The sequence below is a fragment of the Thamnophis elegans genome, chromosome 4, assembly GCF_009769535.1.
Source record: "Thamnophis elegans isolate rThaEle1 chromosome 4, rThaEle1.pri, whole genome shotgun sequence".
NCBI classification, from domain to species: Eukaryota; Metazoa; Chordata; class Lepidosauria; order Squamata; family Colubridae; genus Thamnophis; species Thamnophis elegans.
The window spans coordinates 136,257,916-136,393,251 of record NC_045544.1 but is presented as its reverse complement, the minus strand read 5'-3'; the positions used below and the strand labels follow the sequence as shown (position 1 = coordinate 136,393,251).

The following is a 135,336-nucleotide window of genomic DNA, read 5'->3' as shown; positions in this document are numbered from 1 at the left end:
TGGAGTTCAACATTATGCAAACACAAGTAGTAGAACAAAGTGAAACTAGAGTCTTGGATTTTAAGAGAGCTAATTTCAATAAACTTAGAGAGAGGTTGGGAAGAATTTCATGGATAAGAATCCTCAAGGGGAAAACAACTCAAGACACTTGGGAAATTTTGAAAAATGGGATTACAAAAGCCCAGTCTAGCACAATACCAATGAAGAAGAAAAATAACAGCTCCCAAAAGAAACCAGCATGGCTGCATAAAGAACTCTCTGACAAATTGAAAGACAAAAAAGTTAAGTATAAAAAGTGAAAAGAGGGGGACATAACTAAGGCAGAATATCAGCAAATAGCCCGAGCCTGTAAAGATGATGTAAGGGAAGCTAAGGCTCACAATGAAGAAAGGCTTGCCACAAAAGTAAAAAAATAACAAAAAAAGCTTCTTCCAATATGTTAAAAACAAGAAAAAGGTTAAGGAAACAATTGGTCCATTGCTGGGAGAAAGTGGCAAGAAGGTGACAAGCAACAGGGAGAAAGCAGAACTATTTAACTCATTTTTTGCATCTGTCTTTACACAAAGGGATAAAACAGTCCAACCTATCAAAAACAGCAGCATAAAAATCAGATTAGGAACACAAGTTGAAATAGGGAAGAAAATGGTAAGTGAGCACCTGTCTACCCTAGACGAGTTCAAATCACCAGGATCGGACGGATTACACACCAGGGTTCTGAAGAAACTGGCAGATGAGATCTCAGAACCACTGAACTATTTCTTTCAGAGATCCTGGTGCACCGGGGAACTGCCAGAGGACTGGAAAAGAGCTGATGTGGTTCCCATCTTCAAAAAAGAATAGACCCAGGATATTTTAGACCTATTAGCCTGACCTCAATACCAGGAAAGATTCTGGAAAAGATAATCAAGCAACAAATTAGCGAACACCTAGAAGTAAACAAAATAATAGCCAAAAGCCAACATGGGTTTGTCAAAAACAGATCATGCCAGACTAATCTTATTGCATTCTTTGACAAAGTGACAAAATTAGTGGACCAGAGGAATGCCGTCGATATACAATACAATAGCAGAATTGGAAGGGACCTTGGAGGTCTTCTAGTCCAACCCCCTGGCTAGGCAGGAAACCCTATACCATTCCAGACAAATAGCTATCCAACAGCTTCTTAAAGACTTCCAGTGTTGGGGCATTCATAACAGTTTACTTGGACTTCAGTAAGGCTTTTGATAAGGTAGACCATAACCTACTACTAGATAAAGTAGAAGAATGTGGGTTGGACAGCATCACCACCAGATGGATTTGTAACTGGCTGACCAACCGCACTCAACATGTAGACCTCAATGGAACTGCATCTACATGGAGGTAAGTATGCAGTGGGGGACCCCAAGGCTCTGTTTTAGGCCCAGTACTCTTCAACATCTTCATCAATGATTTGGATGAGGGGATAGATGGGGAACTCATCAAATTTGCAGATGGCACAAAGTTGGCAGGAATAGCCAACACTCCAGAAGACAGGCTCAAGATACAGAAGGATCTTGACAAACTTCAACATTGGGCACTATCTAATAAAATGAAATTCAATGGTGCAAAGAGTAAGGTTCTACATTTAGGCAAGAAAAGCGAAATACACAGGTACAGTATGTGGTACCTTCCTCAATATTAGTAACTGTGAGAGGGATCTTGGAGTCCTAGTGGATAAACCATTTAAATATGAGCCAGCCGTGTGCAGCAGCTGCCAAAAAAGCCAACACAGTTCTAGGCTACATAAACACAGGGATAGAATCAAGATCACGTGAAGGGTTAATACCACTTTATAATGCCTTGGTAAAGTCACACTTGGAATACGGCATTCAGTTTTGGTCACCACGATGTAGAAAAGATGCGGAGACTCTAGAAAGAGTGCAGAGAAGAGCAAGAAAGATGATTAGGGGTCTGGAGACTAAAACATATGAAGAACGGTTGCAGGAACTGGGTATGTCTAGTTTAATGAAAAGAAGGACTAGGGGAGACATGATAGAAGTCTTCCAATATTTCAGGGGTTGCCACAAAGAAGAGGGAGTCAAACTATTCTCCAAGGCACCTGAGGGTAGAACAAGAAGCAATGGGTGGAAACTAATCAAGGAGAGAAGCAACTTAGAACTGAGGAGAAATTTCCTGACAGTGAGAACAATAAATCAGTGGAACAGAAGTTGCCTCCAGAAGTTGTGAATGCCCCAACACTGGAAGTCTTTAAGAAGATGTTGGATAGCCATTTGTCTGGAACGGTATAGGGTTTTCTGCCTAGGCAGGGGGTTGGACTGGAAGACCTCCAAGGTCCCTTCCAACTCTACTATTGTATTGTATTGCATTGTATTGTATTGGATTGGATTGGATTGGATTGGATTGGATAGAAATAAATAAAGACGTGAATCTCTGTATTGATTGACATTTTTGTCTTTGGAATACAAAAATAATAATGGTAGGATAGAAATAAATAAAAACATGAACCAATGTATAGGTTGACATGTTTGGAATAAAATAATAATAATGTTGGGATAGAAATAAATAAAGACATGAACCTCTGTAGAGCCGAGGTGGCGCAGTGGTTAGAGTGCAGTACTGCAGGCCACTTCAGCTGACTGCTATCTGCAGTCTGGCGGTTCAAATCTCACCAGCTCAGGGTTGACTCAGCCTTCCATCCTTCCGAGGTGGGTAAAATGAGGACCCGGATTGTTGGGGGCAATATGCTGACTCTGTAAACCGCTTAGAGAGGGCTAAAAGCCCTATGAAGCGGTATATAAGTCTAACTGCTATTGCTATTGCTATTGCTATTGACATGTTTGTCTTTGGAATACAAAAATAATAAGGGTGGGATAGAAACAAATATGTAAACGAACCTCCGTATCGGTTGTTAAGGACTAAGATGTTTCCTTCCCTGCATCCTATTTTGAAGGGAATTTAAGAAGAAATGTCAACGGATGAGGGCCACTTCGGTCATCTTCCCAAGCCTTTGATGCTGTTTTCCAGGCCTTCCAAGTGGGGCTATTTGAGGAGAAGACGGAGAGGAGATAGTCCGAATCCTTGTGCCAACTCTGCGTAGTTTTGATGTATTTCCTTTCTTACCCAGCTGCTCCTTCCATTTTTTTCCCAAGAAAACCCCCTCGAAAAAGTTCAAAGCGACGCATTTCTCTTTCTGTATTTTTCCCCCTGGTTCAAAGACTCACTTTCTTTGTTTACATAGCAGACGCGGTTTTGGGTTTTCTCCCCCTCTCTCTCAAAAAAAAAAAAGAAATTTAGATTAAAAGCAGAGGAATAAATAGCTTTCTGGTCTGATTCTTTTAAACTCACACTCACGGACATCATTTTTTTTGATGGTGCTGGGGGCGTGGTGTGAAAATGGAAACTCGACAACCGTTTCATCTACGTCGCCAGAGGGGAGTTTTATTTTCAGCGGGGGAGAATCCGTTTGACTCTATGGCTTTCTGAAATTATACGCAAAAGAGGAGAAATTCCAAATAATGAGATTAGCCGCCTCCCGCAGGATGCTGGGGGGCATTAATACATTGCAGGTGGTCCTCGGCTTACAACAGTTCATTTAGTGACCGTTTGAAGGTACGACGGCACTGGAAAAAAATGTTCCCTTTTGCGACCGTCTGAGAAACAAAGTCAATGGGGAAGCCAGATTCACTCAACAACTAACTTAGGTTGCTAACTTATCCACTGCAGTGATTCACTTAACAATGGTGGCGAGAAAGGTCGTAAAATGGGGGCAAAACTAACTCCACACATGTCTCACTTAACACCAGAAATGTTGGGCACAATTGTGATCATAAGTTGAGGACTATCTGGAATATATAATTTAGATTCAAGTGTCCACCATGTGGTATCCATAGCTATCGAGGAATCCTTCCTTCCTCCTTCTCTCCTTTCCTCCCTCCCTCCCTTTCCTTCCTTTCTTTTCTCTATCCAACTTCCTTCTTTCCCTCTTTCTTCCCTTCTCCTTCCTTCCTTCTATCCAATTCTTTCTTTCTCTCTATCCTCCTTCCTTCCCATGTTCCATATATTGTATAATATTCTGAAATATTTAAAAAAAATATTTGTTGCTTGTGTTCTTCTTCTTTCTTCCCTCCTTTCTTCATTTTCTCTATCCAACTTCCTTCTTTCCCTCTTTCTTCCCTTTTCCTTCCTTGCTTCTATCCAATTCTTCCTTTCTCTCTATCCTCCTTTCTTCCCATGTTCCATATATTGTATAATATTCTGAAATATTTTAAAAAAATATTTGTTGCTTGTGTTCTTCTTTCTTCCCTCCTTCCTTCATTTTCTCTATCCAACTTCCTTCTTTCCCTCTTTCTTCCCTTCTCCTTCCTTGCTTCTATCCAATTCTTTCTTTCTCTCTATCCTCCTTCCTTCCTATGTTCCATATATTGTATAATATTCTGAAATATTTAAAAAAATATTTGTTGCTTGTGTTCTTCTTCTTTCTTCCCTCCTTCCTTCATTTTCTCTATCCAACTTCCTTCTTTCCCTCTTTCTTCCCTTCTCCTTCCTTACTTCTATCCAATTCTTTCTTTCTCTCTATCCTCCTTCCTTCCTATGTTCCATATATTGTATAATATTCTGAAATATTTAAAAAAATATTTGTTGCTTGTGTTCTTCTTCTTTCTTCCCTCCTTCCTTCATTTTCTCTATCCAACTTCCTTCTTTCCCTCTTTCTTCCCTTCTCCTTCCTTACTTCTATCCAATTCTTTCTTTCTCTCTATCCTCCTTCCTTCCCATGTTCCATATATTGTATAATATTCTGAAATATTTAAAAAATATATTTGTTGCTTGTGTTCTTCTTCTTTCTTCCCTCCTTCCTTCATTTTCTCTATCCAACTTCCTTCTTTCCCTCTTTCTTCCCTTCTCCTTCCTTGCTTCTATCCAATTCTTTCTTTCTCTCTAACTTCCTTCCTTCTTTTCCATGTTCCATATATTGTATAATATTCTGAATATTTAAAAAAAAACATTTTGCTTGTGTTCTTCTTCCCTCTATCTAATTTTTTTTTAATTTTTTTTTAAAAGAGAATCAAATCATTTAAAGTGACTGCAGACCGAAAATCAAATACATAGCTAAGGTTGGTGGGCCTCAAGGACTGTGAATTCCCACTAATGACAATACCTACCCATACAATCTTGTTTCTCCTTAGAAAATTAACAGTGCTCTACGAGTTTGCAATTCATATCCTTAAAAATCCATGAACACTTCCCCAGTGTGGGCTTGTGATTCTATAGTTAGCAATTTGTTCCAAAATCATTAAAGGATATTCCCTACCCCCAAGTAATATTTTAATCTGATTTTTACAAATGGACTGTTATCCAAATATTTTCCATTGTGTAAACAAGAAGACTCAAGGGGAGGGGGTGTTTTCTGTTGCTTGGCTTGAAGAAATTAAACCCAATTTGAGGAACATCATTTTTAATCAGAATTCCAGGAAGATGATATTTGAAGCCTCAAAGGTTTGGACAGCTTGAGATGCATTTAAGAAGTTAGTAAAATTTAGGAATAGAAGAAAAGGAGAAAAGAAAAAGGAAGATTAGACCAAGAAGAAAAAAGAAGAAAAGAAATAATTACAATCTCAAATAATACCAAATAACCTTAATTAGATCCTTATGTTTAACCAACATGAAGGATTTCAATATACAACGGTAACACAACACTCCTAAATCCTTATATTCCTAAAATATAAACTCTTCAATAAAGTGGAATTTAATTCAGAAACATACATAATTTAGGAAAGCATGGCTGACGCTTACAGACTGTCTGAGACTATAAAGTTGGCAAAAATATCTCTAAATAAACAAATATACCCTTTCAAGTCCTTAAGAGTACATAAGGTTGTCTAACAAATACATTGATTATAAATTCCACTGAGCCAGCTTATCTAGTGGATAAATCTGTACCAAATTGGTTCTAAATATTACATTTTACGAAGAGAGAGAAAAATAAATCAGGGTACATGTGAAAAAAAATAGATCTGCCTCGAAATTCTTCCCAGCTCAATTTTTGCATGGGAAGAAGCCGTTGAAAAAAAGGCAAGGCTCTAAATAATAAAATTTCCTCCGTATTAAAAAAAATAAAGGCATAGGCTAATTGAGAAAGTTGAGGTGTTAGACTTTATAAAGACTTCTGGATGTAAATTCATCCAGTGGAACAAAACTAGATTTGCTTATTATGTTCTTTCTTTCACATTGCTTAAAAAATCCACAGCCTCAAATCACATTGAACCAGTGGTTAATTCAGGTCGGTTTATATTGTAAAGAACAATTGCATTTTTTTTCCTGCCCAAAAATACCCCAAGCCTGAAATTAACAAATTTTGCTACTTGGGGATGGAACGGTAGAAAGTTCCCAATTCTCAAACTTTTCCTCCTTATCCCCCCCCCCTTTTTCTCTCTCTCTCTTTGCTTTGTTATTTTTTTACAATATCTCTTAGAATATACTTTCAAGTTATTTGGGGATGGGAGATTTTGTTTTGTTGGGGGAAAAAAGAAATTCATAGGCATTTGTGTCTGGTGTCAGCTTTCGATGACCCCTTCAGGAAAAAAAAGAAACTCAAAAAAATCATGATAAATTATTTTCAGATGTTGGAGAATAAATCACAAGGAATTTCATTAATCGCTTCGCTTTAATTTTGCCCTGGTTTTAGCCATCAGGACCAAGATTTGAATCTGCCAAGAAAAAAATGGCTTTAATTAACTTATGGAGGACAGGCGAGATTTAGAAGCGAAAAACCCTGAAGTGTGTGTAGATTTGGGGAAATACTTTTCGACGGGAACACAAAGGAAACAAAGAACAGTTTCTTTTTCTGAAAACATCCTAAATGCCTCACTTCACCGGTATCGGGGTCAAACACACTCCCCTCCTCAAAGAAAGGGAGAAGAAAATCAGTGCTCAGTCTAAAAAGAACCCCCTTCCCCTTAATTTTATGTTTTCGGTTCACACGAGAGAGCTCCACCAAGTTAAAGTGAGGCTACTCCTGAGTAAACTCCTTGAAAAAGTTCACCCGGGATTCACCCTGTTGCTCCTGGACACAGGACATACACATGGTCCTAAAATCTGGTGCTATCTCTCCCCAGGGAGAAAAAAATACATATTTTCTAGCTGGATACCCGTGCTTCGCAACGAAACACGGGCTATGCAGGAGAAATTCAGTTCACAATCCGTTGGCTCAGTGGTGGTCGGTGATTGAAACACATACGGGAATATTGCTCCTGCCCCCTTGAGTCCGGAAGCAGTTTCATAGGTGGAAGGCCTAGACATTTTGGTGAGGTACTGACGTTTAGTAGTGTAAGGAGCCCCAACCCACTCCTGAGTGAAGGAGTGGAACATCTGCCAGTTTGAACTGAGGTAACGGAATGTGGTAGAATGTCTAACTCCTTAGCATCAGAACGTGTTAATTTAAGGCAACTGGCAGTTGGAACAGAGTTCTTTTCAGGTGGGGAGGGGAAGTAGAATGCCTTAGAATCACAGTGTGTTAATTACTGTATAAGAAATACTAATGATATGATTATCATTTTGAAAAATCCTTTCTTAGCGAGCACCTAGAAGCCAAGAGGAACGTACGTGCCAAATTTCAAGTTTGTGGGCTTTACGGTTCTGGAGATTTCGTGATGAGTGAGTGGGATTTTTCCTTGTATATATAGATAGATAGATTTGCTCAACCTTCTGTATATTTTGTCTTACGAAGCATTGCAAGGACAGATCCTGAGGTTGAAGCTCAAAGGCACAGCCACCAAAGGAGAAGAGAGGACTAAACTTTGGAGAAGACCCTTGAGGTTGAGAAAGATGGAAGACAAGAGAAGAAGGGGATGGCAGAGGGTGAGATAGTTAGACGGTGTCATCGATGAAACAAACGTGAATTTAGGCAAACTCCAGGAGACTATGGAGGACGACGGGGGCCTGATGTCGGTGGTGCTATTCAGCCATTTCTATCCGGTTCGGGCGAACAGATAGCGGCGGCGGGAAGCTCTGCCCATCCGGACAGATGTCATCACATCCCATTTTTGACGCTCTGCACGTCAGAAGGTCACAAAAGGGGATCCCGTGACCCCGGGAAACAGTGATCGTCATAAATGCGAGCCAGTTGCAGAAAGTACAAATTTTGTTCACATGACAGTGGGGATGTTGCAATGGTCGTAAGTGTGAATAACAGTCATAAGAGCCGAGGTGGCGCAGTGGTTAAATGCAGCACTGCAAGCTATTTCAGCTGACTGCAGTTCTGCAGTTCGGCGGTTCTAATCTCACCGGCTCAGGGTTGACTCAGCCTTCCATCCTTCCGAGGTGGGTAAAATGAGGACCCGGATTGTTGTTGGGGGCGATATGCTGACTCTGTAAACCGCTTAGAGAGGGCTGAAAGCCCTATGAAGCGGTATATAAGTCTAACTGCTATTGCTATAAGTCACTTTTTTCAGTGCTGTTGTAACTTCAAACAGTTGTAGGAAGTTAAAACCCACCCCTCTCCTAGAAAATGGAATATTTTAGGAAATATTAAAAGGGCAGAATATTTCCCCCTAAAAGAGAGAGGCAGAAACTCAGCCCCCGCCCCCCACAACCTTTGTCAATAGGTCATTAAGGCTTGAGTCAATCTATTCTACATAACACAGATTGCCCTCCTTCAGGCAATGCCATAATAGGAACCTCAAAGCCCTTTCATTGCATCATCACCCAGCAAAGGCTCAACCAAGCTTGGGACTCAGGACAGCCTACAGAGTTGCTCCTGCATGGCCCCATGGGAGTCTGACAACCAATCAAAATACAAGTTCAAATTCGAAAACCCAGAGACGGCATACTGTCAGCATCTCTTCCCTTTTTTTCCTCTTTGCCCAAGCACTTCAAGGCATGTGAATCGTGATCCTGCCCACCATTAAAACCATCTTGAAATGCCCGAGGGAGTCTATTCTACATAACAAAGATCTCCCCCTTCAGCTCCAGGGTGATGGGATTAAGGCATGATAGTATTAGCCCTTTACCCCTCTCACCACAGGGCATCTGGGAAGAAGCAATGCTCAACCAAGCTTGGGGCTCAAAAAGGCATACAACCTACAATGTTAGCTAACACCCCTCCGCCCCTGGGAGTCTGACAACCAATCAGAACACATTTCTTGCACAGGAACAGGAAACGGGGAGGTGGGGCCCAAACAGAGAGTATAAAGGCAGGAACTTTCAGCCCTTCTTTCTCTCTTCTTCTTCACCCAACATCTGAGAGTATGTGACCTCAAGCCATGTGGTCCTGTCCACCATTAAAACCATCTCTCCAAGCAGCCTCCATGTTTCCAGTGTCTTTCTCCCCACTTGGAATTGAACCCAGAAGGACATTTCTTCCAACACAGTCACTAAACAAACGATTGTTAAGTTGAGGACTACCTGTAGCTGGAAAAATCCCAGGGATGGTTACAAAAACAGCCTCAATTATTTCTGGGAAGTGGGAAGAATTAAGATACTGGCGTGGTCATATCTGAACTGGGGTATTTGTTTCAACGCAAAATGCTGCATTCACACATGTTATGTGCGACTATGTTATACCTGGATTCACCATCTCGAGTGATTGGCTTTATTTAACCTGGAAAATTCAAGTCAAAGTGCGGCATTGGTTTGGCTGGAAGTAAGAGGCTGCTTCACCCAATCAGATAGATGAGTTTAAGTCAGTGGGATGATGCAAATCCCCAGGACAGAAATAACAATGAGGATGCACTAAACAATGGGGCTGCAGTGACTCAGTGGCTAAGTTCAACGGTTCGAATCCCTAGCGCCACGTAACGGAGTGAGCTCCCGCTACTTGTCCCAGCTTCTGCCAACCTAGCAGTTCGAAAGCACGTAAAAAATGCAAGTAGAAAAATAGGGACCAACTTTGGTAGGAAGGTAACAGCATTCCGTGCGCCTTCGGCATTGAGTCATGCCGGCCACATGAACATGGAGACGTCTTCAGACAGCGCTGGCTCTTCGGCTTTGAAACGGAGATGAGCACCGCCCTCTAGAGTCGGGAACGACTAGCACATATGTGTGAGGGGAACCTTTACTTTTACCTAAACATGGGCAGACAACCAGCTCTAACCAACACGACAGGTATGTAGCCAGATAGAAGACAAAAGCAGATAATTTGGCTGTCGTTTTGCCATATTTTCCTGGGAAGTTAATTCCACTGTATGTATGCAGTGTTTCTCAGCCTTGGTAACTTTAAGATGGGTGGACTTCAACTCCCAGAATCCCCCAGCCAACTGGCTGGGGGATTCTGGGAGTTGAAGTCCACCCATCTTAAAGTTACCAAGACTGTGGAAACAACTTTTTTGCGCACTGAACCAGCGGTAATGCCGACAATAACCTACCCTGAACTGGGTATGTCTAGTTGAATGAAAAGAAGGACTAGGGGGGACATGATAGCAGTCTTCCAATATCTCAGAGGTTATGCTGGATCAGACAGACAAACAGACAGACACACTCATACACACACACTCATAGACAGACAGACAGACAGACAGACAGACAGACAGATAGATGATAGATAAATATGGGTATAGATAGATAAGAGAGAGAGAGAAACGATAAATAGCAATAGCAATAGCAGTTAGACTTATATACCGCTTCATAGGGCTTTCAGCCCTCTCTAAGCGGTTTACAGAGTCAGCATATTACCCCCAACAACAATCCGGGTCCTCATTTTACCCACCTCGGAAGGATGGAAGGCTGAGTCAACCCTGAGCCGGTGAGATTTGAACAGCCGAACTGCAGAACTGCAGTCAGCTGAAGTAGCCTGCAATGCTGCATTTAACCACTGCGCCACCTTGGATAGATAGATAGATAGATAGATAGATAGATAGATAGATAGATAGATAGATAGATGATAGATAGATAGATATGGGTATAGATAGATAAGTGAGAGAGAGAAACGATAGATAGATAGATAGATAGATATAGATATAGATAAAGAGAGAGAGATAAAAGATAGATAGGTAGATAGATATAGATAGATAAATAGATAGATAGATAGATAGATAGATAGATAGATAGATATAGTTAGATGGATAGATAAAGATAGATAGATAGCTATATACATAGATAGATATAAGATAGATAGATAGATAGATATAGATATAGATATAGATATAGATATAGATATAGATATAGATATAGATATAGATATAGATATAGATATAGATATAGATATAGATATAGATATAGATATAGATATAGATATAGAAAGATAGATTAGATATATATATAGATACATAGATAAAGATAGATAGATAGATAGATAGATAGATAGATAGATAGATAGATAGATAGATAGATATAGATACATAGCTATAGATATAGATTGATAAAGAAAGAGAGAGAGATAAAGATAGATAGATAGATATAGATAGATGATAGATAGATATAGATAGATGATAGATAGATAGATAGATAGATAGATAGATAGATAGATAGATAGATAAGAGAGAGAGAAATAAAAGAGAGGGGGAGGGAGGGAGAGATAGGTAGATTTTTTAAAGGGGGGAGGGGGACAACTGGGCCTGAACTCGGTTTATCCACCCACCCAATTTCCCCCCTTTCCACTCGGCTTCTGTTCCCAATTTCTGCAACCACGTGACGGTGGGAGTGAGTCGGAGGGCTGCAATTCACTTTCCAGAGGGAGGGGGACATTTAAAAAAGGGAGGGGGGAATAAAAGGCCCGCCCTACTCAGAAAGAGGACCAGGGTTTTTTTATGGGGGGGGGGGTGTTGGAGCCATGGTCTGATTGGCGGCTGGGGAAGAACCCGGCCGGAGAAAGAAACGCTGGCGGCTCTTCCCTTCCCTGCCTTGCTCCGAATGCCGCCCCTTCGGAGAGGCCGGGAAGGTCGAGCGGGGCTGCTGACTCGGGACCAGGGAAGGTAAGGAGGAAAGAGGCCGCGGCAGGCGGCCGAAGCGGGGCTTTGGAGGACGGGCGCGGGTGGAGGAGGGATAATTCGCGTTTCACGCGCATTTACACCTCTGCGCCGGTAGAAGAGAGAGAGAGAGGGACAAAATACGTACGTGGGAGGGAATATGCACGTGTGTGTGTGTGCGCGTGCGCGTGTAAATAAAACAGAGATGAATATTATTTACTTGGGGGCTGCTATTGAAATAGAAATATATATAAACCTCTTGATGGTTTAAGCAGCCCAAGTCCATCCAGCCTTTCCTTCCTTCCTTCCTTCCTCCCTCCCTCCTCCCTTCCTTCCTCCGTCCGTCCGTCCGTCCCTTCCTCTGTTCTCTTGTTTTCCTTCCTTCCTTCTTTTTTCTTTGCCCTTTCCCTTTCTCTTCTCTAGTATTGTTCCCTTCTCATTCCTTCCTTCCTTCCTTCTTTCTTTCCTTCCTTCCTTCTTTCTTTCTCCTTTCCCTTCTCTTCTTTAGTATTTCTCCTCCTTCCCTCCTTCCTCATTTTTATTTCCTCTCTATCTCCCTTCTTTCCTCCCTTTCTTTTCCTCTCTTTCCTTCTTTCTGTCTTCTTTCTTTCTTTCTTTCTTTCTTTCTCACTCACTCCTGCTCCTTCCTTCCTTCTTCCTTCCTTTCCTCTTTTTCCTTTCTCTTCTCTAGGATTTTCCCTTCTTCCTCCCTCCCTCCCTCTTTCCTCATTTTTTACTTCCTCCCTACCTCCCTTCTTTCCTCCCTTTCTTCTCCTCTCTTTCCTTCTTCCTGTCTTAATTTTTTTCTCCTTCCTTCCTTCCTTTCCTCTTTTTCCTTTCTCTTCTCTAGGATTTTCCCTTCTTCCTCCCTCCCTCCCTCCCTCTTTCCTCATTTCTTACTTCCTTCCTTCTTTCCTCCCTTTCTTCTCCTCTCTTTCCTTCTTCCTGTCTTAATTTTTTTCTCCTTCCTTCCTTCCCTCTTTTTCCTTTCTCTTCTCTAGGATTTTCCCTTCTTCCTCCCTCCCTCCCTCTTTCCTCATTTTTTACTTCCTCCCTACCTCCCTTCTTTCCTCCCTTTCTTCTCCTCTCTTTCCTTCTTCCTGTCTTAATTTTTTTCTCCTTCCTTCCTTCCTTTCCTCTTTTTCCTTTCTCTTCTCTAGTATTTTTCCCTTCTTCCTCCCTCTCTCCCTCTTTCCTCATTTTTTACTTCCTCCCTAACTTCCTTCTTTCCTCCTTTTCTTCTCCTCTCTTTCCTTCTTCCTGTCTTAATTTTTTTCTCCTTCCTTCCTTCCTTTCCTCTTTTTCCTTTCTCTTCTCTAGGATTTTCTCTTCTTCCTCCCTCCCTCCCTCTTTCCTCATTTCTTACTTCCTCCCTACCTCTCTTCTTTCCTCCCTTTCTTCTCTCTTTCCTTCTTCCTGTCTTAATTTTTTTCTCCTTCCTTCCTTCCTTCCTTCCTTCCTTCCTTCCTTCCTTCCTTCCTTCCTTCCTTCCTTCTCCCGAAAGACTCTCTGCCGGTTCCCAAGACCAACGTCGCCTAGCCAGACAACCTCCGCCAGGCGTTTGCGTAGTCTTGGGGTATCTGTGCGCACCGGGGTGCTCTCGGCCCCTGGATGGGCTCTGTCCTGCCCGCTGGCCTGGCATCTGCACGTTCTTTGGTACACGCGTCGACCAGTTTGGATTCTTCAGCTGGTCTTGCAGTGCAAACCTGGGATCACGTCGACGCTTTGAAAAGGAATCTCGGTGGATTCAGGCAAGGAAGCAGCCAGGATTTTAAAAGTAGTTGTTTTTCTCCCCTCCACCTAAGAGGCAACACACTTTTTGTTCAAACAGACTCCCCCCCCCCCCCCCGTGTTACTGGTCTCCCTTCCTCTCCCTTCTTTTGACTCTCTGCTGGGTTTAAAACGGGCGTTTAGAAGTTTGCAGTCGATATTTCCCACTATTATTGTTCTTGTTCTTCTTATTGACATTGTTATTATTTAACTTTTATTCATTAAACATGAAACTCGGTCAACTGAACATTTAAAAATGTATCACAAATATCATTGACTGGCGCCGATACAGGTTGCTGCCAACATCCTAGGGGTTGCTGTTGCTATTATTATGTTAATGTTGTTATGATTATTATTATTAAACTTTCAATACTTATAGAGATTCCCCCCCACTTTAATTTTCTTTTCATTAATCCCTTTTCTTACTCTTCTCTCTCTCTCATTTCAATATTGTAGATAAGGATGGATGGATGGATGGATGGATAGATATGGATGGATAGACAGATAGATAAAGATAGATAGATAGATAGATAGATAGATAGATAGATAGATATGGATGGATGGATAGATAGATAGATAGATAGATAGATAGAGATATGGATAGATAGATAGATAGATAGATAGATAGATAGATAGATAGATAGATAGATATGGATGGATGGATAGATAGATAGATAGATAGATAGATAGATATGGATGGATGGATGGATAGATAGATAGATAGATAGATAGATAGATATATGGATAGATAGATAGATAGATAGATAGATAGATAGATAGATAGATAGATATATGGATAGATAGATAGATAGATAGATAGATAGATAGATAGATAGATAGATATGGATAGATGGATGGATAGATAGACATGGAAGGATAGCTAGATAGCTAGATAGACAGACAGACAGACAGATATGGATGGATGGATAAATAGCTAGGTAGACATGGAAGGATAGATAGATGGATAGATGGATGGATAGATAAATAAACATGGAAGGATAGAAAGAAAGAAAGATAGATAGATGATAGATAGATAGATAGATAGATAGATAGATAGATAGATAGATAGATAGATAGATACGTAGATACGTAGATAGATACGTAGATGGATAGATTTTAATAGAGATGGATAGATGGATGGATGGATGGATGGATGGATAGATAGATATGGATGGATAAATAGCTAGATATGGAAGGATAGAGAGAGGTGGGGATGGATGGATGGATGGATGGATGGATGGATAGATAGATAGATCAGACACAGACAGACAGTTAGATAGATAGAGAGATGGAGAGAGAGTGACAGACAGACAGAGACGAGACAGACAGACAGACAGACAGACAGACAGACAGACAATAAACATTTTGCGAAAGTTCTGTTTTGTTGCTTAAATAAAAAACCGATTTGTTTAGTTGGAATGTTCCACCTTTGAAGTTTGAACCCCATCTGAGACACAACCACACAATTTTCTCGGCGTCCCCCCCCCCAGGAAGCCGGCCTCGAAGGGCGCCCCATCTCTCCGCTCCTAAAACCTGTCTGAACGGCTATGTGAACGGCCTCTGCCTTTTGGGACACAGCGAGCCTCCTCTGGTTGCGTTCACACGACTCGCGCGTTGCCACTTGAAACATTAAATCCTCCCTCAAGTAGCATTCGTACAAAACGTCCCCTGCAGGCAGCTCCTTTGGTACGGAACCGCTCGGGTTACGCGCGTGTTTGGGTGGACAGATGCAGGGATCCGTTCACACGACACATCAGTCCCGCGTCAGGCTCCGAAAGGATACCCCGCCGACGACCGAGTCTCCAAAGCCGCCTTCCTTCTTTCTCAAAAGTAAATATTTATGCCTTTGGGTTAGCTTATTCCCCCCCCCCTTCGTTGGTTAGAGGATCGCCTGCCTCTTACGTTTCAAGCTTCTAGTCCTCACTGTAGTCCAGAATGTAGCCACAAGAAGTTTCTAAGCGCCCTCGCCCTCTCTTTTTGGAGCTTTTTTCACGAGAGGCGCCCCAGAGAATCTGCGGATTTCGAAAACCCCGTTTGCCTTCGGCGGCTCTTTACTCCTATTAACTGTTCCCTTCCTTCCTTCCTTCCTTCCTTCCTTCCTTCCTTCCTTCCTTCCTTCCTTCCTTCCTTCCTTTTCTTCATTTTTTCTACCTTCCTTTATTCTTTCTTTCCTCCCTCTCTGTTTCCTTCCTTCCCTCCTTTTTCATTTTTTCCTTCCTTCCTTTATTCTTTCTTTCCCTCCTCCCTCATTGTTCTCTTGTTTTCCTTCCTTTGTTCCTTCCTTCCTTCATATGTTCGTTCGTTCCTTCCTTCATATGTTCCTTCCTTCCTTCCTTCCATTTCTTCTTTCATTCTTTCCTACCTTTCTTTATTCTTTCTTTACACACTCCCTCCCTGTTCTCTTGTTTTCCTTCCTTCCTTCTTTCCTCCGTTCGTTCCTTCCTTGCTTCCCTCTTTCATACCTTCGTTCCTTTCTTCATTTTTTCCTTCATTCCTTCATCCTTTCCTACCTTCCTGTATTCCTCCCTCCCTCCCTGTTCTCTTGTTTTCCTTCCTCCCTTCCCTCCCTTCCTGCCTACTTCCTTCCTTTATTTCTTCCTTCCTTCTTTCATTCCGTCATCCTTTCCTATCTTTCTTTATTCTTTCTTTTCTCCTTCCTTCCCTGTTCTCTTGTTTTCCTTCCTTCCTTCCTTCCTTCCTTCCTTCCTTCCTTCCTTCCTTCCTTCTTTCTCACTTCCCCCTAGTCCGTATTGGGATTGTTGAGGCCGGTGATAGTGGTTTTAAGAACATTTCTTTTTTTCGTGCGGAGTGAGAAAGAGAGTCGGTCGGCTTGGAGGCTGAAGGGGCTCCGGTTGTATCCTTCCAGAAGATTTACTCCCGAGTAACCCTCTCCAGCTCCCCCTTTCGCCTCCTGAAGGAAGGAAGGAAGGAAGGAAGGAAGGAAGGAAGGAAGGAAGGAAGGAGGAAAACAAGTGAACAGAGTAGGAGGGAGGAAGAAAGCAAGAAAGGGAGGAAAGGAGGAGCGGAGGGAGGGAAGAAGGAAGGAAAACAAGAGAACGGAGGGTCCAACTTTCAGCGCCTGTCCGGATTTGCCTTTTCAGGGTCGCCCCCGCCCCCCACTTACCAGCCCCCTTCTGCAGAGACCCAGAGGCCGGAGCGAGCGAAGGGGCCGAGGGGCGGCCGCTTCCTCTGGTAACGCAGCTCCCGGCGGGAGGATAGAGCGAGAGTCTCCTACATCAACGGCCCATCTAGGTAGGACGTCGAGTTGGGAAAAGTTTTTTTTTCTTTGCGGGGAGGGAGAGGGAGAAGTCGAATTTACTCCGGAGTCGAGTCGGGTTGAGGCCGCATCGCTGTTTTCCGGTTAAATGAATCGGAGGCTGTTTTCTTCCCCCGTCTCGACTGTCCATTTTACAATCATATTTGAACCGAAACAGAACGAGGGCGTTGTGTTGTTGTTGTTGTTCTTGTTGTTGTTGTTGTTGTTGTCGTCGTCTAAATCTCAGGAGCTGTGAGTGGGGAGATCGAGCCCCCTAGCAAATTTTGGAGCCTGTCTTCCTTCCTTCCTTCCTTCCTTCCTTCCTTCCTTCCTTCCTTCCCTCCCTCTCTCCCTCCTCTTGTTTTCCTCCCTCCCGCTTCCTCTGTCCCTCCGTTCTCTTGTTTTCCTTCCTTCTCTCCTCCCTCCCTTCCTCCTTTCCTACCTTTCCTACCTTTCTTGCTTCCTCCCTCCCTCCCACTCTGTTCCCTTATTTTCCTTCTTTTCTTCCTTCCTTCCTTTCTTTCTTCTCTGCTTCATTGTCCTTCGTTCCTTCCTTTGTTCCTTCATCCTTTCCTACCTTCTTTGCTTTCTTTCTCCCTCCCTCTCACTTCGCTTGTTTTCCTTCCTTCCTTCCATCATTCATTCATTTTTCCCTCCCTCCCCTTTCCTCTATCCCCCTGTCCCTTCCTCCATTCTCTTGTTTTCCTTCCTTCGTTCCTCCCTCCTTCCCTCCCTCCCTCTTTTCCTACTTTTCTTGCTTTCTTCCTCCCTCCCACTCTGTTTGCTTGTTTTCCTTCCTTTCTTCCCTCTCTCCTTCCTCCCTTCCTTTCTTTCTTCCCTCCCTACTTCATTGTCCTTCATTCTTTCTTTGGTTTCTTCGTTCTTTGCTTCTTTGCTTTCTTTCTCTCGTCTTCTCCCTTTGCTTGTTTTCCTTCTTTCCTTCCTTCTTCCTCCCTCCCTCCCTCCCTTTATTCTTCTCTTTTCTTTCTTTCTTTCTTTCTTTCTTTCTTTCTCCCTCTCTCCCTCCCTCCCTCCCTAATCTGTTTTCTTCCTTTTCTTCCCTCCCTCCCTCCCTCCCCCTCTCTCTCCTCTGTCTCTCTCAGAGATGCAGCTTTGATATCTTAATACGGACTTCTGATATGCCAAGGGGGGGAAGCATAATTCTAAATAAGGCTTTAATTTAATGTTTAGAGACGATGCATTCCCAGGAAAACAGCGTCCCCTAAATAAGCAGCTACTGAACTGAAGTTATTTTAGTGGAGGTGAGGCTGGACTTTAAAAATGATTTATGTTTCACTAAGGTGAGGAGATCGACCTACATCATAAAGAAAGGTGCCCAAGCTTATTCTGGCACCAAATCTGATCTAGGCTTCAGAACTTCCAGGCTAAAGAAAGGGTACTGAGGACTAGAACCTTAGCTACTGCAAATCTCCTTGCGTGCTCTGTTTGGGCTTTTTCTGGGGGTGAAAATAGGCACCTCCCTGATCTTCTGCTTATGTCTGGAAATCCCTTTTTGGGAAAATCCCATAGATTCCACCCCCCCCCTTTCCAAATTTATTTACTATACATTTATTATAGACCGAAATGTTGGAGCATTTTTATCTCTTTTTTTTAAGGTGAGAACGTGTGCAAGAGTTGGCATTAAAGGCTGCCTTTGACTGATGACTGAGGAGGGGGGCTTAGACAAACCGCAAGGGTCGTTTCAGGAGAAAACGTTGTACTTGTGGATGTGTGCTTGTTGCCTGTCTCTGTGTACAGATCCTCAGACCCTCTCTCAGTCTGGGGGGTTGGGAGGTTCTGCACAGGGATCTTCATAGAATAGAACAGAACAGAACAGAGAATAGAATATAGTAGAACAGGACAGAACAGAACAGAGAATAGAATGGAATGGAATGGAATAGAATAGAATAGAATAGAATAGAATAGAGCAGAGCAGGGCAGGGCAGAGAATAGAATATAGTAGAACAGGACAGAACAGAACAGAGAATAGAATGGAATGGAATAGAATAGAATAGAATAGAATAGAGCAGAGCAGGGCAGGGCAGAGAATATAATATAGTAGAACAGAACAGAACAGAGAATAGAATAATATAGAATAGAATGGAATGGAATGGAATGGAATGGAATAGAATAGAATAGAGCAGAGCAGAGCAGAGCAGAACAGAACAGAACAGAACAGAACAGAGAATATAATATAGTAGAACAGAACAGAACAGAGAATAGTATAATATAGAATGGAATGGAATGGAATGGAATGGAATAGAATAGAGCATAGCATAGCAGAGCAGAACAGAACAGAACAGAACAGAACAGAACAGAGAATATAATAATATAGAATAGAATGGAATGGAATAGAATAGAATAGAGCAGAGCAGAGCAGAACAGAGAATATAATATAGTAGAATAGAACAGAACAGAGAATAGAATAATATAGAATAGTATAGAATAGAACAAAACAGAACAGAGAATATAACATAGTAGAATGTAATGTAGTGTAGTGTAGTGTAATGTAATGTAATATATAATATAATATATTATATTATAATATAATATAATATAACAGAGAATAGTATAGTATAGTATAGAATAGAACAGAACAGAATATAACATAGTAGAATATAATATAATACAGTAGAATAGAACAGAACAGAACAGAATAGAGAATAGAATACTTCATTGAGAATAGAATAGAATAGAGTCTTTATTGAGAACAGAATAGAACAGAACAGACAAATGGAATAGGGAATAGAATAGAATACTTTATTGAGAATAGAATAGAATAGAAAATATGGAATGGGGTGGGATGGTATGGGATAGGATAGGATAGAATTCTTCCTTGGCCAAGTGTGATTGGACCCACACAGAATGTATCTTCAGTGCATAAGCTCTCACTGTACATAAAAAATACATTCATCAAGAATCCTATAAGATAGAACACTTAGTGAAAGTCGTAGGATACTAAATGAGCAATCAAAATCATACTAGGAAACGAAATAAAACAATATAAATCATAAAGATGCAAGCAACAAAAGTATAGCCATTAAGTAGAAAAGGAGATAGGTAATAGGAAGGAGGAGAATAATAATAATAGCAATACAGACTTAGTAAGTAGTTTGATAGTATTGAGGGAATTAGTTGTTTAGCAGAGTGATGGCATTCGGGAAAAAACTGCCCTTGGGTCTAGTTGTTCTGGTGTGCAGTGCCCTATAGTGTCGTTTTTGAGGGTAGGAGTTGAAATAATTTATGTCCAGGATGTGAGGGGTCTTTAAATATATTCACAGCCTTCTTTTTGACTGTTCCTAGCGCTGAACTCCTCTGGACAGAGAGCTCTAATTCCTGGGATCTGTTGGAAACTCTCCCAGCTTCTGAGACCACCTAAGATTCTTACTACCACTGGGATCATGTTGGCTTTGATTCCACATCCTCTCCGGCTCCTCCTTCAGGTCCTGGTTTTCTTCCTTCCTCCCTCCCTTCCTTCCTTTATTCTTCTCTTCTCTTTCTTTCTTTCTTTCTTTCTTTCCTTCCTTCCTCCCTCCCTAATCTGTTTTCTTCCTTTTCTTCCCTCCCTGCCTCCCTCATCTCTCTCTCTCTCTCTCTCTCTCTCTCTCTCTCTCTCTTTTCCTCCAGTTTTCCATCCTCCTCCTTCCTCCTGTTGCTCTCACTTGGCACTGCTACATCTATCATCACCATTGTCTTATGGTCCTTCTCTATAACCCCTAGGCCAGCACTGGTCCATGGCCCACCAAGAACAGGGCCAGAAGTCCCATCTGCACATGCATAAGATGCCTGCAGTAAAACCATCTCTCTCCCCATCCCTCCTTCCCTCACTCTCTCTATCTCCCACCCTCCTTCTCTCCCTGTCTCTCTCTTCCTATCTCTCTCTCTCTCCATCTCTCTCTCTCCCTCTCTCTCTCTCTCCTGTCTGTCTGTCTGCCTGCCTGTCTCTCTCTCTCTCTCTCTCTCTCACACACACACACACAGACACACACACACAAACACACCAGTCCGATAAAAAAAACGCTCTCCACTGAAGTGTGTTCCCTAACTCCCAAAAAGTTGGGGGCTGCTATACGATCATGATGTTTGATTGGCTAGTACCTGCCCGTTGCCACTAGAGTCTAGAGCTAGAATTCCCACAGGCAGGCTGGGGAATTCTGAGAGTTGAAGTCCAGGTATTTTTCAAGCTGACAGTGTTGAGAAAGGCAGAGCTAGAGGCTTGAAGGCTGCCCTTAAACCATTTGGTGCAAGAAATCTGTAATTCTTGAAGGAGATTCCCAGATTCCAGACCTTCATTGAGGTCTCTTCTGCATTGAGGGTTAGTTACTGGCTTTTCTGGGGTTCATTGGGGGTTCGTAGCTGATTTGTAGTTTAGAAAACATAGAATAACAGAGTGGGAAGGGACCTTGGAGGTCTTCTAGTCCAACCCCCCCCCCCGATCGAGCAGGAGATCCTGTACCATTTCAGACAATTTTTGAAAACCTCTAGAGGTGGACATTACTCATTTTCCAGTGGGCTCAAAATTGGGGATTGCATGCTGTGTTTCCAACATACACACACACACACACACACACACGCTGGGTGAAGAACTCACAACAGTTAACTTTGTGTACTGTAATTAAAAGCACAAAATGAACATTGCTCATGTGCTTTGAGGCTGGAACTAACATCACTGCCTTACATGTCCGGAATATTTTATGGTTTGAGCATTGAATTATTGTCCATACGATGAACATTTGCAGGAACTGGGCATGGCTAGTCTAGGGAAGAGAAAAAACAGAGGAGGCAGGATAACAGTCTTCCAATATTTGAGGGGCTGCCCCAGAGAGGAGAGGGTCAAGCTATTTTCCAAGGCACCTGAAGGCCAGAGAAGGAATAATGGATGGAAACTGATCAAGGAGAGATTCAACCTGGAAATAAGGAGAAATTTCCTGACAGGGAGAACCATCAACCAGTGGAACAGAAGTTGCCTTCGGAAGTTGTGGGAGCTTCATCACTGGAGGCTTTCAAGTAGAGATTGGGGCTGCCACCTGTCAGAAATGGTGAATAGCAATAGCAATAGCAATAGCAGTAGACTTATATACCGCTTCATAGGGCTTTCAGCCCTCTCTAAGCGGTTTACAGAGAGTCAGCATATTGCCCCCAACAATCTGGGTCCTCATTTTACCCACCTCGGAAGGATGGAAGGCTGAGTCAACCCTGAGCTGGTGAGATTTGAACCGCTGAACTGCTGATCTAGCAGTAGCCTGCAGTGCTGCATTTAACCACTGCGCCACCTCGGCTCTTCAAGGGTCTCCTGCTTGGGCAGCGGGTTGGACTAGATGACCTACAAGGTCCCTTCCAACTCTTATTTTATTTTTTGAAATTACTTGCCTTCAGAAGTTGGAGGTGCTCCATCACTGGAGGTTTTTAAGAAGAGATTGGAGAGCCATTTATCCAGACGTTATATAGCAGAGGGTTGGACTAGAAGACCTCCAATGTCCTTTCCAACTATGTTATTCTGTATTCTGTCTCCTGCTTGGGGGGTGGACTAGATGACCTACAAGGTCCCTTCCAACACTGTTATTTAGTTTGTTTGTTTGAGTTTGATTTAAAAGTTGGTTTCTCTGTTCAAACAATTGAGTAGTTTGAGAAGGAAGCTATGAATTGGGCATGGGTTGGTGAGGTCTGATGCTGGGCTGGAATTGAGTTTTAGGAAAAGAAACGACTAAACAATCCCCTCCTGTTTACTCAGAGGTAAAGCTTCATTAACCATAGGTCCCTGCCAGGGGTGGGTTTCAAAAATTGTTTGAACCTACTCTGTGGGTGTGGCCTCCTTTGTGGGAGTGGCTTGCCGCCCATGTGACCGGATGGGAGTGGCTTGCCACCCATGTGACCGGATATGAAGATGCCAACGAACACTTGTCAGAACCACCTTAAATTACTTCACACACAGCACTGGCATGCATAAGAATAGGATGCAAACTTGTTTTTTAAAAGGCATCTTTGGTTTGCGTTAAAACAACTTCAACACACGCAATGTTCTGATTGCACCACAAACGCCGTAGTCATCCTTACCTTTCACAGAGGCACTGAGTTTTATAAATAGGAGCATGATAGTGTAGAATAATCATATCCAAGGACCAGGGGTGGGTTTCAAAAAAGTTTGGAAGCTCTTCTGTAAGTGTGGCCTGCTTTCCGGGTCCACTGGTGGAACCTCTTTTAACCGGTTCAGTAGATTTGACAAACCGGTTCTACCGAATAGGTGCGAACTGGTTGGAACCCACCTCTGGTCCCTGCCAGCAAAAGTGAGTGTATACAATACCAGAGGCGTTGCCAAAGATAGAATAGAATGAATGAGCTGGAAGGGACTTGGAGGTCTTCTAGTCCAGCCCACTGCTCAAACAGGAGAACCTATACTATTTCAGATAAGTGACTGTCTAGACTCTTCTTAAAAACCTCCAGTGATGGAGCGTCCATGATTTCTGGTGGCAAGCTGTTCCACTGATCAATTGTTCTCCCTGTTAGGAAGTTTCTCCTTCATTCCATGTTGCTTCTCTCCAAGGAGTTTCCAACCATTGTTTCTTGTCCTGCCTTCTGGTGCTTTGGGGAATAATTTGACCCCCCTCCTCTTTGTGGCAGCCCCTCAAGTACTGGAATACTGCTATCATGTCACCCCTAATTTTTCTTTTGACTTGTTGTTGTTAGTTGCGAAGTCGTGTCCGACCCATCACAACCCCACGGACAACGTTCCTCCAGGCCTTCCTGTCCGCTACCATCCTCTGGAGTCCATTTAAGCTCATGCCAACTTCTTCGGTGACTCCATCCAGCCTCCTCATTCTCTGCCGTCCCCTTCTTCTTCTTTTGCCCTCCATCTTTCCCAGGCTCTCCTCCAGAGAGTCCTTCCTTCTCAACTGGTGGCCAAAGCATTTGAGTTTCCTCTTCAGGATCTGGCTTTCTAAGGAGCAGTCAGGATTGATCTCCTCTAGGACTGACCGGTTGGATCACCTTGAAGTCCAATTCTTTGCAGTCCAGTTCTTTTGACTAGCCAAACCCAAATCCTGTAGCCGTTCTTGGTACATTTTAGCCTCCAGGCCTTTGATCCTCTTAGTTACTCTTCTCTGAACTTTTTCCAAAGTCTCAACGTCAAACCTCCCTAGTCCATAGCAGTGTACCCTTAAATGTCAGTAGATGGAGTGGGGAAGGAACTCCAAAGGAGGCAACTTACCACTGCTGGGGGATGCAACTCTCAATCAAATTTGTGATTGGTCTGATCCAAAGAGTTATTTTAGTTTTATGATTTCCCCTCTTCAAATGTCTCCATTGGATGCGTTATATTTATGTATAACTGTATAACACAAATAAATATTGGCTTGCCTTTGTGGTCTCATTAACCAACCAGAATGAGTCTCGCAGCCAAAAAATTCAACTAATAAATGTTATTAAAAGGCATAAATTTTTGTGAGCTGCAGGTTGCTTAATCAAAAGCAGATGGGTAGGACTGTATTTGCACCAAATTGGAAATCCTATGGATGAGAATGTGATTAGGAAAATAATAGAATGTGCAGAAATGAATAGGGCAACACTTGAAATTATTAAAGAGAAGGAACAATCTGATTATTAGAACATATGGGAACTATCAGTGGGTAGATAATAAATGTGAAAAGTGGAAAAAAGCTGAGGAGTGAAATAGAGAAAATGTTTTAACAAAGTTAAACAAGTTAAGAAGATTGTTATGGTATTAGGTATGGTATATATTAGTATTAGTGTAAAGTTAAGAATAGATAAAATAATAAATATGGCTGTACATTGTAATTCTGACTGTATAAAATATTTGCACAAAATATTTGTACCCAGACGATACACTGTTTAATGGAATATGCTGTTCGAATCAAAATAAAATGAAAAATCTACTCAAAAAAGCAGATGGCTTTTGATGAAATATGTTACTCTTAAACAGGGAGTCCAACCTTGGCAACTTTTAAGATTTGTGGAATTCAGCTCCAGAATTCCCCAACCAGCATGGAGAATTATGAATAGAATAGAATAACAGATGGAAGGGATCTTAGAGGTCTTCTAGTCCGACCCCCCCTGCCTAGGCAGGAAACCCTACACTACTTCAGACAAATAGCTATCCAGCATCTTCTTAAAAACTTCCAATGTTGGAGCATTCACAACTTCTGGAGGAAAGTTGTACCACTGATTAATTGTTCCAACTGTCAGGAAAGTTCTCCTTAGTTTTAAGTTGCTTCTCTCCTTGATTAGTTTCCACCCATTGCTTCTTGTTCTACCCTCAGGTGCTTTGGAAATTAGCTTGACTGCCTCTACTTTGGGGCAGCCCCTGAGATATTGGAAGACTGCTATCATGTCACCCCTTGTCCTTCTTTTCATTAAACTAGACATACCCAGTTCCTGCAACCGTTCTTCATCTTTTTAGTCTCCAGTCCCCTAATCCTCTTTCTTGCTCTTCTCTGCACTCTTTCTAGAGTCTCCACATCTTTTTAAAATCATGGCAACCAAAACTGGATGCCGTATTCCAAGTGTGGCCTCACCAACGCCTTATAAAGTGGCATTAACCCTTCATGGGATCTTGATTCTATCCCTCTGTTTATGTAGCCTAGAACTGTGTTGGCTTTTTTGGCAGCTGCTGCACACGGCTGGCTCCTATTTAAATAGTTGTCCACTAAGACTCCAAGATCCCTCTCACAGTTACTACTATCGAGGAAGGTACCACCTATACTGTACCTGGGGGAAGGATACTGCAAAATCTCTATTCCCACCCCACTCCTGGGGGAAGGATACTGCAAAATCCCCATTCCCTCCTCACTCCTGGGGGAAGGATATTGCAAAATCTCTATTCCCACCCCACTCCTGGGGGAAGGATACTGCAAAATCCCCATTCCCTCCTCACTCCTGGGGGAAGGATATTGCAAAATCTCTATTCCCACCCCACTCCTGGGGAAGGATACTGCAAAATCCCCATTCCCTCCTCACTCCTGGGGGAAGGATACTGCAAAATCTCTATTCCCACCCCACTCCTGGGGGAAGGATACTGCAAAATCCCCATTCCCTCCTCACTCCTGGGGGAAGGATATTGCAAAATCTCTATTCCCACCCCACTCCTGGGGGAAGGATACTGCAAAATCCCCATTCCCTCCTCACTCCTGGGGGAAGGATATTGCAAAATCTCTATTCCCACCCCACTCCTGGGGGAAGGATACTGCAAAATCCCCATTCCCTCCTCACTCCTGGGGGAAGGATACTGCAAAATCTCTATTCCCACCCCACTCCTGGGGGAAGGATACTGCAAAATCCCCATTCCCTCCTCACTCCTGGGGGAAGGATATTGCAAAATCTCTATTCCCACCCCACTCCTGGGGGAAGGATACTGCAAAATCCCCATTCCCTCCTCACTCTGGGTCCAGCCAGAGGTGGCATTTGCCGGTTCTCCCAACCACTCAAAATTTCCGCTACCGGTTCTCCAGAACCTGTCAGAACCTTCTGAATTTCACCCCTGGTTTATCCTCAAATCTCCTTCTGGATGATCCCTGGGGAAACCCTGGAGAGAGCTTTGCACATCCTCAATGCTCCCTTTTTTTTGCGCCCTTGCGCGCTTTTCCAAACGGGGCAGGATCTGCTCAGGATGGAAGCCGGCGGGCTCTCTGCCCTGTTTCCTTTTCCAACCCGCCCGGTTGGGCCGCCGCCTGGAGCGTGGCGAGGAATCCTCCGGCCTGATCTCTCCAGATGTGGCGTTAATTTAAACCAGGAGGGGCTTCGCTGGTTCTCCCTCCTTCCCTCTTGCGTTTCTGGAAGGTTTGCAAGGGTGGGAGAATTTGGCTGCTGGGGTGGAGTGGGGTGGGGTGCGGGAACAACCAGGGAGAAAGCTGGATGGGGGGGGGGAGGGTTTCCCTGCGCAGGGAGCTGGGGAGAATTGGGGAGGGGGGGAAAGGCATCCAGTTTGGGAGAGGGTCTCTATTGGGTCGGGTTTGGAGGCGTGGAGGCGTGGAGGGGGGGGGGGGGGCAAGAAGCAGCCCCGGCTGGTCTGGAAAATCCTCAGCTCCAGACTGACAGCAGTGACGTCAGCAGAAAGGGGGGGGCGAGAGAGAGGGGGCAGCCCTCTCCTCCGTCCCTCGCAGGCGTTTTATGGAACAGTTGAAGAGAGGCGATCCGAAGGGAGCAAGGCGATCCTTTTTGGGGCTGCGAGAAGCTGCATTTCTCTCCGGCTCCCCCCCTCCACCTGCCTCTCCCCCGCCCCAGATCCCCCAGATTCTTTGGCGGAGGCTTCCCCCCCCCCTTCCCCCCATTCCACCGGGCCCTCCAAGGGAAGAGACTCTCTTTTGCGCCTTGGCTCTTTTAAAAGTGCTATTATTATTAATTATTATTATTATTAATAATAATAAGAATAATTACTACTACTACTACTACTACTACTACTACTACTACTACTACTACTACTACTACTATTTTGCCCGGGGGGGGGGAAATAAGATTTTTTTTCTGGATGTCGCTGCGCGGAATTTGGTGAAGGTTTGACGAGGATGCGGAGTTCTTGATGCCCCCGCCTGCAGCTGCACGGCCTCAACATCTGGTCCTGCCACCTTCCAGCCTTCGCTTACTGTGAGTCGGAACGATGTCTCTGCCCCCCCCCCCACCCCACCCCCATCACCTCCCTTGGCAAGGATCTTCAGCGAGGCCGACGGGGGTGGGGGGGGGTTAGAGAAGGAAGGGACAGGTCTTTAACTATGTTTACCGCCTGTTGCCCCCCCCCCCCCAGCCACCCAACACAGCACTGGGAAGGTGGGGAAGGATCCAATGCCTCTCCCCCCCCCCAACTCCCTCCCTAAAGAAGGAGAGGTATCTTTCAGGGTTTGTCCAGAAAAACAACAACAACAACAACCACGAGGTTGCCTGCATTCCCACGACTCCTTGACTCCTGCTTCCAGAAGTCTCCCAGGGGCAAACCCGACCCCTTGACCCGGGCTCGCTAACTCACGACGAATCCAGACGTACTTCTTGCAGGCGTGTAGTCTTTCCCGGAAGGCAGTGGCTGGGGATGTGTTTTTTTTTTAATCAACCCGAGTCAGCTGGTTGTGGGAATGCAGTCGCCGGCGTGGCATAGGCCCGGTTGCGTGTGTGTGTGTGTTCGTTCGTTTCCTTGAACTGCAATTTGGCAGTTCGAATCTCACCAGGCTCAAGGTTGACTCAGATCGTTCCCGAGGCGGGTAAATTGAGGACCCAGATGCTGGGGGCAAGAGGCTGACTCTGTAAGCCGCTTAGAGGGGGCTGTGAAGCACTGTGAAGCGGTATATAAGTCTAAGCGCTATTGTTATTGCAGACAAACTCTGCCCACTGCCAGGAGTTCGATCCTAACTAGCTGAAAGTTTACTCAGCCTTCCATCTTTCCGAGGGTTGGTGGTGGTAAAATGAGGACCCAGATTGTTTGGGAGCAAGAGGCTGACTGCGTAAAACCGCCGCTTAGGGAGGGCTGTAAAGCACTGTGAAGCGGTATATAAGTCTAAGGGCTATTGCTATATTAAAAAACGGCACTCGGCCTTCGTCTGCGGCCTATCCTGCTATCAAAATCAACCTTGCTCCTTGGATCCTAAGTTAAAGCGGGGAAAGAGAAGCGTTGGCGGCCGCGGCCGTCGAGTAAAAAAGCAGGTTGGCCCACGGAAGCGCAGATACAAAAGGTTTGCTCCCCCCTCCCTCCGCGTGCGCTCTTGGAACCGACGGACGATTCTGGGGACCAGAAAGTCGTCGCGAAGATCTTGGGGATGTAAACGTCTTTTGGGGCGCAGTAAGAACCGCGCAGAGCCCCTCTTTTGCAAAAAGGATTTCCCAAACGGTCTCATTTGCGCGCCTCTCTTCCTCCTACGAACCTTCTCTCCCCCCCCAAAAAAAAGTGGGGGGAGAGACGCAAAATGTGCCCCCAAAGGGAAACGGACAAATTCGTTTTGGAAAAGGCCTCCCTCACCCACCTCCGAACCTCGATCCGGCTGTTCTTTCTTTCTTTCTTTCTTTCTTTCTTTCTTTCTTTCTTTCTTCCTTCTCTTTCTTTCTTTCCTTTTTACTTCTTTCCTTCCTTCCTTCTTTTCTTCTTTCCTTCCTTCCTTCTCTTTCTTTCTTTCTTTTTTTCTTCCTTCTCTTTCTTTCCTTCCTTCCTTCCTTCTTTCTTTCTATTCTTCCTCCCTCCCTCTTTCTTTCTTTCTTTCCCTTTTCCACAAGTTTTTATCTTTCTCCTCTTCTTTCCTTCCTTCCTTCCTTCCTACCTTCCTTCTCTTTTTCTTTCTTTCTTTCTTTCTTTCTTTCTTTCTTTCTTTCTTTCTTTCTTTCTTTCTTTCTTTCTTTCTTTCTTTCTTTCTTTCTTTCTTTCTTTCTTTCTTTCTTTCCCTTTTCCACAAGCTTTTATCTTTCCCCTCTTCTACGGCCCGGGCCCACGGAATCCCGGCCTGCCTCGCAGAGGGAAACGGTCCTCTTGATCTTATTCTCTCGTTTTGGAGTTCAGGCCGCTGGAGGCCTGCGGTTAAGGACCGGTTGGTTCGCCGCCGGGGAAGAGTTTTGAGGCCGCGGGATGAGGGATCGCGCGTGGAAATGGTGAGGGGGGGGGGCGCGGCGCAGGAAAAGCCGTGCCGTCTCGCTTGAAATCCAGATTTTGGAAGGGTGGTTTTTAGACAGAAGAACCGGCGTTCCACAACTCCAACTCCGAAATCAACCACCGTGATTGATGGATGGATCTAATCTTGTTTTTTTTTTTCGTATTGAAAAGAGGAAAAAAAGTTTGTTTTTCATCCTAGGTTTCCAAAGGCCCTTTCGATTATCTAGTAAGTGGTAGGAAGGTGTGTGCGTGTCACACACGCCTCCATGAGTGCGGCGTGTACAATTTGTGCATCCTGAAAATCGCTTTCTCCTTCTCTCCAACGCCCTGAAGGAAGGCGAAGCTGGGTTTCGCGCCAGTTTCGCTCTCCCACGCACCCCACGGGTGGCGAATTTCGGGCGAACGGAGCCCCCCGGGTTCAATGACTTAGCGGCTTAGCGGTTAACGTTGCTTCATTTGCAAAGTTTCGGACCTGCGCGTGTCTCCCACCCCCTATTAAACTTCGGAGCGGGCCATCGGACTCTTTGGGGGGGGGGAATGCCAAACAGGCCGGCCCCCGAGAATTCTGCCAGGGCTGGGAAGGTATTTTAAGAAAGTTTAACTCTCCAGTGGGAGAAAAGAAAGCAGTCCAGCAAAAATATGGCGGCGCGGGGGGGTGTATGTATGTGTTACCAATTGCCCCTTCCTCGCCGGACGAAAAGGGGGCGAATCTCACTCCGACGTCCCGCTCTGACTTTTAATTCGTGGTTGAGAAGAGAGCGAGGCCTAAGAATCTTGTTCAGCCTCGTTAAAAATCCCTTTTATACTCTACCAGCTGGCAATATTTTTGGATCTTAAAGCCCCCTCGCCCGGCTCGGTGAAAGTACTTAGAAAGTACATTCAGTGAAAAGTTGTAAATCGAGGACTTCCTGCATTGCCCAAAACAGCAAAGCAGTTTTGGAATTGTGGCTTTCAAATCTCTGCACGTTACTTTCTGCCTGTCCTCACCCCCCCCCCCCCCCTTCCCTTCTCGCTTCGGCTAACAGTTTTTTTTCGACAGTGAATTTCCAATGACAATTTACTCCTTTTACTAATAACTAATAGCCCAAAGCTGGGCACATTTATTTATTTTAAGGGTCCTGTGTAATTATAATAATTCGCTCCCTAGGAAGGCCATTGTATCAAGGTCTCTGAGATTCATACAAGTTGCTCGTTGTCCGAATGAAGCTTTAAGAGGCTATTGCGTTACCAAAGATCTGGGGAACATCTGAATCAAGATCAGAATCGAGCTGGAAGGGACTTTGAAGGTCTTCTAGTCCAGCCCCCTTCTCTAGCAGGAAACCTTATGCCGTTTCAGGCAAGTGCCTGTCCAGTCTCTTCCTAAAAACCTCCAGCGATGCAGCATCCACAACTTCTGGAGGCAAGTTGTTCCACTGATTAATCGTCCTCACTGTTCGGAAGTTTCTCTCCTTCATTCCAGGTGGTTGATTCTCTCCTCGATTAGTTTCCTCCGTTGTTTCTTGCCTTGCCTTCTGGGGCTTTGGGAAATCAATTGGCCCCCCCCTCCTCTTTGTGTCAGCCCCTCAAATACTGGAAATACTGCTTTCATGTCCCTCCTAGTCCTTCTTTTCTCTAGACTAGCCAAATCCTCCAGTCTTCTTCGTATGTTTTAATCTCCAGGTCTTTAATCGTCTTTGTTGCTCTTCTCCGCATTCCCCCTCCCCCCCCCAAAAAAAAAACTCGACTTTTTTTTTGTAATGCGGCGACCAAAGGCGGATGCAGTTTTGGGGCGGGCCGAGTCGAGGTCTTTTGGGGTGACTGCAACCCCCTGGACCACAAAGAGACCGAGTCGGCTCAGCTAAACGCCGCGAACAACCGAGAATCTACGCACAGAATCTGGGGGGCCGGGACAGCCTCTTAATCACGCGTTTCTCCCCGCTTCCCGGGGTTGCTGGCAAATCCTGAGCGACCCCGAGAGCTTCTGGATCGAGGAATCCCTTACAGGCTTTCCGTAGAGTCGGTCCATTTCAACCATCGAGCCAAATTTGGAACGGGTCTTCTCCTAAGCTTCAGACCGGACAGTCGTGGGGGGAGGAAGAGGTTATTTCAAAGAAAGGTGAGTAAGGGGCGTGTGATATCACCCCCCACCCCACCCCGGCGCCATTGTAGAGATCCGTTTGTTTCGCTTGGAAGGAGGGGGAAAATTCGATCCCCCATCCTAATCCCGAACTGGATTAGGTTCAGCTGCAGGGATCCTGTGTAGGACCTTCATGGTTAATCGTATTCAGGATATTAGCTGCTATTCTATGCTATTTCTTTCCGTCCGCTAGTAATATTCTTCCGAAGACTCAGCAATTATTATTTCATTTCCTCGTGCAATATCTGCCTTTGTAGGAGGGTTTTTCCAAACTTATGTTTTACAGGCTGGGAAACTGAGGCTGGAAGCCTAAAAATTTAGGCCTTGTTTAATCTTAGCTTCACTTCAGATTTCATATCATTTTTTTTTAAAGAGGCGGATTCAAAAGCGTTTCAAGGCCTCTTCACGTCCTTCCTGTCCGACAACTTATTTTAAAATTTAAAATTGAAGACGTGGTTCTGGCAGCAGCGGGCCTGGGGAGCCCAGAGCGGGATAGAGCCCATTAAATGGCTTTTATGAATGTGTGTTGTCGTGGGATGTGTGTGTGTGTGTGTGTTATTATATTATTTTTATTTGATTTTAATTACTTTTACTTTTATTTCTTTAATTTGGGCTTCCGTGTCCTGTAAACCGCCTCGAATCTCCATGTGGGAGTAGGCGGCAATATACATTTTCTAAATTTATTTTATTTTATATGATATATTTATAAATTCATTTTTTTTTTCTAAAATAAATTGGACTCCCCCAGTCATCCTTTAAGACTGGCCTGTTCCACGACTAATTATTTAAATGTAGAAGCGTTGGGTTTCCTTCGCCATCAAAAAAAAATAAAAAGATCAAAAATGATTACCAAAAATAATAATAATGTAATAATGATTTCGTGGGGGAATTCTCAAAGGAGCTATGAAAAGTTCTGTCCAGTGATGTTTTCTGCTCTAATCCTTCTAAGAAATTAAAGAGAGATTCAAACTTTTCCGATGAGGTTTAATATTTCTAAAACGTATCGAAGCGGCTCCCTTAAGACGTTTAAAACTCCCAAACGTGTTTCCTCGGAAGTAAAGGCCTTTTCTTACGGAGTAGGTTAAAATTAAGCCCCCGACGGCTTATCCGCCAGCGAAAGTTTTACAAAGTGATTTGTAAAAAGCGATTTGCGTCCCTCCTTATCTCCTTTCACTACGTTGAAATGGAAGGAAGCGGTTGATTTTTAAGGATCCCCCCCCAGCGACTTTCACTCTCGAAAAAGAACGGTATAGAATAGAATTCTTTTTTTATTGGCCAAGTGTGATTGGACACACAAGGAATTTGTCTTTCGTGCATAAGCTCTCAGTGTACGTAAGGAGAATAAAATATATTAATCAAGAATAATAGAATAGTATAGTATAGTATAGAATAGAATAGAATAGAATATTGGCCAAGTGTGATTGGACACACAAGGAATTTGTCTTTGGTGCATAAGATCTCAGTGTATATGAGGAGAATAAAATATATTAATCAAGAATAAAAGAATAGATTAGAATAGAATTCAATTCTTTATTGGCCAAGTGTGACACACAAGGAATTTGTCTTTGGTACATAAGTTATCAGTGTACGTAAAGAGAATAAAATACATTCATTAAGAATAAAAAGATACAACACTTAGTGATAGTCAAGGTTACTAATAAGCTATCAAATCGTACTAGGAAACAAATGTAAACAATAGAAATTGAAAAATACAAGCAACTTGGTTATAGTCATAAGTGGGGAGAGATAGATACGAGGAAGGAAGAGAAGAAGAATAGTAATACATTCTTAGTAAATTATTTGACAGTGTTTTGGGGATTAGTTGTTTAGCAGAGTGATGGCATGCGGGGGCGGGGGGGGGACTGTCCTTGTGTCTAGTTGTCTTGGTGTGCAGTGCCCTATAGCCTCGTTTTGAGGGCAGGAGTTGAAACAATTTATGTCCAGGATGCGAGGGGTCTGTAGATATTTTCACAGCCCTCTTTTTGACTCGTGCAGTGTCCGGGTCCTCAATGGAAGGCAGGTTGGTAGCCATTGTTTTTTCTGCAGTTCTAATTATCCTCTGAAGTCCGCGTCTGTCTTGTTGGGTTGCGGGACAGACAGTTACAGAGGTGCAGATGACAGAATCAATAATTCCTCTGTAGAACTGAAAAAGCCACCCATTCAATATAATTACCTAAGTGGGATCAATCGATTCTACAAATACACTTTTAAGGCTAAAGAAACCCGGATTTCTTTTTCTTGCCAATCAATAGATGTTCCTGGATGTCTTTATTTTAAGAACAGTATTTTTCCAAAATTAAAAGTATACAGGGCTGCCAACTTTTCTTTCTTTCTTTCCTTCCTTCCTTCCTTCTTTCTTTCTTTCTTTCTTCTTTCTTTCCTTCCTTCTTTCTTTCTCACATGGTTCTTTCATTTGGATAAGTCCCCTTTCTTCTTCTTCTTTTAACAAAAATGTCCTGAAAAAGATAAGGAAGCAGGAAAGTGCTGCGATTTTGCTGCCTTTCTCAGAAATAACTTTTAAAAACTGGATGTGAACATTTTATATATATATATATATATATATATATATATATATATATATATATATATATATATATATATATATATATATATATATATATATATATATATGTTATATTTATGCTGATAATAAATAAAGGGAGACTAGTATAGATCTATTCAAGCTATTTAGCTCTCATCAGCTAGCCATACCCAAGTTTTTGGGAATCGAACCTGTGCTCTATTGCCTCCCAGGCAGGGAGTTAACCATTTGAGCTACAGAGAACGACTCCTTTATCAGCCAGCCAGGGTGGGAGGTATATACTTAAAGTCACAACCCCTGGTATGCCCAAGTATGGGAGGAAGGTCACACTTCCACTCTCTATATATATGTTTTCTGAGGTTTTCGCGGGTGTTAGTATGTAGGTCTCTAGTTGTTCGGGTTTTCTCCCGCGTAGAATTGGAGATGTCTTGGCGACGTTTCGACGAAGTCACATTCGTCATCTTCAGGCTGCTGCTGACTACTTCAGGTTTGGTGTTTCCAGGAGTAGTACTGGAATATATATATATGGAATATATATATGTTTCTAATATATATGTACACACACACACACACGTGTGTCTGTGTGTGTGTGTGTGTGTGTGTGTGTGTGTGTGTGTTAGAAACTGGGGATTCTAATGGCTTGTCCCAAATGTAGGGTTGATCTTATTTCTAGTCCACGGGAAAAAAATTATTTCGGGGCCAGCTTGGACTGTCCAAAATTGAGGGAGTGAAGGGGAGACCCTGGAAATGGAACTAGTGCAGTACTACTTGAGAGTAAACAGCTGCTCCCTCAGAGGAGGGTTCGAATCAGTTCGTTTTTTTCCCTTTTCTGGGAAGTAAATTTTCTGGGAAGTAAGCTTCTACGTACACTGCAAGCTTATGCACCTGAGACAGATTCCTTGTGTGTCCAATCAAACTTGGCCAATAAAGTATTGTATTGTGTTGTGTTGTGTTGTATTGTATTGTATTGTATTGTATTGTATTGTATTGTATTGTATTGTATTGTATTGTATTGTATTCCATCCCATCCCATCCCATCCCTTCCCTTCCCATTTCTATCTCATTTCCATCTCTATTCTATTCTATTCTATTCTATTCTATTCTATTCTATTCTATTCCACTCCACTCCACTCCACTCCTTTCCATCTCTTCTCTTTCCCCTTCCATTCTCTTCCCCTCCCCTCTCCATGTTCTGTTCTGTTCTGTTCTGTTCTGTTCAGTTCAAAACCTGCTTGGGGTGGAGGCAAGTTAGTTTCAGCATGACTTGAGGATGGCTGGATCGTGTCCTTAAAAATATCAATAATTTGATATTTTTAGGCCTAGCATCAGGTTCCCTGCAAGTAAATTACGGACTGGTCTGAGAAGTGCCAGTTTCTGATGAGTCTCTGATTATTTACAATCTGCAAAATAGAGAAAATCTTGGCAGCAAGTTAGTTATCCCTCCTATTCCCTTTTTGTTCTTTGCACTTCTCACTTACTTGGGTTGCAAATCAAGTTTCTAGGCCTCTTCGGTCTCACAGCTACCACTGCTGCTGGCAAAGTCGAACAACCTTCTCAGTGTTTATGGAGAGTCTCGAATCATCCTGGTCATGATTATCCCAAAGGTGATTTTTTCCAATGGCAATTGGACTTTCTTGCCCCCCCCCCCCCCGAAAACATTTTGCTTCAGAATTGAAGAAGCTGGGAAGCTGAGAAGCGAAAGAAGAAACTCCAGTTGCCTTTTGGGGGGAAAAAAAACACCTTTTGGGACAACCTTCTTAGTATTTCATGAAAATCCATTCTTCCCTCCCTTTTCTAGAACCAAGTAACATTCAAAATTAAAATTGGTCCTGCTATAATTGATTCCCAAACAGAAGCCATTCGGGAGGCTCAAGCTATCCCCCTTCCAAATTATGGCGATGCGTGTTTTAAAATTGTACAAACTTAAGTAAACCAAAGGGACGCAGCGGCTCGGTGGGTAAAATGCTGAGCTTGTCGATCAGAAGGTCAGCAGTAAGCTGGTTTGAATCCCTGGTGCCATAACGGAGTGAGCTCCCGTGACTTCTCCCAGCTTCTGCCAACCTAGCAGTTTGGAAGCACGTAAAAAATGCAAGTAGAAAAATAGGGACCACCTTTGGTGGGAAGATAATAGCGTTTTCATGCGCCTTTGGTGTTTAGTCAAGCCGGCCACAGGACCAGGGAGAAGTCTTAGGACAGCGCTGGCTCTTCGGCTTTGAAATGGAGATGAGCACCGCCCCCTAGAGTTGGGAACGACTAGCACATATGTTCGAAGGGAACCTTTACCTTTTAAGTAAATCAAAGAAATAAAAGGAATGTAAATGGGGTGAGAGATTTGGCAGAAATTGCCAAATTTGAATAATAATAATAATAATGTTTATTTATTTATTTGCATGCCACCTTTATTGTTTTTACAAATAACTAAAGGTGGTGAACACATCCAATCCACCTCCCTCTTCCTATTTTCTCCACAAGTACAACAACTTTGTGAGGTGGGTTGGGCTCAGAGAGTAACGGGCCTAAAGTCAGCCAATTGTTTAATGATTTGAGTGACTTTGCCTTAGTAACCCTCCCTGCCTAAGGCCAGACTAGAACTCGCCATCACCTGGTGATTGGCCCAAAGTAAGCCAGCATGCTTTCATGGCAAATGTAGGACTTGAACTCAAGGTCCTCTGCTTTCTGGCCTGGTGCCTTATAACTAGGCTAGACTGGCTGAAACTAATATACATATATTATATATATTATATATAATTTCTTTTATTCCTTAAATATGAAACTCAGTCATCTGAACATTTAAAGATGTTTATTATTATTGTCATATATTATTACATTATTAACAATATATTATTTTTATTATATATTGTCAATATTATTACTAATATATTATTAACTAATGTATTATTGGCTGGTTGCTCAGACTGGTTTTGATTTTTTTTTAATCCACCTATCGAGTCTTTCCCAAGGAGGTGGGACAGGCAGATGTGAATATTTGATGGTCTTGCAATGTTATTATTATTATTGTAGCCAAACTAATATGACAATAATGATATTCAACCTGGGGAAAAAAGCAGATGGACAAATTTACAAACTGCAAAAATAGAATAGAATCCTTTGTTGGCCAAGTGTGATTGGACACACAAGGAATTTGTCTTTGGTGCAGATGCTCTCAGTGTATATAAGGAGAATAAAATATATCAATCAAGAATAATAGAATAGAATAGAATAGAATAGAATAGAATAGAATAGAATAGAATAGAATCCTTTATTGGCCAAGTGTGATTGGACACACAAGGAATTTGTCTTTGGTGCAGATGCTCTCAGTGTATATAAGGAGAATAAAATATATTAATCAAGAATAATAGAATAGAATAGAATAGAATAGAATAGAATCCTTTATTGGCCAAGTGTGATTGGACACACAAGGAATTTGTCTTTGGTGCAGATGCTCTCAGTGTATATAAGGAGAATAAAATATATCAATCAAGAATAATAGAATAGAATAGAATAGAATAGAATAGAATAGAATAGAATCCTTTGTTGGCCAAGTGTGATTGGACACACAAGGAATTTGTCTTTGGTGCAGATGCTCTCAGTGTATATAAGGAGAATAAAATATATCAATCAAGAATAATAGAATAGAATAGAATAGAATAGAATAGAATAGAATAGAATAGAATAGAATCCTTTATTGGCCAAGTGTGATTGGACACACAAGGAATTTGTCTTTGGTGCAGATGCTCTCAGTTTACATAAAAAGAAAAAAAAAGTACATTCATCAAGAATCATAAGATACAACCCTTAGTTGGTTACTAATAAGCAATGAAATCATACTAGGAAACAAATAAAACAATATAAATTGTAAAGATAGAAGCAACATGGTTACAGTCATGTGGGAGGAGATAGGTAACAGGAAGGATGAGAAGAATATTAATGCTGTCTTGGTAAATAGTTTGACAGTGTTGTGGGAATTAATTGTTTAGCAGAGTGATGGCATGGGGGAAAAACCGTCCTTGTGTCTAGTTGTTCTGGTGTGCAGTGCTCTATAGCCTCGTTTTGAGGGTAGGAGTTGAAACAATTTATGTCCAGGATGCGAGGGGTCTGTAGATATTTTCACAGCCCTCTTTTTGACTCCTGCAGTATACAGGTCCTCAATGGAAGGCAGGTTGGTAGCCATTGTTTTTTCTGTGGTTCTAATTATTAATTATTTATTAAAAGTTGCACTGCAGCGCAAATTTTGCAACCCCTTTCAATTTATTGCATTTATTTAGAAAATGCCTACAGCCTCCCATCTTAAATACATCGGCCAGCAGCCAACCGCAGGGAGGTCATATCCTAAAACACCCTACTCCCCGAAGAAATTCCGGCCAAGTCCTCCCCCCCCCCTCCCTAGGACAAGATAGCCGGGGCACCCCCGTCTCCTAGGCCAGACAGGGCAGGAGAAGCGCAGATCGATCCCACAGAGCCAAACGGGAGATCCCTAACGCGCCTCTTGCCTTCTGGATCTCGCTGCGCGGCAAAGGCGGTTGTGTGGAAGCAGAGGCGCGCACAGTCGAGTGGGGAACGGGGGAAATATTTTGAAGGTCTATCCCCAAATTTGTTTCTTGCAAAGGGTTTTATTTCCAGATAGGTCCAAAACGCGGGGAATTTTTTTTCCTGCCCCCGCGGAGCAAATTCGGTTGCGCATTTTGCGTGCGCGCGTTTGTGTGACTTAGGCAAGGGGCCTCGTTCGCTCTGTTCCCGGTTTCTGGGTTTCCCCAAGCGGTCACATTCAAACGACCTGGTTTGTACACAGTTGTCCCGCGCCGGAAAGGAATGGGAATGGAAACATCTTTGGAATGGGAAGCGGGGCTTAATCCGAATTGGGACTCCGACTTCGCACTTAAACCCAGGAGGAACCGACGTCGGAAGGGATGTATGCCTTGCCCGTTGGGGTTTGAAGCTGCTTTCCGAAGCGAGAGGGTGGCGGGTCGCGTGAACGTGCCTTCTTTAACGACGGGAGCGAGGGACGGACGGATGGAGAGGATTCGCCTTGGGTCTCGTGATAGCACTTACAATATTTTATATATGTCTAGTTAGATGAAAAGAAGGACCAGGGGAGACATGATAGCAGTCTTCCAATATCTCAGGGGCTGTCCCAAAGAAGAGGGAGTCAAGGTATTCTCCAAAGCACCTGAGGGAAGAACAAGAAACAATGGATGGAAACTAATCAAGGAGAGAAGCCACTTAGAACTAAGGAGGAATTTCCTAAAAGCTAGAACAATTAATCAATGGGACGCCTTGCCTCCAGAAGTCGTGAATGCTCCAACACTGGGAGTTTTAAAGAAAAGATTGGACAACCATTTGTCTGAAACGGCACAGGGTTTTCTGCCTGAGCAGAGGGTTGGACTAGATGACCTCCAAGGTTCCTTCCAACTCTGTTATTTTAATTATATTCTATTTGAGGGGCCGCTCCAAAGAAGAAGGGAGTCAACCTCTTCTCCAAAGCACCAGAAGGCAGGGCATCGGAAGCCGCGGATGGATGGAAACGAATCCAGGGGAGATTCAACCTAGAGCCAAAGAGGAATTTCCTGACAGAACAATAAATCCGTGGAACGACTTGCCACCAGAAGTTGTGGGGGCTCCAATCGCTAGAGGAGGTATTGAAGAAGAGACGTCTGAAAATAGGGTCTTCTGCTGGAGCAGGGGGTTGGAGTGGACTAGAAGACCTCCAAGGTCCCTTTCTACTCTGCCATTCTCTTTTTTTTTTTTCTCCTGAATTCGAAGTAACTCCGCCGGGCGGTTCCGCCCACCCCCCCCCCGCCTCCTTCGAAGTGGGCGCCTAGGATGGCAGGCTCCCTGGGGTAGAGGGGCTTTTAAGCGATCCTAGCTAAGTCCAGCTTTGTTAGGTTAAGGCAGCCACCGGCCTTGGCAACGTTAAGACCGGTGGACTTCAAGGTCCTGAGTTCTAATTCTGAGAGTTGAAATCCACAAATCTTAAGTGTTGCCAAGGTTGGTCATCCCTGGGTTAAGGGACCGCTTTCGAATCCGATTTGGCTCCTCTGAGGATCTGCGGGGTTGCTCCGAAGTAAAGACGGGCGAGAATGAGCAGCCGTAGAGATGTAGGTCTTGCCTTGGCGATTTAAGAGTTGGGGCGGGGGGCGGGCGAGGATCGGGCTCCCGGAAAGGTCTCTAAGGGCTAATCGAGCCGGGTCACACTTGAGACAGTAGCCATGTGGCCGCACCGGGGATGCTAGGTCGCCGCGCAAAAAAAAAAGAGAGAGACCGGCCGAAAGTCACGCCGAGGCTTCTGCAGGAAGAGATGGGGATGATGGGAGTTGCAGTCCCGCCCGGTAGGAAGGGGCAGAGAGACTGTAAACAAAGCGGGGACCCAATTCTCTCCCCCCCTCTCCCCTTCCCCATCTCTCCTCCTCCTTCCTCTTCTTCCCCCTCCTCTTCTTCTTCCCCCCTCCTCCTCTTCCTCCTCCTCCTCCTCTTCTTCATCATTATCTTCTTCCACCTCTTCTCTTCCTCCTCCTCTTCTTCTTCCTCCTCCTCTTCCTCCTCCTCTCCTCCTCCTCCTCTTCTTCATCATCACCATCTTCTTCCTCCTCCTCTTCTTCCTCCTCCTCCTCGTCTTCTTCTTCCTCCTTCTCTCCCCCTTCTCCTCCTCCTCTTCTTAAGGTTTAGGTTTATTAGATTTAGATTTAGGTCCCCGCTTTGTTTATTAGATTTTATTCGTCTTCTCCTCTTCTCTTCCTCTCCTCCTCCTCCTCTTCCTCCTCTTCTCTTCTTCCTCCTCCTCCTCTTCTTCCTCCTCCTCCTCTTCTCCTTCTCTTCCTCCTCCTCCTCCTCTCCCTCCTCCTCTCCTCCTCCTCGTCTTCTTCTTCTTCCTCCTCCTCCTCTTCTTCCTCCTCCTCCTCCTTTTCCCTCTCCCCCCTAAGTCTCCCCTTTCTCTAACTTTTGGGGTAAATTCTCGAGAGACTGAAACGGATTTCGGAGACGCCTCGTTTTTTTTTTGTTTTTTTTAAAGGGTTCTTTCGGGTCTTCGAAGGGGTCCTTAAATGAACGCGCAGAACCCAGCAGACGAAAAGGAGAGGGTTGCCCTCCCTCCCTCCCTCCCTCCCTCCTCAGCTGACACGGAATTGACTCCCGCGTTCAGACGACGCGCTCGCCCGAGTTAACGGATGAGCCCCTTTTCCGAGTGCGCGCGGCAACTCAAAATCCAAAAGAAATCCAGCCAAATAACCCGCCTTCAGATTTTACGTGCCGGGGAGCAGCCGTTAAGAGACCTTGGACTGACCACCACCCCCCCCGGGTCGTATGAATCCTACCGGCACGCAGCTTGCCAATTCGTTAACCCGTGTGAACCCGTTGGCTTACATCTAGGGCCTCTTAACTACTCTCCCTTAAAACGACCAACACCTAAGTTGGGCCAATTCTCCAGAGTCATGCGTGAGAATGCTCAACCTCCGGACAATCCCAGTTGCAGAAGCGCGGAATAAGTGCTGGGAATTAAATAAACTAGGATAAACTGGTTGATTAAATTTTTAGAGGGCAGGTTTCTCCTGTTGCTCCCGGGGAAAACCCTAAAGCAGGATCAACACTGCCAAAAACTGCCAAAAAGCCCTTCAAAACCCTGAAATTCCCTGATTTTAGTGTCCCAGCTTTTTGGGTTTCTCCGTGTGTGTGTGTGTGTGTGTGTGTGTGTGTGTGTGTGTGTGTGTGTGTGTTTTGTGTTTGTGTGATTCCTCTTAAATCCGAAGGAAATGCAAATTCTCTGTTGTTTTTCCTTCCCTTCTCACCCCCCCACCCTTTTCTTTTTAAAATCTTTTATTGCTTTTTTCCCAGTCTCTCTCTTTTATCTTAAGTGAAGTTCACCGTTTGGGATGTTTATAGCAAAGGCATCTTTGGGTCTGTCTCTGGCCTTAAGGCCCATGCTAAAAATGGATTCCAGATAAGAAATGTGGGGAAAGACAGAAGGTTCTTAAAAAAAAAAAAAAAACTACCATGCTTTCCATCTTTCTAAATAGGGTGGGGGTTGAGTAAGTGGGTAGTTGAAAAATAAAATGATCCTCAGGGCAGACAGATAAGGGAATTCCCAGATTATCAAGCACAAACAAGGCAGACACAGACTTCCAGGGATAATTAGAACCACAGAAAAAACAATGGCTACCAACCTGCCTTCCATTGAGGACCTGTACACTGCAGGAGTCAAGAAGAGGGCTGTGAAAATATCTAGGGATCCCTCGCATCCTGGACATAAATTGTTTCGACTCCTACCCTCAAAACGAGGCTATAGGGTACTGCACACCAAGACAACTAGAGACAAGGAGTTTTTTCCCCCCCATGCCATCATTCTACTAAACAACTAATTCCCACAACACTGTCAATAATTTACTAAGACTGTATTACTATTATTCTTCTCGTCCTTCCTAGTATCTATCTCTCTCCACTCATGACTATAATAACCATGTTGCTAGTATCTTTCAATTTATATTGTTTTTATTTGTTTCCAAGTACGATTTGATAGCTTATTAGTAACCTTGACTATCACTAAGTGTTGTATCTTTTGATTCTTGATGAATGTATTTTATTCTCCTTACGTACACTGAGAGCTTATGTACCGAAGACAAATTCCTTGTGTGTCCAATCACACTTGCCCAATAAAGAATTGAATTCTATTCTATTCTATTCTATTCTATTCTATTCTATTCTATTCTATTCTATTCTATTCTATTCTATTCTTTTATTCTTGATTAATATATTTTATTCTCCTCATGTACACTGGGATCTTATGCACCAAAGACAAATTCCTTGTGGGTCCAATCACACTTGGCCAATAAAGAATTGAATTCTATTCTATTCTATTCTATTCTATTCTATTCTATTCTATTATTCTTGACCAATGTATTTTATTCTCCTTATGTTCACTGAAAGCATCTGCACCAAAGTCAAATTTCTTGTGTGTCCAATCACACTTGGTCAATAAAGAATTGAATTCTATTCTATTCTATTCTATTCTATTCTATTCTATTCTATTATTCTTGATTAATATATTTTATTCTCCTCATGTACACTGGGATCTTATGCACCAAAGACAAATTCCTTGTGGGTCCAATCACACTTGGCCAATAAAGAATTGAATTCTATTCTATTCTATTCTATTCTATTCTATTCTATTCTATTCTTTTATTCTTGATTAATATATTTTATTCTCCTCATGTACACTGAGAGCTTATGCACCAAAGACAAATTCCTTGTGTGTCCAATCACACTTGGCCAATAAAGAATTCGATAAGAAATAAAGAATTCTAAATAAAACTTCGTGGTAAATTTCTATGCGATTGCCGCTTGATGCCACTCTTCGTTTTTTTTAAACTCCAGGAAAATATTTTCTCGTCCCGATCAAAACAGATTCTACTAAGTCATTTTCTATACAGGTAGTCCTCGACCTGCAACGGTTTGTTTAGTGACCGGTCAAAGCACTGAAAAATCTGACTTGTGACCAGTTTTTGCAATTATGACCTTTGCTGCGGCCCCTATGATCACGTGATCAAAACTCAGAGGTTTGGCAAATACGGTTCATATTTATGACGGTTGCAGTCTCCCGGGGGTCATGTGATCCCCCCTTTGTGTCCTTCTGACAAGTCAAGTCAGTGGGGAAGCCAGATTCACTTAACAGCCATGTGACTAACTAAGCAACTGCAGTGCTTTTAACAACTGTGGCAAGAAAGGGCATAGAATGGGGTGAAACTCACTTCACGCATTTCTCACTTAACCACAGAAATTTTGGCCTCATTGTGGTCGTAAATCGAGGACTACCTGCATATGTCAATGTTAAAGGAGGACTCAAATAAAATAGAATAGAAATAGAATGGGATTTTAACAACGATGCAATGAAAAACTGATACATCGACGAATTGAATACTTTAGAATTTTCTGTTTTAAAATGGATAAGGATAACAATGATTTTATGTATACTTGATAGAGGATTGGTGATATAATGTATAACCCTAAGAATATATTACAAGGATATCTCGCTATTGATAAATAATTTTAATAAGGGGACAACTAAAAATTGGTATATATATATATATATATATATATATATATATATATATATATATATATATATATATATATATGTAGTGACTATTTAGATTATTTTGTTGAAAAATGAAGGAATAAGATTTCTGTTTGAATGAATGATGTACAAGGACAATAATGAACATAAGCATACCCGATAGTTGATTGGTGGAATTATGCATAATTGAAAATAGTGACATACAAATATAAATGGTTGGTAATTTTTTTTTTCATATTGGGATTTGTGATTATATAAAGGTTATACTGTTATCAAATAGACAATTAAGAATGTAAGGGAATTAGGTTTATTAAAAAATAATAATAATAATAATAATAATAATAATAATAATAATAATAATAATAATTGTAATTGAACATATACTGTACAATGAAAGTGAGGTATTTAGTTATACTAGATGAAAAATCTGTGATGGTAAATGTTATTCGAGAACATGGATGCAACAACACTTGTAACCAAACGACATGCTGTATGTGATGATGGGGGTTTTTTGTGTGTTTTTTTGTTTTTCTTTTGTTGTGTGTGTGTGTGTGTTGTTTGTTTAATAAAAATAAAAATTTATATTAAAAAAAAAGGATAGGATTCTTTATTGGCCAAGTGTGATTGGACACCCAAGGAATTTGTCTTTGGTGCATAGGGTCTCAGTGTACATTAAAAAAATGCATTCATCAAGAATCATAAGATACAACACTTAGTGACAGTCACAGGATACTAAAGCGATCAAAATCATACTAGGAAACTAAATACAACAATATAAATAGTAAAGATACCAGCAACAAGGTTATCGTCATAAATAGAAAAGGAGATAATCGGTAATAGGAAGGATGCGAATAATAGTAATTCAGACTTAGTAAATAGTTTGACAGTGTTGTGAGGATTAGTTGTTTAGCAGAGTGATGGCGTTCAGGGGGAAAAACTGTCCTTGTGTCTAGTTGTTCTGGTGTGCATTGCCCTATAACATCATTTTGGGGGTAGGAGTTGAAACAGTTTATGTCCAGGATGTGAAGGGTCTGTAGATATTTTCACAATTCTTTTTTTTTTTTTTTGGACTCGTGAGTTATATAAGTGGATATCCCTTCCCTGTAAGCATATCACAAAAATTCTAATTGTTTTTAAACTTTTAGGGAAGTGGGGGAGTAAAAAAACAACAACAATAACAGCACAGGCATTTTAGGGCAAATCATCTGGATGGATTTTCCAGGTGGATTGAAAGTTTCCAGGGATTCCTTCGCTGGAGAAGGAGGTGAGGGATTTTCTAGGGATTCCTTCACTCAAAGGAGATGAGGATCAGTTGACAGAATTGGCTGAAATGGCAAAATTGACTACTTTGCTTAAAGAAAAGAACATAAGTACTTATGCGCCAGGTGGCGCAGTGGTTAAATGCAGCACTGCAGGCTACTGCTAGATCAGCAGGTCAGCGGTTCAAATCTCACCGGCTCAGGGTTGACTCAGCCTTCCATCCTTCCGAGGTGGGTAAAATGAGGACCCAGATTGTTGTTGGGGGCAATATGCTGACTCTCTGTCAACCGCTTAGAGAGGCCTGAAAGCCCTATGAAGCGGTATATAAGTCTAACTGCTATTACTGCTATTGTTTATACTGGAAACCGCTTCTGAACTTTGTGCTTAAAAAAAAAAGAACATAAGTACCGTTGTTTCCACCTGGAAACCGCTTCTGAACTTCATGCTTGAGATGGAAAAGAATGAAACTTTGATTCTGGGTTTTAGAGATCAGACTGATAGATTCTTGTAGAAATGACTGGCTTATTGTCACGCCCCACTCCATTCCATAATTAGGAAAGAAGACCAAGAGACTCCATGGGTTGGAAATCCAAAGTACTTTTACTAATTATAAATGGTAAGCGAGCAGTAGTGAAGCAAGATCTGAATAATATGGCGCGAAAGCAATTGATATATGGCAAAGCCCGTTCCCCCCCTTAGGATCAAAGCTCCAGTCCAATCATAAGTCCTTCAAATGTCAGGTGTGAGATAACTTCAAAAAGACAGGCCAAGATGGAATGTGAAGGCCGTTGATGCAGGCGGGAAACACGTACGCATGCGTAAACCCCAACGACTGGAACATCCTAGAACATTCCTGCAGCAGACCTCCAGCACATCAATTAAAACCCTCCCACATACACGCCCCCCCCCCTCCCGTTTCATGGCAGCTGAAGCAGCAGCAAAGCAGAAGCTGACACTTATACTATTAGGGTAAAACAAAAAGTTGTGATTGTTGCTAATGCCCGATTCTACTGTAACAGAGAAAGTCAGTGCTTCTTTTTCTTTCTCTATCCTTCCTCCCTTTTCTCTGCCCTTTCTCCTTCCCTATCCTTCCCATTCTTTTTGCTTTCGTATTTCATATTTTATTTATAAAACTTTATAACCCAATAAAACGTATTCTGGGGGGAAAAAACCAGCAAAGTAAGGAGTGATTCTTACTGGATTCTCCATCTTTTCGCTTGAAAGGAAATTTGGTGGTTTTTCAATGTCGTGCCTGTGCAATTTTACACACAGTGTTGTGATCTTCTGTAAGCTGGCTCAGAGCTAAGTTCCCTTAAATTCAGGGATGGGTAGATTTCCAGGAAAAAAATCACTTTACTCTCAGGCGAATGGATTAAAGAGTAGAAGGATAGTATCTTGCTTCCCAGACTAAGACAGGATGAGGTATTTTGAAGTGGTTTCCGTTGTCATGTGGTAATGATATTTTAGCCTTATTGTGATTTCTTTTTTTTCCTGGCAAAGTTTGAAACTGTAGCATCTGTAGGAAATTGGAGCAAAAAGAAACGATTAGCGAACTAAATTGCAGAAATACAGTATATTTCATCAACGCAGGGATGTTTATTCTGAGAAGTTAATTGCTCTGGATTCAACCTTATTATGCATACTTAAAAGGGCAGCACAACCGTAAAACACAAATAATTTTAGGTACTTGGAGTCAAAGGAGAAAATGTTTTGAAAGGCACACAAACAAGTTTATTGCATTTTTTTCCCATCACCAAAGCCTGGTTAAAAACAGAGCAATTTGATAGTAAACCTACATGCTTAAGTTGTGTGTGCCACAAAGAAGTGTTTGGGGGGGTATCGGTAATCCTCATCTTACGACCACAGTTGAGTCCAAAACTTCTATTGCTAAGCAAGACGATTGTTAAGTGAGGTTTGGTCCCATTTAACGATTTTTCTTGCCACTGTGGTTAAGTGAATCACTGCAGTCCTTAACGTTAGTCACAGGGTTGTTAAGTGAATCTGTCTTCCCTATTGATTTTGCTTGTCAGACGGTCGCAAAAGGGGATCACGTCACCCCAGGGACACGGCAACCGTCATAAATATGAACCAGTTGCCGAGCGCCCGAATTTTGATCACGATGCTGCAATTGGTTGTTAAGTGTGAAAAATTTCAGTGCCGTCGTAACTTCGAATGGTCATTCAGTGAAAGGTTGGATTTCAAATATCTGCATGTTACTTTCTGCCTGTCCTCACCCCCCTTCCCTTCTCTCTTCAGCTAACAGTTTTTTGCAACAGTGAATTTCCAATGACAATTTACTCCTTTTGCCATAACTAATAGCCTAAAGCTGGGCAGATTTATTTATTTTAAGGGTCCTGTGTAATTATAATAATTCACTCCCTAGGAAGGCCACTGTATCAAGATCTCTGAGGTTCATACAAGTTGCTCGTTGTCCGAATGAAGCTTTAAGAGGCTATTGCGTTACCAAAGATCTGGGGAAAATCTGAATCAAGATCAGGATAGAGTTGGAAAGGGACCTTGTAGGTCATCTAGTCCAGCACCCTGCTCAAGCAGGGCACCCAATACCCATGATGGCCACAGGTGGCACACGGAGCTGTGTCTGCGGGCACGTGAGCCGTCACTCCACAACGCATGCACGCTTTCCTCCCGCTGGCCAGGTGATTTTAGGGTCTCTGCTGCAATTGCAGGGCGCATGCTGGAGAGACACACACATGTGCATGGATGGGGAGATGCGCACCCCCCATTTTTGGACTCAGGAGGCTGCAGGGAGGCCTGCTAGGCCCAAAATGGAGTGCAGGGGGTGGTGGTGGTGCATGTGCGGGGGGGGGGGACACATGCGGGGTGGTGTTGCACAAACATTGCATTATGGGTGTGGGCCAGTGGTGGGTTTCAAAATGTTTTAGAACCTCTTCTGTAGGTGTGGCCTGCTTTGTGGGAGTGTCCTGCCAGCCATGTGACCGGGTGGGAGTGTCTTGCTGGCCATGTGACCGGGTGGGAGTGGCTTGCCAGCCATGTGACTGGGTGGGCGTGGCCAACTTGTAAAATGTGGTGAAACTCACTTGACAACGCTCTTGCTTAGCAACCAAATTGTTGGCTCAGGAACTCTGGCATTGAAGTGTGCAAGTCTTAAAGCTATCAAGTTACAAGACCCTTGCACCCCTAGCCCTTTAGAAAAAAAGACCAAACTTGACAGCTTTAAGACTTGTGGACTTCAACTCCCAGAATTCCTCCTCTTGCTCTTCATCTTGATGATGTGCGGATGGGCGGGGGGAGGGAGCTGGAACCGGTTCTAAACGGCACTGTAGATTTGTGGAACCTTCTATAGAAGAGGTTAGAACTGGCAGGAACCCACCCCTGGTTCCTGTAGGGCCTATACCATATGGCTGTCCAATATCTTCTTTAAAACCTCCAGTGATGGAGTACGCACAATTTCTGGTGGCAAGTTGTTCTACTGGTTAATTGTCCTCACTGTTAGGAAGTTTCTCTGCAGTTCCAAGTTGCTTACCTCCTTGATTAGTTTCCATCCGTTGCTTTTTATCCAAAGCCTTTTGGTGCCTTGGAAAATAAATTGACCCTTTCTTGTTCTTTGTGGTAGCCCCTCAAATACTGGAATGCTGCTTTCATGTCCGTCCCCCCCCTAGTCCTTCTTATCTCTAGATTGGCCAAACCCAAATCCTGCAACCGTCCCTCATATGTTTTAGCCTTCAGGCCCTTAATTATCTTGGTTTCTCTTCTTTGCACTTCTTCCAAAATCTCAACCTCTTTTTTGTAACGTGGTGACCAAAACTGGATGCAGGATTCCAAGGCTTTATAAAGCGATACTAATACTTCACCTGATGTTGATTCTATGCCTCTGTTTCTACAACCAAGGATTGTATTAGATTATGGTCTGTAGCAGGGGTCCTCAAACTTTTTAAATGGGGGGGGAAGCAATTCACGGTCCCTCAGGCTGTTGTTGGGGGGGGGGCGGACCGACTAGGTGGGTGCGGCTAGGTGGTCATGTGACTGGGTGGGCGTGCCCAATTTAACAGTCCATTGAATCAGTGTTTCTCAACCTTGGCGACTTTAAGTCCTATGGACTTCAACTCCCAGAATCCCCCAGCCAGCATAGCTGGCTGGGGAATTCTGGGAGTTGAAGTCCACAGGACTTAAAGTCGCCAAGGTTGAGAAACACTGCATTGAATAATGCACACAAATTAAACTTAATTTGTTTTGCTCCTGGGGGTATTTTATTTCCTTTTGTCTGCAAGTTGCTCTTTTGGTTGACTTTTCTTTCTGCTATATCATTTGTCTGTTAAGAGAAAAGGGGCAACTCGGGAGGTGTTAAGACTTGGAGGTGATTGGCCCCTCCCATAAGACATAAAGGAGGAGCAAAGGCACGTGAGCCTTTGAGGGAAGCAACTTTGTTCATTCTGGTCGGTTTAAAGTCTGAAGCTCCGTTTTGTCTCTGTGCTCTGGGTGGCCTTGCAAAGCTAATTGGCAATTAGGTCTTTGGCAGCGTTTCAAGGGAGATAAAGGTGGGTGCTTATCAGCCTTATCCCGAAAGACTTTGGCAGAGTTCTGTCGGACTCTTTACAAACTCTGGGGATGTGGACAAGGCCATTCGAGCTGTGAGTGCCTCCACCTGTATTCTGGACCCGTGTCCCTCCTGGCTGGTTGCCAACAGCAGTGAGGTGACACGTGGCTGGATCCAGGCGGTCATAACCGCCTCCCTTCGGGAGGGGCACTTCCCCGCCGCACTTAAAACGGTGGTGGTGAGACCCCTCCTGAAGAAACCATCCTTGGATCCAGCCATTTTAAATAACTACCGTCCTGTCTCCAACCTTCCCTTTGTTGGGAAGGTTGTTGAGAAGGTGGTGGCCTTCCAGCTTCAACGGGCCTTGGAGGAAGCTAGCTACCTTGACCCCTTCCAGTCCGGCTTCAGACCCGGTTACAGCACAGAAACCGCTTTGGTCGCATTGATCGATGATCTCTGGAGGGCCAGAGATGGAGGCCATGCGTCCATCCTGGTTCTCCTTGACCTCTCGGCGGCTTTCGATACCATCGACCATGGTATCCTTCTGCGACGACTGCGGGAGGTGGGGGTGGGAGGCACTGTTTTGCAGTGGTTCTCCTCCTACCTCTCGGACAGGTCGCAGTCGGTGTTGGTCGGGGGGCAGAGATCGTCCCTGAGGCCCCTAAAATATGGGGTGCCGCAGGGTTCGGTCTTATCCCCCCTACTATTTAACATATACATGAAACCGCTGGGCGAGATCATTCGGAGGCACGGGATAAAATACCATCAATACGCGGACGATACGCAATTGTATCTGTCTGCCCCATGCCGACTCAATGAAGCGGTGGACGTGATGAGCCAGGGTCTTGAGGCCGTTAAGAACTGGATGAGCGCTAACAAACTGGTACTCAACCCGGACAAGACCGAGTGGCTGTTGTGTTTCCCTCCCAACAATTTGGCTAATGTTCCATCTATCAGGCTGGGGGGTCAAATTTTATACCCCTCAGATAGGGTTCGTAACTTAGGAGTCCTCCTGGATCCACAGCTGACTCTCGACCATCATCTGTCGGCTGTGACCAGGGGGGCATTTGCCCAGGTTCGCCTGGTCCGCCAGTTACGACCCTACCTGAATCGGGAGGCTCTCACAACAGTCACTCGAGCCCTTGTGATCTCTAGGCTGGAATACTGCAATGTGCTCTACATGGGGCTGCCCTTGAAGTGCATCCGGCGGCTGCAGTTAGTTCAGAATGCGGCCGCGTGAGTGATAGTGGGCGCACCGCGGTTCGCTCACATAACACCCATCCTCCGCGAGTTGCACTGGCTACCTGTTGATCTCCGGGTGCGCTTCAGGGTCCTGTTGACCACCTTTAAAGCCCTTCATGGTAGTGGATCTGAGTACTTGAGAGACCGCCTTCTGCCGATTACCTCCCTCCGACCGATAAGATCGCACAGACTGGGCCTCCTCCGAATCCCATCCGCCAGTCAATGCCGAGTGGCGACTACAAGGAGGAGAGCCTTTTCTGTTGCAGCTCCGACCCTGTGGAACGATCTCCCCGTTGAGATACGCACCCTCACCACCGTCCAGGCCTTCCGCGTAGCCCTTAAGACCTGGCTATCCCAACAGGCCTGGGGATAAGTCTCTAATTTGCCCCACCCGAGTGTTGAATGTTGAATGCAAGTTGTGTTTTTATTACGTTATTTATTTTGTTCACATATTGTTTGTTTTGAATTGCACCCCCTCCCTAATGATTGTAAGCCGCCCTGAGTCCCCTCAGGGAAAAGGGCGGCCTATAAATCCAAAAAAACTAAAAAAAAAAAACTAAACTAAACTAGAATAGAAAAATAGAACAGAATAAAAAAAATAGAATAGAATGTTTATTGAGAATAGAATAGAATAAAAAAAGAATAGAATAGAATATGGAGTAGAATAGAATAGAAATGAAATGAAATAATAGAATAGAAATAGAATAGAATAAAAAAGAATAGAATAGAAATGAAATAGAATAGAAATGAAATAGAATAGAAATAAAATAGAATAGAATAAAAAAGAATAGGGAATAGAATAGAAAAGAAATAAAATAGAAAAGAATAGAATAGAATAAAAAAGGATAGAATAGAATAGAAAACAAAAGAATAGGAAAGAATAGAACAGAATAGGAATTAACAGCATAGCATAGTGTAGCCTATCACACTCCCTGTATATTCAGTTCTGAAGGGGGGAATCTTATATGAGTCTGGGAGCTGTGAGAAAAATAGAAATCCAGCATCACAGGGCCTTCTTTATATTGGCACCTGGGCATTAATTTTGCCTTCTCCTGCAGGCCGGGCTGCCCTTTGCATTTTTTAAATTTAATTTTATTTATTTGTACCTGGCCTTTATTATTTCAGAGCTGGCTTTTTATGGTCCTATTTGGGACTCCGTATCCACGCTGCGGGTTAATATTCCCCCATTATGCTTTGTTTAAAACTTGTCTCTTTTTTTATTTGGGCTCAGCGGCTTAGCCTCACTTGTTTTTATGGAGTGCCGCTTCCATGAGATCGTTATCGGGGGTGAGTGGGTGGGCTGCCGATATTACAATCGAATAAATAAAGAAGAAAAATTTAAGCCTCCGGGAGGTCAGGCTTACCTACCACGTTTTACATGCCCGGAAAGTGTTATTAACAGATTAACAGAGTTGGAAGGGACCTTGCAGGTCATCTAGTCCAACCCCCTGCTCAAGCAGGAGACCCTAGCATCTGCCTCTACCTGGGATCGAACTCCTTCCTGATTGTGAGGCGAGAGCGCCACCTCTAGGCCACAGCAGCAGGTAAATTAAAACAAAGGGGGAGATCCATTCTTCCACTTTGGAGCAACAGGTTTTGTAATACGGGCAGTCCTCGACTTAATGACCATAAGTGCGCCCCAAATTTTTGTGGTTGAGCCAGACAATTGTTATAAATGAGTTTTGGCCCATTTTACGCTACATCTTTTTTCTTGCCACAGTTGTTACTGCCCTGGTGGCGCAGTGGGTAGAATGCAGTATTGCAGGCTGAGCTCTGCGCACTGTCAGGAGTTCGATCCTGACTGCCTCAAGGTTGATTCAGCCTTCCGTCCTTTCGAGGTCGGTAAAGTGAGGACTCAGATTGTTGGGGGCAAGAGGCTGACTCTGTAAACCGCTTAGAGAGGGCGGTAAAGCACTGTGAAGTGGTATATAAGTCTAAGTGCTATTGCTATTACCCTCCCTTCCTTCCTTCCTTCCTTCCTTCCTTCCTTCCTTCCTTCCTTCCTTCCTTCCTTCCTTCCTTCCTTTCTTCCTAGTGACTACTGCAGGCTAATTCTGCCCACTGCCAACAGTTCAATCCTAACCAGCTCAAGATTGACTCAGCCTTCTGTCCTCCGAGGTGGGTCAAATGAGGACCCAGATTGTTTAGGGCAAGAGGCTGACTCTGTAAACCGCTTAGAGAAGGCTGTAAAAGCACTGTGAAGTGGTATATAAGTTTAAGGGCGATTGCTATTGCTATTTTTTCCCTTTCTCCCTAAGGGAATCATGTGGTCGTTAAGAGAATCACCTCAGTTGTTAAGTGAATCATGTGGCTGTTAAGTGAATAACACAGTTGTAAAGCAAAACACTGCAGTTGTTAAACGAATCATGTAGTCGTTAGGTGAATCATGGCAGGTTTTTTAAAATGTGTATGGCATGTGTTAGCCAGGGATGTGAAAGGAATTTTTTCGGGCGGTGTTATCTTAACCGCGGGACATCTGCGTTCCAGGTCCCTACGTGGTTTATCGAACCACCGAGCCGCTGACGTCAGCCGAGTGCAAGCTCAGCGTCTTACCACCTGAGCTACTGCGGACTCCTCACTGCAGCTGTTAAGTGAACTACCTGGTTGTCAAACAAATCACCTCAGAGAAGAGAATCACCTTAGTTGTTAAGTGAATCATGTGGCTGTTAGGTGAATCACATAGTTGTAAAGCAAAATTGCTGTTGTCGTTAAGTGAATCATGTGGTGGTTAAATGAATCACATAGTTGTAAAGCAAATCGTAGCAGTTGTTAAGCACATCCTGTGGTCCAGAGGTGGTATACAGTCGGTTCGGATCGATTCGCCTGAAACGGGAGTGGAAACCGCGAGTGGGCCCATCCAACCGCCCGTCCCCCCCCCCCCGGATCTATGCCGTCCCATTTAGGCACGTTTTTGAGGCAGGGCGCATGTACGGAAGGCGTGTGTCTGAGCAAAGTGCATGCGCGGAAGGCCACTGATGTAGGCCTAACATAACCCAATGAAACTTTTCGTGAGGAAACTTACTATAGGACAGAATCATTAAAATAAGAAATCTACAGTAATCCTACCCATGTTATACTGTATGCTTAGCATTTTCTCTCTTGTCAGTGGTGGATTCCTAACTGGTTTGCTACCGGTTTGCTGCGCGAGCAGGCGCAATTTAACGAAAATTGGTCAGAAAAAAAGGGAAAACAGCTGAGGAGCGGGAATTTAAGCGGCCGCTCGGGATCAGCTAGGTTGCGGGAAGCCGTTGCAGCCGAAAAAGGGAGCTCAGGTTTTTGCTGGCGGAGAACTCAGGCCGCCACAGGCGCCCCCTGACCCAAGTGACGTCAAGCGGGCCATGCTCACCCTGGCCATGCCCGCTCTAAACCCCCCTCCCGGTCAAACACAACCCTGTTGTGGCCCTCAATGAAATCGAGTTTGACACCTCTGGTCTAGACACTTATCTAAAATGATATAGGTCTGTGGCAGTGGTGGGTTTCAAAACTTTTTAGAACCTCTTCTGTAGGTATGGCCTGCTTTGTGGGAGTGGCTTGCTGACCATGTGACCGGGTGGGGGTGGCTTGCCAGCCATGTGACTGGGTGGGAGTGGCTTGGCAATCATGTGACTGGGTGGGCATGGCCAACTTGTAAAATGTGGTGAAACTCACTTAACAACGCTCTTACTTAGCAACCAAAATGTTGGCTCAGGAACTCTGACATTTGAAGCATGCAAGTCTTAAAGCTGTCATGTTACAAGACCCTTGCACCCCTAACCCTTAAAAAAAAACCCAGGGGTGTTCAAACTTGACAGCTTTAAGACTTGTGGACTTCAATTCCCAGAATTCCTCCTCCAGTCATGTTGGCTCAGGAACTCTGGCATTGAAGAGTGCAAGTCTTAAAGCTGTCAAGTTACAAGACCCTTGCACCCCTAACCCTTTAGAAAAAAAAGCCCAGGAGTGTTCAAACTTGACAGCTTTAAGACGTGTGGACTTCAACTCCCAGAATTCCTCCTCTCGTTCTTCATCGGGGGGAGGGAGCTGGAAGTGGTTCTAAACGGCACAGTAGGTTTGTGGAACCTCTTCTATAGAAGAGCTTAGAACTGGCAGGAACCCACTCCTTGTCCGTGGGCACGTGAGCCGTTGCCTCAGCTCAGCTCCACTGTGCATGTATGCATGCCTCTTGCCAGCCAGCTGACTTTTGGGTCTCTCCCACGCATGCGTGTGGGGTGGGGCACATGTGGGAGACGCACACACATGTGTACAGGGTGCACCCCACCCCCATGGCCCATTTTTGGTCTCAGGAGGATGCAGGGAGGCCTACTAGGCCCAAAACCAGGTGTGAGAAGGGTCACACAAGCATGCATGAGGGAGGGAGGAGCAGGGCACATGTGCACATATGAGGGGGGGGCATGGCATGTGGGGGAGGATGTCACGCACACATTGCATTAAGGGGGCAGGGAGACACGTACGACCAAAAGGTTAGCCCTCACTGATATAGGTTCTCCTGCTTGAGCAGGGGGCTGGACTAAAAGACCCCCAAGGTCCCTTCCAGCTCCTTCCTTCTGTTCTAAGAATCCCTTTTGCTGGGTGGAATCTGGACCACAGCAAATCGATTCATTTCTATTTGGCTTTCTCACTTTCAGGAAATGCTCCAGGAGAAAAGTTTGTCGGATGTGGAGGATGGGTTTGTGGTACCCCAGGGCCCTGGCCATGCTGAAACCACCGGAGGGTCGCCAGTTCTTGGGGTGGCGGGAGTCAGCAACACCCCCCTGAACAGTCCTCAGATACCGGATGCAGAACAGGTAAGCATTTTGCAAATGAAAAAACGTTTACGGATAATTCTCAATCTTGTCCATTTTAAGAGATATGGACTTCAACGCCCAGAATTCCCTAGTCAGCCATCAAGCTAGAGGACCACGTTAAGCCAATGTTTCTCAAACTTTAAGATGTGTGGACTTCAAATCCCAGAATTCCTCAGGCAAAATTCTGGAAGCTGGAGTCCAAAGTTCTTAAAGTTTCTGGCTGGGGAATCCTGGGAGTTGAAGTCCATAGTTCTTAAAGTTTCTGGCTGGGGAATTCTGGGAGTTGAAATCCATAGTTTTCAAAGTTTCTGGCTGGGGAATTCTGGGAGTTGAAGTCCATAGTTCTTAAAGTTTCTGGCTGGGGAATTCTGGGAGTGGAAGTCTATAATTTTCAAAGTTTCTGGCTGGGGAATTCTGGGAGTTTAAGTCCATAGTTCTTAAAGTTTCTGGCTGGGGAATTCTGGGAGTTGAAGTCTATAATTTTCAAAGTTTCTGGCTGGGGAATTCTGGGAGTTTAAGTCCATAGTTCTTAAAGTTTCTGGCTGGGGAATTCTGGGAGTTGAAGTCCACATGTCTTAAAGTGGCCAAGATTGAACACCCCTAGTCTAAAGACAATGTTTTTCAACTTCGGTCACTTTAAGATGAGTGGACTTCAACTCCCAGAATTCCCAGGCCAAAATTCTGGAAATTGGAATTTACCAGAGGTGGGTTCCTACAGGTTGGGACCGGTTCGGCCGGATAGTTAGTAACTTGATGGGACACGTGACTGTACCATTTTTATCCTGGGCGTCACCATCTTTACTTTCTGTTCTGCACATGCGCAGAAAATTGAAAGAAAATGTAATTTTTATCCTTTTTTAATGGTGTGCGCATGCCAGTCCCAGAGAGGTGCCAGAGATGGGCCATTTTTTGCAAAAACAGAAGCATTTTTTGCAAAAACGGAGGCATTTTTGCCTTCCGCCAGCTGGCGGAAGGCAAAAATGCCTCCGTTTTTGCAAAAAATGCCTCCGTTTTTGCAAAAAATGCCTCCGTTTTTGCAAAAAATGGCCCGTTTTCGGCCCATTTTTCACAAAACGGGGGAATTTTTTCCTTCTCCCAGCCCTGTTGAAGCCTGCAGAGTGTTTCTTGGAGGTCAGGGAGGACAAAAAACTTTTCCCCCCTTACTGGGTAGTTTACAGGTGCTCCCTTAGCGCCTCCCCACCATCAAAACTTTTCACCACCGTTTTGGTGGGCATGGCTTGGTGAGGGGGTGAGTCATGTGACTGAGTGTGCGGGAGTGACGTCAAGTTTGCCATGCCCACTGAGTCACATGCTCCCCCATCTAGCCACGCCCACCAAACTGGTAGTAAAACTTTTTGAAACATACTCCTGGAGTCTACCCATGTTAAAGTTGCTGGCTGGGGAATTCTGGGAGTTGAAGTCCTCAAGTCTTAAAGTGGCCAAGATTGGACACCTCTGCTCAAAAGACAATGTTTTTCTTTTTTGCATATATATTTTTAATTTCCCAGTATTTAATTTTCCAGTCACTTTAAGATGACTGGACTTCAACTGCCAGAATTCCCAGGCCAAAATTCTGGAAATTGGAGTCTACCCATTTTAAAATTGCTGGTTGAAGAATTCTGGGAGTTGAAGTCCACAAGTCTTAAAGGTTTTGGACACCCCTGGTTTAAATGCAATGTTTTTTCAACTTTGGTTACTTTAAGATGGGTGGACTCCAAATCGCAGAATTCCCCAACCACATGATTAATGCTGAATAATTAATTAACAGGTAGTCCTCGACTTACGACCACAATCGAGCCCCCAATTTTGGTGGCTAAGCGAGATAGTGGTTTTGCCCCGTTTTATGACTTTCATTCCTATAGTTGTTAAGTGAATCACTGCAGTTCTTCAGTTGGTCACATGGAATCACTGCAGCTGTGGAATGAGTAACATGGTCGTTAAGTGAATCTCGCCTCCCCATTGACTTTGCTTGTCAGAAGGTTGCAAAAGGGAATCACTGGGACCGTCATAAATACGAGCCAGTTGCCCAGTGCCTGAATTTTGACCAAGTGACTATGGGGAGGGTGCAAAGGCTGTAAAGTGTGAAAAACGGCCGCGAGTCGCTTCTTTCACTGCCGTCGTAACTTTGAACGGTCACTAAAATGAATTGCTGTAAGTCGAGGATTATCTGTATGACTTTGTTTTTCCTGCCAAAGAACTCCTCGGTCTTCTATAATTAGAAAAAAAAAGGTGCTAACTTTCTCCTTCCACATTCCAGCAACTTTTTTCACTTTTAATTTTTATTCTTTCTTGATGTGTCGGAAGACCATTGAGAATATCAAGGTCTATTTGCACGAAAAAGAACTATGGAAGAAATTCCACGAAGCCGGGACTGAGATGATCATAACGAAAGCCGGGAGGTAAGTCTGCTTTTGCAACTATCAGTTTCAATACTTATATACATATCAACCATGAAACGCTATAATCTTTGCTCCCGGTTTGGAACTGGGAGCATGCGCGCGCGCGCGGCAGTCCTGCGCATGTGCAGGGAGTCTGTGATGATGTCTGGCCGGGCGGGTGGAGCCTCCTGCCACGGCCACTACTGGTTTGCCCAAACTGGGGAGAACCACAGAATACCACCTCTGATACATACTGCATTTTTCTGACTATAAGACGCACCAGTGTATAAGACGCACCAAGATTTTGAAGAGGTAAGAAGGGGCAAGGCAAAAATGCCCCCGTTTTTGCCTTGCCCTATCCCTAGCCCTTCTGAAGCCTACAGAGTGCTGCTGGGGGGGCTGAGGGAAGGCAAAAAAAGCCTCCATTTTTGTGAAAAACGGCTCATTTTTCACAAAAATTGGATGCGGGGGCGGGGCTTTGGGAGGCCAAAAATGGCTGTATTCGGTCTATAAGACCAACATTTCCATGCTCTTTTAGTGGGGGCAAAAAATACGGCACATACATACACACACACAAGCACAATTAAGTAATTAATTTGCAAAATGTGGATGCTGGAACTATCTGGAAACCTTGACCAGGTATGAGTGTAGAATTCCTGTTCTGGATTTTTAACCCTATAATCGGGCTATGCAGGAGAAATTGGCTCAAGGGTGGTCGGTGACTGAAAGACATAAGGGAATATCACTCCCGCCGCCTTGAGTCTGGATTCTGAAAGCAGTTCCATAGACATTTTGGTGAGGTACTGATGTTTAGTACTGTAAGGAGCCCCAGACCGCTCCTGAGTGAAGAAGTAGAACATCTGCCAGTTTGAACTGAGGTAACGGAATGTGAGGCAACTGGCAGTTGGAACAGAGTTCTTTTCAGGTGGGGAGGGGGAGTAGTAGAATGTCTAACTCCTTAGAATCAGAGTGTTTTATTTACTGTATAAGGAATACTAATGATCCGATGGCCATTTCGAAAAATCCTTTCTTAGCAAGCACCTAGAAGCCAAGGGGAACATACGTGCCAAATTTCAAGTTTTTAGGCTTTACAGTTCTGGAGATTTTGTGATGAGTTAGTAGTACTTGGCTTTTATATATATAGATTTAAGATGACATAAATACATAATACCCCTTCCACTTCCTAATTTCCCCACAAACACAACCCTGTGAGGTGAGTTGGGCTGAGACAGAGGGACTGGCTCAAAGTAATCCAGTCATTTTCTGCCTAAAATGGAACTAGAACTCACTATCTCCTGGTGATTGGCCCAAAATCATCCAGTGGGTTCATGCTTTAGATGGGACTAGAACTCACCATCTCCTGGTGATTGGCCCAAAGTCATCCGGCAGCTTTCATGCCTAAAGTGGGATTAGAATTCAAGATCTCCTGGTGATTGACCCACAGTCATCTAGCTGGCTTTCATGCCTAAGATGGAACTAGAATTCACTGTCTCCTGGTGATTGACCCAAAGTCACCAAGTTGGCTTTCATACCTAAGGCGGGACTAGAACTCACCATCTCCTGGCGATTGGCCCAAAGTCACTCAGCTGGTTTTTCATGCCTATAAGGTGGAACTAGAACTCACCATCTCCTGGTTTCCAGCCAGGAGACCAAACTGGCTCTCACTACACTTCGCCTTTCATCTGCAAAAAAGGGAGCTGGCCCATCCAGGATGACGACGTTTTTCAGATTTGCACGTATGACGTTTCTGGAGAAGGCAACATAAGCGATCGAAAAATTTATCAGGAAGATAAGGCAGGAAAGAAGAGAAAGGAGCCTTTTCGGGAAGGATTGAAGGAGACCCAGCTTGGCTGATTTACAAGATTGTGGCACGATGAAAATAAGGTTGCCTGATGCATAACAAGTCTGTTCCCAGCCACTGCGGGCCAACTAACCATCACTTTCAAAGCAGAAAGTAAGGGAATAACCGAAGAAGCACGCTGTTCTTTTCTGCTATTTGCACAAGGCAAGAAGAAAGCAGGTCTATAAATTAGCCAGGATTTATTACTAACATCTACTTACCGACTCCCTTTTAGATCCAGGGGGGGGGGGGAAAGTCATCAGAACTTGCTTACAATGGGCAGGATCCGTTTGCCAAGAATGCGTGATTTATAAAGTGGAAACATCTTTAAAATGCTCTCGCTATCTTTCCGATGTTTGGCTGTTTTAGTTACAGGAGGGGGAGAAGCAGAGAGATTATTTCATATTAAGATCATCAAAAGATTTGGGGGAGAAAAAAAGGAGTTTATATTAACCAAGTTCCCTGAACTTTACATAAAACGAGGTGACTCCTTGGCGGATAAAAGAGAGAGAGAGCCACAGTTATACAAGAGGGAGAATGTTTCCAAGCATAAATCTACACGCTTTTCAAGTTCCAGGATTTTATTATGACTTTATCTTGGCACCCAGAGTAGCTTTTTGGGGAGAAAAAAAATATTTATTTATTTGGGAAACAGACTGTGGGTTAAACCTTCGAAACTCCAGGGGTTTTTTTGGTGGGGGGGGGGAGATTTTTAAAAGATTCTAGGATTGACTGAACTGGTTCATGTGTGAAAAAGACCAGGGAACAACAATAACGATTCAGAATTCTTAATATTTCCAATTCTTGCTTAGCTCTTCAAGCCAAACGTAAGGAGAGAATCAAAGTTTCCTAATTAAATATCAACTTATCAGGGTTTGTGCATTACAGGAAGTACTCACCTTACAAACATTTATTTAGTGCAGGAATTGGTAACCTTAAATACTCAAAGAGCGATGAAGTTGGTAACTGGAAGCCCCCTGTTCAATTCTGGAGCCGACCGGAAGTCCGGTTCCCCCTACCATAGAGTCTCCTTCTAACATGGCATCCCTTTTCCTCTGCTGACTGGAATTCCGGTTCCCCCTACCATAGAGTCTCCTCCTAGCATGGCATCCCTTTTCCTCTGCTGACTGGAATTCCGGTTCCCCCATACCATAAAGTCTCCTCCTAGCATGGCATCCTTTTTCCTCTGCCGACTGGAGTTCCGGTTCCCCCTACCATAGAGTGTCCTCCTAGCATGGCATCCTTTTTTCTCTGCCGACTGGAATTCTGGTTCCCCCACCATAGAGTCTCCTCCTAGTGCAGCATCCTTTTGCCTCTACCTGTCCTAAACGAAAGCCCTATCAATTGCGGAGCCGACTGGAAAACCTGCCCCTTGCCATAGAGTCTCCTCCTGATGCGCCATGTTTACCCCTCCTCCCCAAAACTGGATGCTCCTCTCAAAATTGTGGCACCGACCGGCAACAGGGAGCAGCAGCAGGGGGATGAAAAAGCCACATGCAGCTCCGGAGCTGCAGGTTGCTAATCCCTGGTTTAGTGACTATTTGAAATGACAACAGCATTGAAAAAAAGTGACTTACAACTCTTGTTCATTCTTTGGGACCCTTACAGCATCTTTGTGATCATGTGTGATCAAATTTTTGGTTTGCTTGGCAACTGGCATGTCTTTATGACGGTTGCAGTGTCCCCGTCTGACAAGCAAAGTCAGTGAGGAAACCAGGTTCTCTTAACAACAGTGTTACTAGCCCAACAACTGCAGTGATTGACTTCACAGCTGGGGCATGAAAGTTCGTAAAATGTGGCAAAAAACCCCTCACTTAACCATTGTCTTGCTCAACAACGAAAATGGTGGGTTCAACTTCAACTGTGGTCGTACGTCGAGGGCTACCTGTATATATAGAACCATCTTCTGGTCTGCTTTTAGCTTAAGATAGTTGAACCGAAGAGGCTATGATTTGTAATTATGGCTAGTAATGGCTTTGCAAATGCCGATTGCTTTCACTGTGGCTTTTCGTCACTGAATCGAGAATCCTGTTATGATCATGGTTTGCTTTATGTATTGGGGTTGAGGCAGTAGACAGAAAGATCATAAGCTAGGATGATTTTGCTCATTGGCAAGACTCATCATCTTCTTTTAACAACCCCATAATCCCTTGCGGGGTGGAGTCTGGGCAACTGAATGGAGCTGAATGTTTACTGGCCGGATGCCCTACCTGTTGCCAATGAGGAGTTTTGTTCAGCAGATATATTCTCATTGTGCCCAGAGAGAGAAATATCTGCCTCTCCTTAGGATCGAACTCACAACCTCCTGATTGTGAGGCGAGAGTTCTACCTCTAGGCCACCGCACCAGTCTTGCTCATTGGCAAGACTAACCTTGATTAAAGCAGTCTGGCTAAAGATGTTAAAATGTTCATGACTGGGAGAGACATGGGAAACAAGGTCAGCCAATGAATAGGCATAGCAACTAAGTCAGCCAATGGGAGCTTAAACAGATCTGAGTCTGTGCAGAGAACTGAAACAGAAACTTAAGCAGTCTGCTGCTCTGAGAAGTAAACTAGCAGTCTGTCTGGGCTTGTCTGCTGATATGAAACTAACTGCTTGTGTTTACTTGGAAGAATCACCTGTTGCCATTGTAGATTTATTCATCTATTCTTATGTACATGAAGAAATTAATGAATCCTGCGGCATCAGTTATCGGTGTGTGCTTCTGGATTTAACTCTGACAAAAGATTACCTAGCAATGAAGGATTGTGGACAGTTTGCTTAGAAGCCCATCCTTTGCTATCCTGGATAGTGCCAGTTTTGTCCGATGGAGTCGAGGTGGTCCTTGACTTACAACATTTCATTTAGTGACCGTTCAAAGTTATATCCGCACTGCAAAAAAGCGGCCATTTTTCACACTTAATAATCACTGCAGCCTCTCCATGGTTGCGAGATCAAAATTCAGATACTTGGCATCTGACTCACATTTGTGACGGTGGCACTGTCCCTGGGTCCCTTTTTGTGACCTTCTGACAAGCAAAATCCATGGGGAAGCCAGATGCCCGTAATAACGGTGTTCCTAATTTAACAACGGCAATGATTCACTTATCAAATAGAATAGAATAGCAGAGTTGGAAGGGACCTTGGAGGTCTTCTAGTCTAACCCCCTGCCTAGGCAGGAAACCTTACATCACTTCAGACAAACGGCTATCCAACATCTTCTTAAAGACTTCCAGTGTTGGGGCATTCACAACTTCTGGAGGCAAATTCTGTTCCACTGATTAATTGTTCTAACTGTCAGGAAATTTCTCCTTAGTTCTAAGTTGCTTCTCTCCTTGATTGGAATAGAATAGACTAGACTAGACTAGAATAGAATAGAATAACAGAGTTGGAAGGGACCTTGGAGGTCTTCTAGTCCAACCCCCTGCCTAGGCAGGAAACCCTACACCACTTCAGACAAATGGTTATCCAACATCTTCTTAAAGACTTCCAGTGTTGGAACATTCACAACTTCTGAAGGCAGTATGTGCCAGGAAAGGTCGTAAAATGGGGCAAAGCTCGCTTAACGACTGTCTTGGTTTTTTGTGTGTGCAAAAAGTTTTTTTATTTTTTCCCTTTCAAATTCATTCATAGATATACATTCTTATAATTGATATTTAACATTTATCTATTCATCATTAATCTCTATCCTCATTTTTTACACACACACACACACACACCAGTTTGGGTCACTTTCTTGCCACCCCCGTGCCTCCATCTTATTTTGCAGAAACCTTACTCCTATCTTCTCAACCTCCCTTCTCTGCCTTCTTCTTTCCTCCTCTCCTTCCTCCTTTCTTCTTCCCCTCTCTTTCTCCTCTCCTCCTCCCTTCTCCTTCTTACCCTCTCTCCTCCTCTTAATTCCCCTCCCTTTCTCTGCTTTACCCTTTCTTCCTTTCCCCCCCTAATCCTTCTTCCTTTCTTCTTCCCCTCTCTTTCCCCCTTCCTCCTTTCTTTTCCTCCTTCTTACTCTCTCTCTTACTCTTAATTCCCCACGCTTACTTTCTGTTTTATCTTTTCTTCCTTTCCCTCCTCATCTTTCCTTCTTCTTCTTCCCCTCTTTTCCCCCTCTCTTCCTCCCTTCTCTTTCTTATCCTCTTTCCTCCTCTTAATTCCCCACCCTTACTTTACCCTTTCTTCCTTTCCCTCCTTCCACCTTTCTTCTTCCCCTCACTTTCCCCCCTCCTCCTCCCTTCTCCTCCTTCTTACCCCTCTCTCCTACTCTAAATTCCCCACCCTTACTTTCTCTGCTTTACCCGTTCTTCTACAACTGTCTTGCTTAGCGACATAAATTATGGCCTCCATTGGGGTTCGTAGGTTGAGGACTACCTATATAACGGTTAGGAAATTCAGCGGTGTCATTAACCTTGCTCCCACTTCTGCAGGATTTATAAACCCCTCTTGAAGATTTACCTTTGGCTAAGTGGAAATCTAATTTTAGCTTTGTTATGCTTTGTGTATACAAGGCTGGAGTGACAGAGAGCAGAGGTTTTGCTTCCAGAAGGATGGCCAGCTTAATTTGTAGATCTTGTGAGGAAGCTAAGAAAAAAATCAACCAGTCCTTGGAAGAGGCAAAATATTGCCTTTAAATCTATCCAGAAGACAGGTTTGAGATACAGAAGGATCTTGACAAACTTGAACATTGGGCACTATCTAATAAAATGAAATTCAAGGGTAAAAAGAGTAAGGTTCTACATTTAGGCAAGAAAAACCAAATGCACAGGTACAATATAGGTGGTACCTTGCTCAGTAGTAGTAACTGTGAGAGGGAACTTGGAGTCCTAGTTGACAACCATTTAAATAGGAGCCAGCCGTGTGCAGCAGCTGCCAAAAAAGCCAACACAGTTCTAGGCTGCATCAACAGAGGAATAGAATCAAGATCACGTGAAGGGTTAATACCACTTTATAAGGCCTTGGTAAGGCCACACTTGGAATACGGCATTCAGTTTTGATCACCACGATGTAGAAAAGATGTGGAGACTCTGGAAAGAGTGCAGAGAAGAGCAACAAAGAGGATTAAGGGACTGGAGGCTCAAACATATGAGGAACGGTTGCAGGAACTGGGTATGTCTAGTTTAATGAAGAGAAGGACTAGGGGAGACGTGATAGCAGTCTTACAATATCTCAGGGGTTGCCACAAAGAAGAGGGAGTCAAGCTATTCTCCAAGGCTCCTGAGGGCAGAACAAGAAGCAATGGATGGAAACTAATCAAGGAGAGAAGCAACCTAGAACTAAGGAGAAACTTCCTAACAGTGAGGACAATTAACCAGTGGAACAGCTTGCCACCAGAAGTTGTGAGTGCTTTTTCATCACTGGAGGTTTTTAAGAAGAGACTGGACAGTCATTTGTCTGAGATGATATAGGTTCTCCTGCTTGAGCAGGGGGCTGGACTGGAAGACCTCCAAGGTCCCTTCCAGCTCTACTCTATTCCAAATATTCTAAAGTCGATGCAGAAGCCAGCTTCACTTAACAAGCGTGTTGCTAATTTAACAACTGCAACGGGCAAAACTCACTGAAGCACCGTCTCACTCAGCAACAGAAATTTGGGGTTCAATTTCGGTCGTAAGTCGAGGACTACCTGTAACTTTCATGGAAAAGGGGGCAAAAGAAGATTTTTTAAAAAAAAGAAAAGTCCGAATGGAGAAAGCGAGTGGTTTTAAATAAAACCGAGATGTTATGCTCTGTCTCGGCCGCTCCCTCCCTGTCTTAGAGTTATCTCCAAGTTTAAAAAACGGTCCATCTCCATCTAATCGGGCCGGGGGGGGGGGTGCTCCACCGCCCAGATAAATCTCTTCGATCTGTCCGCGGGCCGTGAGTTCAAGGGTGCTGATCAGTGCGCCGAAAATGAATTTGGGGCTGACAAATGAACTGGCCCGCGGAGAACTCCTCTTGAACCTGTATTGTTTGTTATTCTGGAGTCAGGATCGGTCCCGGGGTAACCCTGGACTTCAAAGTGGGCCTGTCCACATTTTGTATATCACACGTCAGAGCCCAGCGGCGTGCTGTGATAAGCGAAGCTGGCGCAGGAAGAGTGAGATGCCCTGGGAACAGAAAGGGACATGGAACGAAACTCCTTTGATCTCGCTCAAATATTTTCCATCAGCCAGATTTTCTTCCTCTGTCATCTCTTTCCCATCTCTCTGTCTCTCTCTTCTCTCTCTCTCTCTCTCCTCTGTCTCTCTCTCCTCTCTGTCTCTCTGTCTCTGTCTCTCTTCTCCTCTGTCTCTCTCTCTCTCTTCTCTGTCTCTCTCTCCTCTCTGTCTGTCTGTCTCTGTCTCTGTCTCTCTCTTCTCTCTGTCTCTCTGTCTCTGTCTCTCTGTCCCTCTGTCTCTCTCTCTCTCTTCTCCTCTGTCTCTCTCTCTCTCTTCTCTGTCTCTCTCTCCTCTCTGTCTGTCTGTCTCTGTCTGTCTCTCTCTGTCTCTGTCTCTCTCTTCTCTCTGTCTCTCTGTCTCTGTCTCTCTGTCCCTCTGTCCCTCTCTGTCTCTGTCTCTCTCTTCTCCTCTGTCTCTCTCTCTCTCTTCTCTGTCTCTCTCTCCTCTCTGTCTGTCTGTCTCTGTCTGTCTCTCTCTGTCTCTGTCTCTCTCTTCTCTCTGTCTCTCTGTCTCTGTCTCTCTGTCCCTCTGTCTCTCTCTGTCTCTGTCTCTCTCTTCTCCTCTGTCTCTCTCTCTCTCTTCTCTGTCTCTCTCTCCTCTCTGTCTGTCTGTCTCTGTCTGTCTCTCTCTGTCTCTGTCTCTCTCTTCTCTCTGTCTCTCTGCCTCTGTCTCTCTGTCCCTCTCTGTCTCTGTCTCTGTCTCTCTCTCTGTCTCTCTCTCTCTGTCTCTCTCTTCTCCTCTGTCTCTCTCTCTCTTCTGTCTCTCTCTCCTCTCTGTCTCTCTGTCTCTCTCTCTGTCTCTCTCTCTCTTTCTCTCTCTTTTTTAAAGAGACTCTTGGGAGACTTGGTGTCCATAAATGAATATTTTTGGGGCTGCTTTCAGCTGGGAAGCAGTGCAGAGAAGAGCAACAAAGAGGATGAGGCGACTGGAAGCTCAAACATATGAGGAACGGTTGCAGGAACTGGGTATGTCTAGTTTAATAGAAAGAAGGACTAGGGGAGACATGATAGCAGTCTTCCAATATCTCAGGGGCTGCCCCAAAGAAGAGGGAGTCAAGCTATTCTCCAAGGCACCTGAGGGCAGGACAAGAAGCAATGGGTGGAAACTAATCAAGGAGAGAAGCAACTTAGAACCGAGGAGAAACTTCCTGACAGTGAGAACAATTAACCAGTGGAACAGAAGTTGCCTCCAGAAGTTGTGAATGCCCCAACACTGGAAGTCTTTAAGAAGATGTGGAAAAGATGTGGAGACTCTAGAAAGAGTGCAGAGAAGAGCAAGAAATATTATTAGGGGACTGGAGGCTAAAATATATGAAGAACGGTTGCAGGAACTGGGTATGGCTAGTTTAATGAAAAAAAGGACTAGGGGAGACATGATAGCAGTCTTCCAATATCTCAGGAGTTGCCACAAAGAAGAGGGAGTCAAACTATTGTCCAAGGCACCTGAGGGCAGGACAAGAAACAATGGGTGGAAACTAATCAAGAAGAGAAGCAACTTAGAACTGAGGAGGAATTTCCTGACAGTGAGGACAATTAGCCAGTGGAACAACTTGCCTCAAGAAGTTGTGAATGCTCCCAACACTGGAAGTTTTTAAGAAAAGACTGGACAACCATTTGTCTGAAATGGTTTAGGGTCTCCTGCTTGAGCAAGGGATTGGACTGGAACAGGGGTCCCCAATCTTTTGGACCTCAGGGACCACTAAATTCATAACTTAAAATCCCGTGGACCATTAATGATCTTCCTAATGACCGGCCGGGTGGGCGTGGCAAAGGGGATCACGTGACTGGCTGGGCATGGCCAACTCGATGTCACTCATGTCGAGGGGCACCTCGCCGGCCTCTACTCGCCCCTCCTCTCCCAGCCACCCCTTGCCTGCCCGTCGGAGTTCCTTAGGGCCCCAACAGGAAGCAGTTGCTGGAGCTAAGCAGCCACCAGGAGAAAGAGTTGGCAAAACAGCTGGCTCGGTTCAAATTGGATCTGAACAAGAAGTAGACTCAGCAGAAGCACCTCACTGAGGACTAGGAGCATAGGCTTTCCAAGCAGAGGGAAGACCCGTGGGAGTGCAAAGCCAGGTACCGGCGCCTGGAGGCTCAGTGGGCTGAGATGGTCAGCCAGTTCCAGGCCATGATGCAGTCCCACTGGAACGAGGCCCTCTGGCTCTTCGCCACCAGTGGTACTTCCCTCCAGCCTTTGCCCAAAGCCCCCCACAAGGAGGCTGAAGCAGACCCCAAGTTGGAATTTCTGCCCCCCTCCGACCCGCACAAAAAGACCCCGAAGGGGGAGACTCTCTGCAGCAACACAGGCGTTCATTGCATGTATCCGGCCCAGGGGCCGTATTTTGAGGACCCCTGATTTAGTGCAATATAAAACATGCAAATACTTTCTCTGCAGACCACCAAAATCTTCTCACAGACCACCAGCGTTCCAAGGAACCACCATTTGGCGACCGCTGGACTAGAAGACCTCCAAGGTCCCTTCCCGCCCTGTTATTCTGTTTTTTTTCTGAATGCGTGCCTGCCGACAAAGAGTCGAGAACTGTGGGGCGACTCTGGGAGACAAATAAATCAATACATCCCACCCCACCCATGCAACACGATTGCAACCCCCAGCTGTAAAACATGGAAATCTTCAGACGTTTCTCTCCTCGCAGTTCATTTAAAAGCCATTTGAGAGGATCCGGCGTGCCTGAGACAAACCGAAGGACACAGAAAGCACTTCATTATGGAGGAATAAGTCATTCGCACTTCATCGCCGAGCTATTTTAACCCCGCTTTTTTCTTTCTACGTCTTTCCCCCCCCCTTCCCCATTTTCCTTGATTTTGCTTTGTTCTTGGCCACCAGGAGAGTTGGCCAAGGTCTGCCAAGACAGGCTGTTTGGGTAGAGAGAGACAGACGGTGGGGCACATCCCCCCGCCCCGGGGGGGAAGGATGAGTCAAGCTGGCTCCCTGAAGACAGGCCAAGAAGGAAGCTGGTTAGAGTGACCACGGCTTGCTTTTCTCCGGTTTCATCCATTTCCAAAGCACCCGAAGGCCCGACAAGGAATACCGTATTTTTTCAGAGTATAAGATGCTCCGAAGTATAAGACGCACCTAGATTTTGGGGAGGAAAACAAGGCAAAAACAATCTTGCTTCTGCTTCTGTACTTGAGAGACCGCCTGCTGCCAATTACCTCCCACAGACCCATTAGATCTCACAGGGCTGGCCTCCTCCGGGTGCCATCTACCAGCCAATGCCACCTGGCTATTACCCGGGGGAGGGCCTTCTCTGTGGCAGCTCCGGCCCTCTGGAATGAACTCCCCGCAGGGATTCGGACCCTCACCTCTCTCCAGGCCTTCCGAAAAGCCGTCAAAACCTGGCTTTGCCGGCAGGCCTGGGGGTGATGAGTTCCCTCCCCTCTCGACATGTATGGTTGTGCGACTGTTGTCTACTTTTATTATTTGTATTTTGTCTTTTTATGTTCCCCTTTTTCCCCCTTGAATTGTTCGCCGCCCTGAGTCCTCCCGGAGAAGGGCGGCATACAAATAATAAAATTCTATTCTATTCTATTCTATTCTCCCAGCAATTCGCCTCCTTGCAGCAAACAGCAAACAGCACAGACAATATACACTGTTTGTAAGTGTTACTTTTGAGACTGTACTTGTACAGAACGCTGTTAAAATTGAGGTGCTTTGTGGAAGTATAGTTATTCTCTGATATTTAAAAGAAGATACAATAGCACTGGGCCTCTTCAGATCAAGCATTTGTTTTGAAAAGCTTCTTCATTTTGTTAAGATGTCTAGAACAATAATAAAGCAGTCTTTAAAAATAAGTCTAATAATATGAAATTTCTACAGGCATTTATAGTTATTGACTTATCTCCTTGCAGCAAACTGCAAACAGCCTGATTAGTACAAGAAAAAAAAATCTGCTTCTGCCTCCCAGCAATTTGCCTTGTGGAGCAAACAGCAAGTTTCACTTTCAGTTTGGCCTCCCGATTATCAGCTGTTTCAGGGCTGTAGCGATTGCTATAGCCCAGTGGTTCCCAAACTTGGCAACTTTAAGACTTGTGGACTTCAACTCCCAGAATTCTCCAGCCAGAGCTGGCTGGAGAATTCTGGGAGTTGAAGTCCACAAGTCTTAAAGTTGCCAAGTTTGGGAACCACTGTCTTATACCAATCATAAAATCTGTTCCAGACTTCAAAATATTCTGATTCCCCTTTATTTTTAAGTTCAAGTTTAAGTTCAAGTATCTGCTTCCGCACAGGCCAACACTTTTCTGATTATATCTAGCTCTGATGGTGTATTTTCTTTTTTTCCCAATGTTATGCACGCCGCAGTTAGTACATGTATAATTAGATAAAGTGCATCTTTCTTAAACCCCTCCGGTATTATACCTAGGGGAAAAATTTCTGGTTTAAACAAAATTTGGTCTCCCACCATTTGTTCTAACCATGATTGAATCATTTTCCAATATTATTTTTTTTTGCCTCATTGCACGTCCACCACATATGATAAAAAGTGCCTGGTGTTTTTTTGCACTTCCAACAATTTGGGGCCAGATTTTTAAACATTATGGAGAGCCGTGCCATCTGTAGAACATCTAATAAAGATTTTTTTTAAACGCCGTAGCCATTGTTAGTTTCCGATTAACTATCCAAAGTTTTTCCCACTTAGCTCTGCTGGCTGGAGAATTCTGGGAGTTGAAGTCCACAAGTCTTAAAGTTGCCAAGTTTGGGAACCACTGCTGTAGCCTATTGCGCAGTGGTGGGATTCAAATAATTTACCAACCAGTTCTCTGCCCTAATGACCAGCTGGGTAGGCGGGGCTCAGTGGTCATGTGATCATGTGGGCGTGGCCAAGTCAATGTCACTCAGGTCGATGGGCACTTCGCCTTAGTTGTTACAATGGTAATAAGGGTTAACCGGAGAGGCAGTTTCTGTAAGCAAGGCAATAAAGATTAGGCTAGAAACAACACCAGAATGTTTCCTTCCTGCCTTCCTTACAGGATTAGCCCTGTAAAGTGGGGAAAAACAAAAGATTTCTTCCAACAACCGGTTCTCCGGACTGCTTACAAAGTTACCAACCGGTTCTCCCGGATAGGTGCGAACTGGCTGAATCCCACCACTGCTATTGCGGCATCTGCAAGCCCCATTTTCCCCATTTTCTGCAAGGGGATAAATTGCTGGGAGGCAGAGGCCAAAGGGTGGAGGCCGGTGGGGCTACATTCAGTGTATAAGACGCACCGAAACTTTTCCCTCTTTTAGGGAGGGAAAAGATGTGTCGTATACTCCGAAAAATATGGTAATGGACTGAAGGAAACCGAGGAGAGGATAGGATAGAAACTGAATCAAGGAGAGATTCAACCTGGAAATAAGGAGATATTTTCTGACAGGCATGAAATGCTAACTGGTTTGGGCCGGTACGCTCGAACCGGTTAGTAAAAAACACACACACACAAAAGTAAATAAAAGAAGTTCCGAGGATTGCACGTGGCACTGATGATCTTCAGAACTTTTTTTTTTTAAAAAAAAACTTTTTAAGCATTTTTTTTACAACAGGCTCTCCAGAACTAGGCCAAAAACAGGGGTGAGGGAAGTAGGGTGTGCTGAGAAAGAAAGAAGAAAGAAAGAGGGAAAGAGAGGGAGGGAGGGAAAAAGGAGAGGAAGGAAAGACTACAAACCTGGCACTAGATGCAGCTTCGGAGGATAAGCCAGGGCTGGAAGGGACCTGGAGGTCATCTAGTCCAACCCTGCTCCAGCAGGTCATTGTCAAAGTGAGTTTCTGTCTTTTGACCCCCCCCCCAGTTACATGACTACATAGCCACGCCCACCCAGTCACATGACCCACCAAGCCACGCCCACAGAACCCGTAGCAAAAAGTTTTAGATTTCACGACTGTTTTCTGACAGCTAGAGCCATCGGCTGATGGAACAGACGTTGCCTTCGGAAGTTGTGGGAGATTCATAGCAATAGCAGTTAGACTTATATACCGCTTCATAGGGCTTTCAGCCCTCTCTAAGCGGTTTACAGAGTCAGCATATCGCCCCCACAATCTGGGTCCTCATTTTACCCACCTCGGAAGGATGGAAGGCTGAGTCAACCCTGAGCCGTTGAGATTTGAACCGCTGAACTGCTGAACTAGCAGTCAGCTGAAGTGGTCTGCAATACTGCACTCTACCCACTGCGCCACCTCGGCTCTATCATCACTGGAGGCTTTCAAGAAGAGACTGGACTGCCCTCTGTCAGAAAGGGTGATGAGTCTCCTGTTTGGCCAAGGCGGGCAGAGGTGGCCTTCACATAATTTAACAACCGGTTTGCCTAGCGCAGAACCGAAAATGTGAGCACACATGCAGGCTCTTGTGTGTGGCTTCAAACACAACGCGATTTCTGTAAGTAACTACTTACAGATACAATCAAGGTTTGCGCAGGATAGGAAGAAGGAAGGTATTGCCAAAGGTTACACAATATTAGACAAACTTTTGATACAGACAGAAAACAGGCTGATCAAAGTGCTGTATAGATTTTTGTTGGAATATAAGCTAGAGGAGGAACATGTCAAAGAAACTATGGTCTCCTGGGCGAAAAATTTCAGTTATAATGTGGAATTGGCTAAGTGGGAAAAAACTTTCGATAGTTAATCAGAAACTAACAATGGCTACGGCGTTTAAAGAAAATCTTTATTAGATGTTCTACAGATGGCATCTCCCCCCAGCACGGCTCTCCAAAATGTTTAAAAATCTGGCCCCAAATTGTTGGAAGACACCAAAAAACACCAGGCACTTTTTATCATATGTGGTGGACGTGCAATGAGGCCAAAAGATATTGGAAAATGATTCAATCATGGTTGGAACAAATGGTGGGAGACCAAATTTTGTTTAAACCAGAAATTTTTCTCCTAGGTATAATACCGGAGGGGTTTAAGAAAGATGCACTTTATCTAATTATACATGTACTAACTGCGGCGTGCATAACTTATGCACAATATTGGAAAAAAAAGAAAATACACCATCAGAGCTAGATATAATCAGAAAAGTGTTGGGCTATGCGGAAGCTGATAGTCTCCCTCTTGAACTTAAAAATAAAGGGGAATCAGAATATTTTGAAGCCTGGAACAGATTTTATGATTGGTATAAGACAGTGGTTCCCAAACTTGGCAACTTTAAGACTTGTGGACTTCAACTCCCAGAATTCTCCAGCCAGCAGAGAATTCTGGGAGTTGAAGTCCACAAGTCTTAAAGTTGCCAAGTTTGGGAACCACTGGTATAAGACAAGGTGACAAGACTGGAACAAACTGTAAATGCTGTGATTGGACAGAAGGATAGACAATGTATTAAGCAGGCTAATAGTTAATGGTTGAGACTAGCTGTATATAATGTGTGTGTATCACTTCGACTTTACGGTACTGCATTGTTTTAAGTGTAAAAATAATAAAAATATATTTTAAAAAAACCACAAGGCGATTTCATGCGCATGGTTTCCAGCACACCTTCTCAGGCAGCCGCAGTGAGTAAAGTGGAAATCAGCTGGGCTGCGGGGGTGACTGAGCCAGAGAGTGTGATATATAGGACGGGATAGCGCCCGGGTGGATGGGCTGAGTGCATGTGTGGATGGGGCGCCTGCAAGCTGGCATTTGTGAACCAATAGGGAAAGTAAGTGAATACCAGCCCTGACTGTGTCTTGATATTTTGGAATAAAGGTCCACATTTGTTGACATTTGCTGGCTCTCAGCACCAACAGAAACAGAGAGAGATGCCCCTCTCTATTAAAGAGGGAATTTGTGGTTGATGCTCTTGCAGGATTCCCTCAATTTATCTTGGACTCACTGGAGTTTTGGTTTAATTCATGCTTTGCAAATTGCACAGAATTGGGGCATTAGCGTGGGGTGAGTAAATACTATTTCAGATAAAGATGTCTACTGCGAAGTACCCGTGGTTCGCTCATGAGGCCAATGTTGAGAAAAGACACGGACACGAGCTTTCTCGGGATGAAGCGACCCAGATTGGGGGTCTGGGAGCCCCTTTTATTGAGATAGGACAAAGGCAGGAGGAGCAATCAGCATGTGATTTAAGACAGCCTGTCAAACTACAATTGCTAATCTACTGCTCAGGGAAGTTCTGTCTATATATGGTCAAATCCTGGTCAGGATGTTTTATCTTTTGGGACTTGTTTTTTCCTGTGTGGTTCAGCGTGGCTGCGCATGCCCTGTTATGCACTGGGCCATGGGTGACCGCCACACCTACACAAGGAGTTATATGACAACAGTCTACTCCAAGATTGGACCCATCTTAGAAATTACCAGCCTCAATTTTTAAGGCAAAGAGTGGGCAGATGTGATTAAACCTATGAGGTGGCTTGCTGATGGCTAATGCAATTTTCTGTATTGCATAGGAGTTTCTCCATGAAACCTCATTTACACACATGTTCCCTGTGGGTCACTTTTTTTTCAACCTTAGACACTTTAAGACGGGTGGACTTCAACTCTCAGAATTCCCCAGCCAGCAGGCTTTAAGACGGGTGGACTTCAACTCCCAGAATTCCCCAGCCAGCAGGCTTTAAGATAGGTATATTCCACTCCCAGAATTCCCTAGCCATCCTCCTTTAAGAGGGGTGAACTTCTACTCCCAGAATTCCTCTGCCAGCATGCTTTAAGAGGAGTGAATTTTCACTTCCAGAATTCCCCAGCCCGCAGGCTTTAAGATAGGTGGATTCCACTCCCAGAATTCCCCAGCCAGCATGCTTTAAGATGGGTGGACTTCCACTCCCAGAATTCATCAGAGAGTGTATGCTTTAAATGGGTTAGACTTCATCTTCCATATTTCCCCAGCCAGCAAGGGAATTGCAATTCACACATCTTAAAAGCCTGCTGGCTGGGGAATTCTGGGAGTGGAAGCCCACCCATCTTAAAGTGGCCAAGGCTGAGAAATACTGCTTTGGACAATCAGAATGGAAGATAATTTTGTAAACATTTCGCACATCTATTTGCTGGGCTCCCCTCCGCTCCCACTTCAGTTTCTCTATCCCGGGATAAGAGAAATGCAAAATATCGAGGGACTTTTTCCTTTCCATCCCACCCCCCACTTCGTCCCAGCCTAGGTTCTCAAGGCACCAGATGTGAAGCTTTAGATATAGCAGGTTGAGGAGCTGGTTGGTAGGGAACAGCTGTCATCCTTCCCAATTAATGAAGAAGGATTTCAGCCTCTGGAAAATCTTTCTCCCCAAACCTTACTGGCTGGGCTGATCCTGAGATTGGCAGGATGCAACCATGAGGTTTGCGCCCTGTTGATATACCAGTGAGTGGCTTGCCCTGCTGGTGTTGGTGGGAGTTTTCCTCGCCCGCAGTCGACTCCCAGGGATGACTGTAATGCCAAGATCTCTACTAGAACCACAATCAAACAGCCAACAACATCTGTCAAGGAACCACCCGACTTAGACAATCAAAAAAGCGAACACCAGCCCAATCAAGGAAGCGCCAAGACCCCTCCCACCAACACTGACAGAGCAAAGCAGTTGTGTATAAGGAAGGCCACCCCCATTTCCTTGAGCACTGATGATGTTCCCTGCCTCCTTCCTTCCTTCCTTCCTTCCTTCCTTCCTTCCTTCCTTCCTTCCTCTCTCCTTCCTCATTTTTTACTTTCTCCCTACCTTCCTTCCTTCCGCCCTTTCTTTCCCTCTTTCCTTCTTCCTTACTTTCTTTCTCACTCCCTCCTGCTCTTCCCTCCCTCCCTTTCTTCTTCACTTCCTTTTCTTCTATTTCTTCCTTCCTTCCCCTTCCTCTCCCCCTCCCCCTCCCTTGCTCTTCCCTTTCCTCTTCCCCCTCTTCCTTCCCCTTCCCTTCTTCTCTCCCCCTCTTCCTTCTTCTTCCTCCTTCTCTCCCCATTCCCTTCTTCCTTTCTCTCCCTTTCTCCCTTCCTCTTTCCTTTCCCCTTTCCCTTCCTATTCCTCTTCCCCTTCCCTCTTTTCTCTCCCCCTTCCCCCCTTCCCCTTCTCTCTTCTTTTCCATTTTCCCCTTTTCCTTTCTTTTTCCCATTCCCCTCTCTCTTCCTTTTCTCCCTTCCCCATTTTCTCTCCCCCTTCCCCCCTTCCTTCCCCTTCCCTACCCCCTTCCCCTTCTTCTCTCCCTTCTCCTTATACCCTTTCCCTGCCTCTCCCTTTTCTCCCCTCCCCTCCCTCCAAGTTTTGGGATGCACCTCGCAGCCATGCCAAGAAGCTGAAGATATGTCCTTTTACTAATAAAAACAAAAATGCTGACTTCCCCATCCTGTTTCTTGGGGTGCCTCAAAATGCATCAGCCTATCAGGATGATGACATGACCAGTGGTGGGTTTCAAAAATTGTTCGAACCTACTCTGTGGGTGTGGCCTCCTTTGTGGGAGTGGCTTGCTGCCCATGTGACTGGATGGGAGTGGCTTGCCGCCCATGTGACCGGATATGAAGATGCCGACGACACTTGTCAGAACCACCTTAAATTACCTCACACACAGCACTGGCATGCATAAGAATATGATGTCAACTTGTTTTTTAAAAGGCATCTTTGGTTTGCGTTAAAACAACTTCAACACACGCAATGTTCTGATTGCACCACAAACGCAGTAGTCATCCTTACCTTTCACAGAGGCACTGAGTTTTATAAATATGAGCATGATAGTGTAGAATAATCATATCCAAGGACCAGTGGTGAGTTTCAAAAAAATGTTTGAAACCTCTTCTGTAGGTGTGGCCTGTTTTCTACTGGTGGAACCTCTTCTAACCGGTTCGGTAGATTTGACGAACCGGTTCTACCGAATAGGTGCGAACTGGTAGGAACCCACCTCTGGACATGGCCATGAGACCCTGCATCCAGTTGAAAACTGGGAGGTGGGGATCCTTCCCCCCCACCCCCTGGAAAAGGAGGCGAAAATTGGCAGGTGCCTCTGGCCGGTTGAGCCATTCCGATTTATGGCCCCCGATGTTATTCAGAGCTGTGACGGCGCAGCTCGCAGCTTAAACGGGCAGCTCGGAGGGGGATGCAAGTGTGTGTGTGTGTGTGTGTGTGTGTTTTTCATTTGTTCTCCAAAGAAGAATTTCATTTGTATATATTACGGCCGGGCTGCGGCTCGCACTATTTATTTTACAGTCCTCTTCTACAGAACATTATTAACTCCGACGTGTCTCTTCTGTATGGAGTCCATATGCTGAAGCTTAATTTTAAATGCCATTAAAAAGCACTTAGCCTTAAGAATATTTCAAATCTTGGCTCCTTTAGTAGCTTAGAAGGGCCGAGGGTTTGGATAGGGCCCGCTGGGGTAGAAGAGAGAGGAAGCTGTGGCCCTCATAAATACCCGTTTTCCATCTTCCAGCAAGTCCTGTTTATAATTGTCCTGAACACATTTTGTGTCTGGGCTGCCCATGTGGGTCTTTGCGTGTGTGCCTGATTTTATTGTTATTTTTCAAAGAATGTATTATTATTTTTTTATTCTCTTACATACCATTTTAAGTATACATTCACATGATTGTTATTCTTCTTTACATTTGTCATTCTTATACATTTATTATTTCACTTAATAGGTTATAATATACAGTTTGGGTTGCTTTATTTACCATCCCTTCCTCCTTGTTGTAACACCACCTTGTTTTCCCTTTCTTTTCTCCCTCCCTCCCTTCTCTCCTTCCTTCCTTCCTCCTCTCCTTCCCCTTCCTTCTTCCCTTACCTTTCTCCTACTCCTACTCTTCCTCTTCCCCTTCCTGCCCTCTCTCCTTCTCTTGCTCTCCCTTCCATTCTCCTCTCCTTCTCCTTCCTTCTTCCCTTACCTTTCTCCTACTTCTACTCTTCCTCTTCCCCTTCCTACCTTCTCTCCTTCTCTTGCTCTCCCTTCCATCCTGCTCTCCTTCCCCTTCCTTCTTCCCTTACCTTTCTTCCTCTTCCCCTGCCTACCCTCTCTCCTTCTCTTTCTCTCCCTTCCATCCTCCTCTCCTTCTCCTTCCTTCTTCCCTTACCTTTCTCCTACTTCTACTCTTCCTCTTCCCCTTCCTACCTTCTCTCCTTCTCTTTCTCTCCCTTCCACCCTGCTCTCCTTCCCCTTCCTTCTTCCCTTACCTTTCTCCTACTCCTGCTCTTCCTCTTCCCCTTCCTACCCTCTCTCCTTCTCTTGCTCTCCCATCCTCCTCTCCTTACCTCTTTCTTCTTTCCCCCGTCTTCCTTTCATTCTCTCCTCCTCTCTCCCTTTCTTTTTCTATTGTTGTTGGCATATATTTCAAAACTCAGTTTATGTTTCCTCGGGATGGTATTTCTGCCAACCCAGATATATCAGGCACGTGCGCCTGATTTTAGAAGAGTTTTCTAAAGCTTAGTTTTTAAAAAAATAAACAAAAACAGCAAGGCGAAGAAATCTCGACCTTAAAAATTAAATACTGTATTGTCTTTCCTCTAATTTCCCCCCCTTATTCCGTCTCTTTTTGGGGTGGGGGGACATTTACCAATTTAACAGAGTTGGAAGGGACCTTGAAGGTCATCTAGTTCAACCCCCTTGCCCGACCAAGCAGGAGATCCTACAACCAGGGCCATCTTAACAGCATTACGGGCCCCTGGCAAAGCGGCTTACTGGGGCCCCTACGACAACTACTCACAGGAATAAAAATGTAAATGGTCGCTAAAATTCAACACATATTTGTATGTTAGTATTAATTTTTAAAATGCAGTAAAACGTAATACATACGCTGCTATATTTATAGGATACAAGGTGCATGGAAGGGTTAACATACACAGATTAGTATGGGGCCCCTATGCTCGTGGGGCGCACTAGTGCCCATGCTTTAAGACAGCCCTGCCTACACCATTTCTGACAGATGGCAGTCCAGTCTCTTCTTGAAAGCCTCCAGTGATGAAGCTCCCACAACCTCCAAAGGCAACTTCTGTTCCATGGGTTGATTGTTCTCACTGTCAGAAAAAATTCTCCTTATTTCCAGGTTGAATCTCTCCTTGGTCAGTTTCCATCCATTCTTCCTTGTCTGGCCTTCAGGTGCCTTGGAGAATAGCTTGACTTCTTCTTCTCTGTGGCAGCGCCTCAAATATTGGATCATTGCTATCATGTCTCTCCTGGTCTTTCTCTTCATTAGACTAGCCAGGCCCAGTTCCTGTATGTATGCAACCGTTCATCGTATGTTTTAGCCTCCAGTCCCTTAATCATCCCGGTTGCCCTTCTCTGCACTCTTTCTACAGTCTTCACATCTTTTTTTACATCGTAGCGACCAAAACTGAATGCCGTACTCTAGGTGTGGTCTTACTAAGGCTTTATAGAGTAGTATTTGTACCTCACTTGATCTTGATTATATCCCTCTGTAAAAGCATTTTAGGATTACATTGCCTTTTTTGCCCCCTGCCCCCTCAAATATTGGAAGACTGCTATCCTGTCTCTCCTGGTCCTTCTCTTCGCTAGACTAGCCATGCCCAGTTCCTGCAACCGTTCTTCATATGTTTTAGTCTCCAGATCTTTTATCATCTTAGATAGATTCAGATTAACAGAGTTGGAAGGTGCATTGTAGGTCATCTAGTCCAACCCCACACCCAAACAGGAAACCCTACACCATTTCTGACAAATGGCAGTCCAGTCTCTTCTTGAAAGCTTCCAGTGATGAAGCTCCCACAAATTCTGAAGGCAACTTCTGTTCCATGGGTGGATTGTTCTCCCTGTCAGGAAATTCCTCCTTATTTCCAGGTTGAATCTCTCCTTGGTCAGTTTTCATCCATTATTTCTTGTCTGACCTTCGGGTGCTTTAGAAAATAGCTTAACCCCGCTTCCTCTCTGTGGCAGCCCCTCAAATATTGGAAGACTGCTATCATATCTCCCCTGGTCCTTCTTTTCATTAAACTAGACCTACCCAGTTCCTGCAACCGTTCTTCATATGTTTTAGCCTCCAGGCCCCTAATCATCCTGGTTGCTCTTCTCTCCACTCTTTTTAGAGTCTCCACATCTTTTTTATAGTGTGGTGACCAAAACTGGATGTAGTTATTCTAGGTGTGGTCTTACTAAGGCTTTATAGAATGGTATTAGTGCCTCCCTTGATCCTGAAGCGGGAAGATCTCAAACTGCATGCAAAAATTAAAACATGGACATGTATTTTTGCAGTTGCGTGTCTAATGGTCTAATAATCAGTTGATCCTAAAGAAAATCCACCCTGGCTGTTCTTTAGAAGGACAGATCCTGAAGCTGAAGCTCAGATACTTTTGGCCACCTAATGAGAAGAGAGGACTCAATAGAGAAGAGACGGGAAAGAGGGAAGGCAGAAGGAGAAAGGGGCAGTAAAGGATGAGATGGTTATTTTGACCAACTCAGACAGAAGGGCCTGGCATGCTATGATCCATCATGGGTTGCGAAGACTTGGATGTGACTTAGCGAATGGAGAACAAAATCTAATGGCTTTGAATAGAAATCAAAGGAAAACATTTCTTTTAAACGATTCTCCATTTGGGATGACATGAATCACATAGGAAAGTCTCGAAAATGTACAGATGATCCTTCTTTTTTTTATTTATTTTTTTATTTTTATTTTTTAATATAAAGATTTTATTGGTAAAAAGAAAATACAACATCCATAACTTGTAACAAACAATACAACTACATTTCGCGATATTCCCATACTATCAAATCATTATAAACATCAAAGGTTAGGTATCTTTCCCTCCCTCTTTTCTTCCCTCCCCCCCTTACTTCCTTCTCCCCTGCCTTCCCTCCTTTCTTTTCTCCTTTCCTCCTTTCCTTCCCCGTCCTTTCTCTCCCTCGGTCCCCCCCTCCTTCTCACATACCTTTCCTCCTTCCCTGCCTCTTTCCCTCCTCCTTCCTTTTAATCTCCCTCCTTTCCTCCCTCCTTCCCTCCTTCCTTTCAACTCTCCTTCTCTCTTTCTTTCCCTCCCTCTTTCCCTCTTTACTACCCTCTTCTCTTCCCTCCCTCCTTCCTTCCCCAGTTTTTCCTCTTTCTCCTCTTCTTCTTTCTTCCCACCTTCTTTCCCTTCTCTTCTTTCTCTTCCTCCTCTTTATCCTTCCCCCCTTCTTCTGCCTTTCCTATTCCTCTCCTTTCTCCTCTCCATCCTGACTTCCCTACTGCCCTCCCTCCCTCCCTTCTAACCTTTATTACATTTGCATGTTTTCCTCTGCTGAGGACAACCTGGTTTTCTTTCCCTTTCCTTGCTTGAAGAGGCAAGGATTATAAGTCCTCTCGCCTCATCTAAAATGAAGTTTGATCGCTAATTTTATGCAGGTAATTATAGCGGATTTCCTATCAGCTTTTTAAAGTTTTCCCAACATTGTAGCGTAACAAAATTGCTCGACGGTGGGTTCTCGCCCCTGATACATTTCTCCTTTCGTTTATCTCTCAGTTGTTGTATATTGTTCATTTGAGTTATTAGTTTAATCGTATTAGGTTAGTCAGCTATCTCTTTTTATGTCTAGGTCTTTACTGACTCATCAAGCCATTTGTATAGCTTCTCCCAGACTGTATAAAAGTCTGTGTCTTCTTTGTCATTAATTCGCATCGTCAGTCTATTCATTTCTGCTAGTTCTAAAATTTTATTCATCACCATAGTGTTGGTGGGGGCATTTTCACTCTTCCAGCACTGTGCGTAAACAATCCTTGACGCTGTCAGAATATGGACTAGGAGGTATTGGTCAGATTTGCAAATTTTTTGATCTATTATTCCTAATAAGAAAGTTTCCGGCTTAAGGCATAGTTTAATTGACAGGATTCCATTCAGCCATCCTAGTATTTGCTTCCAATATGCTTTGGCTACCGGACACGTCCACCACATATGGTAGTACGTGCCCAGCACCGTTTTACATTTCCAGCATATGGCCGAAACTTTTGAAGACATTTTCGCCAGTCTTGTCGGTGGAAGATGCCAGCGGTAGAACATTTTATATATATTTTCTTTATAGGCCGTCGACTTTGTCAATTTTAGGTTCCATTCCCAGACTCTTTCCCAGTCGTCTAGGTCTATTGTGTGGCCAATGTTTTGGGCCCAGGTTACCATGACTTCTTTTACCCTTTCTGCTTCCGTTTTTCGAATCAGTAAGCAGTTGTATATTTTTGAAATTAATTTCTCATCTGGTCCAATTAAAATTTTATCTAATTCCTGGTTCTTGTTCTGGAAGCCAAGTTGTGCTAGATCGAATTTGTGTTTGTTTTGAATTTGGAGATATGGCCACCAATCAATGTTTATTCCCTTATCAGCCAAATTTTCCCTGGGGTTTAGTTTGTTTTGGTCGTCTAGCAGCTGTTGGTAGGTAACAATTTTATCCAAGTTTACCAAATTCGGGTATATCAGGGCTTCCGTCGGAGATATCCATTTAGGTAGTTGCGTGTAGTATCTCCTTCTAATTTCGAGCCAGTCCTTAATCAATACCCCCCTTAAATGGTGACTACTAAAATAATTGTGGATTTTATTTCCCTCGCACCATAGGTAGTTATGCCACCCGTATTGCAGGTCGTGGCCCTCTATTGTTAAGATTCTTTTATTAGCTAACATTACCCATTCTTTTATCCACATAGTTGTTGCTGCTTGATGATATGTTTTCCATTCCGGTAATCCCATTCCCCCTTGAGTTCTTTTATCCTGCAGGTGCATATATTTTATTCTGGGCTTTTTACCATTCCATATAAAGTTTCGAATCATTTTGTCCAAATCATTATAAAATTTTTCCCCTAGCTTGACCGGTGCCGTTTGAAATAGGTAGAGGATTTTTGGCAGAACATTCATTTTAATTACTGCGACTCTTCCCATCAGTGATAGTTGTAGTTTTGACCAGTTTTTTAAGTCCTTTTGGGTATTCTGTAACAACTTATCATAGTTGTCTTCTTTTATGGAAGAGCATTTCGCAGACAGCCAGATCCCTAAATACTTAATTTTTTTAGTTACCTTTAATTCCATTGTTTCCTCTAGTTCTCCAATCTGGTTTTTGGGGAAGTTTTTTATAATCATTTTTGTTTTTTCCTTGTTTATTTTTAAACCGGCCACACACCCAAAGTTCTCAATGTCCTTCATCAAATTCGGTCCTGAAAGTAAGGGGTCTTCTATGATAAAGACCATGTCATCCGCGAAGGCCTGTACTTTATATTGTTCTCTTTTTATGGTCAAGCCCCTAATTTCCTGATTTGATCTTATCCGATTTAAAAGGACCTCTAGTGACGTAATAAATAGTAGTGGGGAGAGCGGGCACCCTTGTCTAACACCCTTTCCAATTTGTATCCTCTCCGTTAGTTCCCCATTGACTATAATATTTGCAGATTGCCGTGAATATACAGATTCTATAATCCTAATAAATTTATCGCCAAATTTCATCATTTTTAGTTGAGTGGTTAGAAAGTTCCAATCTAGGTTATCAAAGGCTTTCTGAGCGTCGACAAAGATTAATGCGAGTTGTTTCTCGGATCTTGTTTGATAGAATTCCAGGGTATCAATTATTATTCTTGTATTGTTTCTAATATGTCTTTTTGGGAGAAAGCCGTTTTGATCCGAATGTATACTCTGATTTAATATTATTTTTAGTCTTTCCGCCAATATTGATACAAAGATTTTGTAATCTGCATTTAACAGGGATATGGGTCTATAATTTTGGACCTTGCTACTGTCCGCCTCTTCCTTTGGTATTAGGGTGATGTAAGCTTCCCCCCATGATTTTGGGACCCTACCATTTTGTAATGCCTCATTACATAGTTCTAATAGTTTATCTTCTATGGTATTTTGAAGTTTTTTATATATTTCCGACGGAAGCCCATCCGGCCCAGGTGTTTTATTGTTTTTTTGTTTTTGAATGGCCTTTTTCAGTTCTTCTTGTGTGATTTCTTTATCGAGCATCTCTCTCATCTCCTCCGACAAGACTGGAAGCTTCTGCTTTATAAGGTATTTTCTAATGTCTTGTTCATTAATTTCGTCTTGTTTATATAGTTTCCTATAATAGTTCTGTACTATCTTTTTCTTTTCTCCTATTTCTTGTTTCAAATTCCCCTCCTCGTCATACAGTTGTTTAATAATTCTTTTGACCTTCTCCTTTCTTATTTTGTGGGCCAACCATCTCCCAGTTTTATTTGCATGTTCAAAATAATTCTGCTTCATTCTCTTAATGTTTTGTGCTATTTCCTCTTGAGAGATCAAATTTATTTGGTGTTTAATTAACTCTCCTTTTTCCCTGTGTCTACTATTTTCTGGCTCTTTCTGTGTCAGCAGTTCCGTCTCTCTTAATTCTTTGTTCAGTGTATTAAGTTTTTCCCTGTGTATTTTGTTTCTTCTTATTGTATAGGCTATGGATATTCCCCTCACAACTGCCTTCATCGTGTCCCAAACATTTTGTATTGAGGTCTGCTCTTTACCGTTTTCTTTAAAGAAGTAGCCCAATTCCTTTTCTATTTGTTGTACAAATTGTTTCTCTTGTAGTATGTTCTGGTTTAATGTCCACCTGGCTTTTATCCTTGCCTTCCCTTTCCATTGCCATAAGACTGGGTGATGATCGGCCCACTTGTTGGTTATTATTTCAATATTTACAGTATCCATGAGTAGCTCCGAGTTTGACCAAACCATGTCGATACGGGACCATGAATTATGTGGATGGGAGTAAAACGTGTACTGTTGCATCTTGTCATTCATTGCTCGCCAGACATCATAAAGATCTAAATCCTTCACCATATTTACATAGGCAGACGGTAGTTTCCTTCTTGTGCTTTTCTTGTGAGTACCCTTATAGTCCATCTTACCGTCTGCAATAGCGTTGAAATCCCAGATGATCCTTCTTTAGTGACAACAGTTGGGACTGCCATAGCTGTGGTTAGGTCAAACATTTGCTGAGTGAGAAATCCAGTCATTTTGCCATTGTGGTTTTCTTCGTTTCCATTCCTACGCCCTTTGGCATGCTCACCCCAGCACTGGGATAATGAACAAGAAGAGAATTAATGCTTGTATTTATATTCGTCAGAGGGAAAGGGATTGCAAGAGAGTAAGCAGGCACATAACGGGGAACATGGAAAGAACTGCTTTGGTGCCAGTAAACCAGGGGTGGGTTCCTGCCAGTTTTAACCTCGTCTATAGAAGAGGTTCCACAAATCTACCGTGCCGTTTAGAACTGGTTCCAGCTCCCTCCCCCCGCCCGTCCGCACATCATCAAGATGAAGAGCGAGAGGAGGAATTCTGGGAGTTGAAGTCCACAAGTCTTAAAGCTGTCAAGTTTGAACACCCCTGGTTTTTTTTCTAAAAGGTTAGGGGTGCGAGGGTCTTGTAACTTGACAGCTTTAAGACTTGCGGGCTTCAGATGCCAGAGTTTCTGAGCCAACATTTTGGTTGCTAAGTAAGAGCGTTGTTAAGTGAGTTTCACCACATTTTACAAGTTGGCCATGCCCACTCAGTCACATGGCCGGCAAGCCACTCCCACCCAGTCACATGGCCGACAAGCCACTCCCACAAAGCAGGCCACACCTACAGAAGAGGTTCTAAAAATTTTTGAAACCCACCACTGCAGTAACCCCCCAAGCAAACAGCCTGATGTATTTATTTATTTAAAAGATTTATATGGCCACTCAACTAAAGCAACTCTGGGCAGCTTACAGCAGTCGTAAAACCAAGACATAAAGCAATATTGGGACATGGTGGCTCAGTGGCTAAGACGCTGAGCTTGTTGATCAGAATGGTCAGCAGTTTGAATCCCTAGCGCCGCGTAACGGAGTGAGCTCCCGTTCCTTGCCCTCGCTTCTGCCAGCCTAGCCGTTCGAAAACACCTAAAAAACGCAAGTAGAAAAATAGGAAACACCTTTGGTGGGAAGGTAAGTGTCAACTCTCCGTGTTGACATTCCACGCATCCCATCGACGGAGCCGGATCTCAGATTACAGTAGCTGGTTTGAGATGGGTGTATCTATTGGGTAATGTGATTTATGACACAGACTGAGGGGAGGAAAGGAACAGGGGCAAAGTTCAGAAACAGATAAAGCAAAGAAATGGCTGCGAATAAATGTTGCCTAATGAATAATGCCTAATGAAGCTGTTAATAAATCACTGGTTTTTGTATTAAAACATTGGCTCTATTATTATGAATCAGTTACGGCACATTAGGAAATTTTACAGTAAGAGGGTTCCGTGCGCCTTTGGTGTTTAGTCATGCCGGCCACAAGACCACGGAGACATCTTCGGACAAGCGCTGGCTCTTTGGCTTTGAAACGGAGATGAGCACCGCCCCCTAGAGTTGGGAACGACTAGCACATATGTGGGAGGAGAACCTTTACCTTAAAGCAATATTAACAATTAAAGAAACCCTGTACTGTAATTGTCTCCCAGCTTTCCCCTTTCCTGTTCTCTACCCATGTAATCCCAGATTCTCAGTAAAATACAATAATAATACAATGGCAGAGCTGGAAGGGACCTTGGAGGTCTTCTAGTCCAACTCCCTGCCTAGGCAGGAAACCCTATACCGTTTCAGACAAATGGCTATCCAGCATCTTCTTAAAGACTTCCAGTGTTGGAGCATTCACAACTTCTGGAGGCAACTTCTGTTCCACTGATTAATTGTTCTGTCAGGAAATTTCTCCTCGGTTCTAAGTTGCTTCTCTCCTTGATTAGTTTCCACCCATTGCTTCTTGTTCTACCCTCAGGTGCCTTGGAGAATAGTTTGACTCCCTCTTCTTTGTGGCAACCCCTGAGATATTGGAAAACTGCTATAATGTCTTCCTTAGTCCTTCTTTTCATCAAACTAGACATACCCAGTTCCTGCAACCGTTCTTCATATGTTTGAGCCTCCAGTCCCCTAATCCTCTTTGTTGCTTTTCTCTGCACTCTTTCTAGAGTCTCCACATCTTTTTTTACATCGTGGTGACCAAAACTGAATGCCGTATTCCAAGTGTGGCCTTCCCAAGGCCTTGTAAAGTGGTATTAACACTTCACGTGTTCTTGATTCTCTCCCTCTGTTTATGCAGCCTAGAACTGTGTTGGCTTTTTTGGCAGCTGCTGCACACGGCTGGCTCCTATTTAAATGGTTGTCCACTAGGACTCCAAGATCCCTCTCACAGTTACTACTATTGAGGAAGGTACCACCTACACTGTACCTGTGCATTTCGTTTTTCTTGCCTAAATGTAGAACCTTACTCTTTTCACCCTTGAATTTCATTTTATTAGATAGTGCCCAATGTTCAAGTTTGTCAAGATCCTTCTGTATCTTAAGCCTGTTTTCTGGAGTGTTGGCTATTCCTGCCAGCTTGGTGTCATCTGCAAATTTGACGAGTTCCCCAAAAAGTTGAGTTTTAATGGCCTTTGGAAAAGGTAGAAAGGAAAGGGCTTGTCAAATCAGCGACGAGAGTGTTGCTACACAAGGTAGGGGCAGCTCTGTAAAAGGCAGGCTTCTGAGAGCTCACGAGATGGCAAGGTTTCAGGGAGCGGATGCTCAAACATGCTAGCTCCCATCAGTGGTGGTATTCAGCCAGTTCCAACCAATTTGGGTGATCTGGTAGTGGTGAGCTGCGGGTGCCCGCTGCCCTGCTCAGCTCTGTGCCATCCTATTTACCCATGTTTACTAAGCTGCGCGCATATGTGCAAGCCACGTGTGCGAGCAAAGATATGCGCATGCGAGCACGCAGTTTCAGTGCGTGGCAAACCGGTGACATAAACGTATGTGAAACCCACCTGTGGCTCCCATGAATGTTATTCTCTTAATGTTTGAAACAGGTCTAGAGACTTCCCCAATTGTGCATTTATCAGTTGTGTCATTGGGGTAGGGCTAAAACTTCCCTACCCTAAAGACACATTGGGGTGACGGTGGAGGGGGGGGAAGGGGGATCTGTGTATGGCGGGGGGAGGAAGGCCGGGGGGGAGAGAGAAAGGGTGAAGATAGTGACCATAAGTGTATGATCAAAGCCCTACTGCTCTTTAATGTGTGTCACATGTGCATTGCACTAAAAAGGGGTGTGTGTGTGTGGCTTCAGTTGCAGGAGTTTTTTGAACTCCTGCCCCAATGGGCATCTTTGCTTCCTAGTTGATGTAACAGTTGATGAGGCAGAAATTCTGGGGATCGTAATCCCAATCAAGTGGCAGAAAGTTGGTATAATCCAGTTTGTTTTTCAATGTGTCTAATGTTGATTCTTCTTCTTCTTCTGCTTCTCTTTTACTTTTTCTTCTTTGTCTTTTTATTTTCTTTTACTTTTTCTTCTTTCCTTCTTCATCTTTTTCTCCTCCTCCTCCTCCTCCTCTTCTTCTCTTTCACTTTTTCTTCTTTGCCTTTTTCTTCTTTTTCTTCTTTCCTTCTTCATATTTTTTCCTCCTCTTCTTCTCTTTAACTTTTTCTTCTTCGTCTTTTTCTTCTTTTCCTTTTCTTTTTCTTCTTTCCTTCATCTTTTTCTCCTCCTCCTTCTCTTTTACTATTTCTTCTGTCTTTTTCTTTTCTGTTTCTTCCTTCCTTCTTCATCTTTTCCTCTTCCTCCTCCTCCTCTTCTTCTTCTGATTCTGATTTTTCTGTTTCTTCTTCTCTTTTACTTTTTCTTCTTTTCTTCTTTGTCTTTTTCTTCTTTCCTTCATCTTTTTCCCCTCCTCCCCCTCCTAATCTTCTTCTGATTCTTCTTCTTTGATTTACTTCTTTTCTTCTATGTCTTTTTCTTCTTTTCTTTTACTTTTTCTTCTTTCCTTCTTCATCTCCTCCTCCTCCTTTCTCTTCCGCTCTCCCTATCCACGTCCTCATCTCTTCCTCCTCCTCCTTTCCCTTCCTCCCCCTGCCTCTTCCCCTCCTTCTTCCCCATTTCCTTCCTCTTTCTTCCCTGCTCCTCCTCCTTCCCTCTCCTCTTCCATCCCCATCTCTTCCTCCTCCTCCTGTCCTCCTCCTCCTCTCCATCTCCATCTCCCTTCCCCTCCTCCTCCTTTCTTTCATCCTTCCCATAAGGAGGATGTTTCCAAGCTACAAAGTAAAGGTAACCGGGATGAACCCCAAGACCAAGTACATCTTGCTGATCGATATTGTCCCGGCAGACGACCATCGATACAAATTCTGCGACAACAAGTGGTACGTGACGAACGCAATGATGATTTATTGATCTCCTTTTTTAAAAAAAAAAATCCTACCTTTATTACTTTTTATGAATAACTCAAGACAGTGAACACACACAACACTCCTTCCTCCTCCTATTTCCGCCACCACAACGACCCTGTAGGGTAGGACTGAGTTACTTTTGCACTGAAAACAAAAATACCAGACTGCCAAAGTTGGCTTGAAACTCAACATTAAGGAAAAGAAGATCATGGCATCCGGCCCTCTCAATTCCTGGCAAATAGATGGGGAAGAAACGGAGGTAGTGGCTGATTTTATTTTCCTGGGCTCCAAGGTCACCGCAGATGGGGACAGCAGCCAAGAAATTAAAAGAGGCTTTAAAATTAAAAGAGGCTTTAAAAGAGAAGAGCCAAGGTGGCGCAGTGGTTAAATGCAGCACTGCAGGCTACTGCTAGATCAGCAGGTCAGCGGTTCAAATCTCACCGGCTCAGGGTTGACTCAGCCTTCCATCCTTCCGAGGTGGGTAAAATGAGGACCCAGATTGTTGGGGGCAATATGCTGACTCTCTGTAAACCGCTTAGAGAGGCCTGAAAGGCCTATGAAGCGGTATATAAGTCTACTGCTATTGCTATTGCTATTGCTCCTGGGGAGGAAAGATATGGCAAATTTAGACAGCCTATTAAAACCACCCTTCAGGCTTTCTGCAAAGCCCTCAAAACCTGGCTGTTCCGACAGGCCTGGGGCTGATGAGTTCCCGGTCCCCGCTCGAATTGTGTGGTTGTTGATTGTTTTTTTTAAAATTGTTGTAGTTGTTTGTCCGTTGTCTTCCTCCTGTTTGTATCCCCCTCCCCTTACTTTGGTTTGTGAGCCGCCCTGAGTCCCTCTGGGAATAGGGCGGCATAGAAGTGCAATCAAATCAAATCAAATCAAAATCAAAATGCAGAAACATCCCCCTGCCAACAAAAGGGCATCTAGTCAAGGCTCTGGTTTTCCCAGTTGCAATGTGTGGATGTGAAAGCTGGACCATAAGGAAAGCTGAGGGCCAAAGAATGGAGGCTTTTGAACTCCGGTGCTGGAGAAGATTCCTGCATTGAGTCCCTTGGACTGCAAGGCCATCCAACCAGTCAGTCCTAGAGGAGATCCACCCTGGCTGCTCTTTAGAAGGCCAGATCCTGAAGAGGAGACTCAAAATACTTTGGCCACCTAATGAGAAGGAAGGACTCCCTGGAGAAGAGCCTCATGCTGGGAACGATGGAGGGCAAAAGAAGAAGAATGGGACGGCAGAGAAGGAGGTGGCTGGATGGAGTCACCGAAGCAGCCGGTGTGAGATTCAATGGACTCCAGAGGATGGTAGAGGACAGGAAGGCCTGGAGGAACATTGTCCATGGGGTCGCGATGGGTCGGACACAACTTCGCAACTAACAACAACAAACAACAAATGTCCAGTTCCTGCACTTATGACTGTCAGCATCCTCATAGTCACCTGATTAAAATGTAGGCATTTGCTAACCTGGTAGGCATTGATGACCACTGAAGCCTCCAAAAGTCATGTGATCACCATTTGCAACCTTCCCAGGTAGTCCTCAACTTACGACCACTATTGAGCCCAGGAATCTCTGTTGTTCAGTGAGAGCTTTCTTAAGTGAGCTTTGCCCCATTTCATGACCTTTTGTGCCACTGTTGTTAAGTGAATCACCCGCAGTTGGTAAGTTAGTACCATGGCTGTTAAGTGAGTCTGGCTTCCCCATCGATTTTGATTATCAAAAGGTCGCCGAAGGCGATCACATGTCCTTGGGATACAGCAGCGGTCATAAGTATGAAGCAGTTGCCGAGCACCTGAATTTTTCATCGTGGGGCTGCTACAAAGGCCGTAACTGTGAAAAATGGTCACAGGTCACATTTTCCAGTGTTGTTGGAACTTTGAACGGTCACTAAACGAACTGTTGTAAGTTGAGGACTGCTTGCACTGGCAAGCAGTCAATGGAGGAAGCTGGATCCACTTAATTACCAGGTTAAAGGCAGGGATTCGCTTAACCAATCGCGGCAGAAAAGATTGTAAAATCGGCACAACTCCCTTAGCGACGGAAATTCTCCTCCCAATTGTGTTTGTAAGTTTGTAAATTGTAAAAGGGACGCGGTGGCTCAGGGGCTAAGATGCCGAGCTTGTCGATCAGAAAGGTCGGCAGTTCGGCGGTTCGAATCCCTAGCGCCGCGTAACGGAGCGAGCTCCCCGTGACTTGACCCGTCTTCTGCCAACCTAGCAGTCCGAAAGCACGTAAAAAATGCAAGTAGAAAAATAGGAAACCACCTTTGGTGGGAAGGGAAAAGCCTTCCGTGCGCCTTCGGCATCGAGTCATGTCAATCATATGACCACGGAGACATCTTTGTCCTTCAAAAGTTTTATTTCTTTTAAAACACAAATATTTCAATATTCCTCAATCAATAAAACATCGAAGTACAATTTTTTTGTATGCCCCTCCCTCCCTCCAACCCTCCCAACCCCCCTCCTCCGTGCCCCTCCGACTTCCCAGAACCCGTACACGGTATGGATTTTTAACAAACACAGTCTAAAATCTATTGAGAAAAAAGAAACAAAGAAATTAATGACATTCTGCATTGACCTTAGCTTCTTCTTGCTAAACTAACTTTAAACAATTTAAATCATTTCTGATCTTAAGCATAGGCTAACTGGAATTTCTTGGTCCTGTATTTATTTTGTATATAATCAATCTATTTTTTCCAGTCTCGTTTATATCTCTCATTTGAGTGATCTTTAAGATATGCCGATATTTTAGCCATCTCGGCTAAATTTGTGACTTTCAATGTCCATTCTTGAGTTGTAGGCAAGTCTTCCTTCTTCCAGTATTGCGCCACGGAGACATCTTTGGACAGCACTGTTCCACCTTAGCCACTAGCAGTGCTTCCCTCTAGTCTTCGCCCAAAGCCCCCCACCAGGAAGCTGAAGCAGACCCCAAGTCGGAATTTCTGCCCCCCTCTGACCCGCACAAAAAGTCCCCGAAGACGGAGATTCTCTGCAGCAACACAAACATCCATTGCACGTATCCGTCCCAGGGGGCTTAGTCTGAAGACCCCTGATTTAGTGCAATATAAAAAATGCAAATACTTTTTCTCCGGACCACCAACATTTTCTTGAGGACCACACCAGTGCTCCACAGCCCACCAGTTGGTGACCACGGTTCTAGTCCAGCCCCGTGCTTTAATTTAATCCAATTATTGTTAAATTAAATTTACTGTATTGTTTTGAACATAGGATGGTGGCGGGGAAAGCTGAACCTGCAATGCCCGGACGATTATATGTTCATCCTGACTCTCCAGCTACTGGAACTCACTGGATGCGTCAACTGGTGTCTTTCCAGAAGTTAAAACTCACCAACAACCATTTGGATCCCTTCGGACACGTAAGAGACATTTCTAACGTTCCTCCTAGCCTCGCTCGATAAATACTGCCATCCGATCACCAGTGACTAGAGGGAGCTACAAGGATGTCACCTATCTGGTAATAATGTCCCTGCAAAAATGATATAATTTCCGCCATGCAGATTACGGCGAGGCCTCTCTCTCCCATTCCCCCAGTTTTCTTTAATGAACATTTACAGATTTACAGATTTACAGAGTTGGAAGGGACCTTGTAGGTCATCTAGTCCAACCCGCACCCAAGCAGGAAGCACTACACTATTTTTGACAGATAGCAGTCCAGTCTCTTCTTGAAAGCTTCCAGTGATGAAGCTCCCACAAGTTCTCTTTTCTTTTCCTCTCTTCTCTTATCTTCTCTTCTCTTCCATTCTCTTCTCTTCACAGACAGATTAACAGAGTTGGAAGGGACCTTGTAGGTCATCTAGTCCACCCCCCCAGCCAAGCAGGAGGCGTTACACCATTTCTGACAAATGGCTGTCCAATCTCTTCTTGAAAACTTCCAGTGATAAAGCTCCCACAACTTTTCTTCTCTTCTCTTCACAGAAAGATTAGCAGAGTTGTAAGGGACCTTGTAGGTCATCTAGTCCACCACCACCCCAGCCAAGCAGGAGACATTACACCATTTCTGACAAATATCTGTCCAGTCTCTTCTTGAAAACTTCCAGTGATGAAGCTCCCACAACTTCTCTTCTCTTCTTAGACAGATTAACAGAGTTGGAAGGGACCTTGTAGGTCATCTCGTCCAAATCTCACCCAAGCAGGTGACACTACACCATTTTTGACAGATAGCAGTCCAGTCTCTTCTTGAAAGCTTCCAGTGATGAAGCTCCCACAACTCCTCTCCTCTCCTATTCTATTCCATTCCATTCCATTCTATTTTATTCACAGACAGATTAACAGAGTTGAAAGGGACTTTGTAGGTCATCTAGTCCACCCCCCCAGCCAAGCAGGAGAACTTACACCATTTCTGACAGATGGCACTCCAGTCTCTTCTTGAAAGCCTCCAGTGATGAAGCTCGCACAACTTCTGAAGGCAACTTCTGTTCCATGGGTTGATTGTGCCCACTGCCAGGAAATTCCTCAGGCCGTTTTTTGGGCCATTTTAGGCTGTTTTTTGGCGCTCCAGCAGAATATAAAAAAACAGCCTGAAAATGGCCTCAAAAATGGCCTAAAATAATTTGAAAACCGGCCTGAAAAAGGCCTGAAAACAGCCCCCAAAATTCCGCCAAACCAGCTAAAAACAGCCCCAAAACAGGCATGCTCATGCTGGCCAGCTGGTCTTCGGGTTCCCAGGTCTCTGGAACTCATGAAGGAGAGCTGGGTGGCATGCCCCAGAAACCCAAAGACCAGCTGGCCAGTATGCACAGGCATTCTGGTCTGGGCACCCTCAGTGCCCAAAAGGTTCACCATCACTGAGTTGGAAGATGTAAATGCTACAGACTTTTCTTTCTTTCTTTCTTTCTTCCTTTTTCTTTCTTCCTTCCTTTCTTCTTTCTATCTTCTTTCTTTCTTTCTTTCTTCTTTCTTCCTATCTTCTTTCTATCTATCTATCTTTCTTTCTATCTTTCTTCTTTCTTTCTTCTTTCTATCTTCTTTCTATCTTCTTTCTTTCTTTCTTCTTTCTTTCTTTCTTCTTTCTTTCTTTCTATCTTCTTTCTTTCTATCTATCTTCTTTCTTTCTTTCTATCTTCTTTCTTTCTTTCTATCTTTCTTCTTTCTTTCTTTCTTTCTATCTTCTTTCTTTCTATCTATCTTTCTTCTTTCTTTCTATTTTCTTTCTTTCTTTCTATCTTCTTTCTTTCTTTCTATCTTCTTTCTTTCTATCTTTCTTCTTTCTTTCTTTCTTTTTTTCTATCTTCTTTCTTTCTATCTTTCTTCTTTCTTTCTTTCTATCTATCTTCTTTCTTTCTTTCTTTCTTTCTTTCTTTCTTTCTTTCTTTCTTTCTTTCTTTCTTTCTTTCTTTCTGTTAAATCCTGAGCCGCAGCGAAAGAGTTAAAAGTAATCCTCAGAAAATGCTAGCTTCTCATTCTCCCACACAGAGGAGGAGGTGGGGGCGTGCGAAACTTCATCTGGAAAATGTCATCAATAAAAAGTGCATTTCGGAAGGTATAGGATGCAGTTGCTTGGTGGGTAAGGTTATACCTTGCCACCGGATTTTTTAAAAGGGGGGGCATTAAAAACACTGATCTCAACCTAATGGACAGGCTCATCAATTCAAGAAAGATGGAGCTTCTGTTTTTTTCTAACCTTCCTACCGGGCTCCATCAAGTGAGAAGGTCAGCCGAAGAGAAACCTACTGAAATGGAGAAAGGTCTCTTCCTTGATGGTCCCCCCCCTCTCCAATGAGAATTTGAATTCTCCATGGTCAAATAATCCTATTTATTTATTTATTTATTTATTTATTTGTTTATTGTTTACTTACTTATTTGCTTATATATACATATATTTACTTACTTACTTATTTATTTACTTACTTATTTATTTACTTACTTAGTTATTTACTTACTTATTTACTTATTTGTTTACTTATTTGTTTATTTACCTTTTATTTATTTACTTACTAACTTATTTATTTATTTAGTTACCGTATTTTTCAGAGTATAAGACGCACCAAGATTTTGAAGAGGCAAATAAAAAAAAAGTTTTTGCACTCTGCAGACCTCCCCAAAACAGCCCCGTTTTCACGAAAATGGGCCTGTTTTTGGTCAAAAAAGGCGCATGCATAGCCTTTAGGAGACTTGTAGAGTGCTCTGAGGGGCTGTGGGGGCAAAAATGAGCAAAAAAGGCCTGTTTTTCGCTCGTTTTTGCCCTCCTCAGCCCGTAGGAGCACTCTGGAAACTCCCTAAAGGCTATGCACGTCCATTTTTGCAAAGGAATGGGGTTTCGGAAGGCCAAAAATGCTGCATTCAGTGTATAAGATGCACCCAGATTTTCACCCTCTTTTTTGAGGGAAAAAGTTGCGTCTCATATTCCAAAAAATACGGTATTTACTTATTCATTTACTTATTTATTTACCTATTCACTTACTTACTTATTTATTTATTATTTATTATTTATTATTTACTTATTTATTTAGTTATCTACTTAATTACTTATTTATTTAGTTTGTTGGACATGTACAAGATAACAGGTATAAGTATAAACATGGGCATGAACACGGGAAATGGGGATGAATAAATAGGGATGGTAGGACAGGGACAGGAAGCATGCTGGTGCACTTATGCATGTCCCCGTTACGGACCTCTTAGGAATGGGGTGAGATCTACAGTAGACAGTTTAAGGTTGAAGCTGTGGGAGTTTGAGGATGTAACAACAGAGTCAGGTAGAGCATTCCAGGCGTCGACAATTCCATTGCTGAAGTCGTATTTCTGCAATCGAGTTTGGAGTTTTTCTATGTACATAAGAATAGATGAATAAATGTACAATACCAACAGGTGGTTCTTCCAAGTAAACACAAGGCAGGAGAGTTACAGGCAAACACAAGCAGTTAGCCTCATTTTAGCAGACAAGCACAGACAGAGCAGCAGACTGCTTAAGTTTCTGTTTCAGTTCTTTGCACAGTTTAAGCTTCCACTTAGTTGCTGTGCCTATTCATTGGCTGATTTTGTTCCCATGTCTCTCCCTTCAAGGAAAAACAAAGGAAATCCAGTTGCTTCTTTAAAAAGCATCTTTGGGACATTTAGCAGAACAGGAATTTATTGGTAACTTGTGCTGATAACCCCGCGTTGTCTGGGTATTTATTTATAGGGGGAAAATGTCCGGACCAAACCTAATCTCTAATATTGGATTTTCCCCCTTACCAAGAGGGAGCCCCCTTGTGGAGTACTGTGAAGCCATTACCATGGCAACTCCACTGTGCTGTACAGTAGAAGCCATTTTATGGCAGTACAGTAGAAGCCATTTGCAGGAACAACAGGCTGTATCTTAACAGAACCCCCCCCCCCCAAGGGGTGTTAGGGGTGTCTTACCTCCACATTATTTTTCTCCAGAGTGTAAGTCATCTGTGTACCAAGTTTGGTTGAAATTGCTCAAGGCGTTCCAGAGTTATGCTGGAACACATTCACACCCGCACACCCATTTTTATATATTTTAGATATAGATATAGATGTAGATGTAGATGTAGATGTAGATGTAGAGGTAGAGGTAGAGGTAGAGGTAGATAGAGATAGATAGATAGATAGATAGATAGATGGATGGATGGATGGATGGATGGATGGATGGACAGACGGACAGACAGTCAGACAGACAGATAGATGATTGATAGATATAGGTATAGGTATAGGTATAGGTATAGGTATAGGTATAATATAGATGGATAGATAGATGATATAGATATAGAGATAAAGATAGATAGAGATAGATAGATAGAGAGAGAGGTAGGTAGATAGATAGGTAGGTAGGTAGGTAGGTAGATAGATAGATAGATAGATAGATAGATAGATAGATATAGATATAGAGATAGATAGATAGAGAGAGAGATAGAGAGATAGAGAGATAGAGAGATATAGAGATAGAGATATAGAGATAGGTAGGTAGATAGATAGATAGAGATAGAGATAGAGATAGAGATAGAGAGATAGAGAGATAGAGAGATAGATAGAGAGATAGAGAGATATAGAGCTAGAGATAGAGATATAGGGATAGGTAGGTAAGTAGGTAGGTAGGTAGGTAGGTAGATAGATAGATATATAGATATAGATGTAGATATAGATATAGAGATAGAGATAGAGATAGAGATAGAGATAGAGAGATAGAGAGATAGAGAGATAGATAGATAGATAGAGAGAGAGAGAGAGAGAGAGAGATAGATTGATAGATGATAGATGATAGATGATAGATGATAGATGATAGATGATAGATGATAGATGATAGATGATAGATGATAGATGATAGATGATAGATGATAGATAGATAGATTATCTTTCTCTCTCTTCTTTTCCTCCCCCAGATCATTCTCAATTCCATGCACAAATACCAGCCCAGGTTGCACATTGTGAAAGCGGATGAAAACAACGCGTTTGGCTCGAAGAACACAGCTTTTTGCACTCACGTGTTCCCAGAAACCTCCTTCATATCGGTGACCTCCTACCAAAATCACAAGGTGGGTGTGTAGCCTGATTATTATTTTTTTGCTTTGTGCATTCGATGTAAGATGCAAATTGAACGTCAATGAGGTAAGATTTTTTTTTTTAGAACATTTTTAAATCCGAAAGGCTCCATTCTTCTTCATTGCAGCAACCTCGTGTGAATTATCACTCTCAAAAATATAAAGTTTTCTTTTCCACAGCTGCCTTACTTATTTCCACATGTGCGGGCTGTGTGCAGTCCAGAAATTAATTATAGACAGTACAGTATATTCTCCCTCCGCTTTGTCCTGATTTTATTTATGCATTGCATTTTTAATAGGATAGTATTAGGAAGAAATATTCTTCTGGGTTCAGTTCCAAGTGTGTGTGTGTGTCTGTGTGTGTGGGGAAGATACTGGAAACATGGTGGCTGCTTGGAAAGACGGTTTTAATGGTGGACAGGAGCACATGACTTGAAGATGTTGGGTGAAGAAAAAAGGGGGACTGTGGGACTTAACAGCTGCGATGATTCGCTTAAGAACGGTGGCAAGAAGGGTCATATAACGGGGGCAAAATTCACTTAACAGCTGTCTCGCTTAGCAGTAGAAATGTTGGGCTCAGTGGTGGCCGAGGACTACTGTAATTCTTACTTTTTTACTCCATGAGGCACTAACTAGAGCCAAGGAAAACGAAGAAGGGGGGGCTGTGTTTTCCCCCATCCAACCCCAATTTAAGCCTGAAATCTTTTCACAGAGAAAAATCTATTCCTGAAGGGTTTCCTCCCCCTCCCTTTTGATGCTCTGCTTTTCGGCAGCCGATTTGTTATTTATTTGCTACCGTCCATCAACCGGGAGTCAGAAAGTCTTCCGGATCCGCTGACCTTGTTAAATCCAGGCCTGGCTTCCTTTTTATGGGGCCACACCGGGCTTTAAAAGAAGACCTCCAGATGCCTCCAGAGTCCTGGAAAAAGAGGATTGCAAGCTTAAAGACCCATTAAATTTATAGAAGGAACTGGCACGGTGATTTTGTTTTTAATTTCCCTCCCATAGTCAAGGATGAACTTGTGTCAATTTTTCTTTCTTTTTTTCTTTCTTTCTTTCTTTCTTTCTTTCTTTCTTTCTTTCTTTCTTTCTTTCTTTTTCTTTCTTTCTTTCTTTCTCTTTCTTTCTTTCTTTCTCTTTCTTTCTATCTTTCTTCTTTCTTTCTTTCTATCTTTTTTCTTTCTATCTTTCTTCTTTCTTACTTTCTTTTTTCTTTCTATCTATCTTCTTTCTTTCTCTTTTTCTTCTTTCTTTCTATCTTCTTTCTTTCTTTCTTTCTTTCTTCTTTCTATCTTTCTTCTTTCTTTCTATCTTTCTTCTTTCTTTCTATCTCTTTCTTTCTTCTTTCTTTCTATCTTTCTTCTTTCTTTCTGTCTTTTTTCTTTCTTTCATTCTTTCTCTTTTTTTCTTTCTTCTTTCTTTCTATCTTTCTATCTTTCTTCTTTCTTTCTTTCTTCCTTCTATCTATCTTTTTTCTTTCTTTCTCTTTCTTTTTTTTCCTTCCTTCCCTCCTTCCTTCCTTCCTTCCTTCCTTCCTTCTTTCTTAGTTTGTCAAACACGTACAAGATAGCAGGAATAAGGGTAAACATGGACATGAACACAGGAAATGAGTACAAATAAATGGGGACAGTAGGACAGGAATGGTAGGCACGCTGGTGCGCTTATGTCACATCCTGGGCATAAATGTTTTCAACTTCTGGCCTCAAAATGGCGCTCTAGGGCACTGCGCACCAGGACAACTAGACACAAGGACAGTTTTTTTCATGACCACCAGTTCCCACAACAATGTCAAATTATTTACTAAGACTGTGTTTCTATTATTCTTCTCTTCCTTCCTAGTACCTCTCTCTTCCCACTTATGACTATAACCATGTTGCTTGTATCTTTACGATTTATATTGTTTTATTGGTGTCCTAGTACAATTTGATTGCTTATTGGTAACCTATGAAGTGTTGTATCTTATGATTCTTGATGAATGTATCTATTTTATTTTTCTTTATGTATAGTGAGAGCATATGCACTAAAAACAAATTCCTTGTGCTTCCAATCACACTTGGCCAACAAAGAATTCTATTCTATTCTATTCTATTCTATTCTATTCTACTCAATATTCCTATTTTATTCCTATTCTATTCTATTCTATTCTACTCAATATTCCTATTTTATTCCTATTCTATTCTATTCTATTCTATTCTACTCAATATTCCTATTTTATTCCTATTCTATTCTATTCTATTCTATTCTATCGTATCGTATCATATCCCATCCCATCCTATTCTATTGTATTCTATTCTGCATGCCCCCTTTATGGACCTCTTAGGAATGGGGTGAGGTCCATGTTAGACAGATTAAAGTTTTGGGGGGTTTGAGGATGTAACAATGGAGTCGGGTAGAGCATTCCAGGCGTTGACCGCTCTGTTGCTGAAGTCATATTTTCTGCAATCGAGTTTGGAGCGGTTTACCTTGAGTTTGTATCCATTATTTGCCTGTGTATTTACTGAGGTTGAAGCTGAAGAAGTCGTTGACCAGTAGGATGTTGTAGCAGACAATTTTGTGTACTATGCGTAGGTCTGAACGCAGGTGGCATAGTTCCAGGTTGTCCAAGCCCAAAAATTTGAGTCTGGTGGCGTAAGGGATTCTATTGTGAGCAGAGGAGTGGAGGACTCTTCTCGTGAAATACCTCCGGTATTATAGGAAAAGCCAGGTCGGATACAGAGGTGGGGAAAAGGAAAAGAGGCGTGTCTGTGTGTGTGTGTGTATGTGTTCCTACTTTAGAGTAGAGTAGAGTAGAGTAGAGTAGAGTAGAGTAGAATTGTTTAATTGGCCAAGTGTGTTTGGACACACAAGAATTTATCTTTGGTGCAGATGCTCTCAGTGTGCATAAAAGGACAAGATACATTCGTCACAAATCATAAGGTCCAATAGCAATAGCAATAGCAGTTAGACTTATATACCACTTCATAGGGCTTTCAGCCCTCTCTAAGCGGTTTACAGAGTCAGCATATCCGCCCCCAACAACAATCCGGGTCCTCATTTTACCCACCTCGGAAGTATGGAAGGCTGAGTCAACCCTGAGCCGGTGGGATTAGAACCGCTGAACTGCAGATAACAGTCAGCTGAAGTGGCCTTCAGTACTGCACCCTAACCATTGCGCCACCTCGGCTCCAACACTTAATAATAGTCACAGGTACAAATAAGCAATCTGGAAACAATCAATATCAATATCAATCATAAGGATACCAGCAACAAGTCACAGTCCTGCAGTCATAAGTGGGAGGAGATGGGTCATCGGAACGATGAGAAGATTAATAGTAACAGTAAAGGAGAAATTTCCTGACAGTGAGAACAATTGATCAGTGGAACAAGTTGCTTCCAGAAGTTGTGAATGCTCCAACACTGGAAGACATTTTAAAGAAGAGATTGGACAACCATTTGTCTGAAGTGGTGTAGGGGTTCCTGCCTAAGCAAGGGGTTGGACTAGAAGACCTCCAAGGTCCCTTCCAACTCTTTTATTATATTACATATATTATATAAGTGGGAGGAGATGGATGATAGGAACGATGAGAGGATTAATAGTAATAGTAATGCAGACGTAGTAAATAGTGTGACGTTGAGGGAATTATTTGTTTAGCAGAGTGATGGCGTTCGGGGAAAAAACGTCCTTGTGTCTAGTTGTCTTGATGTGCAGTGCCCTGTAGCATCATTTTGAGGGTAGGAGTTGAAACAAATTATGTCCAGGATGCAAGGGGTCTGTAAATATTTTCACAGCCCACTTTTTGACTCATGCAGTGTACGGGTCCTCAATGGAAGGCAGGGTTGGTGGCTATTGTTTTTTCTGCAGTTCTAATCATCCTCTGAAGTCTGTGTCTGTCTTTAGCAGAAAACAGAGACAAACCTTTTTTTTAGAAAAAAAAAGCCCCCCAAAATTTGCTTAATTCAGGCAGCTGAGAGGAACCGAGACCCTCTATAACTTGGGTCAAGATTGTCAGTTGCAAAGTGAAGCTGTGCAGAAGCCACTGCATTTCGAGAAAACTTTATGGAAAGATATCACCCTGCGGACCCTCTTAAAACGTCAGTTCTTAAGAAGGGGGTAATATTTCTGCATTAAATGAGGTAAAGCCACGGTTTTCTTAGCATCAGGCTTCAAAGCTGCACTCCAGGAAAAAAGATTGTTCCAGCCTGATTGGCTTCCATCTTTATAGGAATAAAGAAAGTGTGTGTGTGTGGGGGGAAACAGTTTAATTTGGGGCCTAATTTGGTAGAGAGAGAGAGAGGAATACCTGGACGAAAACGCGGTGAAAGAAATGAAACTCTCTTCCTGTGTTTATGCTCCAAAGGAGGTTTTCTCAAAAGACATTTCGCTTCTCTTGTAAGCAGCTTCATCCGTTCTGACAGAGCCATTGATTCATTGAACAACTACACTGATTTGATTGGTTCCACCACAAAACCGCGTTCGACTAAAGGGCGCTTGACGAAACCGCGTAGCTGACGTCATCACAGCGCGACAACAGCGCGGAGAAAAAAGCACGCTGTAAACGCTAAACCTAAAATTAACCCCTAAACCTAAATCTAACCCCCCCTAAACCTAATCCTAAACCTAACCCTAAACCTAACCCTAAACCTAACCCTAAACCTAACCCTAAACCTAACCCTAAACCTAACCCTAAACCTAACCCTAAACCTAACCCTAAACCTAACCCTAAACCTAACCCTAAACCTAACCCTAAACCTAACCCTAAACCTAACCCTTAACCTAACGCTAAACCTAATTCTAACTCTTAACCTAACCCTAAACCTAACCCTAACCCTTAACCTAACCCTAACCCTAACCCTAACCCTAAACCTAACCCTAAACCTAACCCTTACCTTAACTTGAATCGGCTTGCTTTCAAAGCGCTATTTAAAGCGCCCTTCTTTCTCCGCGCTCGCTGTTGTCGTCCTGATGATGACGTCAGCGACGCGATTGAATCGGGCGCGCTTTAGTCGAGCGCAGTTTTGTCGTGCCACGGATTTGATTAACACTCATGGCCAAACAGGTCATAAAATTGGGCATGGCTCACTGAAAAGCTTCTTTGCTTAACAACCTAAAATCTGGTTCCCATTGTGGTCCTCAGTCAATGGACTACTTCTGTTGTTACTGTCACGATCAATTGCGTTCTTCCTGTAAATATTGGTATTAAAAATAATATTGAGGCATGTTCAAGAGTGGGGAGGACAGCGACTGTAGTACATGAATGGGGGGTGGTCAGAGATGCTTTCTTGATTGTTTGCCCCCCCCCCCATGGCAGATATCTTTGATTAACCCCGTAAGGTGGGAAAAACAAAAAGGCTGTTGGAAGGAGATTTCTTCCAACAGACCGTTCTCCGAACTGCTCAGAAAGCTACCGTATTTTTCGGAGTATAAGACGCACTGGAGTATAAAACACACCAAAGTTTTGAAGAGGCAAATAAAAAAAAAGTTTTTACTGGTGCAAAAACGGGGCTGGTTTTTTTTTTTTTAATGCATGAATAGCCTTTAGGGGGCTGGCAGAGTGGTCCTGGGGGAGGGGGCAAAATGAGCAAAAAAAGGCCAATGTTTCATGAAAACGGGCCCGTTTTTTGTCAAAAGAATTGCATGCATAGCCTTTAGGAGGCTTATAGAGCGTTCCTGGGGGTGGGACAAAATTAAGCAAAAAATGGCCCATTTTTCGCTCATTTCTACCCTCCCCAGCTCCCAGGAGCCTCTGAAAGCCTCCTAAAGGCAATGCAGGGCCATTTTGGTGAAGGGGGCAGGGTTTTGGGAGGCCAAAAATGCTGTATTCAGTGTATAAGATGCACCCAGATTTTCAGCCTCTTTTTTGAGGGAAAAGGGTGCGTCTTATACTCTGAAAAATACGGTAGCTACCGGTTCTTGTAAATCAGTGCGAACCGTCTGAATCCCACCACTGCCCTGATGATATGAAAAAGGTTTAGCCCACTTCTAAAAGAGCACACAACCCACCTTCGCAATTAGCCTAATTCCATGATGGCAAACCTGTGGCACGCGTGCTCAAAGTGACAGCAAAGCCATGTTGCCCGGGGCGCACAACCTTGCCTGTTGACTTCCGGGTTTCTGGCGTGCCTGTGCGTGCGACGATCAGCTGTCCTTCGCGTTCGTGGGCAGTGCTGAAAACTGGTGTATGCATGCGCGCTGGCCAGCTGGTTGTCAGGTGCGCATGTGTGCCAGAGCCCGGCGGTTCAGCTTTTCCAGAGCACGATCCCTTCACATGTGCGGCAGTGCTGAAAACCGGCCTGCGTATGCGTGCCGACCAGCTGATCGTCGAGAGCACATGCTCGCCAGTACCCAGAGTTCAGCTTTTCCGGAGTGTGGCGCTGACGAGCGTACATGCACAGGCTATGTTTCCACGCGACCTTTTCAGCACTCGGTGCCAAAAAGGTTCACCCTCACTGGCCTAATTGATTGTTCCCTAGTATGTCTCAGGACCAGTTGCGTCCCTACCTGAACCGGGAGGCCCTCACAACAGTCACTCGTGCCCTTGTGACCTCTAGACTGGACTACTGCAACGTGCTCTACATGGGGCAGCCCTTGAAGAGCATTCGGCGACTCCAGCTTGTCCAGAATGCAGCCGCGCGAGCGATCGTGGGTGCACCTGGGTTCACCCACGTAACACCTATCCTCCGCGAGCTGCACTGGCTGCCTATTGGTCTCCGGATACGCTTCAAGGCGCTAGTCGTCACTTATAAAGCCCTTCATGGTATTGGACCTGGGTACTTGAGAGACCGCCTGCTGCCAATTACCTCCACTAGACCGATTAGATCCCACAGATTAGGCCTCCTCCGAATTCCATCCGCCGGCCAGTGTCGACTGGCGACTACCTGGAGGAGAGCCTTCTCTGTGGCTGCTCCGACCTTCTGGAACGAACTCCCCATGGAGATTCGAACCCTCACCACCCTCCAGGCCTTCCGCAAAGCCCTTAAAACCTGGCTGTTCCGACAGGCCTGGGGCTAAAGAGCTGTTGCCCCTGTCTCGAATGGTATGACTGTTGTGTGTTTTAAACTATGCATTGTTTGGTGTTGTTTTAATTTTTGTTTGTATCCCCCTTCCCTGGTTTGAGTTGTGAGCCGCCCTGAGTCCCCTTCGGGGGAAAAGGGCGGCATATAAATAAAATAAACATTCAACATTCAACATTTCCGAGACCATCTAGACAGCTCCTTTCCACTTCCCTTCCTCTGTCCCCCGACCCCCCATTTTATATTCCTGTGATCCCCTAATTGGACTCACTGCAACCTTTCATTTAGTAGCCGTTCGAGGGGTCACAACAACACTCTGCAAAGTGTCTTTATGATCATTTTTTTATTATTTTTTGCCTCCTCCGTTTTCCTGACTTTTTCTAAGCTACTTTTTTTCCCCCAGTGGCTTTATACAATACATTTTAAAACTCACTGTGGGTCTATTAAAGTTCTCTCTATCGTGTCGAGGGTGTGCAAAGGGAAATAAAATAAATAACCAGCGCAGAGAAAGAGCAGAAGGACTCCGGGTTGTGCGCAACACTAAGCAACGGAGGGGGAAAAAAGGGAATTTGGGTGTAAATCACTTGCAGCAAGAAGCCCGGAAGAGGGAGATGAAAAAACAGCTTCCCAGCCAGAAATATTCTGCCAGCTGAAGCCAGGAAGCGCTTCTTGTGATTAACATCACCAAAAAAGAAGCGAAGTTTGGCTGCATGCTGGTTTGCGAGGAGACCAATAGCCTTTCGCGGTCTGGGGAGGTTTATTAAGTTGCTGCTGGTGGGAGATACCAGCTAGGAAGGCCAGGAAGAGAGTGGGAAACCCTTCTATGCAGAAAGAAGATAGTTTCTCAGGTTATGACTTGAGGAACATCTGCAGGAGGTGGTCAAGATTCTGCTGTGGGATTTCCAAGTGGTCTCCTATCCTCCCATCCTCCTTAGCATTGGAGATCAGCCAAGGTTGGCTCAGGACTGCCACCTTCTGTTGATCTAAGGCAGTGTTTCTCAACCTTGGCAACTTGAAGATGTCTGGACTTCAACTCCCAGAATTCCCCAGCCAGCAAATGCATTTGCTGGCTGGGGAATTCTGGGAGTTGAAGTCCAGACATCTTCAAGTTGCCAAGGTTGAGAAACTCTGATCTAAGGAATAGAGGTGGTTACAAATTTAACCTCTCTTTAATTTTTTTTTAATTTTAATTTTATCAATTTCATATATACATTCACAATTATATGATCTCATAACTGTTATTAATAATATGTATTTATAATAATTTTTTCCCTACAGTTGACAATATACTTGAAGATTGCTTTCTTCCCATCCTATAGATCCATTTTATCTTACAACGGTCCTACTTCTTCTTCCCTCCCTCCCTCTTTCCTTCCCTCGTTTCTTCTCTCCTACTCTCCTTCCTTCCCTCCCTCCTTCCCCCTTCCCTCCTTCTCTCCTTCCCTCCTTCCTTCCCTCCTTCCTTCCTTCCCTCCTTTCTTCTCTCCTTCTCTCCTTCCTTTCCCCCTTCCTTTCCTCCTTCCTTCCCCCCTTCCTTCTCTCCTACATTCCCTCCTTCCTTCCCTCCTTTCTTCCCTCCTCTCTTTAATTTTAATATTTAAGGTTTTAGGGCAGTGGTGGAAAATCATTTCGACACTCAGTGCCCAAACCGAAACAGCCAGCCAGCCAGCTGGTCTTCGCATGCACCGGAGCACTGGAAAAACCAAAGACCAGTTCGCCGGCATGCAATGCCTATTTTTGGCTGTTTTCCGAGCTATTTTCAGGCTGTTGTTGGGCCATTTTTGACCTGAAAAATGGCTCGGAAAACACCCGGGAAAACAGCCAGAAAATGGGCCGGAAAATGCATATGCGTGCCGGAAACCAGACCAACAGCTGGCAACGGTGTGCATGCCCACAGAGAGAGGGCTCAGTATGCCACTTCTGGCCCTTGTGCCATAGATTCACCATCATGGTTTTAGGGTCTTGTGCTTGCTTTTACAAAGGGGTAAGCCGCTTTGCTTGACTGTGAGATAGATGGCATATAAATCCAATAAACGAACAAATAAATATTCAGAGAGTAACATACCTGTGAGAGAACTGAGTTTTCAAATACAGGTAGCTCTTAATTTACTCCTGTTTGTTTAGTGGCCATTCAAAGTTTCACCCGATTAAAGATCACACCAACAAGAGTTTTAGTAGGACATCAATTTCCCAGTTGTGACACCTACTATTGTGTCCCACCAGCGGTCAGTGGAGCTGGCAGCAGATTTGGACAGTGAGGAGGTTGGGGAGGAACCTGGGCCAGTCCTGGAATCTGGGGAAGGCTCGGACGAGGGCTCTGCGTCGGAGGCAGAGAGGGGGCCAGGGCCATCTGACAGTTATCAGCTGCCTTCAGAGTCAGACATCAGTGGGGCAGAAGAACATCTGGAGCCTGTTCCCAGTGTGCGCATGCGCAGAGTTGCCAGACGAAGGGAACGGCTAAAGAACAGGGGTCGACTTGGGAGTAAAGACACAGGTGGACGGTGAATGGCCCCTCCCAACGGAAATAAAAGAGGAGCAAAAGGGGAGTGGAGTTTGCAGGAGACAATTAGTTCGCTTAATTGGTTCGTGACTCTCCGAGACTCCTTGCCAAGTTTTGCAGATCTCGGCCTGGCAGCTCTCCAAGCCAGATAAGGTCTGTGACTGCAAATCCCCCCTGGAAAGACTTTGCTGGATGTGAATGAGCAGAATCCACAGCAAATTAATAAAAGGTGTTTTTTGTCGGGACAAGAAGCTTGCTGCACGCTTTGGGGAAGCCTCGGTTAGAACAGCTACTACACAAGAAACCGTCTTTTTCCTAAAATTGTGAGGGCACCGTTCCTGGAGGATTTCAAGCATGGCTGTGGGGAGCAGCCATTTGTCTGGGATTCCTTCTTGGGCGGGAGGAGGGGCTGGACTAGAAGACCTCAAGGTCCCTCCCAGCCATCTCTATCTAGGATACTTTAGCAAGACCACAGGGAATTGACCGGCTATGTGGTAGCTATAGCAAAGACTGAACTTTTGGCTGTTTGGTGGCGCCCCCCCCCCCCCCCGCCATTTTGGGGAGTTAGACAGAGGGAAGTAAAGTAAAGCAAAACATATGGGGTTGTAATATTTCTATTATTTATTTCTAAAGCCTCAAATTGGGCTGTCAACATTTTCTGCCAAATTGCATCAGAACAATCTTGGAGGGATGATGAGTCACAGACAGAAGAGGGAGGGAAAGTAATTCTGAAAAATAATTTATTATATTTATATTTCATTTATTATATTTATATGCCGCCCTTTTCCCCCGAAGGAGACTCAATGCGTTTCCAGATCCCTAGCAGTGGGTGTGAGAAGTTTTTTTGTTTAAATTGATTTTTTTTAAAAAATTATGCAATAGATCTTTTTAATCCCACCTTTACATGTACCATACATAAAACTCCTTCTTATGCTTATTTCCCCCCATAACAAAACCCTGGGATGTGGGTTGGCCTGACGTAAATTGACTGGCCCAAAGTTGGTTTTCATGGTTAAGGTGGGACTAGAACTCACCGTCTCCTGGTGATTGGCTTAAAGTCACCAAGCTGGCTTTCATGCCTACGCTAACACTAGAACTCACAGTCTCCTGGTGATTGGCCCAAAGTCACCCAGCTGGCTTTCATGCTTAAGCTAACACTAGAACTCTCCGTCTCCTGGTGATTGGCTTTAAGTCACCCAGCTGGCTTTCATGCCTACGCTAACACTAGAACTCACAGTCTCCTGGTAATTGGCCCAAAGTCACCCAGCTGGCATTCATGCCTAAGATGAAGCTAGAGCTCACCGTCTCCTGATGATTGGCCCAAAGTCACCCAGTTGGCTTTCATGCTTAAGCTAACACTAGAACTCTCCGTCTCCTGGTGATTGGCTTTAAGTCACCCAGCTGGCTTTCATGCCTACGCTAACACTAGAACTCACAGTCTCCTAGTGATTGGCCCAAAGTCACCCAGCTGGCATTCATGTCTAAGATGAAGCTAGAGCTCACCGTCTCCTGGTGATTGGCCCAAAGTCACCCAGTTGGCTTTCATGCTTAAGCTAACACTAGAACTCTCCATCTCCTGGTGATTGGCTTTAAGTCACCCAGCTGGCTTTCATGCCTACGCTAACACTAGAACTCACAGTCTCCTGGTAATTGGCCCAAAGTCACCCAGCTGGCATTCATGCCTAAGATGAAGCTAGAGCTCACCGTCTCCTGATGATTGGCCCAAAGTCACCCAGTTGGCTTTCATGCTTAAGCTAACACTAGAACTCTCCGTCTCCTGGTGATTGGCTTTAAGTCACCCAGCTGGCTTTCATGCCTACGCTAACACTAGAACTCACAGTCTCCTAGTGATTGGCCCAAAGTCACCCAGCTGGCATTCATGCCTAAGATGAAGCTAGAGCTCACCGTCTCCTGGTGATTGGCCCAAAGTCACCCAGTTGGCTTTCATGCTTAAGCTAACACTAGAACTCTCCATCTCCTGGTGATTGGCTTTAAGTCACCCAGCTGGCTTTCATGCCTACGCTAACACTAGAACTCACAGTCTCCTGGTGATTGGCTCAAAGTCACCCAGCTGGCATTCATGCCTAAGATGAAGCTAGAGCTCACCGTCTCCTGGTGATTGGTCCAAAGTCACCCAGTTGGCTTTCATGCTTAAGCTAACACTAGAACTCTCCGTCTCCTGGTGATTGGCTTTAAGTCACCCAGCTGGCTTTCATGCCTACGCTAACACTAGAACTCACAGTCTCCTGGTAATTGGCCCAAAGTCACCCAGCTGGCATTCATGCCTAAGATGAAGCTAGAGCTCACCGTCTCCTGGTGATTGGCCCAAAGTCACCCAGTTGGCTTTCATGCTTAAGCTAACACTAGAACTCTCTGTCTCCTGGTGATTGGCTTTAAGTCACCCAGCTGGCTTTCATGCCTACGCTAACACTAGAACTCACAGTCTCCTGGTGATTGGCCCAAAGTCACCCAGCTGGCATTCATGCCTAAGATGAAGCTAGAGCTCACCGTCTCCTGGTGATTGGCCCAAAGTCACCCAGTTGGCTTTCATGCTTAAGCTAACACTAGAACTCTCCGTCTCCTGGTGATTGGCTTAAAGTCACCCAGCTGGCTTTCATGCCTACGCTAACACTAGAACTCACAGTCTCCTGGTGATTGGCCCAAAGTCACCCAGCTGGCATTCATGCCTAAGATGAAGCTAGAGCTCACCGTCTCCTGGTGATTGGCCCAAAGTCACCCAGTTGGCTTTCATGCTTAAGCTAACACTAGAACTCTCCGTCTCCTGGTGATTGGCTTTAAGTCACCCAGCTGGCTTTCATGCCTACGCTAACACTAGAACTCACAGTCTCCTGGTGATTGGCCCAAAGTCACCCAGCTGGCATTCATGCCTAAGATGAAGCTAGAGCTCACTGTCTCCTGGTGATTGGCCCAAAGTCACCCAGTTGGCTTTCATGCTTAAGCTAACACTAGAGCTCACCGTCTCCTGGTGATTGGCTTAAAGTCACCAGATGCCAAAGGTAGAACACACAACACTCTTAAGAAAGTGATTTATGACCGTTTTTCACACTTATAACTGTTGCAGCATCCCCAGAGTCACATGATCAAAATCCTGGTTCTTGGCAACTGTTATGTATTTATAGATGTTCTGGGGGTCACGTGATCCCCATTTGTAACCTTCTCAGCCAGAGGTGGCATTCAGCTGGTTCGGACTGGTTCAGGAGAACCGGTGGAGGTGACTGCGGGTGCAGCCAGCTATCCGTCCAAACGCAATCCCCTCCTATATCGCTGTGCTTTCGACATTGCCCGCATGTGTGGACGGAGCGTGTGAGCAAATTGCCGTGTTTTGTGACGGCGCGCATGCATGCATGCTCACATTTCTAATGCTGGGCGAACCGGTATTAACAGTAAGTGAATAAGTGAGCCGAGGTGGCGCAGTGGTTAAATGCAGCACTGCAGGCTACTTCAGCTGACTGCAGTTCTGCAGTTCGGCTGTTCAAATCTCACTGGCTCAAGGTTGACAGCCTTCCATCCTTCCGAGGTGGGTGAAATGAGGACCCAGACTGTGGGGGCGATATGCTGACTCTGTAAACCGCTTAGAGAGGGCTGAAAGCCCTATGAAGCGGTATATAAGTCTAACTGCTATTGCTATTGCTAATTCCCACCTCTGTTCCCCACCAGTTTCCAACAAGCAAAGTCAATGGGGGGGGGGGAGCTAGAATTGCTTAATGACTGCACGATTCATTTAACAACTGCAGTAATTCGCTTAAGAACTGTGGCCGAAAGGCCGTGACAAAAGTCCTTTAACAACTGCCTTGTTTATCAACAGAAATTCTAGACTCAATTGCGGTTGTGTGTCGAACACCTGTCGGCCTTTGCTTCTCTTACTTGCTATCGGCTGCCATAGAAACGGGGAGGGTGGGGGCGTGGTGTTTGGGATGGGAATAAATGGTACAGGAGGTGATATGGGAAAGGGAGTTTTCTTCTCACCATCTTCTGGTGGCCTGCTGGTGGGCGGTGTTTGAACCTGGTCAAGGCCAACCATCCTGCATTCCAACAGGATGGTGCCTTTTGGAGATGCATCCCACATGACACCTAAGGGAGTTGCATATTGGACACTGGGGTGGGGTCATTGGAGGGAGGGAGCTGGGTTATCATTTGAGATGTACTTGTTCGCGCCTTTCTGGCTCAGATCTTGCTTTACTTCCGCTGCTATCTTTTCACAACCAGTAACAGTACCTTGATTCCATGAACAATGGAGTTGGGAGTTTTCTTGGTTCTTCAGAGTCCCAAGGGAGTGGGCGGCATACAAATTTTATTAAATTGAAATTGAAATTGGTTATTGATGGAGGCACACCTGACCTTACCTATAACAGGGATGGCTAACCTTTGAGCCATGGTGTGACAAAAGCGGGGGGAGCACTGGGGGGGGTTATGCGAGTGCGTGCCCACACCCATAATTCTATGCACACTCCCGCGCATGTGTGCACCCCCTCGGTTTTGGCGCATGATGTTGGATCCATTTTTCACCCTCCCCAGGCTCCAGAGGCTTTCTAGGAGCCTGGGGAGGGTGAAAAACGGCACCCCCACCCCCCCACTCCCTGCAGTCGGCCCGTTTTCCGACTTCTGGTTTGCATATTGGGCTGTTTTTCACCCTCCGGAGCTTCAGGACGCTTCCCTGAGGGTGGAAAATGGCCCTAAGGGCAAACCGGAAGTCCATTCCCAAACTTTCAGGTTGCCTGTAAGGCTGTTTTTCACCCTCCAGAGGGCGAAAAACGGCCCAATGTGCAAACTGGAATTTTGGGCAAAAAATGGCTGAAAACGAAGGCCGAAATCAGCTGGCCAGCGTGCGCATGTGTGCTGGAACTGACGGGGCAATGCCTCGCGTGCCCTAAGAAATAGATCCGTGTGCCACCTGTGGCACCTGTGCCAGAGGTTCACCATCACAAACCTATAACTTGCTTCGTGTCCTGATAACGTTTGATGTTTCCTGTTCTTAAGGTTTCAAATCTGTGAAGCCTCGGTTTGCCTTCAACAGACCAAGAATCCTGGCTTGTGCCAAACTGGATGTAATCTTTCTCCCCCCACCCCTTTTTTTTCTCTTGAAAGATCACCCAGCTGAAGATAGAGAATAACCCGTTCGCCAAGGGCTTTCGAGGGAGTGATGACACCGACCTTCGCGTGGCAAGATTGCAAAGGTGGGACGAAGGAGAAATTTTAAGAAAGGCCTGGAAATACTGTTTATGGAGATCATTCAGATCACAGTTATCCCAAAGGTGCTTGAAGACGTTTCGCTTTTCTCATCCCAGAAATCGAACCGAACAGAACTGAAGAAGCTTCTGGGATGAGAAGCGAAACGTCTTCAAGGAAAAAATACCAAGGAAGTCCAGTTGCCTTTTGGGAAAAAGCGCCTTTGGGAGCCTTGAAAAATTGTGTTGTAAGTGAATCTCAGTTTCAGCATAGGTCTTTCTGGCCACATCGCTTCGAGGATAAAGTTCTCCTTTCAGAGTCAGGTGGCAGGGTGGTTAGAGTGCAGTACTGCAGGCTACTTCTGCTGACTGCCAGCTCCCTGCGATTTGGCAGTTCGAATCTCACCAGGCTCAAGGTTGACTCAGCCTTCCATCCTTCTGAGGTCGGTAAAATGAGGACCCAGACTGTTGGGGCAAGAGGCTGACTCTGTAAACCACTTAGAGAGGGCTATAAATTACTGTGGAGCAGTATATAAGTCTAAGTGCTATTGCTAAATGCTATCCATCCATCCATCCATCCATCCATATTGTCTGTCTGTCTGTCTCTCTCTCATCTACCCATTTATATCTATCTTCCTATCTATCTTCCTATCTGTCTGTATGTCTCAGTCAGTCAGTCTGTCTGTCTGTCTGCCTGCCTGCCTGCCCGCCCGCCGACCCACCCACCCACCCACCCACCCACCCACCTATCTATTGCCTGCCTGCCTGCCTGCCTGCCTGCCTGCCTGCCTGCCTGCCTACCTACCTACCTACCTACCTACCTACCTACCTACCTACCTACCTACCTACCTATCTATCTATCTATCTATCTATCTTTCTCTCCACTTCATCCATCCATCTATCCATCCATCTATTTGTCTGTCTGTCTGTCTGTCTGTCTGTCTGTCTCTCTCTCATCTACCCATCTATATCTATCGCCTATCTCTGCCTATCTATCTGCCTATCTGTCTGTCCGTCTGTCCGTCCGTCCATCCATCCATCCATCCATCCATCCATCCATCCATCCATCCATCCATCCATCCATCCATCCATCCATCCATCCATTAATTATTCTATTTGTCTGACTGTCTGTCTGTCTGTCTGTCTCTCTCTCTTATCTACCCATTTATAGCTATCTGCCTATCTATCCATCCATCTATCCATCCATTCTATCCTTCCATTCTATCCATTGACCGACGACCGACCCTACCTACCTATTACCTACCTACCTACCTACCTTCCGTGGTGCAGTACAATTAGAGTGCAGTACTGCAGGCTATTTCTGCTGACTGCCAGCTCCCTGCAATTTGGCAGTTCAAATCTCACCAGGCTCAAGGTTGACGTCCATTAGTGCTATTGCTATTGCAGGCTAATTCTGCCCACAGTCAGGAGTTCAGTCTTGACCCTCAAGGTTGACTCATCCTTCCATCCTTCCAAGGTTTGATTTGATTTGATTTTTATTAATATTTATAGGCCGCCCTTTTCCCTGAGGGGACTCAGGGCGGCTTACATAAAATAGGGAAGGGAGGGTACAGACAATAGACACAACATAGTACATAAAAGTAAAATAGTAAACAACATTCATTCATCATTCGGGTGGGGACAGATTATCTTTATCCCCAGGCCTGACGGGCTAGCCAGGTCTTAAGGGCTGTGCGGAAGGTCTGGACGGTGGTGAGGGTATGGATCTCCACGGGAGATTGTTCCAAAGGGTCGGAGTACTACTGAAAAGGCTCTCCTCCGTGTGGTTGCCAGTCAACACTGACTGGCAGATGGTACTCGGAGGAGGCCCTAATCTATGCGATCTAATTGGTCGCAGGGAGGTAATTGGCAGGAGGCGGTCTCTCAAGGTCCCAAGGTCGGGAAAATGAGGATCCAAATTGTTGGTGCCAATATGCTGACTCCAGAGATGGTATTCAGCAGGTTCTGACCAGTTCTGGAGAGAAACTTCCATCACTTTTCTTGTCTCAGAAGAGACTAGATAGTCACTTATCTGAAATGGTATTGGTTCTCCTGCCTGAGCAAGGGGCTGGACTAGAAGACTCCAAGGTCCCTTCCTGTTCTGACCTAGGCTTTCCCAGCAGCAGGAAGCCGGGTCCTCATCCCGATAAACCCCTTTTATTTAATTGACACTGAATTCCTCTCCAGCATAGTCTTTCCTCTCCCACAGTCTTTCAAGATAGGTCACAATTACCGACCTTTATCAGGCTTGGAGAGTAGCCAGGCCCATATATTTCAGACGCCGCAATACTTGGCAAGAATGCAGGAATGAACTAATTGTCTCCTGCAAAGTCCACTCCCCTTTCACTCCTCTTTATTCCCTCTGGGAGGGGCCATTCACTGTCCACTTTACTCCCAAGTCGACCCCCTCTTCTTTTGCTCTTCCCTTTATCTGGCAACTCTGTGCATGCGCACACTGGGAACAGGCTCCAGCTGTTCTTCTGCCTCACTGATCTCAGACTCCGGAGGCAGCTGATAACTGGCATATGGCCCTGGCCCCCCTCTCTGCCTCCGACACAGAGCCCTCATCCGAGCCTAGATCTCACAGACTGGGCCTCCTCCGAATTCCATCTGCCAGCCAGTGCGGCTGGCAACTACAAGGAGGAGAGCCTTTTCGGTAGTAGCTCCGACCCTTTGGAGCGAGCTCCCCGTGGAGATTCGTACTCTCACCACCGTCCAGGCCTTCCGCATAGCCCTTAAGACCTGGCTAGCCCGTCAGGCCTGGGGACAAAGATAATCGCCCCTCCCGAATGATGAATGAATGTTGCTCATTATTTTACTCTGTTTGTCTACGTCACTGTTTGTATTTTCCCTTCCCCGATCTTATGTAAGCCGCCCTGAGTCCCCTCAGGGAAAAGGGCGGCCTATAAATGTTAATAAACCATAAACCATAAACCATAAATCTTCCCCAGACTCCAGGTCTAGCCCAGGTTCCTCCCCAACCTCCTCACTGTCTGACTCTGCTGGCTTCTGGTGGGCCACAACACTTCCAGCGCTATTCTGATTCTATTTCTGCTAATGCTTGCAGCAAAGAGTATCCTGTGATCTCGAAGACCATCATGAGGCAGAGGTTGGTCTCCACACACGGTCAACTCTCCGCGAAATCGGACCTCAGCCCGCCTCACGGAAGCCACCAAGCTCCCACCACTACCAGTACGAGAACGGAGCTCACATGCCATTCGCCGGCTCAGAAGCTCAGGACTTGCCCTTGAACACCTTCCCGGCCACAGAGGGAATCCAGCCTTTTCTACACTGTCTGAACGGAGAGGTAAGGCAAGCAGATATACCGGGGAGGGTGGGGAGAGGAGATATTTTTTGCCTTCCCCCCAAAAAGAGGGTGAAATCTGGGTGCTTCTTATACACTGAATACAGCATTTTTGGCCTCCCGAAACTCACCCCCTTTGCAAAAATGGCCATGCATAGCCTTTAGGAGGCTTCCAGAGTGCTCCTGGGGAGTGGGGAGGGCAAAAATGAGTGACAAATGGGCCGTTTTTTGCTTGTTTTCCCCCCTACCCACACCGCAGGAGCACTCTACAAGCCTCCTAAAGGCTAGGCATGTCCTTTTTTTGGCAAAAAAACAAAGTCATTTTTGTAAACAGCAGGCCATTTCCCCCCCCCCAACCCCCAGGAGCACTTTGCAGGCCTCTAAAACTCTCTACATGCCCTGATTTTCATGAAAAATGAGGCGTGCAGAGGGTTTGGGAGGTCTGCAAAGTGCAAAAACTTTTTTTTTTTTTATTTATCTCTTCAAATTTTGGTGCGTCTTATACTCGGGTGCGTCTTATACACTGGAAAATACGGTAAATTTATTTTCTTTGATTGTAAAAAAATAAAATACAAAAGAAGAAAAACCAATTAACCAAACCCCCCCCCCCCCCCAATGCATCCAGCATTAACAATGAAAAAGAAAAAGATTGGTATACACAAAGAAGAAAACTAACCTGAATATCAATAAAATTAACATTAAACACACAGCATAGAACAGTGATGGGTAACCCGTTCGGGAGTAGGTGCCCAAAGGGCATGCGCACGCGCCAGAACCCCGAAATGCAATGCGCGTGCATCCCATGCCTGCACACGGCCCCATGCATGCCCTCCCACATATACACATCTCCCCCCTGCACGCACCCAGCCCCCAAACATGCAAGGCAGAGACACAAAGACCAGCAGGCTGGTGGGAGGTGCTGTGCGCATGCGGAGCTGAACTGGGGGCAACAGCTTGTGTGCCCTCAGAGAGGGCGCTGCATGCCACCTCTGGCACACGTGCCATTCGTTCGCCCATCACAGCTATGGAATCTACCCTGGCTGGATGCTAAAACAAAAGAGAGAAGAAAAAGGGAAAAGGTACAAATCGTTATCAATCATTAATATTGCCAGTTCTGCCAACCTTCGACCGAAATAAATTAGTTTGTGCCATTCACTTTTAACCAAAGTGAGCCAGTTTGGTGTCATAGTGAAGGTGTTCGCTTAGAAACCAGGAGATTGTGAGTTCTAGTTCCGCTTTAGCCATGAAAAGCAGCTGGATGAGACTGCGAGTTCTAGGTTCTGCCTTAGACATGAAAGCCAGCTAAGTGACTTTGGGCCAATCACCAGGAGACGGTGAATTCCAGTCCTGCTTTAGGCATGAAATCCAGCAGGGTGACTTTGAGCCAATCACCAGGAGACTGTGAGTTCTAGTTCTGCCTTAGGCATGAAAGCTGGCAGTGTGACTTGGGGCCAATCACCAGGAGACCCCGAGTTCTAGTCTCATGTTTTATGCCTTAGTCGTGAAAGGTTACTTTGGGCCAATCACCAGGAGATTCTAGCATCCTGGCTGCTTCCCATCCCCGTCTCTTTAGCGAGAGGGGTGGCAGGTGGGGCGGGGGAGAAGTGAGGTGCACGTCCTAGCAGTACCGGAGACTTGCAGCTCCGTTGCATTCCTTGCTGTTTTCTCCAGTGAAGCACCTTGTAAAAAAAACTTGCTAGTTCAATCAAACATCTGAAACCCGTGAGGTTTTTTTTTGCAAGGTGATTCCCGGAACAAAGTGCCAAGGAACGCGATGGAACTGCAAATATATGGTACTGCTAGGACGCGCGCCTCTCTTCTCCCCCACCCCACCGGCCACCCCTCTCACTAAAGAGACGGCAGGGACGGGAAGCAGCCAGGATGTCGTTGCCATTGGGGCAGGGTGGGAGGTGTTGGGCTGTGAGACACGCATCTTACCAGACCCTGACCGCTCGTTGCGGTCTCTCGGCCCAGTCTGTCCAGGGAAACCCCTTGCACAGTAAAGAAAAACTCACGAGTTCACGAAGTTAATTGCTCGCGCTCACAAGAAGTTTTTCTTTACTGTGCAAGGGGTTTGCCTGCACAGACTAGCCGAGAAACTCGACGGAGCAGTCGGTGTCCGGTAAAACACACGGCCTGCCCTGCCCCATCCCCCGCCCCACCTGCCACCCCCAAATTGCACCCCACCGTGAGACGCATGCCTTCCCGGAGACTGGCAGCTCTGTCGTGTTCCTCACCATGGTGTCCACGGAAGCACCTTGTAAAAAACCTCGCGAGTTCGAGAAGTTTGATTGAACTCGCGAGAAAGGTTTTTTGTACGTGTTTCCCTGGACACAATGGAGAGGAACGCGACAAGAGCTCTTTTTGCGTGGGAAGGAGTGGGGCGCAAGGTGCGTTGCTGGCCTGACGCTCTTTTTCCGGTGGGCCTCTTTTTTCCCAGCCATAGGCCTTATCAGTAGGTACAGTAAGGGCGTGTGGGGTCGTGGAACATGTCCCCACCTCCCCCCTTCTGGCGTTGCCTCCTCACCTTGGGCTGTTTGTGTGTAAAGCAACCAGTCGAAATAGCGGGGACCATCGTTTAAGTAGTTGGGGGGAGCTTATTTTGCGGGAGGCAGTGGTGGGTTCCGGATCCCGTTCCAACCAGTACGGTTGGAATGGGGCCGGCGGTGTCCACAATGGACGTGTGCATGTGTCTTAGCGCCTCCACGAGCCTCCGCAATGCTCCAGCTACTCAGAGGAGCGTCATGCAGGTGCGGTATGCGCTGTGCGCATGCGCGGAAAGAACAGAAGACTTAAAAGACCAGTAAGGAGCTCGGGGGCGGGCGGGTGGGCCCCTCGGAACACCGCACTGGAATGGTATCTGGTGCTCTGGGCCTCGCTCCAGTATGCCTGTACCGGGGCGTACCGCCTGCAACCCACCACTGGGGGGGGGGCATTTTAGAACATGCCTTGAAAAGCCCGATTGGGCTTATTATCAGGACATGTCCTATTTTCGGGGAAACACGGTAATAACAATTTTAAAAAGCATTTCAAGGCAACTCATAACCGTTAGCAAAACGTCCTTGACCCCTGACCCCTGTCAGATAAGAAAGGAGATATTTTCTGAACAAGTAGATTTTTCCTTCTTCTTGTTTTGTTTTAATCAGTAAGTCTTAGTTTTATCTCCCAAGATTTCCCCCGCCTCCCCCCGAGGGCTCCCTGGCCAATGTAAAACACCGTTGTCATTGCGGGAATAGCGCTCACCAATGAGTCGTATTAAGGCTCCTTGAACTTGTCAAAAGCAGAAGTTATCCTAACGTTTGCCGCATGTTCCTTGTCAAAGTTTGCAAAAAGTAATTTTGGGATATATAAGAAAACAGCTCAGGTCACTGAAATTCTCAGATGATGGAAACAAAATCCTGGAAATGAAGATTGATAGGATTAGCTGCTGGACACTAGCTGGTTTCTGTCTTTCTTTTTTTCTTTTTTCTTTTATTAAGGAGGAAAATCCTTTGAGGGATAAAATAAGGAGATGACTTCTCTTCTTAGGGTAGTTTCCTAAGCAATTTATTATGGTCAGAATCAATTTTTTAAAAGAAAAACTAACCTACCGTATTTTTCGGATTATAAGACGCACCGGTATATAAGAATCACCCAAGATTTCGAAGCAGTAAATAACGAAAAAAATGGCTTTTACCTTCTGCAGGCTTCAGCAGAACTGGGGGAGGAATTGCTCCCATTTTTCCTCTTCCCCCAGTCCTGCTGAAGCCTGCAGAGTGCTTCTGGGGGGGTGGGGAAAGGCAAAAAGCATTTTTGCAAAAAACAGTCCTTTTTGCCAATTTTTCACAAAAATCGAATGCGTAGGCGGGGCTTTGGAAGGCCAAAAATGGCTGCATCGGTGTATAAGATGCACCAACATTTCCACACTCTTTTAGGGGGGAAAAGGTACGTCTTATACTCCGAAAATACGGTGCATAATTAAAGACTATGCCAGTGATGGTTAACCTTTTGGTTGTCACATGCCGAAAGCGACGTAATGCAATGTGCCTGTGACACCCGGCCACCCGCTCCCCTGCGCAGTGGCATGCACAACCCCCTGTGCTCCACCCACTTCTCCGCGCATGTGTGCGTTGTTACTTTAAATGGCGTGACACGCCCCTCATGCCCCGTTTTGGGCCTAGTAGGCCTCCCTGCAGCCTCCTGGGAGCAAAAACGGGTCACAAGGGGGCTGCACCGCACAGCCACGCCCTGTTGTGGGCCTAGTAGGCCTCCCTGCAGCCTCCTGGGAGCAAAAAACGGGTCACAAGGGGCCGCACCCGCACAGCCACGCCCTGTTGTGGGCCTAGTAGGCCTCTCTGCAGGCCTACTGGGAGTAAAAACGGGCCACAGAGGATGGGGGCGCGCTGCACTCCCCTGTGCCTCATTTTAGGCCTAGTAGACCTCCCTGCAGCCTCCTGGGAGCAACCCCCCCCCCCCGCATGTGCGGCAGAGAAAATCAGCTTGCTGGCAGGGGGACACGTGCGTATGCGCAGTGAAGCTGAGCTGGGCAATGGCTTGTGTGCCCGCAGAGAGGGCTCTGGATGCCACCTATGACATGCATGCCATAGATTTGCCATCACGGATCTATGCCAATCAGATTCAGTGATCAAATCTAATTTTGCATAAAACCAATCTATCAGATATAGGTAGTCCTCGACTTACAACAGTTCGCTTAGTGACCATGCAAAGTTATAACAGCACTGAAAAAAGTGACTTATGACCATTTTTTCACAGTTATGACCTTTGCAGCATCCCCGTGGTCACGTGATCCAAATCCAGACATTTGGCAACTGACTCATATTTTGTGACGGTTGCCCTATCCCGGGGTCAAGTGATCACTCTTTGTGACCTAACCTTAACAACGGCAGTGATTCACTTAACAATGAGGCAGAGAAGGTCGTAAGATGGGGCAAAACTGGCTTAACAGCCGTCTAAGCAGAAATTTTGGGCTCAATTATGGTCGTAAGTCGAGGACTACCTGTACGTAGTATAAGCAGACTGGGAAGGAACTAAGCTTAAGTTAGGGAAATAAGAAAAGAGGAGATACATTTTTAATTTTAAAATTAAGTTTCATTGCAAGATTAAATTGTACAGGAAACAAAAATGAGGAAAATAAACAAAGGAAAGAGGAAAAATGCCAAGAGAACACAAAAAGGATAATATCTGATTCCTTCATTGCAGTAATTAGCGAACAATAGAACTTTGACCCTTTTTCTTGACCATTTTAGAACTTTTCTATAATTCAAAATCAAGGTTTCATTTTTTCCCCAGTATTGAGCAAAAAGTCCAGAAGTGGTTTCCAAATAGAAAACAATAGTAGACACAGAGTTCTGCAACATACGCACAAGGGAACCCAAAATCTCTGTTGCTAAGCAAGAGGGTTGTTAAGTGAGTTTTGCCCCCTTTTACAACTCGCTTGCCGCAGTTGTTAAGTGAATGGAAGAACGGAAGGTGAAGAATGAAATGGTGGAGATAAGAAAACTAACTGTTTTAACTAAGGAGAAGAAGCGACAGGCAAATTCTCCACTTACAAGCATTAGCTTCGTGATAGTTGGAAGTTACAGAGCTCCTAAAAAAGTGACTTACGACCATTTTCACACTTACAACTGTTGCAGCCATCCTCACGGCCATGTGATCAAAATTCAGGCGCCTGACACCTGGCATGTCCCAAAGGTGCATTTTTTCAAGAGGCAACTGGACTTTCTGGTTTTTTATACAATACAATACAGTAGCAGAGTTGGAAGGGACCTTGGAGGTCTTCTAGTCAACCCCTACCTAGGCAGGAAACCATATACCGTTCCAGACAATAGCTATCCACATCTTCTTAAGACTTCCAGTGTTGGGGCATTCACAACTTCTGGAGGCAAGTAGTTCCACTGACTAATTGTTCTAAACTGTCAGGAAATTTCTCCTCAGTTCTAAGTTGCTTCTGTCCTTGATTAGTTTCACCCATTGCTTCTTGTTCTACACTCAGGTGCCTTGGATATAGTTGACTCCCTCTTCTTTGTGGCAACCCCCTGAGATATTGGAAGACTGCTATCATGTCTCCCCTGGTCCTTCTTTTCATTAAACTAGACATTCCCAGTTCCTGCATCCGTTCTTCATATGTTTTAGTCTCCAGTCCCCTAATCATCTTGGTTGCTTTCTCTGCACTCTTCTAGAGTCTCCACATTGTTTCTACCATCATGGCAACCAATACTGAATGCCGTATTCCAGTGTGGCCTTACCAAGGACATTATAAGTGGTATTAACCCTTAATGTGATTTGATTCTATCCCTCTATTTATGCAGCCTAGAACTGTGTTGGCTTTTTTGGCAGGCTGCTTGCCACACGGCTGGCTCCTATTTAAATGCTTGTCCACTAGGACTCCAGATCCTCTCACAGTTACTTCTGTTGATCAAGGTACCACCTATACTGTACATGCGCATTTCGTTTTTGTTTCCTAAATGCAGCCTAAGTTTTCCTTTGAAGACATTTTCGCGTCTCATCCAAGAAGCTTCTTCAGTTCTGACTGGATGGTGGGGAAGGGAAGGATTTGTCCTCCTTGCAGACAGCTGGTCATTTGGTTCTTTTTGGAGAGTTGTTGAGGCCACTTGGAGGTTCGTCTGTGTCCTCAGGGTCACCTGAGTGGGTGCAAATGGGTGTGCGGAGCCCCTGTTGGAACTGCTGAAAGGACTGTGTTGTAAACTGGGGAATGATGTCTGTTGAGAGAGGGCTGCTCAATTTTTGGCATAGATGGCCTCTTTGACCCCCAATTTCAAACCTGACATCCCAGATAAACCTCCAAGCGGACCCAACGACTCTCTAAAGGACCCAAGTGACCTTGCAGTTCTGCCTGCAGGAATATGAATCCTTCCGTTCCCACCATCCAGTCAGAGCTGAAGAAGCTTCTTGGAGGAGAAGCAAGACGTCTTCAAAGAAAATCCAGTTGCCTCTTGAGAAAGCACCTTTGGGACAACCATGACCTGGATGATTGAGCATCTTCATAGACTTCTGACACCTGGCATGTATTCATGAGAGTTGCAGGCGCTCCAGGCGCTTGGGATCACCTTTTGTGACCAGGAAATTTGGGTTCAGTGCTGGTTGTCATAAGTCGAGGATTACTTGTGTGTTGTAACTTTGAAGGCTTACTAAGCGACCCGTTAGCAATAGCAATAGCAGTTAGACTTATATACCGCTTCATAGGGCTTTCAGCCCTCTCTAAGCGGTTTACAGAGTCAGCATATCGCCCCCAACAACAATCCGGGTCCTCATTTCACCCACCTCGGAAGGATGGAAGGCTGAGTCAACCTTGAGCCGGTGAGATTAGAACTGCCGAACTGCAGATAACAGTCAGCTGAAGTGGCCTGCAGTACTGCACCCTAACCACTGCGCCACCTTGGCTCGTTGTTATGTGAGGTCTACAGTATGAGTTCTTACCTAATGAGTCCATGCTAATTCCCTGTTTTATCCCTCCTTCCTGCTGGGATTGCAATAGCAGTTGAACTTAGATTTATATACCGCTTCACAGTGCTTACCGCCCTCTCTAAGCAGTTTACAGAGTCAGCTCTTGCCCCCAACAATCTGGGTCCTCATTTTACCCACCGCGGAAGGATAGAAGGCTGAGTCAACCTTGAAACCTGGTGAGATTCGAACTGCCAAACTGCCAGCAGCCGGCTGTCAACGGCATTTTGGTGAAGGGTGCGGCGTTTCAGGAGGCAAAAAATGCTATATTCAGTGTATAAGATGCACCAGATTTTCAGCCTCTTTTGAGGGAAAAATGTGCATCTTTATACTCCGAAAAATACGATAGTTCAATTTGTGTTTTTTCTGTGAACTTTTCTGTATGATCAAATTACGGATTAAAAAGAATTCTTTGCTCGTCCACAGAAGGGGCCCGGCACCTGGACTTACCCTGCAAACGCTCGTACTTGGAACCGACTCTTCCCCCGGAGATGACCCCTACTTTCGGTCACCACCGCCTTATGACCAAAATGTTGAGCCCCGCGTACTGCAGTGACGTGACCTCACGAGAAGCGTGCATGTATTCCGGTTCGGAAATTGGAAGCGTGTCGGGGGTGGAAGATCTGCCCCCCCTCCCCCTCCTCCTCCTCCCCACCTCCCCCTCCCCCTCTGAGCTGCAATATGTGGACCTCCGTTGCACCTTACACCAGTTACAGTGTTCAGACCATGGAGACTGTTCCGTACCAGCCCTTCCCTGCTCATTTCACTGCCACCACCATGATGCCACGCCTCCCACCCATCACCGGCCAAGGGTCCCAGCCGCCGGGCAACAGCCCTTTCGCCGTCTATAATCAACTCTCCCAACCCCGCGAAAGGATTCCCGGATCGTCCTTCCCCAGAGAACGGATGGGCGAGAGGAAGCTCCCGTCGCCCCACTTAAGCGCGGCCAACGAGTTTCTCTACTCCCAGACTTTCTCCTTGTCCAGGGAGCCCTCTTTACCGTATCATTCAGGAGTGGGCACAGTGGACAACTGGACTGATGGATGATTCCGCGTGTCATTGTGGAGGATTCGATTTGCTGCTCCCGGACGGTTCATTCGGTGTGAATATCTACGGATGCCTTACACGCCCACAGCATCTGCGCAGACCTGCGTTTGTGTGGGTGTTGGGAACTTTCTGCGCAATGGCAGAGGAACATTGTTGGGAGGGGTGGGTGGGGTCAGTTCAGTGGAAGAGGTTTGCCTCAGCAACATGGACCCTGTCCCAGAGATCCAGTCAGGTATTTGCCTCTTAGAGAGAGACGCATCCTTCACTGAGCTCAGGCGCAAAGAATCAGGACTACAAATTAAGTTCCAGTTAAACTGATTTATTGCTCATGCCTACGCACCAGAATCTGGCCAACTAACATTCAGTACTAAATTGGTGGTGGAGAAAAGTCAATGGAATTCAAGAGGCTTAGTCTCCCATTTGGGGGGAACATAACGATTCTAGGCTGATTCCTCTTTTGACTCTGCCTTGCCTTCTGTCACAGTTCCTAAAGTGCTCAAAGCATCATTTGATTATCTTTCTAAACCAGGGTCTTTCACTCTTTCCAAGAAAAGTCGATTGATACAAATTGGGCTCCCAGATATGAGGGCAGTGGGGGAAAAAAAACCCTTTTCCCCTCAGCTGCAGCCGATTTACTCTCTAGCCAGTGGTGGGATTCAAATAATTTAACACCCGGTTCTCTGTCCTAATGACCAGCTGGGTAGGCATGGCTCGGTGGTCATATGACTGGTTGGGCGTGGCCAACTCAACATCACTCAGGTCGATAGGCGTTTCGCCTTAGCTGTTATAATGTCATAAGGGTTAACTGGAGAGACAGTTTCTGTAAGCAGGGCACTAAAGATTAGGTTAGAAACAACACCAGAATGTTTCCTTCCTGCCTTCCTTACAGGATTAGCCCTGTAAAGTGGAAAAAAACAAAATGAGATTTCTTCCAACAACCGGTTCTCCGAACTGCTTAGAAAGTTACTAACCGGTTCTCCCGAATAGGTGCGAACTGGCTGAATCCCACCACTGCTCTTACCAGAAAAAAAACACAAAACCCAACAACCTAAAACCAGCCTAATTTTTGCTGGCAAGTGTCACGTGTCGAAAAAACAGGAAGTCCAGGCAGTTAAATGAATATAAAGGTTTATGGCAAGCTGATGTTCGCTACAAGAATCTGAGCTACTAACGGTCAAAGCAAATTGGCGGTAGATAAGAGTCAGTGAATTCAGGGTGGGCTGGACTGACGTCCCTTGTGGGCATGAAGGGGTTCAAGACTGATGGTGCGTTTGACCCCTCCTTCGGGCTCAGCCTGGCCATCTACAGCAGGGGTGTCAAACTCAAGGCCCGAGGGCCAGATCCAGCCCACAGGATGCTTACATGTGGCCCGCGGGGCCGCCCTGGAAACAGCGAAGGACCGGCCCATAGTTCCTCTGCCAGAGAAAACGGAGTGGCCCGCCTTTTCGCAGCCGAAAACAGAGCTCGGGAGCCCGTTTTCTCTGACAGAGTGCTCAGGCCGCCACAGACGCCCCTGACGAGAGTGACATTGAGCTGGCCATGCCCTCCCTGCCCCCCCCCCCGAGGTCAAACACAACCCAGATGCAGCCCTCCATGAAATCGAGTTTGACACCCCTGATTCTACAGCAAGCAAGATATGGCTCTGAGCATGAACAATGATGCCACTATGCGAGCCCCTTCCCACAATGGCGTCAGTCAGTCATGGTGACTGTCGTGTCAACAATGCACCAGGGGGCATCTGTGCAGTGAGGTCACTGCTGGATAAGCTTTGCACCAATCAGGTCCGATTTCAAAGTTGGAACAGGTTTTGCTGCTCACCTATTGGAAGGGCTTTCTCTCTGGGGAGGGAAAGCAGGGTTTTCTTCGAGAAAACAGGAAACCCACCTCCAATATCTTCCCCTTTCAACCCAGAAAGCCAGACACGGGTCTACATCTTGAGCTCTGAAGCTTAACACTCCTGGACTTTAGGGTAGGGAAAGTTTTGGTCGCCACAATATAAGAAGGATGTGGAGATCTGGAAAGAGTGCAGAGAAGAGCAACAAAGAGGATTAGGGGACTGGAGGCTAAAACCTATGAAGAACGGTTGCAGGAACTGGGCATGTCTAGTTTAATGAAAAGAAGGACCAGGGGAGACATGATAGCAGTCTTCCAATATCTCAGGGGTTGCCCCAAAGAAGAGGGAGCCAAACTATTCTCCAAGGCACCCGAGGGCAGAACACGAAGCAATGGGTGGAAACTAATCAAGGAGAAACAACTTAGAACTAAGGAGAAATTTCCCGACAGTGAGAATAATTAATCAGTGGAACAGAAGTTGCCTCCTGAAGTTGTGAATGCCCCAACACTGGATGTCTTTAAGAAGATGTTGGATAGCCATTTGTCTGAAACAGTATAGGGTTTCCTGCCTAGGCAGGGGGTTGGACTAGAAGACCTCCAAGGTCCCTTCCAACTCTGCTATTGTATTGCATTGTATTGTGTCATGAAATTTCCTGACAGTTAGAACAATTAACCAGTGGAACAACTTACCCCGAAGTTGTGAATTCTCCAACACTGGAACACTAGGGTTTCCTGCCTAAGCAGAGGGTTGGACTAGAAGACCTCCAAGGTCCCTTCCAACTCTGTTATTCTATTCTATTCTTCTATTCTTTCTCTTCTATACACTACACCACACCATACCATTCCATTCAAATTCTACTCTATTCTATTCTACTCCATTCTATTCCATTCCATTCACTATTCAATTCGATTCATATTCCTCTATTCTATTCTATTCTATTCTTACTTTGGGTGCCTTGGTTTGAGGACAGGCAGGAGACTCTTCCTAGCTACAATACACCCCATTCATGTTTAAACCTAAGGAGACTGACCCCCCCCAAAAAGAGGGCGTTTTAAAAACGGAGTTGTTATTTAAAAGTATTAAATAGTTCTCATAAGTTGCAGTGACATCTAAAAAGTCGCCAAGACACCAGTTTTAATCTCCCTCAAAATAAACCTCTGGATTACACCTCGCACGAGGTGTGTGTTTTAAAAAAAAAAAAAAAAAAACTTGGAAATTTTGGGCTGCAGGAATTAGCCTTCTGCATTTCCCAAGAGCAGAAATAAGTAAAATAAGTTTTTCTGCCACTTGTAAGAAGCAAAACTCTAGAGATTCCAAATTGTCCTGGATGAAACCGAAGAAATATGAGGTCATATTTTTCTGATTTCCTGGATTGCAGAGAATGGAATTTCCGCTCTTGGGGAAAAAACACTCCCCCCCCCCAACCGGAGGGACGTCTCTTAATCCATCCCTTAATCCTGAGGCTCAACCGAGAACCGCACAAAATTATTCAAGCTAAACTATAAATACAGAAGCTGTGAATTTTAAACCTGTTCCTCCGAAATATTATATAGCCCAATGATGACTAACCTTTTTCTAAAGGAGTGCCAAAACTGTGTGCTATCATGCATGCACGCATGCCCACCTACCTGTGCATGTGTGAGTGACTCCCCCACCTGTGCATGCGCGAGCTACACCCCCCCAAATATGCACGAGTGATACCCGCCCAAAGGGGGGAATTTTCGCCATCCCCAGGGTCCCGAGGCTCTCCTGAAGCCTGGGGAGGGCAAAAACAGCCTCCCCCCTTTTCGGAAGGCCGAAAACCAGCTGGTCAGCATTTGCATACACACCAGAGCTGAGAGCTGCCATACCGGCAAATATGGTTGCGCGTGTCACCTCTGGCACACGTGCCATCGGTTCGCCATCACGGATATAGCTGTAGCTAATTCAACAAAGGATGCAGTGACGTCTAATCAGAAACTCAGATTTATTATGGAAAAGCGTGAAATCTGCGTCCGATGGACCAGCCTCGGTTCGTACAGGTGGTCCTCGACTTACAACCACAGTTGTTAGGTTGTTAAGTGAGGCAATTGTTACGTGAGGCAGTTGTTGAGTTTTGCCCCATTTTATGACCTTTTGTCACAGTGGTTAAGCGAATGTGTGAAAAATGGCCACCATGAGCCACTATTTCAGGGCTGTGGTAACTTCAAACGGCCACTAATTGAATGGTTGTAAGTCAAGGACAACCTGAATTGGGGAATTGGTTTAAATACTTTTGAAATGGTTTTAACCTTCTCTTTTTTCTTGCCAAGAATTCACCCCAAGGCCAAATCTTTCAGATTCTGGAGGTTTTCTGTGATGGCATTTTCAAAACTCCCCGCAACTGGAAAGCTAGCACAGCAGGGAATAGATTTAGATGCTCCATCCTGAATTTCTGAGGGCATTTCTTAAAAAAAAAATCTGCCCTCAGAAATGGTTCCTAGCTGAGAAGAGTCCCAGAGAACAAATTTAGAATAGAATAGAATAACAGAGTTGGAAGGGACCTTGGAGGTCTTCTAGTCCAACCCCCTGCCTAGGCAGGAAACCCTACACCTCTTCAGACAAATAGATATCCAACATCTTCTTAAAGACTTCCAGTGTTGGGGCATTCAGTGTTTCAGTGAATAGTGTTTCATTAAGGTCAATTCTTAGTAACTATGTTCACACCATAAGTGAAGCCTTTAATTCATTTAACTATGGTTAGCTGAATAACCACGGATGGATTCACACAATGTTTTAAAAGCTATAAACTCTGGTTTAGAAACAGTGCAGGCTGCGTTCACGTGTCACCCTATTCCAGAAATAAGTCCCGGGACATTTTGGTTATGTCAGTTGTGTGAATCCAGCTGCTAACTCTTTTTTTGCATTAAGAAATGACCAGGCGTATCCCAGATGAAGCAGGCGAGTTAAAAAAAAAAAATCAAGATGGCGGTGGAACCCTGAGATGGAAGCTCCACCCCTTTTTGACGTCGGTTGCGCATCGTGGGTGTTGAGCGCCATTTGACTTTTTCATGTTGCGTAGAGTGAATTCAGCTGATTTATTTGGCATAATGTTCTTTGACAGCTTGGTTATAAGTGGTGAAGGCACCAGGCTAAAAACCGTGAGTTCTAGTCGCTCCTTAGCTACAAAAGCTGGCTGGGTGACTTTGGGCTGATCACTAGGAGACAGTGAATTCTAGTCCCAATTCAGGCATGACAACCAGCTGGGTAACTTTGGGCCAATCATTAGGAGACTGTGAGTTCTAGTCCCACTTTATGCATTAAAGCCAGCTGGGTGACTTTGGGCCAATCACTAGGAGACTGTGAGTTCTAGTCCCACTTTAGGCCACAAAGTTGGCTGGGTGACTTAGGGTCAATCACTAGGAGACTGTGAGTTCTAGTCCCACTTTATGCATTAAAGGCAACTGGGTGACTTTGGGCCAATCACTAGGAGACTGTGAGTTCTAGTCCCACTTTAGGCATGAAAGCCAGCTGGGTGACTTTGGGCCAATCACCAGGAGACTGTGAGTTCTAGTCCCACTTTATGCATTAAAGCCAGCTGGGTGACTTTGGGTCAATCACTAGGAGACTGTGAGTTCTAGTCCCACTTTAGGCTTGAAAGCCATCTGGGTGACTTTGGGCCAATCACCAGGAGACTGTGAGTTCTAGTCCCACTTTATGCATTAAAGCCATCTGGGTGACTTTGGGCCAATCACCAGGAGACTGTGAGTTCTAGTCCCACTTTATGCATTAAAGCCAGCTGGGTGACTTTGGGCCAATCACTAGGAGACTGTGAGTTCTAGTCCCACTTTAGGCTTGAAAGCCAGCTGGGTGACTTTGGGCCAATCACCAGGAGACTGTGAGTTCTAGTCCCACTTTAGGCATGAAAGCCAGCTGGGTGACTTTGGGCCAATCACCAGGAGACTGTGAGTTCTAGTCCCACTTTATGCATTAAAGCCAGCTGGGTGACTTTGGGCCAATCACCAGGGACTGTGAGTTCTAGTCCCACTTTAGCCCTGAAAGCCAGCTGGGTGACTTTGGGCCAATCACTAGGAGACTGTGAGTTCTAGTCCCACTTTAGGCATGAAAGCCAGCTGGGTGACTTTGGGCCAATCACCAGGAGACTGTGAGTTCTAGTCCCACTTTAGGCATGAAAGCCAGCTGGGTGACTTTGGGCCAATCACCAGGAGACTGTGAGTTCTAGTCCCACTTTATGCATTAAAGCCAGCTGGGTGACTTTGGGTCAATCACTAGGAGACTGTGAGTTCTAGTCCCACTTTAGGCTTGAAAGCCATCTGGGTGACTTTGGGCCAATCACCAGGAGACTGTGAGTTCTAGTCCCACTTTATGCATTAAAGCCATCTGGGTGACTGTGGGCCAATCACTAGGAGACTGTGAGTTCTAGTCCCACTTTATGCATTAAAGCCAGCTGGGTGACTTTGGGCCAATCACCAGGAGACTGTGAGTTCTAGTCCCACTTTAGGCTTGAAAGCCAGCTGGGTGACTTTGGGCCAATCACCAGGAGACTGTGAGTTCTAGTCCCACTTTATGCATTAAAGCCATCTGGGTAACTTTGGGCCAATCATTAGGAGACTGTGAGTTCTAGTCCCACTTTATGCATTAAAGCCATCTGGGTGACTTTGGGTCAATCACTAAGAGACTGTGAGTTCTAGTCCCACTTTAGGCATGAAAGCTGGCTGGGAAACTATCCAGCTATCCCTGAAGAATACTAACCTGGCACCTGACAAGAATTTTGGGGAATTCTGGGAGACGCAGCAGTCACATTTTTGCTGGCTGGGTGACTTTGGGCCAATCACCAGGAGAAAGTGAGTTCTAGTTGTGCCATGAAAGCCAACTAGGTGATTTTTCTGCCAGTCTCCTTCTCTCAGCTCAACCCACCTCACAGGGTTGTCGTGGGTAAAAATAGGAGGAGGAAGGGCTATTTCTTATCCCTGCCCCCTTGAGTTATTTACAAAAAATAGGAAAGGCCAGATAAAAAATAAACAGATCAACAAAATATACCTGTAGTGGAGGTCAAACAATAATTTCCGAAGCATCCGATGTATGGTAGCTTGGCTGGCATTATTCTTATTCCTGGCTTTTTAAAAAGGAATTAAAGATGGAAATTTAACCCACAATCTGAGCAACATTTGAGCTTCTTAAAAATTCAAACTTTTATCAAGTTTTGTTTTTCACCCAGATTTTCACTGTTTTGTCACCCACGTTGATTTATGGGGATCTGTATAGTAAGGAACAATTCAGTAACCAGGACAGAAAATAGATTTTTTTTGTGGATTAAAAAAAAAAGGTGTTTTCCTATCATCTAGTTTGCTAAAGAAAAGTTGACAGGTTATTTTTTCATCCAGAAGATTGTCTGTTCTTTTTTTTTTTTTTAAGAAAATAATAATCAAAATTGGGGCATCACTACCAATGTTGCATGCTGAATAGTTTTTATATACCTATATATCTTTATATAAAAAAATATGTATTATCTCTCTCACAAACGCAGGCCCACGTTTTTCGCATTCAGCTTTGCTTTTTTGTACGATAAAATTCCTAGTAAAAGACTGAATGTTGCAAGGGGATTTTTAAAAAAATAATAATGAAAAAGACAGCTATTTAAGAGGGTTTCCCCCCCCCCACTCCACCCATTGTTATTTACACCCGTCTGTTGTAAAAACTAAGATTTGGTTACATGACATATATATGCTACAGATAAAGCTCTATTAGAAACCAATGCAGATTTTTGTGTGTGTTATTTTTTTAAAAAAACCTCTTATAATAATATGAATCTTTCATTGTGTCTATTAGTACCCTGTTTTCCTAAAAATAAGATCTCCCCAGATAATAAGCCCAATCGGGCTTTTGAGCGCATGCGCTAAAATAAGCCCTCCCCAAAAATATTGCAACGCAGCAGCAGCCGTGAGGTGACCACGCTCGCCGCCTCTTGTACCTCAAAAATGATAAGTCCTCCCCGAAAATAAGGCCACACACTTATTTCAGGGTTCAAAAGACCCTATCTTATTTTCGTGGAAACATGGTATCTAAAAGAACGACTACAAATTGTGAGTGGCTTCCACTAACTAGAAGGTAAATCCTCGGGTTAGTGTTACTCATTGAAAATGGTCACTAAATTCTATTCTATTCTATTTATTAAATTTATAGGCCTCCCAATCCCGAAGGACTCCAGGCAGCTTACAGAAATAAAATTTAAGAAAGAGGTTAAAAAACAGACAGAAGAAAGCAGATTAAAAGAAACACATCATGCACCCAGTCTAAGCGGGGCTGGACCTCGGTCAAGAGGTCAACAGCCCCAGGCCTGCCGGAAGAGCCAGGTTTTGATAGCTTTTCGGAAGGTTATGAGAGTGGGTAGGGTCCGGATCTCGGGGGGTAGTTCATTCCATAGGGCCGGAGTGGCAACAGAGAAGGCCCTCCTCCGAGGCGCCGCCAGCCGACATTGTCTAGCTGATGGCACCTGGAGAAGGCCCACCCTTTGCGTTCTTATCGGTCTTAGGGAGGTGTGCGGCAGAAGACGGTCTCGTAGAATGATGTAAATGAATGTACATTGAGGACTACCTGTATTAAAGCGGATCGTGGAGGGCTTACAAAGTCCTCAACCTATGACCACAATTGGCACCTGTTGTGCTCTGTCGGCCCCTGATACCTCCACTAGCTGAATCAGAGGAGGAGGAGGAGAACGTGGGAGTCAGTGTTAGCATCAGGGCAACCTGGGAGCTCTGAGGGGAGAGAGGGAATGGAGCTGGCAGAGAGGGAGAGGGGGAGCTTGGGCCGTCCATCAGCCCTCAGATGGAGAGTCAAGAGCCCCAGGTCTGGAGGTGGCTGAGGAAGAGGAGGAACAGCTGGATCCAATGCCAGATGCACAGAAGGAAAGAGGAGAGGAGAGCAGTGGAAATCTATGGGCTGGTTCTTGGGATGGAAGAGTCATCACTGCTAGTGAAGTCCCACCCTAGCTCTGGGGATAAAAGAGAGGGGGAAGAGATGAATAGATATGGCAGGCAACTATTCATCTCCCAGCCGGGGAGACTTGTTAGCCTGTGAAATAAACTTTTTGCTGGCATTCCTAATAAAGGAATCTTTTGAGTTCACGTCAGAGGGTTCGTCGTGCTTGGGGAGCTGGGTCCGAACAGCACCAGAATTTTCATTGCTAAGCAAGACGGTTGTTAAGTGACACCCGGTTTTTACAACCTTTTTTTTGCCCCGTGAATCATTGCCGTTAAATTGACTCGTGCGGTCGTTATAAGTGAATCCAGTTTCGTCCGCTGACTTTGCTTTTTGGAAGGCAGCTGCACATCATAAATACATGCCAATTGCCGGGCATCTGTTGGAAGAAAAATCTTGTCTGGTTGAATTGAATTGAATTGAATTTATTATATTTCTATGCCGCCCTTTTCCCCGGAGGGGACTCAGGGCGGCTCACAACCCAAGTCAACAAAACAATACCACAATTTAAAAAACACACAAAGGGGGACCATTCGAGACGGGGCAACAGTTCTTTAGCCCCAGGCCTGTCGGAACAGGCAGGTTTTAAGGGCTTTGCGGAAGGCCTGGAGGGTGGTGAGGGTTCGAATCTCCATGGGGAGTTCATTCCAGAGGGTCGGAGCAGCCACAGAGAAGGCTCTCCTCCGGGTAGTCGCCAGTCGGCATTGGCCGGCGGATGGAATTCGGAGGAGGCCTCATCTGTGGGATCTAATCGGTCTAGTGGAGGTAATTGGTTCCGTTCCAAGCTGGGAGAAGGGCGCTGGAAAGAAAATGGAGGCTGAACGGAAAGAAGGATTCTGTTTATCGATGAGCAGAATAACGAAGCATGCAGTTTGGCATAGCTGACAAATGGATTTGAGAGTGGTTGGGTTTTTACACCTTCTTTGGGCTTTGTATCTGAGATTCCTGTTCCTGTACAACAACAGGCCCTTTAATACCACTTTATAAGGCCTTGGTAAGGCCACACTTGGAATCCTGCATTCAGTTTTTGGTCGCCACGATGTAGAAAAGATGCAGAGACTCTAGAAAGAGTGCAGAGAAGAGCAACAAAGAGGATTAGGGGACTGGAGACTAAAACATATGAAGAACGGTTGCAGGAACTGGGTATGTCTAGTTTAATGAAAAGAAGGACTAGGGGAGACATGATAGCAGTCTTCCAATATCTCAGGGGTTGCCATAAAGAAGAGGGAGTCAAGCTATTCTCCAAAGCACCTCAGGGCAGGACAAGAAGCAATGGGTGGAAACTAATCAAAGAGAGAAGCAACTTAGAACTGAAGAGAAATTTCCTGACAATGAGGACAATTAATCAGTGGAACAGAAGTTGCCTCCAGAAGTTGTGAATGCCCCAACACTGGAAGTCTTTAAGAAGATGCTGGACAGCCTTTGTCTGAAATGGTATAGGGTTTCCTGCTAGGCAGGAGGTTGGACTAGAAGACCTCCAAGGTCCCTTCCAACTCTGTTCTTCTATTCTATTCTATTCTATTCTATTCTATTCTATTCTATTCTATTCTAATATTTTAATGCAGGGGTGTCAAACTGAATTTCTTTGAGAACTGGATCAGCATTCTAGGTCTCCTCCACGGGCCAGGAGGGGTAGCTGGATGCATTCCTCCTGCAACACTTTACCAGGCAAAATGGGTACAGGGGGTAGACACGTGTCCCCCCCCTGCACCTCACTTTTGCCCCCTGACCTTCATCAGCCAAAACAGACTGGGGAAGCCCCCAAGGCCTCAGCGTGGCCCGTTTTTGGCCAACAGAGTGCTGCAGGAGGTCAGAGAAGCAGAAAACAGGCTGCGGTGGTGTGTGTGCTTGCATTGGGTTGTGTATGCATTGCATTATAGGTATACGCATGCTTTCGGCACACAGTGACAAAAAAGTTAGCCAAACCTGCTCTAGGGTGATGGCTGGCTCTATAGGCAAAGGGGAAGTAGAAATCCTAAGTGTTTGTCTGAGCTAATCTTGTCAACGTTTCACTTGCCTTAGATTGCTTTTCAGGAGTTTCTGCCTGACCCAGTCTTTCTGAATGGCTTACCAAATCTGCTTTTCTAAAAACTGGCTTCCTCAGGGGCTGGTTTCTGCCTCCCTTAAGATTTTTTTCCCATTTCTCCTTAAGAGAAATATTCGATCCGCCTTTTTAATATTCCCCCAAATATTTCATTCTCTAGGAGGGTGGGTGCTGACTTTCTTCGCATCCAATCTTGTTC

At 44.6% G+C, this 135,336-nt stretch overlaps 1 protein-coding gene across 1 annotated transcript; it reads left to right on the top strand.

Annotated features, from left to right (window-relative positions):
- The first annotated feature begins 55,834 nt into the window (after positions 1–55,834).
- On the top strand, positions 55,835–124,302 carry TBX4 (T-box transcription factor 4). Its single transcript, XM_032216801.1, is given in 12 exon segments — positions 55,835–55,990; positions 58,295–58,389; positions 89,167–89,286; positions 92,543–92,690; positions 97,656–97,808; positions 112,411–112,499; positions 115,558–115,667; positions 115,670–115,790; positions 123,674–123,726; positions 123,729–123,783; positions 123,785–123,905; positions 123,907–124,302. Coding segments are annotated over 12 exon segments (1,617 nt in total).
- The last annotated feature ends 11,034 nt before the right edge of the window (positions 124,303–135,336 follow it).